The 144,179-nt window shown below is 38.3% G+C and overlaps 3 protein-coding genes across 4 annotated transcripts in view; 1 reads left to right on the top strand and 2 right to left on the bottom strand.

The window, feature by feature from the left end:
- Window positions 1–32,590: 32,590 nt before the first annotated feature.
- Window positions 32,591–103,203, bottom strand: nck2b (NCK adaptor protein 2b). Of its 2 annotated transcripts, XM_067459320.1 has the most exons (5): window positions 102,993–103,203; window positions 84,995–85,068; window positions 56,614–56,855; window positions 36,152–36,873; window positions 32,591–32,918 (listed from the first exon to the last, which is right to left on the bottom strand). In XM_067459320.1, exons 3-5 carry the CDS (start codon window positions 56,837–56,839, stop codon window positions 32,724–32,726), a joined length of 1,143 nt encoding a protein of 380 aa, XP_067315421.1. In that variant the 5' UTR covers window positions 56,840–56,855; window positions 84,995–85,068; window positions 102,993–103,203; the 3' UTR covers window positions 32,591–32,723. The 2 variants fall into 2 exon arrangements, with proteins under 2 accessions (XP_067315421.1, XP_067315420.1); XM_067459319.1 differs by lacking the exon at window positions 84,995–85,068.
- A 5,006-nt stretch (window positions 103,204–108,209) lies between these two features.
- On the bottom strand, window positions 108,210–111,481 carry dph3 (diphthamide biosynthesis 3). The gene is made up of 3 exons (XM_067458343.1): window positions 111,264–111,481; window positions 110,899–110,973; window positions 108,210–108,552 (listed from the first exon to the last, which is right to left on the bottom strand). The coding sequence occupies exons 1-3, from the start codon at window positions 111,369–111,371 to the stop codon at window positions 108,478–108,480; spliced, it is 258 nt and encodes an 85-aa protein (XP_067314444.1). The 5' UTR covers window positions 111,372–111,481; the 3' UTR covers window positions 108,210–108,477.
- A 23,935-nt stretch (window positions 111,482–135,416) lies between these two features.
- Window positions 135,417–144,179, top strand: part of fhl2b (four and a half LIM domains 2b) — a 13,691-nt gene continuing 4,928 nt past the window's right edge. Inside the window, exons 1-3 of the mRNA XM_067458342.1 lie at window positions 135,417–135,504; window positions 139,021–139,194; window positions 142,838–143,012. Coding sequence (XP_067314443.1) covers window positions 139,039–139,194; window positions 142,838–143,012 — 331 coding nt within the window. The 5' untranslated portion in view covers window positions 135,417–135,504; window positions 139,021–139,038. The remainder of the gene's footprint in view (window positions 135,505–139,020; window positions 139,195–142,837; window positions 143,013–144,179) is intronic.

The following is a 144,179-nucleotide window of genomic DNA, read 5'->3' as shown; positions in this document are numbered from 1 at the left end:
CGAGGCCACCCTCGACGGGACAATGGCAGGCCCAGACCTGAACCCGCGTCTGGCAAAGAAAGTGCAGCTGCTTCTGAGGTCACAGAGCTCTTAAAAACCCTGAAAGAGTTCCTCCGACAGAAACCTCACAAGGAAGACAAGAAGGACGGACCAGGCACAGCATGACTAGACATGATACCTGAAATCAACCTGCCTGACCCTCCTGCAACTGAATCATCCACCCTGAACACTGTTCCCCAACCACAGACTAATGAACTAACTTTTGCACCCCCACACGTCAGCAGCACACCCACACAACAGCTGACAGCAACAGCCTCTGATCAAGACAGCATCATGGGGCAGCCCAGCGTACCAGAAAGCGCTGTTTTGATTATTTGCACGCATAATGAGACACTTGACACATATCCAGACGGCTTATTAAGCAACACACAGGTCCCCACACCAAGACTCCTGGGAAACCTAATCGAGAAGGGGATGGCTCGAAAACTCTATCTGACTATCACTATGGAAAGGGAATTTAAGCTCGAAGCCCTAGTTGACACTGGCTCCGACCTCACGCTTATATCCGCCCAACTGTTTGAAAGACTCAGATTTGAAGCACAGAGGCAAAATCGCACCCTTAACCTTCACACTTGTAAGCTAAATGTGCAGTCGTATAGCCAAAACGACATCCAGCTCAAGCACGTAGCTTCCATCCACCTGACAATTGGACCAATGAGCCTGATACATCCCGTCTATGTCTCCCCTATGAACGCTTATCCTTTCCTCATCGGAAAAGACCTGCTGGACCGCTTCGAACCCGTACTGGACTTCAAACAGCTGAAAGTCTGGGCTCAAGTGCGCGACCCTCTGCCCCTTCAGACACACACATCGTCTGAGCAAGACTGTCAAGTCACAGAGGTCACGGGAACTCCCGCAGAGCCAGACTGCCAGGTCACAAAGGTCACGGGACCCCCTGCAGCACACTGTGACAACCCAGCCTCAGCCCCAAAGCCAAGTGCAAGTTCGCTACTCTGCACATTTCAGCTAACCAAAGACTCTGATGCCTTCTGCCCCCGGGTCATGAATGACCTACAGCTGAATGACATCACCACCACAAACATTATTCTCGCACTATGGGCCGATAACTCAGCCATTAGTCTCTCACTGTTCAAGTCACTCAGTGAAAAGGCACCACACACTCTTTACGCCAGCAAGCGCACCCGCTTTCCTTTGAACTCATACCCCTCCTCTATGGAGTCCGCCAAAGGAGTCTGTGCGTTACACCTGAAATGGAACCACAGGTGCCTTACCCATTATTTTCTGGTCCTGCCGGACCCGCCCCACGATGTTTACATCGGAGCAGACATTCTGATTCGCCTCCAGGCTCATGTGGACGTATGTAACGAAATGGTATGGGCTCCATTAACGTCACAGCCACCCTTTCCCATCAGCCTTGACAATCTCATGTCGGGACAGACCATCCCTGAAGTCTGCACGCTTGTCAGTGAACAAGGAACTGCAATACCAGCATACACCAAAGGGGTCGCTGTGCGGCTCAACATGCGATGTGGTCAAACCTTAAACCACACACTGAGTTTCTTCCAACCCTCACCCGAGTGTGTGGAACTCGGACTCACACTTGAAGCCACACCCCTCACTGAAGTGTCATCTCGTATTGTTTACATCCTGTTCAACAACTGCACAGCAATGGACATCAACATCCCAAAAGCCTTTCGACTGGGATGGCTAATCAGCAATGACTTTCATGACTTTGAACTTGTGTTACCCATCATTGGGCCCATTCCGCCCGCACTGATACCAGCAGAATGTACAGACAACACCCTGTTCACTGTACCCTTCAAGTTCATCGCCATAACATCTGTCATGCCGGCGGCCAAAGACCAGGTCTGCCGAACGGAGCTGACAGAGGACAGTCACCTTGTAATATACACAGTCTCCCAACAGCCTGTCATGGAAACGGATGAACTAGCTGCACCCCTCCATACTAAACTGACTGATGACACCCAGGGGGAGGAACCGTACCCCGGTTTTGAGTCTCAAGTGCAACAAATTCTACGAGACGCTAACGCGCTCCAAAATGAGACAGAACGTCAGGGACTCAGACGAGTCCTCTATAAGTTTAAAGAATCCTTTGCCAAAGACTCATTAGACTGCGGGCTCACAAACCTCCACACGGTGCGCATCCCAACACAACCCGGTGCGCCTCCCACGTTTGTCAAGCAGTACAAGATTCCAATCGCTTCATACGAACCAGTGCAGAAGATTATCGAGTCCATGCTCGAAAAAGGTGTCATCCGTCCATGTAACAGCACCTACTCCGCCCCAATTTGGCCCGTGCTCAAACCCAATGGCACTTGGCGCCCAACAATAGACTATCGGAGATTGAATCAACAGGTGCCGCTGTCAAGGTGGCCAATGACTCAGTTGGAACAAGAAATACCCCGAATAAGGGGGGCCACAATCTTCTCTACACTTGATGTGGCCTCTGGATTCTGGACCATCCCAGTGCATCCAGAAGATCAACACAAGCTGGCCTTCACATTTGGCAACCGACAATTCACCTTCAACAGGTGCCCGTTCGGATATGCTAACTCACCAGCTGAGTTCAACATCTTCCTTAACAAAGCCTGCCCGGATGCCAGAGTAAGAGGCAACTTAATCTACGTAGACGACGTTCTCATGAAGAGCGCCACGGTGGACGACCACCTGAAAGAAATAGACTATGTTTTGAACCAATTATCCGCAGCCGGTGCCAAGATTGCCCTCCACAAGGGACAATGGTGCCGAACCAAGGTCAACTACGTTGGCCTGCTCATCGGATCCCAAGGCATTGAACCTCAATCTAACCGAATTCATGCCATTCAAAACATCAAGCCCCCTACTAATGTCTCTAAGCTACGCAGTTTTCTTGGGATATGCAATTACTCCCGACAATTCATCGAGAACTATTCAGACATTGCCAGACCGCTCACAGCCCTGCTAAAGAAAGACTCACCGTTTGTCTGGACCGAAGCTCAGGAACATGCCATGGCAGCACTAAAAAGACATTTATGCACAGCCCCATGCCTTGCTTACCCAGATCCACAGAAGGAATTCTACCTGGAAGCCGGGTTTTCCGACCACTGTCTTAGTGCTGGCCTTTATCAACGACATGACCAAGACAAAAAGGTGGTCGCATATGCCAGCAAAACGCTTCTCCCACCGGAGTGCAAGTTCTCGGACTGTGAAAAAGCTCTGTTCTGCACGGTGTGGGCCATACAGCGGTTCTCCAACTACATTGGGGCGCAGAAGGTTATCATAGAGACTTGCCACCAGCCCGTAATGTTCCTCAATAGCCAACGCATCCGAGATGGCGTAGTCACTAATTCACGTATCGCCACATGGCTGATGGCCCTCCAAGGCCGCAACGTTGAGGCACGATATGCACAGAACCACAAGTCTGCGCTGGGTAATGGCCTGGCTGCATGCCAGAACTGCTCTGATGACACGCCTACAGCTGCCGCTGATGAACTAGAACCCCAACAACAACAACTCACCTGTCACAGGTACTTTGAACTGAACGCGTGCCAAGACATGCCCACGGCCTACGTCGATGGGTGCTCCTACAACCACGACGGCACCCTCAAAGCAGGTGCAGGTGTGCTATGGGTGAACGATCAGCCATGCCCACCACGACACTTCATGCTGGGCCCCCAGTCATCGCAATATGCAGAAATAGCAGCCATTCTCATAGCCTGTCAGATCGCGTCAGCCCATAACTTCAAAGAACTGCTCATCTGCTCAGACTCTAACTACGCCAGGCTCAGTTTCATTTGCCACCTTCCAACCTGGAAACAAAATGGTTTCAAGACCGCTAACAACAAGCCAGTCAAGCACCAACACCTGTTCCAGGAATGTGACAACATCACAAGTACACATGAACTGACGGTGTACTGGAAAAAGGTCAAAGGCCATTCGAAACTACCCAGCCCCGACAAAGACTTAAATGACCAGACCGATGCCCTCGCAAAGATGGGCGCACTACACGGCGAGATGTGGGAACCTCCAAACCCCACACCCAGCCCCGCCGTGGCAGTGCTAACCCGCAGCAAGCGACCAGCACCCGCCACGATGGCCGCCGCACAGTCACTGGCGCTCACGCCGCAGATTTCACACAACGACATTGCGGAAATGCAAGCCTCTGACACGGCAATTAAGACTATTTTCGACCACCTCTCTGACCCCTCCGACCACCCTATCTCTGACTCTGACCTCTCTGAGGACTCAAGCCTCAAGCAACTATACAACTCCAAACACATGATGCGTATACAGGACGACATTCTGTGGTTTGCACCCGATGGCAGCACAACGCCACGGCTTGTGGTGCCACGATCGCAAAGGGGGGTGATGCTAATGTACGCCCACGACACACCATGTGCGGGACACCACGGCACCAGAGCCACGTATGACACACTGAAACAGGTGGCATATTGGCCCGGCATGCAGCAAGATGTTGCGGAGTACGTCAGAGAGTGTCTGGTTTGCTGTCAGTTCCAACCGGCAAACCCGAACCACAGAGCCCCACTGCAACGCAGAGGAATCACGTTTCCATGGTCAGACCTACAAATCGACTGGGTAGGACCCCTGCCCAGGTCCACAAGAGGCAACAAGTACTTTCTTACAGTGGTGTGCCAGTTTACCAAGTGGGTGGAGTGTCTACCAGCACCCAACGACACCGCCCAGACCACAGCATACCTCCTGTTAAACCACGTTTTCTCACGGTTCGGATTGCCACTGAAAGTCAACTCAGACAGAGGCACCCATTTCACTGCCGAGATCATGCAACAAATCTGGAAATGCCTGGGGATACAGGCTAGACTGCACGTCAGTTACCATCCAATCGCATCAGGGCAAGTTGAACGATCGAATCGCACAGTAGTCGCCATGCTGAGAAAGTACGTGTCTGCTAACCAAAAAGACTGGGATATGAAACTCCCCCTCGTGCTGATGGCCCTCAGAGCCACCCCGCAGGAATCAACACGGGTATCCCCTTTTGAACTCATGACTGGGCGGCAGATGACTCTGCCACTACACCTGCTGTACCAACCCGGCGACTCCAACCTGGTCACCGCGTACACCACATTCCAGTACCTCGATGAGCTCCATAGACATTTAAAAACAACTTTTGCCTTTGCTCAGCAACACTTGCAAAAGAGCGCTGAAGGTCAGAAAGCCTACTACGACCGCAAAGCCTCACACCAAGAACTGGAGGTGGGCAACAAGGTCTGGTATTACAACTTCAACCCGCCACCTTTGACAGGCTCCCGACGATTGTCAAAGAAATTTCTGCCCCACTGGACGGGACCCCATGAGATTATGAACAAACTCTCTCCCGTCGCATACCAGATTCAGCTAAACCAGGGACAAAGAGAACCAGTTCTCAAATGGGTTCACAGGAACCAGATCAAGAGACATGTGGCCACTAACAGAGAAAGACAGTTAGGGGCCAATGCAAGCTGAACACAACCGCCGTCCCCGAAACGAGAAGACTGTCCCACCCACCTGGGACAAATCTCACTGACACACACTCTCTCTTTCTCCCTCTCTCTCTCTCTCTCTCTCTCTCTCTCTCTTGCCTGTAACAGGATGCCACTGTGGATCCTGCTCCTGTGCCTCCAGACAATCAGAGGCCAGCCACCACCAGACATCATCACACCGGGTCCAGCCTCGGGCATCGTACTGAGAGAGCAACCTGGACTTCTGATCACCAACTGCCGAACCCACACTCAGAAGGTGTATGTCCGACTTGACCCCCGCAACGTCTACAACGCACACTACCCCCGTGCAGTAGCCCAGTACAGCTGGGCCGGTGCTCGCTGGACAGAGGACTCTCTCCGCCACGCCGATGCTGATGTCACGCACATGCTAAAACAACTAGAGAAGATGACCGTCACCCAGGCAGAATTAGGTGGACACAACCGCCGCCCCAAACGGTTCCTGGGAGCGCTGCTCGGAGCCGCTGCCGCCGTCGGAACTCTGTTTAACATTGGTATGTCCAGTGTCAACGCAGTGAACATCGCCACAGTAAGACGACATGTGGCTGAAATCCAAACTGAACTTCCACAGCTCAAAGAGCAACTCACCACACAGAGTGCCGCTCTACAGACTATCGGCAAGACGTTGAGAGGAACTGTGGTAATTCTAAACACCCACAGTGTCCTGTTGAACCAGACCGTGAACTCCATGAAACAGTTATTCACCGTCTTCCAAAATGACTTTGCCCAAACACAGCTAGTTACCGCCTTAATGACGGACATGTTACGGGAAATAAGCTCGTCCATCGACAGCTTAGCCATGGGTAGAATCCCACCGTACCTGATACCCTTAAGCCTGGTGCAAAACGTGTTGGCAGCTGCGATCAACGCACCCACTGACCCGCTGCAGATACACCTGGCCTACTCCTTGGGAAGCGCCATTCCCCTGTATGTGGATCCCGAGCAGAAAGAAATGGGTTTCCTCCTTAATTTACCCATCATCGAGTCGAGCCGAATCTACCGACTCAAAGACATTATTAATGTAGGCTTTTGGAAAGGTAACACCCACCTCAAGGTGCGCACTCCTCAGGTAGTCGCGTACCATGACAGCGACACACAGCTGTACCTAGCTCCAAACCTACACATGTGTACCCTGACCAAAGACATTCATTATCTCTGCCCAAGCAAACCTTTCCTCCGAGACAACACGGAGGGAATCTGCGGGTTGCAACCTATGCTCAGCAATACCCGCTGCCCCACCGACGCAACGCCTCGTACCCTAGTCACCGAGACGCAAGCAGAGATCGTAGGTGACAGGTGGCTCGTCAACACTCCCGTGCGCACCGCCACACTGATCTACGACCAACACGACACTGCGACTCGTATCAACCTGCTGGATCAGAGCATGTGGGTCCAGGTACCACGAGGAGCCATCCTCCACCTGGACGACTTGGCCTTGTACCACCTCCCGAGCGAAGAATACCAGTCGGAACTGGAAATCCCCGCCTTCTTCAAGGACCACAACTTCACCCTCGCTCCCGAGTTAGAATTGTGGATTGAGAAAGGGGGGCCCCAGCTCATTGACATTGCTCCCCTTGATACAGCCCTCCAAGCATTGTCCCGAATACCCATCCTGAATAACTCTCCTGTGGTCCAAACCTGGACCGCAGCTGACACTGCGCTATGTGTCTCTATGATCTTCGGCAATACCCTAACCCTGGGCATCGCTTTCCTCCTGTACAGAAAATTCAACCAGATGAGAACCTCCACAGCCAAGCTCACAACGGCCGTGTCCGGGGGTCTCCGATGGAAACCCCGGAGGGAAATTACAACGCCCGGAGCAGAGACGGACCTCATCGAGCTGGCGCCCCAGCCGTAACAAACACCTGCTCCCGACTGCCCGACTCACCTACCATCCATCCATCGTGATGGGAGGCTGTCCGAGAATAACCTCAGGAACCGAAGGCTGAAGAAAAACAACAATTAAGAAACCACTAGCCACTTGACCCTCATGATCCACCTGTCATCCGACCAAAACGATAACTGTCATCCGACGATGTCATACGGACTTCGTCAGATGAAAAGGGGGAACTGTAGCGTCTGTGGTCTCTTACAATGAGGATCAAAGAGGAACCCAATGTTGATTGTAAAAAAGGGGGGATAGCTTTTAGCCGCATGTAAATTAAGAGCCACGCCACAGAGTCTGGGGGAAGTGACAACTTCGGCAGTTTTACGACCCCGTCCAATAACACAGGCCCTGATCGGGTCACACGACTCGAACCCTGTTTCCCCCCCTTTTTCATTCCCCAGACCGAAAGGCGCCAAGGCTCCTGTCAATACACAAGGACTCACGAGCACACACACACATTCCTTATGAAGCTTTAATTAAGACTATTCTAGACTGTATACGAGGTAGCTTGGTGTGTATATGCATGCTCCTTGACTCAGGCCTACTCAGTCATGGCATAGAAACAATGTAAGCTCATTTTAAATGCTTGTATTCCTGTGTAAAATTGTATCTCTGTTTTAATATCTCCCAGCCATAAGGTGTTTGATATCTAAATATTCCTATTTCTTTGACTTACTCAATGATGCACAAAATGGGATTGTGAAATGTATCATTAATATGTTTAGCCGACTTGGGAGTAAAACCATACAAAATCAACACCCCTTTACGACACCTCAGGAACATGCAAAATAGGCCATAAAATGAGACAAAGAGAACTTTTCCCGCTACCGAATTCACCCTCTGGATTGGGTGAATTAGCCAGAAGGGGGCGTGGATTAATTCTCTTAAAAGACCAGTGGAGACCACAATCTTCCCTCTTGACTCCTCTTGACTCCCCTCTTCGCTTCTGAAACTTCTTCCCGGCTTGACTTCTGAAATTCTCCTCTGAACTCTTCTCTTCTGGAAACTCCTCTTCAAGAAACTCCGTTTCTACAATCCGGTCTTCAACAATCCTTTGTTCCTCGTTCCATCAACTTACTAGCCACGGGCTACTTCAGGAGGTAGACCCGAAACGCCGCTAAAGGAAAACTACGTCACCTCCCGACCTCGGAGAGAACTACCTGAGACGCAGATATATATACACACACACACAAGCGAGAAGCCAAAACGAAACCAAAAGAAATGCAAGTATTCTTCTTCTTATAAAATTTAAACTGCTGTAAAGAAGGTGTGTATTGTCCCGTTGGGACAAGCTCCGTGAAGGTCGTAGTTGTTGAACTGAAGGAAAGTTGTGTTTTTACCTCTAAATGCTTTGTCTCATCTCTCTCTCTCATCTCTCTCTCTCCCCCATCTCTCTCTTTTATCTCTCTCTAATTTCATTCTATTCATTATTCTCTTTTATGTATTCTTTCGTTAATACCTACATGTCTACTTTCTTGATGCATATTTAGTGTGTACTCCCTGTGTGAATCGTAGTGTTATTTTTAGTCTGTGTTTATTAAACCTCCGAAAAAACATTTAATGAGTTGGGTCTGTTGTTCTCCCACATACACAAAGTCAATGAAACTTGCGATCTAAGTTACCTAACTGCTTATGCTACTATGTTAGTAAAGTAAACTGTATGACCATTTGAAATATTGAACTTGTCCTGATCAGTAAAGTTAATGTTTCTTATGCGCTCGTAAAGCAGTGATCCCTTATGGAGAATTGAGTTGAAAAGTCTATAACTAATTTGGTGGACGAACTTAGTAGGATAATTTCAAGCAATTTCATAAAGGGTTACTTGTATTTAATTAAACAATTTTCCCTATCGGGAAATTTTTAATACGTAATGAATGACGGGCAAATTATATTCATAAATTCATGAATATTGAATATTGAACCCCTTTTGAGTTAATTATTCCCCGAGACATTAAACTCATAAACTCGTTGTTGTTACAGTGGTCAAAAAGAGTTTGAATCAATAGAGCCCGTAGTTTAGTTTTACTTGGACTCTTCAGATCAGAATCTCTTCTGTCTATGGCCATTCTCAGCATTGTTGGAATCACTAAAGAGGTATCTTGACTGGACAGTGCTTGACTAGAGTGATCACTGCTTCTTGGAGGGTGCTCTCTGCAAAGATAAAATAGAAGGAAGAAAAGGGAAACTCAAAAGGAGACTTGACCATCAAAAAGTAGAATAAAAATGCAATTAGCAGTTAGCAAAACACAGATAAACAACAATGTAGCAGAGTGTGTTATGATATAATGGGATACCGTTCTGATTACCTGCTCGTTGGTGTGCTTTTAAGTTTCTCTAACTGGGCCAGAAACAGACCCTGCTTGCGAATGACTGGTATGAGCCTCTCAGACATCCTTTCTGAGATAATAGCAAGAGTGGCTCCATCTATCTCATGTTCTGGGAATGAGAAAACAGGAAGGAGAGCAGAAAGTTTAATACAAATCTATAAACAAGTTAGATCATAAATAGCAAGCAATATTAAATTAATTTGAAGTTGCAAATAACTTAGTATATCTCACAGGCCGATGAAGCAGTGTGATATAAAGGTTGTCTTCTTGATCTGTGTATGCATCAAGGGCATGGAAGTCAGTTTCCTCTCCAGGTGTAATGGCCACCCACTGAGTTGTTGATTGGACACCGTAGGCATGCAGATGCTCAGAGAAGCACCAGGTTTTGTAGATTCTTCCACACAATTTCCATTGACTATGGTACTTAACAATATGTATAATTTTCAAAAAAACTGGGATTTCCTCAGCATGCACAAGATCAAGTATCAAGTAGTCTCCAGTGGTGTATTTGACACTGTCATATACCACTTGTTTGGTTTTCCAGACAGTATCACTCAATTCAGCTGTGTCCTCTGCAAGAATCTCGCTAAGCTGAGAGGGTAGAGCATGCAAAGGTATCTCTATTAAAGAGTACAGAACATCTTCAGAGCCATGGTTTACAGGTGATTGTGCTTCCCAACACTGGCGCATTTGATAGCGTTTTGCAAGAGTCTTTGCAATATTCTGGTAATTGTTTACAATCGATGAAAGGCGTTTAAAGTACAGGTGTTTGGCTTCATACCTGAGACACCAATGTGCTCTTAGTGGACCGTGCTGTTTGATTAATCTGGGATAGTGAACCAGAAAGTGAATCTTTGGAGTGAAATTATCAGGGAAAAGCTTCTGAAAACTCTTCAGAAATTCTGTGATGAGAGCAGACAGTGGACTCAGCCAACTGCTTTTGATCACAGGTGCCAGTACTATTTCGCATATAGATCTTAACAGCAAATAGAGAGCCCAGTAAGTGTTTTCATGAGGGATGAAGCTTCCAATCAAAAATGGTAAGAGTCGGAAAAGAGTTAGTTTTTCAACGGCTTTTCCTGGGATGCATCCTTGCTGCAGAGCAGATGGCTTTAACAAAACAGGCCTGTGAGTGATGTCGTTTTGTCCAAAGGAGAATTGTTGTAGCTGGTCATTAAACTGTTGCAGTGTTACCAGTCTTTCCCGGGTAAGCTTTAGCAAGACTAATTTCAGAACCTGTGGGATGACACCTTCAAGAATATCATGCATCAAGTCTGGCGGAAAGGATTCAGTAACCTCAAAATGAGGCAGTTCATCAAAAGGGCAGCGTCCAGTAACACCATACAAGGATTTACCATCTGACACTTGTAAATGGCTACGGTGTGTGTCAGGAGTCCGGAGAATACACTCACTTTCCTCAGTTTTGTTACCAATGTCACTGTGGTGGCACAGACAGAAACGACAGATCCGTCCTTGACTAAAGCAAGTACTGAAGCCGGCCAAGGAATGGGCTGATAAATTGTCCGCACAAATGGAAATCACAGAGCCTTTGAAAATGCAGGACTGGTCTTCAATATCAACTGATATACCGCGGCACTGAAGTTCACAAAGGTCACGAAGAAGAGGATGCAAAATGTGCTCATAACCATACTTCTGAAGCAATCGATTTCTGACAAGTACAGCCACGTGTATATTTTGAAGACTGGAACGATACTTCAGTGGAATATTTCCAAGAACAAAGTAGACGCTTGAAATTTTGTGGATCTGCCTTTTGGATCCTAAACAATTAACAATTTCAAATTCATCAGTATATAACTGGAGCCTCAGCTGTGTCTCAGAATCATCAAAAAAGGCATGCTGCTGAAAAATTAATCCATCTGTGAAGTCTTTAAGTGTTTCTCCATCAAAAACTGTGTCTTCCACAATATGATGAAAAATATCCTCTCTTTTCAGAATATTTTTTAAAACTTCCAAAATGGGAATGTACTGGAAAGTCTCTTTTCTTCCAGTTGAGTCATATCCAAGTAAATACTCAACAGGTTCAATTAACCCAAACTCTCTAATACAGTACCTCTCAAACTGATAGTCTGACACAATGACATCAAAACACTTCCCAAAGAGGTTATCTTCAACCAAGTACTTCAAGTTTGAATGACTGTTAATCTTGATATTTGCTTCTTCAAGACAAAACTTTAGAAGGTCCCTAGACTGCTCATTGAAAAGTTCAATCAGTACTTTAACTTCACTAGTAATAGTATGTCGAACAGTTTTGGGGAGGATGTGCTTTTCTTGAAATTTTAAACAAAACAATGCAAAATGTCTCTCAATTAGTGATCTGAACCCACATATCTTTTCAGAAAAAGGGATATTTGGTTCTTCAGAATCAAAAGTCTCATCCAAATCATTAAAAGTAGTCAAGGTGCCTGGAGCCTCTGGATGGTTCTCAGAGTCTTCTGCGTTTCTCAAGACTTTATGATTCCGAAAAACATGGACACGTAAAGAACTCACTCTTTTGTACCTTTTTTGGCAGCCATTATGTCCACATACAACAAAGAAATGTGGTTCATTCTCATGGAAATACTGGAGGTGTTTGAGGTATTTGTTGTAAGAGACTGTTCTTACATGGCAATTAGGACACTGGTGCATCAATCACAGAATACTTGAAGCTCACCCACAAACGTATCACAGAATTCCTCCAAGTCAATATCTCTCAACCATTGGCAAACTTGGACAGAAGTCCAACATGTGAAGTCTGTCATAACCTGCAGAAAGAGATAAAAATAGGTAATTGAAAATTATCTTCAGTCCGATTTATTAACAGTAACATACAAATATACACGACAAGAAATAGGCCAACATTAATAATTAAGCAAATGATATATAGCCTAAATAAATAGAGCTAACTTTTAACCTAATGTTAGCATTTGTTGTTTGCTTCCGTGTCAGTTACATTTGCATAGAAGTAACGTATTTGTCATAACCTTACACTAGATAATGTAACATGCCTCTTGCATGTTAGATTAAATACAATATTTGAGCTTTAAACGGTTAACACAAGTATTCTTACATTTAATGTTATCTTAATAGTTTTAAGATGCATGTTAATTTTATGTTGTTTTATATTTCATTACTAGACACAGTATCCATGGAAACGGTGCAGCTTTAAAAGCCCGCCACTAGGGGACTTGGCGGCCTGTCATCACTATCAGCGATTTAAAAAAAGATTAAATAGTTAGTCACGCAACGAACGACCCCCGTTAGACTTAATTGTTACTTACACTTACGTATTTGTTAAGCAACAAATATCACTAAGCCTATTTTCTTAACGTTAACTTATACCCCTCTGTCTCTCGAGTTTTGTCAGTTAACTTTAGACCAAAGGCGTTTCAGTGTCTTTGGTTGAAAGAACTTCCAAGTTACTATAACGTTACTGCTGCAACTGGCTCCAGTTTAACAATTAATTATTCATTTTTTCCCTATTAAGCGTCAATATTACATTATTCGCTTTCTTTATTGCGCAAAAATTGAACAGCAAGTTAGCGTTAACTAAATTAACGTTAACGTTAGTCAACAGTAACACCGTTGGTTGGTCAGGCACCACAGTCGGCTAAAATTACTCAAAACACGGTACAACGTTTTAAAATACCAACAAAAATGTCCCCCTAACAAGTAACTCAACTTTATTAGCATATTTATGTGACAGTTGGAGGTATGACACTCACCTTGGCAAATATATTTGCTTCTTTCTCTCTCCTCAGTATCTCTTCAAGATGACAGCGGGGTCTAACTCCAACGACGTAATGACGCAGCTTTCTCGAGAGGTCCGCTCGCGCACTGACAGGATGCATCTGATTGGCGCGTAGTTTTATATATATAAAACTATAATATATATATATATATATATATATATATATATATATATAGTATAATATTATATACATCGTAATAAATTAAAAACATAAAAGTAAAATAAAATTGTACTTTGATCAAGTGTAGTTCCGGGTCATAAAAAATATATTAATGCAAAGTATTTTTTGGGGAATTGTTTAGTCTCTGTAAACATTACAAATATTGTGATATAACTTCATATTTTGGCGGTTGAACTGAATAGGCCTACAGCGGTGTGATAAAGTGAAATAGCTTCCAGCTGATAATTTTTTTTTCAGAGTTTTTTTTTTAATTATTATTATTTATAATGTATAGGCTATTAATGTGTGGTAATAGGCTATGTGTGGATGATGATTTGAAATGGTTTAAGTGTAGATTTGATTTGTAGGCCTATACTCTTATAATTTGTTTGTATTGTATGCCTCTTGTGTTTTAATTTGAAAGTTGGTCAGGCCATTAGCCTTAATTTTACTACCAGTGGCAAAAAGTGTTTTGAATCACTTTTCTGGGCTCAAAAAGTTGTGTGTTTGAGGGTTTAGGAATATTTCCTTTGGGGGCCTTGGGGTAAAAAAGGCTGAGAACCACGTTATCTTAATGGGGATACACTATTTTATTTAATGTTGTTTTTTAATCCGTTCCCCAACTAAATTGAGAGAGAGAGAGAGAGAGAGAGAGAGAGAGAGAGAGAGAGAGAGAGAGAGAGAGAGAGAGACTTTTAACATCTCTTTAATTACAAATCTAAATACATAAAAGCCTTAACACATTACTTCAGAAATTTACATTCCTAAAATAATAAATAAATAAAATAAATACAATCATTTAAAAAAAAGCACTTTTACATCAATACATCACAACCTCCCTCGTCATTGGGTTGACATAAAACATTTCCAACACCCCATAAAAAGAAGAAAGATTCAGTATCGTTCACCAATTCATAATACTTATACTCCATAACCAGCCTACTCTTTACCAAAGCTCTGAACATGCTCAAAGGATCAGTATCATTATTAGACAGCAATTTTCTTTTTCTGGTGAGCCAAATTGCCATTTTTGCCTTTCCAAATAAAACATTTATCAGAACAATTTTGCTTTTGTTCAAGGTGTTATATTTTGGTCCGAAAATAAAGAGACTATTTGTAAAAATAAAACCAAAATTATGGCTCAAATCTCTTAATACATCAAAAATTCCTAACAGCCTTGAACACCCAATAAAAATATGGAAAACTGTTTCTGGAAGACCACAAAACAAACATTCTTCTCCTTGCAAAGGATTTAGATGAGCTTTGTACCGATTTGTTGCTAAAATACAATGAGAAATCCTCCATTGTAAATCCCCAGTTCTTTTTTCGATTGGCATCTTGTACAATGACCTCCAACATCCTTTTGGAGATACACCTGATTCAACAAAATTAGTCCATTTGGTCTCTGGAAGATCTTTCAATGCTCTTAAGTTCAGATATTTGACACAAACAAGATAAAGAGCCTTCTTAGATATAGTGTCAAAAAGACCCAGTTCAGGTGTTGTAAAAGAGAGTAATCTTCCATCTGTCTCCTGCCAATCTCCTACATTTACCACCACCTTAATGCTGGGGAAATCATTCTTTACCATGTCTACTTGTGATGGGATTAAAGGAAATGACTCTTGTATCTCATGTAGCAATTTTTCAACAGTCCGAACAGAATGAATACCAATCTTCATGGCCAGTTTTTCTGCAGAAATCCATCGGTCAATCGACCGAAGATGACAGATTTTACTTATTCCTGCTTTGACCAGGTTTGTGCATACAGTTTTAGATTTTAAACTCATGCCAGTAAGAAGAGGATTAAAAATTAATGGTTCTTCAAGAACCCACTCATGGGGAACCTCAGACAATTCTCTTTTAACAACAAATATTTGCCATGCATTTAAAACTGATACATAAAAGGAAGAGAGTCCATTCAAATCCACTTCCTTCAAATTAATTAAGAATAAATGTTTATCCAAGTTCATCCGCCCCACTCTTCTTAGTAGAGCACAAGCAATTTCTGACCAGTTCTGAGACTGATGGTACAGTAGTCTTTGCGCAGTCTGCAGTCTAAAACCAGCCACCTTGGATTTAATGTCCATAAGGCCCTGGCCTCCTTCACTTAGCTGTAGATACAATACTGATTCTCTCAACCAATGTTGTCCATCCCAGAAAAACTGTACCAACACTTTTTGAATTTCCCGAATGAAGTCCTCTGGTGGGTTCAACACAATCAGTTTATGCCATAAAATGGATGCGGCAAGATTATTCACGACCAGCACTCTCCCTCTATAAGAAAGTTGAGGTAAAATCCATTTCCATTTTGATAATCTATTACAGATTTTATCTTTCACGCCTTCCCAGTTCTTTCTTTGATGTTCCTCAGAACCTAAAAAGACACCTAAAAACTTAAATCCTTCTTTTCCCCACTTTACATTTCCCGGGATAACAGGTTTTGCATCGACATTGGAGCATTGTTCTTTACTATTGCACCAAAAAGCTTCTGTTTTGCTCCAGTTCAGTTTTGCAGACGACGCTCTCTCATATAGAGAGATACTGTAATTAAACATATCAATATCTCTTTGATCTTTCACTATCACAGTAATGTCATCTGCATATGCTGTTAACTTTAAAGCATTAGAGTTCCCATCAATCTTAAGACCAGACAGTTCTTTCCTCAAAAGACACAGGAGTGGCTCCACTGCTAATGCATATAACTGACCGGAGAGAGGGCAACCTTGTCTGATACCTTTAAGCATTCTTATTGGTTTACTTAACCCACCTCCTATTTTTAAAATACAAGATGCATTCATATATAATAGTTTGAGCCAAGAAATAAAACCATCTCCAAATCCAAATGCACTCATTGTTTCGTACAGAAAACCATGATCCACTCTATCGAACGCTTTTTCCTGATCCAGGAATAAAAAACCCACATTCATTTCATTTTGTTTAGAAAAATCTAAGATATCTCTCATCATAAAAATATTATCATATATGGTTCTTTCTGGAACACAGTAAGATTGATCTTGACATATTAAATCTCCTAATACAGTTTTCAGCCTATTTGCCAAAACTTTAGCAATTAGCTTGTAATCAGTTGTTAGGATTGACACAGGCCTCCAATTTTTAAGAACACTCAAGTCACCCTTCTTTGGTAGCAGTGTTAACACTGCCCTTTGACAACTTGTGGGAAGGCGTTTTTCTTTAAAACACTCTTGGACCACCTCATTAAAGTCTTTACCGATGTAATTCCACACAGCTTTATAAAAGTCCAGTGAAAGTCCATCAATTCCAGGTGCTCTGCCAGGCTTCATCTGTTTAACAGCATCCGATAACTCCTCAAATGAAACAGTTCTGTCCAAGTGCTCACTTTGTGGTTTAGAAAGAGAAGGCAACTGCTGCAGTAGCTCTGATACACATTCAGTGTCAGTGTCCTCTTTTCTATATAAGTTCGAATAAAAGTCCACTGCAATCTTTCTCATTTCAGTTGCATCAAAAGTCTTACGTCCATCAGGTGTTGTCAAACAATGCATTTGATTTTGTTGTTTTGACACTTTCTCTAAATTAAAAAAATAAGCAGTGGGGGCATCCATCTCATGAACGGACATAAAACGAGATCTTATCAAGGCTCCTTTTGCCCTCACTTGCAACAAATGTTCTAGATCTTGTTTCTTTTCACTCACAATGCCAGCTGAAGATGAATTAGAGTTCTGAATCATACCAGCTGTAATGTTTAAAATCTCATGTTCTATTTCTGAAATTTTTTGTTTTATTTTTCTTGTTGAAAAACATGTATACTGCTGACAAAATATTTTGATTTGCGTCTTCCCTATATCCCACCACTGAATCAAATTCTCAAACTCATTTTTCTTTGAACCCCATTCGTTCCAAAACAATTCAAATTTCTCATAAAAATCTATCTCTTTCAACAGTGCAACATTAAACTTCCAATATGGACTTTTAAATTTAGATTGTGTCAAAATAATATTGACTGTAATAAAATGATGATCTGATAGACAACATGGAAAAATATTACACCCCATGATTCTATTATTCTCCGCACGCTTGACATAAAACCTATCAAGTCTTGCTGCACTTATCCTTCCTTGTGAGACTTTGGTCCATGTATATTGTTTCATCTCTTTATTCCGCTCTCTCCAAACATCTACTAAATCATTTTGAACCATTAAACTTTTTAAAACAGAAACTGATACAGGATGTGGCTCCTCATTATTCCTATCTAAAAGAAAATTAAGAGAACAATTCCAATCCCCACCAATGATTAGCATACCATCTACAGCGTAACTTTTTAAAAACTCTCCCAATTTTCTCAACATAATCATTCTATCTAACCCTTTATTTGGAGCATATATATTTATAAAAACAAATAACTGATTTTCAACTTTAGCTTTCACCATCAAAATACGCCCTTTCTCTAATTCCATTTCTGATAAAATATTGACATTGAGGTGAGGTGAAAATAAAATGGCTACGCCTGCACTAACATTTGTGCCATGACTTAAACAAAGCTTTCCTTTCCACCACATGTTTAGCTCAGATTCATTTTTCATATCGCTATGAGTTTCTTGTAAAAATATAACTTCTGAATCTTTAAGTCTAAGGAACTCAGAAAGCAATCCTCTTTTTCCCCCATCTCTTAGCCCATTCACATTTAAAGATCCCAATCTAAGAATCTGCATTGCAGGGTAAAGAGAAGAAAAAAACAAATGACAGAAAAACACAACAAAAATGAAGATAGATCCCATACCCATGTGACTTATTTTTTCCATTTGGCCAGTTTTACGTTATCTTTTTGAGACTTACGTACAGTTGTTAAAAACTTTTTCAGCCGAAATCTTTTTTGTTTTGAAATGATATCATAGCCTGCCGTCTTCTGAGCTATCGCCACTGATTTTATAAACTTATTAACATCGGGGAAAAACTTCGCAACATCAACTTTTTTCCCTTTAGTTAAGTCTAGAAAATCATTTAATTCTTCGACAGAATAAATGTCCTCCAAAGACTGACTGCAATCAATATCCGAAAACTCTGAGCAATTGTCACAATCCTCCATCAATTCATCATCACTGTTTTCACTCTCCACAAGTGCATTCGCCTGTATCCCGCTACTACTCTGAACATCATCACCATAAACACATTCCTTATCCATAACAACACCAACATTCGGTCCAACAGTATTATCACCAGCTCGTATTAAAGATAAAAACTCACTCACCTCTGACTTTGCGCTTGGATCTATAGCACTCTTCTCGGGTGTAGTCTGAGGAATAACGCTGGGTTCACCTGTTGAAACCGAGGACTCTGAATCCTTATTCCCATTTATCCTCTGTTTCTTTTCTGGAATCGTTACCTCCGTTACAGCTATAGGCCGTTTCTCTTTATCTGGACTTTCATTTTTTTCGCTCTGATCAGTTTGCGCGTCATTGTTTCCGTCATTCTTTGCATTTTCTAATTGTTTCCTATGTGGACACGTAAACTTCTTATGTCCCAAATCGCCGCATTCAAAACAACGAAGGCTTTCTGTCGTTGCAAAAATCATAAAAGAACTGTCTCCATGTTGAATGCGAAACGAGATATCCAGAGACTCAGATTGGGCATTTAAAAACATGAACACTTGTCTTCGAAAAGACATCACATGTTTTAAAGCTGCGTTTTTACACCCGAGCGGAACCATTTTAATGGATCCAGCAAACTTTCCATAACGACTCAATTCTTTTATGATTTGCTCATTTGAAATGAAAGGCGGCGCGTTAGAAATGGTGACTCTAGTAGCCGGTGCGCGTAAAGGCGTCACTTGCACCAGCGTTTCAGACACAACAATTCCATTTTCAACAAGGATGTTTACGAGTTTCTCATCTTTAAGAAAAACTACTACAGCCCTATTCATTCTGGAGGCCGATGCTATGTTTTCGTTTCCTACAATCTCGCCCATTGCTAGAAGCACGTCCTCTACGGTAAATGCTTGGTCCGAAAACACTTTACATCCGTTTTTGATTGATAGCCCAGGCGTTCCCTCACCAGAGAGAGACGCCATGGCCCTTATCACTGAATTAATCCCACAAGTACTTAAAGTAAACCGCAAAGTGATAAAGAACAAACAAACAAACAAACAAAAAGAAAGAAAATACTTAGACTGAAAAATAACACCTTGAAACTAAAAATCAAGCGTGCCGCTCTCACATCCCCACACCACACTTCCGCTCCCAGCATGCAATCCACACAGAGAGAGAGAGAGAGAGAGAGAGAGAGAGAGAGAGAGAGAGAGAGAGAGAGAGAGAGAGAGAGAGAGAGAGAGAGAGAGAGAGAGAGAGAGAGAGAGAGAGAGAGAGAGAGAGAGAGAGAGACAGAGAGAGAGAGAGAGAGAGAGAGACTTTTTTTTTTGACTTTTTCAAAATTACATTTATTACAATAAATACCAAACCTTAAAACATCTTTCACAGTAAATTCATTAACAATTCATTAATGGTTATTATAAGCTTGCTGCAAAACACAACTCTTCATTCACAACTGAGCATAGGCTTCTCTATGACACCATATAGATTCAAACTTCATCAAGTTATTCATGACTTTATAAAATCGAAAATCAACAACAATTCTGGATTTCATCATTACTTTAAAAACCCTCTCCACATCACTATCATTCCTTTGTTCTATATGATTTCTCCTAGTAATGTAGATTGCCATTTTCGCTTTTCCGAGTACAAAATTCAACAACTGACATTCACCACGTCTACTTTTCACATATTTAAAACCAAAAATTAAAGTCTGCACAGAAAAAACCTCATTGAAACAATCAAAAATTCCTTTCATCAATTCAAACAATGGTTTTAACCTGCCACAGTATATAAAACAGTGAAAAACAGTCTCTTTTTCAGTACAAAAAGGGCAATCTTGACTCGTGTCAGGATTTAAAAGAGAAACAAAAGCATTGACTGCGATTATTCCATGTAAAACCCTCCAATGAATGTCAGCTGTTTTCTTAGTTAATGGTGGCTTATATATCGCTCTCCAGTGAGGCCTGACATTTTCATTTAGTCCCAAAGCATCCCGCCAAGGTGTGTCAACTTTCTGATGTAACCCTTTTTTGTTAAAAAACTTTACACACACCTTATACAACTGTTTTCCATTAACATCATTAAAATCCAAATACATACTCTTTAATTCCAGAAGAATACCAGAGTGATCCTCTAGATTGGGGGATAAGAACAATTTTGGGAAGGGGTCCATGTCATCAGAAAGAGTAAGTCCTTCACCGTAATCTTTGAGCATCCTAGTTTCCTCTGATGTAAGAGCCGATCGCATCCTCTGTAATATTAGAGTCATTGTTCGAACAGATTTGATCTTCACACAAGCAGTCATTTCCTCCACATTTTCCAATCCAGCCCCCGCTGAACATACAAGCTTTCTTAAGTTTGTGATACCAGCTCGAATAAACAGTTCAGTGAGTGTGCTGCTGGTGCTTATTACATCCAGTCTTGCTCCATTTATCAGTGGCTCTTCCAACAACCAAAATAAGGAGTTAGTGGTTTCAGACTTTTTCACCTTAAAACAACTCCAAATTTTAAACAGATTTCTATAGAAAGCAGGTAAACCTGTAATGTCAATCTTATTTGGGTCCATCAAAAATAAGGATTTGTCCAAGTTCATCTCTTGAACAGATTTCAGTATAACACTGGTCACTGTTCTCCAGCTCACATTTCCTGAACCCTTTAGAAATTTCTGCAAAAAATGCATTCGAAAAACAGCAGTTCTGCTTTGCAGATGAACCAATCCTTGTCCACCTTCCTCTTTGGGTAAATACAAAATATTATGTATGACCCAATGAAGTTTGTCCCAAAAAAATCGATCAAGATTGATTGTATCTTAGCCAACAAATAGGTTGGTGGATCTACACAGGCCAACCGATGCCACAAAAAGGAAGCAACCAAGTTGTTTATTATGATTGTCCTTCCTCTATAAGACATGGATGATTTGAGCCACTTCCAGCTGTCTAATCTGCCTTTTATCCTTTCGATTACTCCTTCCCAATTCTTCTGCATGGTATCCTCATCCCCCAAGTACACTCCCAGATATTTAAAACCATGATTTTTCCATATTAATCCACCTGGTAAGTCTGGTGTTTTCTCTTTCCACTTTCCAAGCAAAACTGCATCACTTTTTATCCAATTGATTTTTGCAGAAGAAATCAACTCAAAATCATTGGATACTCTTATTACACTTTGTATATCGTTTTGCCCTTCAATCATTACAACAATGTCATCCGCATAAGCAGATAACTTAATTGCAGTATCACATTGTGGAATTTTCAAACCCACTAATTCTTTCCTCAATTTATGTAAAAAAGGTTCTATTGCCAATGCGTACAGCAACCCGGACAAAGAACAACCTTGTCGGATCCCTCTATTAACCTTAAAAGGAGCGCATAAGCCACCATTAAACTTCAACACACCCTCAATGTCATTATACAAAGTTTTAATTTTATCACCAAATACTGAACTAAAACCAAAAGCTTTAAAAACTTTCCATAGGTAATCATGTTCAACACGATCAAAAGCTTTCTCCTGATCGATGGAAATCAAGCCTGCATTCAAACCAAAAATTTTAACTACTTCAAAAATGTCTCTGATTAGAGAAATATTTCAAATATGGATCTGCCAGGTATGCAATATGACTGATCTGGGTTTATAACCTCTTCTAAACCTTTCCTAGTCTTGTGGCTAATACTTTAGAAAGTATTTTATAGTCACAACATAACAAAGACACAGGTCTCCAACTTTTTATACTAGTTAAATCACCTTTTTTTGGTAAAAGAGTAAGAACTCCTCTTCGACAACTTAAAGGCAGACATCCTTCAGTTAAACTGCTATTCAGAACTTCCAATAAATCCTCTCCTATTATATTCCAATAAGACATATAAAATTCAACTGGAAGTCCATCTATTCCGGGGACTCTACCGCTTTCCATGTTTTGAAGATTTCTATACAACTCTTCTAATGTTATGGGCTTATCAAGCTCGTCATTTGATTTTTCAGAAACCTGAGGTAAATCTTCAAAAAACATTGCTCAACAAATTCATCTTCTTTAGACTCCTTTGTGTACAATTTTTCATAAAATTCTACCGCTCTCTTACGTATGTCAAATGGATCTGAAAGTAAAACCCCTCTTTCAGATTGTAGCACATTAATGACACGTCGCTGCCCATTTTTTTTTTCTAACCCAAAAAAAAATTTGGATGGAGCATCCATCTCATTGGAATTTTGAAAACGTGATCTTATTAATGCTCCTTGCGCTTTTAAACCCAACAGATCAGATAAAGCAGATTTTTTCATTTTAAAATCAGCAATAAGGTCTTGATTTCCAGTTTGTGTTAAAAATTGAAGTCTCATGATTTCATCTTCTAAAATCTGAACAGATTTAGCCAATTCTTTAGTGACATTAAGGGTATATTGTTGACACAATTGTTTTATTTGAATTTTTCCAAAGTCCCACCAATTCTTTAAGGACTTAAAATCCTTCTTTTCCTTTTTAAATTTACTCCAAAAACAGGCCAAAATCTCTTTGAACTGGGTATCATCTAACAAGGTAGAATTAAAATGCCAATAGGCGCTATTTGGTTTAACAGAATTAATGGACAATATGTATCCTATTAAACTATGGTCTGAAAAACCAACCGGAGAGATAGAACATCTTTTAAAAATACTCATATGGTGTTTAAAAACATAAAGCTTGTCTAATCTTGCTAGTGATAGCAAGTTATCCCGTGCATGTACCCATGTATATTGCCTAATATCTTTGTTGAAATGTCTCCACACATCACACAAATCATGCATTTCAATCATTTGAATAAGCCTTCTGCGTGATGGCATATGCGGCTCAATATGATTCCTGTCTAGACTACTTTCCGCACAATTAAAATCACCTCCTAAAAACAAGTATTCTTCCTCTTTATACTCCTCCAACGTATTACAAAGAGTGTCTAAAAAAACCATTCTTTGTATTGGTTGAGTTGGGGCATAAATACAAATAAAAATCAATGCATATTTTTCAAAGTTCGCAATCACTTTTAAGATCCTTCCTTTTATAATTTCTTCCATTTTAAAAGAAACGGGAACAAACTTTTTATCAAACAAAATACCAACTCCACCACTAAGGGAAGTGTTATGGCTTAAAAAGGACAAACCATTCCATTCTTTAAGCCATTCTACAGCATTCTTTTCGTCACTGTGGGTCTCTTGTATAAATAAAACATCAATTTTTTTCTGTCTCATTAACTCATATATTTCCAATCTTTTCCTCACCTCTCTGGCCCCATTCACATTTAAAGAGGCAATGTGGATATCACCCATTGTGATGGATAAGATTAACCATAAAAGGCTGAGTAAGAGACAGGCCCCTTCAGTTGCTGAATTAAACTTCATTATCACTGTTGCTTAATTGACTTTGAACTTTGGTTACAATTTTCTTAAGACGATACACTTCTTTATCCAAGAAAACACCTCCGTACATTGAACTCTTAGTAATTTCAACAAATCTTTTAAGATTTGGAAAATAATCAGCAATTTGTACACCTCTTAAACTTTTTGTTACTTTCAGAAAAGCCTTAATTTTTTCGGTGGTACAGTTATGACATGGCCACTCGCTCTGCGAACAACCTGAAACACTTGAATCAGAGGAATCACTCTCACTTTCAGCCTCATTTTCACTAGCCTGTTCTCTTGTTTTCCTAGCTTGTTTATTTACAGTGCATTCTTCTTTTTTCTTTCTCTTCAGAGGTGTTTTAAATATCTCTTGATCTACTTCCATCAACAACTCACTACCTTCTTTATTTATATTTTCAGAAGCAAGATCAACAGCAGGAATCTGATTTACTGAGCCTAACTCGGACTTTTCACCTTTTTCATTCACATTAGACTCAGATATCTCGGAGCTTAATCGCTTAATTCCGTGCTCTTCACCAACAATTTCTCCATCTCTAGTCTCAACAGACTCTTCTTGATGAACACCTAACGTTACATCAGTTGGATTTAGATCGACGGCATTCACCGAATCAACAGCTTCAGGCTGTGCACCCGACGGCCCGGGTTTACTAACATTCGCGCTGTTGTTGGGACAAGCACGAATCTGATGACCGGTCTTTCCACAACCAAAACACCTCATGTCTGTCGACACAAAAACTGTATAATCAAAGTCATCTATTCTGAATTTAAAATTCAGATCAAGTTCGTTCCCATTTTTTAAAATCATGTAGGTAAATCTCCTAAAAGAAACGACATGTTTCAACAGTTCCGATTTACTACCGATTGCGATCTTTTTGACTGGTGAGACAACTTTGCCAAAGCGTGAAAGCTCTTTTACTAGCACCTCATCTTTAATAAAAGGTGGAACATTTGACAATGTGACCTTCTGGTGTAGAAAGGGGAAGTACCGGCACAAACGTACCCTTTAATTCAATGCCCCTTTCCACTACTTCATTTGCCTTTTCGACCGAACTTATAAAAAGTACCACTGCATTGTTCATTTTTGAGGCAGCTAAAATTGATTTATGTCCAATCACATTGCCAACCGCTAAACTACATTCCTCTACACTGCCTACAGACACTATTTTAATTCCATGCCGACGCGTGAGGGAATCTAGAACACCTGCATGCGCCGCCATGGTGTTTAACAAACACCGGCGGCGTACAACGCTCGCAACAGCCTTTACCAAGCTTTGAAACACCCAGTCGCAACGCACAAAAGTTAAGACAAGAAATCAATAAACATACAACTAGAAAAAAAGTTTGAAAAGGAAACCACAGCGGGCACGAATCACTCAGACTCACCATTCGCTCCCTACTCACTTCCACTTCCACTCACTCGCACATGCGCAAACAGAGAGAGAGAGGGGGAGAGAGAGAGAGAGAGAGAGAGAGAGAGAGAGAGAGAGAGAGAGAGAGAGAGAGAGAGAGAGAGAGAGAGAGAGAGAGAGAGAGAGAGAGAGAGAGAGAGAGAGAGAGAGAGCCTAGAGGGGTTTATTTATTTGTTTTTTATGGCAGTGGTGCTATAGCACCTTAACCACCCCAAATAACCACTGAAGAACCACACGGGGGCTTTACAGGTTCTTTATATGGTATTGGTGCTATATAGCACCTTATCCACCCCAAAGAACCCCTGAAGAACCGCTGAAGAACCACACAGGGGCTTTACAGGTTCTTTATCTGGTATTGGTGCTATATAGCACCTTATCCACCCCAAAGAACCCCTGAAGAACCGCTGAAGAACCCTTTTTTTTTAGAGTGTACCCTTCATGTTTTAAAATAAATGAATAATTAATTGTATTAAGCAAGGATGTTTTAAATACTTTTACATTGTTATTCTATTTCAAATTATTATTATTATTATTATTATTATTATTATTAATATGATTCTTTTCTGAAGGATCATGTGCCATTGAAGACTGGAGAATTGATGCTAAAAATTCAACTTTGACATCAGGAATAAATTACATTTTAACTGTTTTTACTGTCTTTTTGGTCAAATAAATCCAGCCTTGGTGAGCAAAAGAGATTTAAAATAAACAATACATAAATAAATAAATACATAAATTCACAATGACCCCAAACTTTTGAATGGTAGTGTACAGCAAAGTGTCAGGTTTTCTTACCTGTGAGACAGAGCAGTCCAAGACAAACCACACACAGGAAGAGTGAGAAATACAGACGAAACATGGTCACCTGCTGAAAGCATCACAGCAACAGACTCAATATAAGGTTCTACAGTCATTTTCAAACTTCAAACAGATTCAAACATTAAACAAAAAAATATTGTATTAAAGGAACCACAAATGTAATGAATCTTACATCAGTTTGTCAGCCTAAGGTTACCTGGCTGCAGCAGCTACTTCTGGATCTGACGGCGATGTGTCATGAAGCCTAGAACTTTAAGTAGAACACCAAGTCAGGGCTGAAACTGTCTTGTTTACCTTTCACATGGACCTTTCATATGATCATACCCTTCATTTCTTTGCTCGTTCACTCTATAGCTCTTTGTTTGCAAGGGATTCTCACACTTTTCTCCACAACTGAAAGAATCCCTTGTTCAAGCGTCTTTACGGTCCAAAAATTCTCAGACTAAACCAAGAAGCCTTACTTAGGGCACCTCTCTTTTTTAGAACAGCATACCCTACATGTCACAGTTCCAAAGAAACATTTCATTTTGAAATATCTCTACAAATGTACATGTCTCTACATGTTTAGCCTGAATGAAGCTGTTATCTGTTTTTCTCATTTTATTATTTTCTATGAGCTTAGGCCTAGTCAAACTTAGCCTATAAAAAGCTGCCATCACGGAATAAAGAGAGGATATTGCGACTTTTTTTCTCTCTCATTACTAGGACTAGCTAGTTATAAAAAACAATAATATGAAAAATAAGCCTGTCATGAATCGTCCGAGATTTTAATTCGCAATTGACCTTTCCTTCCACAAATGCAAATGTATCTCTCACAACTGACATTATTCCTCGAAATTGCAAGTTTGTAGGGTAGACCGAGTACACTTGGTATACTTTTTGCTTTTTCAGTTACCACACCAAAACTGAGGTCTGAAAATAAGTTTTTTTTTTCATTTGATATTTCCTTTACTTGTCTACTAAAATATTAATATTCCTTTACTTGTCTACTAAAATATTCTTAACATGCATAAGTAGGTCATATTTGCCACAATTAGCTCATTAACACAATAAGCTTTTTCGTTCCATCTGTACCCATTTTGGGTACAGTTGGAACAGTACCCGAGTACAGTTGAGACGCCCATCCGTAATGCTGTAAAACTGCCCAACCCATTCATTGAATTTGTAAAATACCTTTAAAATGAGAACTCAACATTTTTGTATTTCCATTCAGTATTTTTATTTGATTATTTATCAATAATAAATTGCCATTTGCCATTGGAAGATTATTTTGCTTATTTTAAGCAAAAACTAGGGGAAAAAATGTCCCAAAACAAGACTGATTTTTACTAGTCTAGTAAATACTTCGTACTTTATTTATTTTTTTATTTTATTTCAAATTTTCCTCGATTGAAGAGAACGCTAATATGTGCGAAGCAAATGTCACAGAATCAGACTTGTTGTGCACGCAAGTTATTTGAGGTGTCTCAAATGTACCCCTGTACCTGTACTCGGTCTACCCTACTAATTTAATTCTAACTTTTCCCCCCACTAAATTGTGGAATATAAACTCGCAAGTGGCAACTGCCAGAAATCGGCAGAATTGTGAGACAAAACGTCAATCACCTTATGTTTTATTCGGTGGTGGAAAAGCTTCACTAACCTCTGTCCTCTGAAGCAGGGAACATAGACTGAAAATAAAGCCTATAGTGTGAACTAACTATAAAACTTTCATTACAATACAGTTTCTAAAATTTTCAAGATGTGGTTTGCTGACAAAACGATGAATCCAAAACATTCCAAAAAGTTCCAATCGTTGATAAACCTGTTAAAATAAAGTTTCAGCGCCCTCCAGTGACCAGTAGACCAGTTTTGCTATATGTGCAAACCTCATTTGAACATGTTATTAGTAGCCTAATAATTATAGTAGGCTAGCATATTACTGTGCACAATATGCAAAAAATACAGGTACGCAGAGCGACCTGCAAACTCCCTGTGTGAGACTTGAAGCTGGCTTCTGCTCATGAAACACTTCAAACTATTCTTCAGTAAATTTATCTTTAATGAATTGCACTCCTGACTGGTTTCCTCATATTTGGTCTTGGATCCTAAACTGTTGTCCCCAAGCTGTGACTTAAATTGTCTGTGTTACTTAATGTTGGATGTATAACCTTGAAGAAGAAAATGTATAAGCAACTTTCACAATAATTGTATATGCAGCTACTGCGTCAATACTGCCTTATTACAACCGAGCAAGACGGATGAGAAAAACTCACTAGAAAGTATACCTACAAAGCAAACAGGCCTGGAATAAGCAAGAAAGGAGCAAAACATTTAATGTTCGGTAGACTTTATACATTGTTTCTTTGTCTTATTATTCTCTGAAAGTTTCTGGGGACCCCTTGGAACCTTCCCTGGACCAGTTTGAAAACCCCTAGAACCTCACTTTATTGATTCCATGGGGACACGTCGCTTGTCACGTGACATCAATAATGCTGTATGACTGATGATGATCTGCTTTTATTTAATTTCTCCTTTTTTATTAAAAAGGTTCACAAATTTGTTAACGTGACAATTGGTATTCCTTTTGTCAAGCATGGGCTGTTACAGATTGACCCGTAGGGGGCAATCTAATGCCTTTCGACTTGCCTTCGGAGCAGCAAAGAAGAATTTCGTCCTATGTGTTTTTTTTATTTATTATTCGTCCTCTTCGTTATTCGTGAATCGAGTCCACCTGGCTGTGAAACTATCAAGTGTGTACTGCTTGCTTGCTTGTATAAAACAACCACCTTGAACAGATCCGTCTCTCTCAAGTTATTAGTGGATGTGTTTTGTTGTTTAAACACTTTTATAATTGTCGCGTTGTCACCGTGAGGGCCGCCGCAATTTTAAGTTGTGTCGCAGTTCAGAGAACCTGATCTATTGGATTTACAACGTGAAATCACCCATGGACGTCTTCCGAAATACATGAACGTAGGTGGTCTTTAAATTGGGAGAAGAAGGAACGCTAAGTTACAATGTATCTGATAAGTTTAACGAAAATTATATAGACCATTTTACTGTTTGTATACAATGACGACGTGGCAACGTATAACGTTACGCGCGCATTTTGGCAACAAACTGTGGCGAGAATCAGCAGCATGCCAAGCTATGTGAGCGGATTAAGCAACACAAACCGAGAAAGTTATTTTAAAAAGTTGACTTTATCAAATGGTATTCGGCTACCAGATCCGTGTATAGTGAAGTGGATAGAAGACGTTAGCAGAGCTAGGCCTATTGCCGTTTTAGGACACCAGTGTGCATTGTAAAACATCTCGAAAATTGTCTTGCTGGTACAATGTGTATTTAATAAATGTCGGAAACCTAAAAATAAACTTTACAGTTGAAAACACTGAATAACTTGTGTATGATGGGCGAAGTGTATGTCTGTGTCGGCGCCAAGCCAGTGAGCCGATTGATCACGTGATGCAGTGAAGTGAGCCGATTAATCACGTGATGCATTGACCGGTGTTATCGTACGCTCCAGGCACCAGCGACTGATCACACAGGTTTGATCATGTGCGTTTAAGGCCTAGTCCACACGTACACGGGTATTTTTATTACCGGAGTTTTTCCTCCTCCGTTTTAAAAAACAATCGCGTCCTCACAAGCACGGTTTTAAAAAAAATTCCGTCCACATGAGAACGCAAAACTACGCTATGATTGGCTGCCTGATTTCCATATGGGTCCCATTCACTGCACCGATGCACATTGCACTGACTGAGGGATGCCATGGGCTCAAGTGAAACACTTCCTACAAGTTCCTTTGCTTTGGACTCAGTGACAGGTAACTGTATACACAGGTGCAGGGCCGAAGTGGACTGTAATAGCTTCACACACTTGCTTTACTATTTTGTATTATTGCATTCTGGCGCCTTTGTTCTGCAATACAATGAAATAACTGAACATGTATCTGTAGGATATACGTGTGATAAGCGCTGTTAGTGGAGTCCACCGCATAGAATCGACTCACGTAAATCAAAAGGAGATGTGGAAAATCTGATATCAAACAAAGGAAAGAACGGCGCGCACTTCAATTAAAAAAGCCGAAATCTCCGGTTTCACCATCTACACGACAACGCTGTAACCGGCGTTTCTAAAAATCTTCACCCTGGCCGGAGTTTTCAAAAAAGTCCGGTTTTAGTAACCGGATACAGCGTTTGCGTGTGGACGAACAGCCAAACCGCGTAGAAAAAGCTGCGGTTTTGAAAATACCCGTGTTCGTGTGGACAGGGCCTAAGACTTAAACTAACTAAACAATAAATAAATAATAGTTGTCCACTTTCTGCTTAGAATTATTCGTTATAATTATGTGCGCCGATAACATCGCTGTGTGTTTGCGTATGCAGCAAAGCATTGTGGGTAATATGACCGTTTTCGATTCAAAAACCGTATAATAAAGGACAAATCGTGGAGTTTGCTTTTGTATTGTTTTTCATACATCTATATTTGATCGTGCAAGTACAAAAAGTGTGTAAAAGACGTAGGCTGAATTTTATGTTACCGTCAAAGAGAAACAAAGGTCTTGTCAGCGTTATTTATTCTCCGCAAAATCACAATGTAATTAAGTGAGGGAGGTCAGGTAGTGACATCCGGCACACCACGATCTCCATGTGTGATTCGGATGATCTGGCTGGCTAGTCGGTGCGCTCCACTCCCTCATCAGAATTTTATTTTATTTTAAATAAACGAAATCTGAAACCAAGCCATAAAAAGTAATAAATAACCGAAATAAAAGAAATACTGCATTTCAGCTAGTTGCCAAAGCAAAAAAAAAAATCTCATTTTAATGCAGTTTAACTTGAACTTCTAAAATGTAATTAATTTATATATAATAAAGCTCTAGATATTTAAAAACAACTATTATTTTCAGTTATTTTGCCATTTTTATTACATTTTACAGCCTATATGTATTAAACTTTAATAATATTTTCCAATTGTTAAATTTTTACTGTATTTTATACTGAAATGTCTGTAAAATTATAATATGTCCGGGTAATAATCTGCCAGTACGTTTTGTTTTTTTACGGATTATTTTTTTTTACAGTTATGTATTAAATTGTAATAATATTTTTGTATCTTATCACATACCTGCAGCCTTCGAGACTTCTTTCAAAGAGGCTTCGATATTTAGATATAGAAATGTTTAGCCTATAAATGAAGCCTATAGTCGGTTTTCAAATTTTATTATTTTCTGTGAGCTTAAAATTAATCTATAAAAAGATACCGTTACGGAATAAGGAGGATATATAATTAAAACACAAACTAATCCAATGTGTGTCAAAATACAGGTAAAAACACCTGTTTAAAAAAAATATATATATATATTTTTATCACATAAATGCAGCGTTGGTGAGCATAAGAGACTTCTTTCAAAAGGGTAAAAAGAGACCCCAAACTCTTTATTGGTAGTGTATGCTATCAAAAAAAAAAAAAACAACAACATAAAATTCACACCACTATGTCATTTCTCTTGCAAAATGTTTAATTAAACTAAAGTATTTAAACTTTTTGCACAGCTATCATGGAAGTGGAGCTGATTACATTGTCCTTCTCTGCAGCTTTTTTTCTCTCCTTAAATAAACATGGTTTAAATAACAATGCTCAGTAACATTCAGACGTACCATACTTTTATAAAAGTTTGGAAAGTAAATGAAGAACAAACTCATTTGTAAATAGTTAAACCCATTCTTTTTGAATGGTGGTCTTTTGAAATGGAAACTTAGACCAAAGGTCTATGCCAACACTAAGATTGATACAGATGTGTGAATCTGAATGAGGGGGATACAGTTCTCATATATATTAAATCAGCGGTGCTTGAATGTGAAGGTGGCACATTTGGTTAAGCATCTACAAAACATTCATTTTAGAAAGACCCTCCTGTTGGCATTTCTCAGTTCATCCAGCAGGGGGCGACTAGTACCTGTAACCAACTCTCTCTTTGGCAACTCCTATGTACATACAGTTTTACTGTAAATCCCATATCTGTATCCTTGCACTTGTCCCGTGAAAACCTTGTGCTGCCAAAATAGTCCGAGGCTGTATCAGATGAAGGCCGCATCTGTTGGTTTTCATGTATCTCGACGGCGGTGAAGTGTGAACAGGAATTGAGCTGTCGGTCGAAAAGGCAATGGGCAAGTGCTCATTTTATCACTTGGAAAAGGCGATGTTTATTTTCGTGGCCCACTCCAGGGTAAAAAAAGATCATCAAAGTAATATGGAGATAGAGACAGACAGATTTTCCTGTGGGTTGGTGTTCGGCAAGTCCCCTGTTTGCTGGTGAGAAATGAGCGTTAGGAGTTGCAGATCACTTGGCTCAGTGTGAGGTCAGATCTGGTCTGGTTGTAAGGCTCATTCGTGTGTGGAAGGTCACTGGAGGGGTTTGATCAGGTAAAGCTTGTCTCCATGCTCGCTAGTGAAAATGGGAGCTTTCTTGTAGTGCTCTAACAGTTCATCCATAGAGTTGAAGCGTCGTTGACCGATACAGTAAACTCCATTCGACAACTGCACTTTGAAGTGTTTGTTCTTCCCCACTGCTTTCAGAGACACAGAGAAATCACTTGGCTAGAGAGAAAGAAACAGAACATTCATTAGTGAACTTCAGCCTGCAGATGGCGCCATAAGCCCTAGATTTCTTTCGTCTCACCTTCACGGCACATTTTTGATGTCTCCTTTATTTAACTCGGCTGAATTAACTCATAAGCTGATTGGTACAGTACTCCATGACCTGAGATGGGTGTGTGCAATAAGAGAAACGTCCCAAATATGCAGTAACTGTTTAAAAACAACTGCTCTAGACCGACAAGCGTGTCCATGAAATGTTGGGGAGAGCGGGGACTTCTTTTTGACCTAACTTCAGCTCAGTTTGTGTAAATCCACTTGGGGTTCACAGTATTTATTTTTTCCTACATTAATTCCACATGTCTAGTACAATTATGTGGTTCTGTTTTATTAATACAGTGTTTTCTTGATTTACCCCGAAAGAATGGAAGTGAAATGTGACAACATGCCCCATAGGTGGGGTAGATTGTAACATGACCTTATGACAGCTTAAAATGTTATCTGATCTAATCAAAAAAATATCCAAGGCAAGCTAAAATAGTGTGTCAGTAAAATACAGTTATTAACTTTTTTTAATTAAATGTTATTTTTTTAACAGTAAAAATATAATGTTTGAGTGTGACAACAAACACAGCTAAATACAGCTATACAGCATAGTTCAAAACACAATAATAAGGAATCATTTCTAAACATCAACCTTCTCATGGTTTCTCAAAATAATTCATAAAAGTATAGAATATAATAGCGTAGTTCTAGTATGGGGCTCATTGTAATGCAGTGTTAAAACACACCCATCTGCTCAACTGAGATTTAAACCGCGGCTCGCGACTTCTGCTGTTAGGTCAGCATTACAGAATGATCTCAACTGTAAAATAACAAACCAAATTTAAATAACACCAGATTTGTCTAATTTTAAACAAAAAACTGAGATGAAAAATAAACTTTTGCCATGATTAAATAAATGTTGTGATACCTTCCAAAGATTTTTTTTTTTAATACAATGGCACAATTATTTCTCAGAATAACTAGTAAATACACTAAGTTTCATCATCCTGGCATGTGTGGAAAGTTTTTAACCATGTGTGTTACAATTAACCCCGCGTTAGGTTGTCCCCTGCGGTCCCCAACTATAAATGTCAAGCTTTTAAAAATGTACTCTTTATAATCATGCTGGAACATCTTTACCATTTTCAAGAAATGTACGCTTAACAGCTCTAAATGTCACGTACAAGTAACATTTGCAAAGGTAAAATGTTATTTTTACAAACATCAATTTTAGTTTTTTAGAGAGTCATGTAGTAGGCCACATGACATTTTACAACCTGAACTAACGTCGACTTGTCCCAAGTCATTATCTCATATTTTCAGACTTTTTGACCTTGAAACTCATTAATGACTCACAAATATAAGTATTTTTTTTAAAGAGGACCTATAATGCCCTTTTATAAAGTCTTGGTTTTGTTTTTGGTGTTTACTAGAATAGGTTTTCTTGCTTTAAAGGGTTAGTTCACCCAAAAATGTAATTAGTCATTAAAGGGTTACTTCACCGCTTTTTCATTTTAAACTGTTATTCCCTTAACTTAAACGAGTTGATACATACCTCTCTCGTCTCAGTGCGTGCACTTATTCTCTCTGACGCGCGGTGATGATCTGATAGCATTTAGCTTAGCTCCCTAAGCCCAGTTCATTCACTATGGAACCAAACAGAGATCAAGTTAGAAGTACCAAACACCTCCACGTTTGCCCTATTTAAATACAGTTACACGAATAGTTGAACGATCAAGTATGGTGACAAAATAAAACGATGAACTTCTCTAATCGGATTAAAAAGGAGAACTATAATGTATGGCGGATTAGCACGTCTGAGATTACTTCGGCTCGGTGCAGTAAAAAGTCCCGGCCGAAACATCTTTCCTCACACCTCCCCCTCACTCTCTCATTTCTGTCAATAGGGAGATGTGAGGGAAGATGTTTCGGCCGGGACTTTTTACTGCGCCGAGCCGAAGTACTCTCAGAAGTGCTATTCCGCCATACATTATAGTTCTCCTTTTTAATCCGATTAGAGAAGTACATCGTTTTATTTTGTCATCATACTTGATCGTTTAACTACTCGTGTAACTGTCTTTAAATAGGGCAAACGTGGAGGTGTTTGGTACTTCTAACTTGATCTCTGTTTGGTTCCATAGTGAATGAACTGGGCTTAGGGAGCTAAACTAAATGCTATCAGATCATCACCGCGCGTCAGAGAGAATAAGTGCACGCACTGAGACGAGAGAGGTATGTATCAACTCGTTTTAGTTAAGGGAATAACATAGTTTAATATGAAAAAGCAGTGAAGTATCCCTTTAATGACTCACCCTAATGTCGTTCTACACCCGTAAGACCTCCATTCATTTTCGGAACACAGATTAAGAGTTAAATTTAGTCTAAGTGCATATCCAAGTGTATGCACAATACTGTCCATGTCCAGAAAGGGAATAAAAACATCAGAGTAGTCCATATGTGACATCAATTAGTTAATTAGAATCTCTTTATTCAGCATTGTCTTCTCTTCCGCATTTCTTTTCAATCCTCAAATAAAGATTCAAACGGTTATGAATCAGCGGATTGATTCATGATTCAGATCACCTGTCAAACTGCTGAAATCACGTGACATTAGCGATCCGAATCATTAACCAATACGCTGATTCATAACCGTTTGAATCTTTATTTGAGGACTGAAAACAAACGAGGAAGAGAAGACAATGCTGAATAAAGTAGTTTTTTGTAATTTTTGGACCAAAATGTATTTTTGATGCTTCAAGAGATTCTACTTAACTAACTGATGTCACATATGGACTACTTTGATGATGATTTTATTCTCTTTCTGTACATGGATAGTATAGTGTGCCTACACTTGGATATGCTATCAGACTAAATATAAAATATCTTAAACTGTGTTCCGAAGGTCTTAGAAGTGTGGAACGACAAATTGAATTTTTGGGTGAACTAACCCTTTAAAGCAAGAAAACCTTTTCTAGTAAACACCAAAAACAAAACCAAGACTTTATAAAAGGGCATTATAGGTCCACTTTAAACAAATACTTATATATTTGAGTAAATGTTTTAATATTAGATAATAATAACCCTGCAAATGACACCATTGACATTAATAATTGCACAGCACTGGCTATTCACAGATATTTAACGCTGCTATCTGGTCACTGCATTTTGATTAGATCCAAATAAAGACTCACAGAGGATTCGCTGTCTCGCACAAGGAAGTCTCCCTCCACCCCCCTCTCGTTCAGCGCATACTCGGCCTGGTGCCGTGTCACGTTGCCATAGTACCAGTCCCTTCCGGCGAATTTCCCCGTGTGGGAGGGCCCAGTGTGGCTGTTCTGCCTGGAATGGGAGCCTGATGCTGTCGTTAATGGACCGTCGTTGAGCACAACCACATAGTTCTTTGGTACCAGACCCACCTGCCCACGGCAGTTCTTACACCTCCACCATTCTGGGTCATTCTCTGGCTTCTCCAGTACCTCCATCGTCTCGCCCTTTTCAAAGTTCAGCTCCTCCTCCGTGACGGAACTGAAGGGGTAGAGCGTCTGAACGGTGTGAAGGACTCTGGGGCCCTGACCGTTACTGAGACCCAGCTGTGAGGAGAAGACAGCGGGAAAGTCGACCGACATGTCCTCCGTCTCCTCCTCCTGGACGTAGTTGGAAGGGAACCAGCCCATCTGACCGTTATAGCTGCCCCTCCACCAGCCGTCACTGCATTTCTCCATCACCATCAGCCGCACCCCCTTCACCAGGCTCAGCTCATCCTCCCGTTCCGCGTTGTAGGCAAACTTCACCACGGCTGGAGTGTTCAGGTCATATATTCGCTCAGCCCCGCCCCCGTTAGACGAGTACTCATCCGTGCTGGGAGTTGGAGAGGCTTCCCGTGTGCTCGTTTTGCGTTTCGTTTTTCCCAGGCCTGAGAAAGAGGAAAGACAGGTATTAGACATCAGACGCAGTAATTATGTAAAACTCGAGCCTCTGAGCTCTGCTAATTAGAAGTAAAAGAGAAAGGGCAAGGATATCGATTAACGCTCTAAACTCATCAATACTAATCATTTCCTGCTGAAAGAATACGTTATATAATTACTGCTGCCCACTGTCTTCCTTTCTCACATTCTTAAACCTCATCCATGACATTTTCTGTTGCTACCAGCCAGGCAAAGGCTATACGTTTTCAAAAACGAAACAACGCAGAGCAATACCTCTTTTGTGGGCATTGTGAATACTGCGAATGGCCAGCGAAATAAATATGCATTGTGATACAGATCAGAGTATAAACAGAACAATCAAACCAAACAAGAGAGATGTTGACCCATCACTTAAAATAGACTCAGTTGTGTATAGTAAAGAAATACACATGTATGTGTGCAAACAGTTACACAAAACCACAATCATCAGTACCCAGCAGTTTCCTTCCTGTAGCAGATGATCCATGCACCTGGTTTCACACTCATCTCACCATTGCTTTCCTTGCTCAGTAAACAACACACAATCACAGTCTACCCCCCCCCCCCCCCCATCCCAATACACACCTGCAGAGCATACAAAATGACAATAACTTCCTCTACACTACGAAAGAATAAATAGAAAGAGTGCAGGTCTTCACATGTGCGCTCAACTGAGGAAAGAGTGGAGGTGGCCTACTTTTAAGAGCAAAAAGCAGCATGATATGCGTGTGTGTTTGAGACAGGGATACAAATGATAATAGTTTACATTTACACATGCTGCGATTCCATTCAAATAAGGAGGAATGTGTCTGGTGCTGAATGGAGCTAAATCTAATCAACTGTGTGTGCTTCTGATATTTAACTGATATTAAATATAATTTAAACATTTGTAGGTAAGGACATTTAATAATTAAGGAAATGATATATTCCATCATGAGACATCATGATGGAAATCAAATTAAGGTATATTAATTTATTCAAAAATACATTAACTGTATTGATTGTTTTCAAATTTTTGGTCAAATGACAGGGTGAGACAAAATTATGAAATTCTTGAAAAGAAAACCTTAAAGGTAGCCTAGAAATCTAGACGCACCCTAGCGGCAGCAAATTTAATCTGCCCGCAAGTGTCGTCTAGGAACTCTCAATACCCGTCTGAGCTGTATTCCTCTCAATCTGGACGGGCCAATCACATCATGTATAGAGTCGGCGGGCGGGGCCATAATGACGACGGCCGAGTTGCGTTTGCGTGCTTCTAGTAAACACAGAAACTGGCGAATGGCGGCGGTCTTTCGAATCAGCTTTGACTACGATTCTGGAAGACTTGGAGTTAAGCTTTTCTCTGAGAAAAGAACGGCACTGAAGTCACTCTTAAAAAGGGAAGATGTGTTCGGAGTTTAGCCGACCAGATACGGTGAATGTTTAATCTATCAACAAGCTCTGCTTCACCTTCGTTGCTCTGGTTGGTGGTAGCGCTATCCTATCGCATGCAGAGGGAGTTTGAAAGACAACCGTTTATCCCGCCCCTCGGATTGAGGCCTGTCTATGGTGAGTTTCCAGACCAAACATCTTGATGTGGTTCTGGCTTGTCAGGCTACCTTAAAAGGCACAATATATACGATTTTTGGATAAAAAATAAAAAAATAGAACACTATTATATTTTGTTGACTTTGTAGACAGGTGAGCAAATACTTGAGATTCATTGAGAGAAAACAAATCTGTTACATAGCTCAACAAGGTTAGTCTTATTGTTTAAAGCCCATCTATAGTACATCTTATCCCTTAACTCATCTTTGAACATGAAAATGACATATTTAAACTTTGAGGTAAACACTAAATAAAGGCACTCTTCGACGCATAACGGTAATTAATATGATTATCCTTTTGCTTGACTACGTTATTAAAGCTACACTGTGTAACTTTTTTAGCTTATTCTTAGCTACAGACACTTAGTTCTTTCAAAAATATATGTGCTCATTAATGTATATTTACTTCTTTCAAGTTATAAAGTATTCTCGTAAGTTTATAATATGCCATTGAAAATACATACGGGTGAGGGGTTCGAATGCCGGTCGCCATGTTGCTCCTCCATCTTGAAAGTACATTAGCCAAAGAGGGACATACCCGTAAATTCAAGCTTCGCCTTTCGCGTTTTAACACTCGATGGCACTGTGTCGAATGCGAAAAGGGGGATTGCCATGTTAATCTTGGACTAAATAGGCCACCGTAGGAGTTAGAACGAAATCAGAATTGGAAGGAACAGAAACTATTATTCACTGGATTGTCATATACCTTTACACCGCTAGAAGGGGGAAAATATCACACAATGTAGCTTTAATGGGGGTCTAATGGTATTTAATTTTTTTTCTGACTTATTTATACCGTTAAAGAGTTGGATTCTCATGCTAAACATGGCCAACATTTAAAAAAATGGCGCTGGGTGTATGACGGTGTATATCTGTGCCAAATACAGTCCTTCAGGATATGAACAAGTTTCGAAAAAAAAAAAGAAAAATTGAGAATAGAATTCCCCCGTATTTGCGCTTGCACATCAGCCACAGAGCAAGAGTGTCGTGAGGGAAAGATAACCTTGTTCAGCTTCCCTAATAGCCAGTGTTAAGGAAACAATCCAGTTTGTTTTTCCGGAGCAGCAACAAAGTTCTATAAGTGTGTTTGTTTGTTCATATTCTTGAGTCAAACTGCAGGAGGTGAGTGTAACTACATCCAATGTCTGTTTTGTTGGCAATTGATGCACGTAAGTGCATATAATGTAAACATGAATATATATATAGTGAATGGAAAGTTATAAGTGTGTGACTCTTTAGCTCTGCCCACTGCACACAATATTTTCAGAAAAAAAATCTTTTAAATATGATAAAACTAAAGACTCGTCGGAGATATGAAGGATGCAAAACTACTCTATAGGTATTCAAGATTAACATGAGATTAGCAGAAACTCCGTTTTATGTCCCCTTTAAAGTGGTGATGAATTGAGAAATCAACTTTCCATTGAGCTTTGATATAAAAAAGGTCATGGTAGTAATATAAGAATATCCTGTAAGTTTCAGAGATGAAAACTTCCTTGTTAGTCAAAGAAAAGTTTTTATAGACACCAGGCTCAGCAAACGGCCCTGTGCATCAGATTTACGTCATTGGGCGACGAAACACATCTCTACAGAATCTACAGCGCGTCTAATCCAGTAGCCTCGCCCACTCATGGAGCTGATCGGCTCGTGCTAGCTGGTTAACAACAATAAACATGCCGAGGAAGATTAAGATATTGCACTATTCCTGGTTGTGGAAGAACACAGTCGCTGCATAAGCTTCCTTCTGATCCTAATATTAGGAATGTGTGGTTGAACTTTATTTTTAATGAAGTTCCAGCTGACGTGGGGAATACAGTGGTGTTCACTTCAGTTCACTGCGTGATCGTTTGTAAACAAATAAAAATAATAGTCCAACCAATCGCGGGTCGATAAGAAATAAGTCATTGTGTTTGTTTGATAAAGACGTTTATGAGCCCAGTGGCCGAGAGAATCATTCTGTATCAACCGACTTCTTTCTGGTGACGCAAAGACTAAATGATTGGAGAAGTCTGACATGCGTCATCAGAAAGAAGTCTGTTGACATAAAAAATAAAAGACTCAAAATAAAAAGGGGACATTTACACAACAACGATGTAAATAATAAGTATCTTAAATATTAGATAATTTTCCCTTTTTATTACCAATAACAAACAGGAAGAGAAGAAAGACAAAACCAGAGAATATATGATGATCCCAATGGTTCATTAAGGCAGTGATGTTATTTATTAGCATTCTGTGACATGAGAAAGTTCTGGCGTAAAAAAAGAGAAGAGAGGGAATCCTCTAAAGACAGACACTCGGAGGCTTTAAGGTCAAAGTTTTCCATGGAACCATTTCTCAGGACCACAGGATGCAACTCTAACAACTGGATTTTGAAGCAGGGCTGCAGACCAACATTTAAGGGCAGTAGCACCAGTGCCACTAAGTTCTAAAGATGGGGACACCAGCACCTGATTTGGTTGTACCAACCCTCAAAAGATTGTACAAACCCTGAAATGAATAATGTAAAAACATTTGGTTATTTCTGCCACAATAAGTGCAGGTAGCATTACTACATGAAATCCATGTTGAATGTTGGTGAGTGTGGACTGAAAAGCCTTAAAATTAAAATGATCAAAATTTTATATATATATATAGTCTTGTTCAAAATAATAGCAGTACAATGTGACTAACCAGAATAATCAAGGTTTTTAGTATATTTTTTATTGCTACGTGGCAAACAAGTTACCAGTAGGTTCAGTAGATTGTCAGAAAACAAACAAGACCCAGCATTCATGATATGCACGCTCTTAAGGCTGTGCAATTGGGCAATTAGTTGAATTAGTTGAAAGGGGTGTGTTCAAAAAAACAGCAGTGTCTACCTTTGACTGTACAAACTCAAAACTATTTTGTACAAACTTTTTTTTCTGGGATTTAGCAATCCTGTGAATCACTAAACTAATATTTAGTTGTATGACCACAGTTTTTTAAAACTGCTTGACATCTGTGTGGCATGGAGTCAACCAACTTGTGGCACCTCTCAGCTGTTATTCCACTCCATGATTCTTTAACAACATTCCACAATTCATTCACATTTCTTGGTTTTGCTTCAGAAACAGCATTTTTGATATCACCCCACAAGTTCTCAATTGGATTAAGGTCTGGAGATTGGGCTGGCCACTCCATAACATTAATTTTGTTGGTTTGGAACCAAGACTTTGCCCGTTTACTAGTGTGTTTTGGGTCATTGTCTTGTTGAAACAACCGTTTCAAGGGCATGTCCTCTTCAGCATAGGGCAGCATGACCTCTTCAAGTATTTTAACATATGCAAACTGATCCATGATCCCTGGTCTGCGATAAATAGGCCCAACACCATAGTAGGAGAAACATGCCCATATCATGATGCTTGCACCTCCATGCTTCACTGTCTTCACTGTGTACTGTGGCTTGAATTCAGAGTTTGGGGGTCGTCTCACAAACTGCCTGTGGCCCTTGGACCCAAAAAGAACAATTTTACTCTCATCAGTCCACAAAATGTTCCTCCATTTCTCTTTAGGCCAGTTGATGTGTTCTTTGGCAAATTGTAACCTCTTCTGCACATGCCTCTTTTTTAACAGAGGGACTTTGCGGGGGATTCTTGAAAATAGATTAGCTTCACACAGACGTCTTCTAACTGTCACAGTACTTACAGGTTACTCCAGACTGTCTTTGATCATCCTGGAGGTTATCATTGGCTGAGCCTTTGCCATTCTGGTTATTCTTCTATCCATTTTGATGGCTGTCTTCCGTTTTCTTCCACGTCTCTCTGCTTTTGCTCTCCATTTTAAGGCATTGGAGATCATTTTAGCTGAACAGCCTATCATTTTTTGCACCTCTTTATAGGTTTTTCCCTCTCTAATCAACTTTTTAATCAAAGTACGCTGTTCTTCTGAACAATGTCTTGAACGACTCATTTTCCTCAGCTTTCAAATGCATGTTCAACAAGTGTTGGCTTCATCCTTAAATAGGGGCCACCTGATTCACACCTGTTTCTTCACAAAATTGATGACCTCAGTGATTGAATGCCACACTGCTATTTTTTTGAACACACCCCTTTCAACTAATTCAACTAATTGCCCAATTGCACAGCCTTAAGAGCGTGCATATCATGAATGCTGGGTCTTGTTTGTTTTCTGACAATCTACTGAACCTACTGGTAACTTGTTTGCCACGTAGCAATAAAAAATATACTAAAAACCTTGATTATTCTGGTTAGTCACATTGTACTGCTATTATTTTGAACAAGACTGTATATAATATAATATATATATATATATATATATATATATATATATATATATATATATATATATATATATATATATATATATATATATATATATATATAAAAAATATATTTCTGGTACAGTTACAAATTACTTCACAAAAAAGCATTTAGTAATGTAATACAAGCACCAAAATATTAAAGTAATGTAATCTAATTACTTTTGGATTCCTTCATGGTCACGTGTAAATAAAGTCAAGTAAAAAGCCCTGCTAAAGCTAGTGTAAAATCTATCGTCTCACTGATTTATGTGAAACAAAACTCAATACATACTTAGTTGAGAGGCTGAAATAGGAAAATAGGCAAGATGCTCCAGTTACACCAAGTTTCAAGTGCTCTTAACACTCATTGTAACAAACATTAGTCTGTCTGTTTCGGGTTGGTTGGGGAGATTGAGTCATTCTGCTGCTGTTTACAAGCAAAACGATGATCAAGCCTTTCATTCATAGGCCCTTCTGTGATCTCATTGGCCACTATAAATTCAAAAGAACAGGATGTCTTGTTTTCACACCTCGCATCATCCGGCAGACTTTTCAAAACAAGTGAATTTACTCATAATGCTGCCACAACAGAAACATCACACATGATGCAATGGTTTTGATTGGGATGGCTGATAAATTATTCAATATTTTTCTACAAATCTGGCTCCAAGTGTTAAGGTAGTGTGTCTTGCACCGGAGGTGTGTTGGGTCAACACTGTGGTGGAAGAGAGGCAAGCCACTCACACGTTCAAACGGAGGTGCAGACAAGCACAAACATATCTTGCAACAGAGGAGAACATGGGTCGGGAAATGAACCTTCAACGCAGGCCAAATACTTTTAACTGTGATGTTATTTATGACAACATGCACTATACAGTATTTCATAAAGAATGTGCATGAAACATTAGAGCTTATCCACACACACTAAAATTAATATATTTGCCATGTGTTCAGCTACTATGCACGACACATTAAAACCAAGGAATAAAACCTGAATGGGTTTCATAGAATTTTGTTTGTTTATTTGCCCTCATTTTGTTTGTATAATTATAAACACAAAAGAGTTTAGCAGAATGTTAAGCATCTTTTGCATTAAAGGCCCACTGAAATCAAAATTGAAGTTGTTTTGCTTTTAGTATGACTGGGTTAGCCTTAAAGTTATGAATAAGCTGGTATGTTTCAAAACAATGACACCATTTGCATTTAGGAGATATAAGCATTCAAAACGTGCAGTCTCTCACTTCCGTTAAAACAAATTACAGACTTCACCTTCTCATCAATCTTCTGTCCAATCAAAATGCTCTCTAGAATCTAAAGTCCGCCCCCTACACTACTGAAGCTGCGGCTGAACTCGGTCCGTTTTGAACACATTTACTAATTTCTACATGGTGAAAGGCACATAGCGCACTATACATGCGATAGGAAACTTTTCAGTGTAAATATGATTTCATTTGAGGCGAATGAAGTCTGTTTTCACGTTAGTTTCACGCACCGCAGCGGCGCACACACACCAACGGATCTGGTCTAATTTTAGACTACAGACACGAGAGTGAAGCACGGATCATATGCGCGAGTCGGCGCAGACAACCAAACACATCAGATCCATTTGAATTCCGCACAGAATGTTGCATTTCAAAAAGATATGTATGGAGGAGATGATGACGATAAACAGTTAGAGGAAACTGGCTAGTCTGGCTTTACCAAACAGAAATGCTCTAGTCAAACTGTATTTTAATGAAACGCTATTGGCTGTTTAAAAAAGGGGGAGGGGCTGCTATCAGCTGGAGGAATATTAACAAAGGAAATTACATCAACATAAATAATAATTGGGCTCGTTTCAAGGCACTTCAGTGGGCCTTTAAATCTAAGACATTGGTCCTCAAACCTTTTGACCCACACTGGTTCATCCACTGTAATGACAACATTTATTTATTTTTTTGTGTGTGCAATTTTTCAAATACTAGGATTGATCATATATAAGTAAATCAATTTAAAAAATTTAAAATAAATTGCAAAACTTTTAGAGTTCCCACTTTAGTCAGTGAATCCATGTGAATTTCCCAATTGTTTGTGATTTATTGAATAATATTAAACAAGAAATATTTCAAAAATATTTCTCACAATTGCCAAAAATATTGACAGTGGCTATTTTTTACGAAGTGTAAAAAGATTATATTAACACAAAGTGTAAATAGAAAGTATTTTCTTTGCACTAAGTGCAAATATCAGTATTTTCTTTTAACTATGTGTACATTGTTGTTAGATGCTATGTATACTTAGATGCAGATACTATTTGCACTTGTATATTGTTTTATATATAAAAAAAAACAGTAGTCTATGCATATGCAATAACAAATTCAGTGTATATGATTATATTTATTACAGTCATAAATGGATGCTGCCTTATTGGAACATTACTTATTGGAACCCATCACTAAAGCCCTACACCTACTCTATCCATTAAATATTTTATTTCCACTGTTATATGCCCATTAGGCAATTTATTTCCACTTTTCAAATATTTTCTTTTTAAATCAAAACCTCTCCAAGCAGCTATGCAATTGGAAAATGGGTTTGGTTACTCTCTACGCAACAGCTCTGTTATATCCTGATTTCTTTTGTAGTTTTTTTCTGGCTCAATCAGACAATAGTGAGCAGAGTTAGTGTAAATAGCCTCTGCAAACAAAGCATGCTATTTGTACTTGATGTAAATAGATACTCTGAAAAATATAGAGCTTGGCATAACTGTAGAAAATGTATATTCATTACATGGCATTTTAATATTAATTTGACTTCCTCATATCCTGGCTTCAAAGAAATAATACAGTTATGAAGGAGTAAATAAGAAAAAATAAGAAAATTATTTGAACTTATTTTAATTTTAATTTGATGTTAATGATGTCAAGTCATTGGTTATTGTGTCTTGTGACCAAACATTGATTTCAAACCTGCCACAGCATTCTTGACATTCTATATTAATGTACACAAATACGATATACGAATATTTTTTTTTATATCTGTTCCTGACATACAGCTTCAGATATGTTGCATTAGTCAAATTAACTACTTTTATTATAGTGTAGTGATGTTTTGTTACTTTTGTCCATCCCCATGCCACGGTCGTTGTATTGGTAAGAGCTGCACAAACATTCTTCAAAATTTCTCCTTTTGTGGACTACATGTTTGGAACCACGTAGAGATGAGTAATGATGACAGAATTTTTACCATCCATTTGTCCAAGTCTCAGCACCTATAATTCCCTCATTTAGAAAAAATCCTTATACACAGATGTGAAAAAAAAACACCTGGAAAAGACTGAGAGAAAGACTGAAAAGACTATGGAAAATAATAATAGGGAGAAAAGGACAGATGAAGGCTGCCAGAGAAAGGGTAACCTTGTCACAATGGATGAGTAGAGAGGGGAAGTAACCTTGATAACTGCAAATCGTGTTCAGGGATGAAAGCAGGAGGTGTATGCATGAGCAGCATTGACTGAATGACCTCAGACACAGATGAGATTATGAGGCCAGCAGGAGAAAAACACCAATACACCAGCACATATTTGTATGGCGCATGCACGCACACACACACACACACACACACACACACACACGGACACACACACCTCATTTATGTAGCCCATAAATACACCTGAGTCTCACCTCAAAGAGAGCGGATGAGCACATTTATCAAAGCACACTGAAGGAACAAAGAGCTTGTGAGAGAGCTGTCCTCACTCTGTCCACAGAGGATCGATAGGCCAATAGACTGGGAAAGAGGATGTGCTTTTAAAACATGACACCCAAGGCCAAGCATTGAGGCTGTCTGTATGGTCATGACATAGCTTTTGACTCACTTTCAGTGGCAAGTAAAATATCCATTAGAGGTTGCAGTGTACAGTGTATTTTTGTTAAAGGAAAAATGGTAGAATAAATGAAAAATCTGTCATTATTTATTGACCTTCCTCTCAATTCAAACCCTTGTGGTTATTATACAATTTTTATTTTTATTTTTTTGGTCTGGTTCAAAAACCCATCTGTAAACAGTTTATTCACGAATCTGACTGATTTCCCAAAAATCTAATTTCATCTCGGTGTCACACCTTTTACCTCAAAATTTTTATTTCTAGTGCCAGACCTGGTATCAACCCAGTTTGAGAAGTGGCGTATACCAGGAATCATGTCATTAGAAACGGGAGTTCAGTGATCCAGTCATAGTGGTTCTGCCGTTGACAATTCTTTGATGGCTAAGATTATAAATGAATAATGTCTACTAAATTTCACTCTGTTTCTCAGACAAAGATGTGATGTTTTCTGAGCCTAAAGCAATAGTTCACCCTGAATAAAAAATCATACAAACCCGATTCCAAAAAAGTTGGGAACTTATACAGGCTTCTAGTTGCTCAACTTTCTTTGTCGCATCTTACTCTTTATGATGCGCCAAATGTTTTCTATGGGTGAAAGATCTGGACTGCAGGCTGGCCTTTTTTAGTACCCGGAGCCTTCTTCTACACAGCCATGATGTTGTAATTGATCCAGTATTTTGTCTGGCATTGTCATGTTGGAAAATGAAAGGTCTTCCCTGAAAGAGACGACATCTGGATGGGAGCATATGTTGTTCTAGAACTTGGATATACCTTTCAGCATTGATGGTGCCTTTCCAGATGTGTAAGCTGGTCATGCCACATGCACTCATGCAACCCCATACCATCAGAGATGCAGGCTTCTGAACTGAGCGCTGATAACAACTTTGTATCTTAAGACATCAATGTTTCGCCACAAGCCACAGAGTTTAATATGGATTTGTATGTGCATGTTGTTTTACTCTTATGTGTTACCATTCACATGCTGACAGACTGCAATGGTTGGAGTTAAAAATCTTCATTTGTGTTCTACTGAAGAAACAAAGTCACCTATATCTTGTAGGGCTGGGCGATATGGCCAAAATTTCATATCCCGATATAGCTCATTTGATATCCTGATAACGATATACATAACGATATAGCAATTTTTCTGTTAATTCAGTTTATGAATAGGCTAGTCTATACACAATTGCAATGTGGAAATGCAGTTTGAAATGATATACAAAACAAATAAAGGTAGTATGGACTAGATTTTTATTTTATTTAGAACCTTTTTTTCCAGCAAGACTGTTGGTAAAGTTAACACCTGCCTAGGGATGTTAACCGATGACCGTTTGACCGATGGTTGACCGTATCAACAATAGCCGATCAAAGTTATCGGTTAAAAAAAAAAAAGTGATCTCTAAATTAGGCTATTACAGTGGACTAAACGCTACAACAATTAGCCATCTCATTCCAAAATCTTTTTGTGTGAAGTGAACATATCCCTCACACTAAATTTTTCATAACTCGCCTGTTTGTACTTAAAGGGGGGGTGAAACACTCAGTTTCAGTCAATCTCATGTCAATCTTGAGTACCTATAGAGTAGTATTGCATCCTTCATATCTCCGAAAAGTCTTTAGTTTTATCATATTTATAAAAGAAATATAGGCTGTACCGAGTCTTTCCGGAAAAAACCGAGCGCCTGGAGGCGTATCGTGTGGGCGGAGCTAAAGAATGACAAGCGCGCAAAGCGGTGACGTCCTCAAGCGTGGAGAAACCGGAGAAACCCATCTATCTCAGCTAATACAGATAATGATCCACAATCAAATCTGAGGGAGAAATAAATTGAACAGGAGAAACGGCAACAGCAGGACGTCCGTCTCTGTGGTATGTAAGTTACTGTATTTAATGGCCTCTCCACATTTCTGTGTGTTTACTCGCAGTGTATGAGGACATGATTCGGTTTATGGACTATTGTATGCGACTAGACCTTAGAAGTAGCAAGCATACTGTAACGTTATACACAGAACAACAATGGAGTAACCGTTAGCGCATTTGAATGACGAAGCACGCGATCGTGTCGTTTACTGATGTTTACTCATGCGACGGTAGCCAATAGCAGAGACATTTGAAGCAGTTTAAGTTAACTCACCGTCGAAGCTTTATCGCTGGGACCGCTCCGTCAGAAACACACTTCTTTGGTATGATTTGGTAAAGTCCTGTGACAGCAGTGGCGTGTAAATCCATTTTGAGACGCAACTGAAACGATGTTGTCAAGCTTCCCGTCATTTCTGCGTTCAAATCGGTTCAAATGCAGCGCTGCCTTCCCGGAATGCTGTGCTGAAGAGTTGAAGTCGCTCGACGTCACCCATAGGAATAAAGTGGAGCGCGGCGCCGTTCACGGACGACTGGATCTGCAGCTGAGAGACTGTTTACAGCGTGCTCTAGTCACGCGCGCGCGCACCCTACCGGGAGAAGAGCCCGTACGGCCCATACAAGGACCTTCCGCTCTTATTAACGTCAAATAGACCCATACTCGAAAAAAACTCGCCGAAACTTGTGAGAAACCGGAAGGAGTATTTTTGACACAGAAATACTCCATCAAACGTCCAACATTAGTTTTTGAAACTTTGTCTATGTTTAGGATGGGAATCCAAGTCTTTAACAGTGTAAAAAGCTCAGTATGCATCAAACAGCATTTCACCCCCCCTTTAATAAACCAATAAAAACATTTGGCACAAGGACACAGCGTTTGGGTTTGCACGCTCACAAGGTTTGCAAAAAGTGGTAACACATAAGGTGGTGATCGTCTTTCTTTATTATTGTTAGCACTACCTCGAACTAAAGCGGCGTCAATCTTCGGAGCTATCATTTTCTTAAATGAGCTGCGGCAATGTTTCAAATGAGCTTCTTACGCTAGACAAATGCTTTTATTTTCAACGCGATCACCTCGTACCCAAACCATTTCGAAACTAAGGAGCCATTGTCCTCAGATTACAAACAAGCTCCTCAGCGGTGCGTTTGCGGGACTCGTGTTTCGCGCTGTGGGGGATTTAAAAAAAGTGACGTGAGTGGAAGGGAGGCGGCAGCGCTAGGACAGTGTGTGTGTGTGTGTGTGTGAGAGAGAGAGAGAGAGAGAGAGAGAGAGAGAGAGGCTCGTAGCTGTTATTTCAAATAGCGCGTCTGTGTCTGAAGTTTGTTTTGAGCGCTTATGCCACCACTCTGGCATAATTACTCTGAGAATTACCCTGGTCTGAACCGCTTCTACTACCGTCTTCCTCCATGTTTGTTTATGTATTGCAGCGTGCATGGGCATGCCGTGGTGTGAGGTGCATCTTGACGTAAAATTCTGCCGTAAACGCCTTATCGTGGCGTAAGCGATAGAGCCTTATATAAAACGATAGACATTTTCTATCGTCCAGACGATATATTTCGTCATATCGCCCAGCCCTAATATCTTGGATGCCCTGGGGGGTAAGCAGATAAACATCACATTTTCATTTTTGGGTGAACTATCCCTTTAACGTTTGTGGTGCGAACAGGCCTTCTGAGATTAAGGCATTTTGCTCACTGGCACAATGGTGATGATCTCAATATTCATTTTGTGTGGGGTTTGAATCCAACAAACCCAGATTTTGCATAACTATACTACACAACCTCCACCATGCTGCAGCTTGATGAACATTTCTAAAAACATGTGCATTTTGTTTTTAGGTTTAAGCTACAAACAATGAAATCCTGGGTGGCATTTTATTAAGTTGCAAGCTCTACTTTTAAAGTTCATGTTCTCGTCCATCTGCCAATGACCAAATAAACCACAGCCAACCAAGAGCCATTAAAACAGCAATTTAATAATGATCTTAAATGTACATGAAACAGTTACAGCCTGCAGAGTCTCACTGGTTACAGCCTCCAGAGGTTCTTGCCCTCAATCCTCCCATTTCCTGTCTTGGACTCCATGCAGAGATTCATGTGTCAGTAGTTAAGAGTAGCATGTAATATGCTTCATAAGGAAAGTGAGGGAGGGGGGAAAAGGATGTTCTAGAGAGGTTAAGGTCAAAAGGGTAGAGAGCTGGGGCCCATTTACCCTGACAAGAAAGTGGTGGTGTAGTTTGGGTGTGTGTGGACATCTTACAAATAGATGTCAGCAGGAAAGCAAAATGGAGTAGAGGATGTCCTTAATTGCACTGTCACTGGAAGGTAACAAACATCTCTTAATATGTGTAGATATCTTAATGGCTGACAAATCTACCTGCCAATCTGAACTCTACTCATGTACAAGTCTCAATGCACAATAAGGCTGCATTTGTTGTAATACAGTAAATATTGATAAATATTAATACAATTTAAATTAAATAATTTCTATTTGAATACATTTTAAAATGTATCCCTGTGATATCTTCAGTGTCACATGATCCTACAGCAATCATTCTAATATATACTCACCTAAAGGATTATTAGGAACACTTGTTCAATTTCTCATTAATGCAATTATCTAATCAACCAATAACATGGTAGTTGCTTCAATGCATTTAGGGGTGTGGTCCTGGTCAAGACAATATCCTGAACTCCAAACTGAAGAGATTTAAGCAATTTTGAGCATGGCATGGTTGTTAGTGCCAGACGGGCTTTGTCTGAGTATTTCACAATCTGCTCAGTTACTGGGATTTTCACGCACAACCATTTCTAGGGTTTACAAAGAATGGCGTGAAAAGGGAAAAACATCCAGTATGCGGCAGTCCTGTGGGCAAAAATGCCTTGTTGATGCTAGAGGTCAGAGGAGAATGGGCCGACTGATTCAAGCTGATAGAAGAGCAACTTTGATTGAAATAACCACTCATTACAACCGAGGTATGCAGCAAAGCATTTGTGAAGCCACAACACGCACAACCTTGAGGCGGATGGGCTACAACAGCAGAAGACCCCACCGGGTACCACTCATCTCCACTACAAATAGGAAAAAGAGGCTACAATTTGCACGAGCTCACCAAAATTGGACAGTTGAAGACTGGAAAAATGTTGCCTGGTCTGATGAGTCTCGATTTCTGTTGAGACATTCAGATGGTAGAGTCAGAATTTGGCGTAAACAGAATGAGAACATGGATCCAACATGCATGTTACCACTGTGCAGGCTGGTGGTGGTGGTGTAATGGTGTGGGGGATGTTTTCTTGGCACACTTTAAGCCCCTTAGTGCCAATTGGGCATTGTTTAAATGCCACAGCCTACCTGAGCATTGTTTCTGACCATGTCCATCCCTTTATGACCCCCATGTACCCATCCTCTGATGGCTACTTCCAGCAGGATAATGCACCATGTCACAAAGCTCAAAACATTTCAAATCGGTTTCTTGAACATGACAATGAGTTCACTGTACTAAAATGGCCCCCACAGTCACCAGATCTCAACCCAATAGAGCATCTTTGGAATGTGGTTGAACGGGAGCTTCGTGCCCTGGATGTGCATCCCACAAATCTCCATCAACTGCAAGATGAGATCCTATCAATATGGGCCAACATTTCTAAAGAATGCTTTCAGCACCTTGTTGAATCAATGCCACGTAGAATTAAGGCAGTTCTGAAGGTCAAACACAGTATTAGTATGGTGTTCCCTAATAATCTTTAGGTGAGTGTATGCTGATTTGGTACTCAAAAGTATGATTCCAAACTTTGGACCATAAGTGTACATGAGATTCGAAACCCAAATGGAAATAAAAAACTCTCCCTTTTAATTTAATTTACCCATGAAATGGGCTTGCTTAAACCACCATGTAGTTGATATGAAGATTAAACAAGATGTTGAGGAAAAGATGCAACGCAACTTCTATTAACACAGCTCATTTCCTACCATCTGCATATCAACTTCCTTCAGCTTGTTCATCCCAGGTGGCTAAACCAATTGTGTGACCGGTGTTGGAGTAATACATTACACATTATGCAATCAAAAACTGCTTATTGTAGTTTGGGGGCATATTACAGAAATGTTCTATCTTAGTTCTTAACTTAAGATATGATAAGTTAATTTACGATTTTTCTAAATTTCGTATTACAGAAGCACATCTTTACTTGATTTAGGAATCTTATACTATCTTACAAAATCTCATCTGTAGTTATGAAAACTTAAACCGCTCCATCGAGTTCAGTAATCAACTGTCAGGTCTGTTACCAAGCAACCAACAACGTGCAAACTGCTTCTGAGGTAAACCTAAAATCAAAATGGAGAGAAATTAAAGCCTGATTTGTAAATTGCCTTTTGCAGAAAACAAAAATATTATAAGGCGTTAGAAAAAAGACCGGTTAGGCTCAGTGACAGCTCGTTGGCCTCTGTAAAGTTGGTCGTCAACTAATTGAATTAAGATTTTAGTCTGTAATTATTTAAGAGTATTTTATCATCAAAGCACAGCACATTCCCTGGGTCCTCAGAGTCTCTCCACCATCAAATGTCGCTCCTCTTTGATAATCAATAAATGTAACGCCAATCTCGAAAAAGGCTTTTTGTACTGTGATTTTTACCATTGGATTTCAAAAAGGTTTGAAGTTAGGACATCACTGGGGTTGTCCTAAAGTAAAGACAGCTTTTATGATTTTTTTTTTCGAGTAAGGATGCTTCTGTAATGACCGTTTCCTATCCATAGTTAAGAAAATATTATGCAATTAAGAAATGTCCTTCTTCTATGTCCTAAATGAGGTCCTAAATGAAATTGCCATGGTTACCAAACAGATAAGATAGGATTATAAAGTTAAGGTGTTTCTCTAATACACCCCCTGGATTACATTACTCTTCTCACTTGCACAAAAAAAGGTTCAGAGGTGTCGGAATCCACTTTTACTAGTTTAACAATGGAAAAAACGGTCGGCGCACCAGGCACATGGTCCAAAAGGGATGTACCTAGTCTCTTAATAAGCAATGGGTGTGTTTTGGGTTTAACGTGCAAAAAATCAATCAGTGACTCATCTCCCATTCCCTTTAAAAGCCTGTTGCTTTTGCTTATTTGCTATTTACATCTGCGAGTGAAAAGACTTGTGAAAGACAATGTTTGTGTGCTGTTGCCTGTCCCTGTCCCTGTGTGTGTGTGTAATAAGCAAAGTGTATGTGCTTTGTGTACCCGCTCATAGGAGCATATTACCAAGATGCTCTTTAAATAACACAAAGCGATACGGCGCTATTGACTTTACACCAGGTTTTTGGTTGGTCAATGGCGAAGTCATTTTCAGTTGCCTCAAAATAGCAACGCGCCAACAATGCGCCTGAACACACCTCGTCTTCAGACCAGCAAGCCCATGGGCGAACAGTTGGGTGCAAGTGTTTGCTGTTCAAACAATTAATGGACATAATGCGCTGGATGTGAAAATAACCGAGTCGGGCTGAAACCAGCAAAAAGCACTTGCGTTGTGCAAGTGGGTGTATGATACGGCCCCTTGGTGAGAAAGGGCCTTTACATTTGCCAAATATTTATTTTTTTATTTTGTATTAAACAAACTAAAAAGCAAGCACAGCCCAGGGGAGTAAAAAGAATGAAAAAAAAAATGTAACGGATTAGTTACTTTAAGGAAATAATGCAATATTCTAATGCATTCCATTTAAAGTAACTTCCCCCAACACTGCGCAACAATTAGACTCTCCAATACAATCACAACAACTATGTTACAATAAAAAACAAAAGCACTGTGTGAAACGAAGTGAAGGTGAAGTTTCTGCAGGGGCTATATGACAGTACGTGACACCTCCCCGATATCAACACATGATTCTGCAAATAACAGCTCTGACGCCAACAACAGACCCATTAAACCCAAAGGTCGAAAATAAGTCAACACTATGATCGGCACTGGACATTCTGGGACACATTAGTCTCCCCTTCACAGCCAGGAGAATTGAGCCTGACTATTCTAAACTCACACATACATTAAGTCCCAAGACACAGCTGATCGATCAGTTCACCTCTCTCCCTTGTGTGATTAACAGATGGGAAACTAATTAGGTTTTACAACAAAAGCCTTTACATTAGTGCTTCCTGCTTTCATGCCCTTGATGTTGAAGGTTTTATTTCTGCATCTCTGAAGGTTTTGAAATACTCACATGAAAATAGGCAATAATCCAGAACTATCAAAGAGATGGAAGCGTTATAATAAAGAATATAAGTCTCATTAAAAGAAGGAAATCATTGAAATGAAAACATTAATTAGTTATGCATATTCTGGCATAATCTTTATTTATAAATAGAAAAAACACTGCTTATTAATATTTGAAAACATCATGTGGTGCAGCCAACAAGCAGAAACAAAAACACAGGAAATTATATAGAGGGGACCCTTGGAGACCCTCATGAATATGTCAAGGTCAATAAATCTCTAAAAGTATCACATAATTTAAGGGGGTGGGGTGAAATGCTGTTTCATACATACTGAGCTTTTTACACTGTTTTACAAAGACTTGGATTCCCATCCTAAACAGACAAAGTTTCAAAAACTAATGTTGGATGGATTCTCACAAGTTTCGGAGAGTTTTTTTCGAGTATGGCTCGGCTTGACGTCGATAGAGCGGAATGTCCTTGTATGGGCCGTACGGCTCTTCTCCCGGAAGGGTGCACGCGCGTGACTAGAGCGAGAGAGTAAATGCACGCCCATAAACACTCTCTCAGCTGCAGATCCAGTCGTCCGTGAACACTTATGTCGGTTATAGTCCGTGCTGCGCTCCACTTTATTCCTATGGGTGACATCAAGCGACTTCAACGCTTCAGCACAGCATTCCGGGAAGGCAGCGCTGCATTTGAACCGATTTGAACGCAGAAATGACGGGAAGCTTCACAACATCGCTTCAGTCGTGTCGCAAAGTGGATCTCCACCGTTCACTGCTGTCACAGGACTTCACCAAATCATACCAAAGAAGTGTGTTTTTGACAGAGCGGTCCTAGCAATAAAGGTTCGGTCCTGCTTTGGAAGCAGCCGGTGAGTAAAACTGCTTCAAATGTCTATGCTGTTGGCTATCATCGCGTGAGTAAACATCAGTAAACGACACGATCGTGTATAGTTAATTTATCAATGGAGCATGCGATCTATGGTGTGGGTTTAAATACATTTATTTAGCTGACCAATATAGGTGTCAGTTTGTTTATTGTAAAACCACCCAAACATAAACCTAGCGTTCTCACAAAGCGTGCTTTGTCATTCAAATGCGCTAACGGTTACTCCATTGTTGTTCTATGTATAACGTTACACTAGTCTGATGTGCAAAACCGTTTTGCTTGCTACTGCTAAGGTTTAGTCGCATACAATAGTCCATTAACCAAATTATGTCCTCATAAACCGCGAGTAAAAACACACAAATGTTGACAGGCCACTAAATACAGTACATACCACAGAGACGGACGTCCTGATGTTGATGCTTCTCCTGTTCAATTTATTTCAGCCTCCGGATCTGATTCTGGATCATACACATTTTAGTTGAATCTGATTGATAGCCATGGTTTATTTAGGGTAGCGTTTTCTTCTCCACGCTTGAGGATGTCATCGCTTTGTGTGCGCTCGTCATTCTTTAGCTCCGCCCACACGATACGCCTCCAGGCGCTCGTTTTTTTCCGGAAAGACTCGTTACAGCCTATCTTTCTTTTATAAATATAATAAAACTAAAGACTTTTCGGAGATATGAAGGTTGCAATACTACTCTATAGGTACTCAAGATTGACTGAAACTGAGTGCCCCCCCCCCTAAACTTTTTATGTAAAGGCAAGTTCAGATTACATTTATGATAAGGATATTAATAACTCATGATACTTATTAAAAAAAAAGTTTAAATTAAAAAATACCATTCAAAGGTAATATTGTGAAAAAATATTTTAATTATTCCACACCTCTAATCAAATACGCAATATTTTTAAGCATGACTTATAAATCAGACTTATAAACGTTTAAATTGTGTACATTCTTATTTGTCATTGTGTCAGGATATTACAAATAAATGAATAATTTATAAATAGATTAAGTAATTAAACCTCTTACCAAGTGTGTCTTTGAGATTTTTCACCAGAGAACCTTTCTTCAGGCTGTTCTTTCGTTCAACATAATTGGAAGGAACATAGCCCGTTCTGTTGGATGCATTTCGCACTCGCCACCATGTCTTTGAGTCATCGAGAAGCCACAAGCGCTCATTCTTCCTAATGTCAAGTTCCTGGTCTTGCTGTGCCGTATAGTCCCACTTGGCAATAACTGTCGCCTCCTCTGACATCTTTCATGGAGTCCCTCTGAAATGTAAATTAAAAAAGAAATTGGAATTCTCATGTAGCCAAATTACTTTTAGTAGTCATTAGAAGTTGGATTCGTCAACAGCCATGCAGATTGTGGAAAAGTGTGCAGCTCTGAGTCTGCTCTATACAGGCTATCCCTAGACACTGAGCAGCAACCGCAGGAGCGACAGGACGGATCAAGAGCCCTGCATGACAGGAGGTAAAGCTTGTTTTTGAATGAACGGCTCTAAATGTGCGAGTCTCTCTCTCTCGCTCCCTCTCACACACACACATAACATGGACTACATTTACACACTCCCCACGAATAGCAGCCTTGGCCCTCAAACAGCTTTTAAAGCCTCCCCTTTTCACCTTAACATCTTAAACAAAGTAAATTATTCAGCAGATGCAATGAAGGAGACAGAGAGAGAGGGGGGGGGGGGAACTAATCATGTTTCTGAAAACTATAAGGAATTAATTAAACAAACTGATCAACCCACATTATGAGCAGGCTGAATAAAGGAAAAAAAAACAGTTGATAACAGCTACCAACATATAACTATAAAAAGAGAAAAAAGACAAGAACATATATCTTTAAAGGTGCCGTAGAATAGAAAAATGTATTTACCTTGGCATACATGAATAATAAGAGTTATGTACATGGAAATAACATACCATGAGCCTCAAACGCCACTGTTTCTAGCTTCATATGTAAGTGCTTGAAAAAGACCAATGAAAAACGTATCCCAACATAACACCGACTGTGGCGTAATAGTTGGATTCATTAATATTTACACCTCCCCAAATTTGCATATAGCCTATCAGCCCATGTTCAAGGCCAGGCAGTGTTAACATGGACCTGCAGGGCCGAATCATCAGAAGTTCTCCAGGTATTGTGAAGATGAGTGAAAACGGCAGATCATGGATATAAATGTTATGTTCGACACTGTGCAGGGGATGTGAGAACTTTTCATAGCCTTCCCACAGAACAGAACTGTCAAAAGGCATGCTTAATATTTGTCTATAACAGGATAGCGCAATCATTTCATTCAAAGTTGTTAGTTTGCTCATCAAGTGACAGTTTCGTTACCGAAAATATGACGAAAAATTTTCATTGACAACCTTTTTTCCATGACTTAGACAAGACGAGATGACACAAACGTCCCTAAACAATTATTGTGACTATAAACAAGCAAAATCATTGATGAAAAACAATGAGACAGTAAACCACTCTAGAACACACAGAAAACAAACTACCAATGTTTTAAGAGAAAATAAATTAGATACTGAAAACAAATCCTAAACATTGTATTTAGAAGTGTCACTTAAGTAAAACATTTTATAAGGATAAAACGACTTTTAAAACTAGTGTCCACTGTTCCCTGCTGACTGGATCTGGTAAAGGAACTACATCATTCCAATATTTAGTTCCCATTAGAGATGCATTGATGTAAGGCCACAATATTTAGCAGCCACATTTTGATCAATTTAAAACCATCAGCATATCAGCTATAGTTTATTATTTACTGCATAAAGGCGCTGAGTTCTGTTGCACAATTCAATGTTTTTCTCTGGGTAAAGTGTTGTTAATGTTGTCTTATTTGGGTTTTGATAATGATATCTCTGTACCTCTCTTATAATGTTGGTCTGTAAAATGGACCCAATACACATTAAATGAAAATTATTTGATGATGCAGCAATAAACTAGCTAGTATACCTTTCATGCATGTGCTCTTGAAATTCACTTAAAGACATGCTTTATATACCGTAATCAAAAGTTAAAACTTTTTTCCAGGTTAATTAAGTGTAAGGTATAAAATATTTAATTGTATATCTTGCTCTACACATTTTTGACCAATCAAAATGCTGACTTGAATAAATATGCACCTCTCTTTAACATCACCTGCCACCGTATTATTAATGAGCAAATCATGATTCAGCTATCGAGCCTATCAGCTACTTCCCCTTTCAATAAAAAATACACCCATCCACACACACACCCACCCACCCACACAAACCTGTGCTTTCTTGCAAACTCATAAGTAACATTCTCTCAGACTTCTTTGTATGTGTGTGTTTGAGAGAGCGTGTCAGTGAAAGAGGCTTTATAGGACCAGGATGGCACTGTGACAGCGCTGCTTTCCGCTCGAGGGAGAGCCAGGATGTCATTGTCCGATCACTCTGACAGCTGCCACACACAGCTTCAGTTAGCAGTGAAAAGCGGACACTTCACCATACTGTACACAAACACTAGCCACTTCATCATTAAAGAGCCCCCTGCCCGCTTTATCAGTGACAGCAGGCTACCTCATCCATAATGCCAGCACAAAATGGCGAAATGCGAGTGTTAAAGTGGTGGGCCGACCGTAATGCCACAAATCACACGTCTTGTTAACTACTCTCAGATATAAAATGAGAGCTTACAAAAGACAGCAAACCTCAGGTATGACTATAAACTGCTACTTTAGAACTTTAAGTGCTAACAAACACAGCAGTCACCTTCCAAAACCACTGCCAGGTTTCCTGTTCCTCTCTCTCCCGTTCCCTGCGGAGTAGGGAAACCTGTCAACTCACAGATAAAGCTGTCAACACCTGGGCGATACAATTACAATGAACGCCTGACAGCCAGCATTTTAAACAGCAAGGGATAAAATCTCCTCTTCAGTAAACAAGCATGTCAATTCCTAGATCTTTCCATTCCTTGTGTGGTGCTGAAAGAGAAACCTGCCGTGAGTGTAGAATGGAATTTTCTTTTTTCCTTGTTTTTTTGTTTGTTGTTCGCTCTGACACCTGTCAAACTGGGGTCTGGGTAAACAGAGGACACTTCTTGCTTACAATGCAGTGTTATATCCCTGTTACTTAACCATGGTGCTAAGCTCATACAGTCACATTGTCTAAAATCATAATCCGGTTATGCAACATGATTATGGATCCAAAATCCACTTTTTAAATGCATTCACATAGAAATGGAATGGTTTAAAAAAAAAAAAAATCAATCTCCATTACCACTAAATGACAGCGCTAATGCTGACTAGGAAGGGCAGTGCTACAAAACGAATAAGCACATGACCTCAAATGATGTTACTACATAACTACTATTTGTATCATTCCATCAGTTATAGTCATAACTGATAGTCATAACCATCAGTTAACACAGTGAACTGTGAAATAAACTACTAAATAATAATCCCTATACATTTCCATAGGACATGCATTTGTAGATGAATATATCTGTAAAATTTACACATAAGGTTTAAACAACCAGATACATTTACACTTGTCCAGTTTTGTCTGAAATGCTTTCAGACCACCTTCTGAATTGGTTTGTTTGAGTAGGCTAATCGGAATTAAATACGTCGAAAGAATCTCGGGAGGCATTTAGGCCTACTCCTGGTCATTTCGCAATCAGATTGAAACCTGGTCAGAGAAAACGAATGAAGGAACCAGTTGTAAGGCCATAACCCTAGCAGCTGAAGAAGCGCTCACAGGGACTCTATAACCCTGGGCGAGCCATGTCTTGACAGTCGCGGACATAAGCCATCTCATGTTGTTTCCACCAGCGCAGCACATCTCATTGTTTCTTTTAATAAATAAAATAAATATAAAATGAAGGACAAGCCTAAAAAAGGTCCAAAGCCCGGCCCAAGTTCAGTTATAACGTGAAAATTGTCCAGAAGCCCAGCCCTCGGGGAGTAAAAAAGTCAGGTCCCGTCGGGCTCGTGCATAAATGCAGGGCTCTAGTGTGAATCTAGGTTCTGTTGTTGAGCTGTTCTGTATGTTCTGCTAATAAACACGTAAAAAAAAAAAAGTTTTTTTTAACGAGTCACAGACACTCGTCAAATGTATTTTTATGTAATGCTAATTCAATAATATTATCTTATCAGTTAACGGTTAATAATCAATTAATGAGCATCGGTTTTCGGTCGGGAAAATTAACCGAAATGAACACCTTTTGCATTCCTGGGTCAATTTTGAAAACGTAATTTTTTTAAGTAATTCTTTTTAATATTGTACCTGATAAATAACTTCAAAACAAACATTCTAAAGTTTGGATGTTTTATTACCATGTTTTTAAAGGTAGGGTAGGTAAGAATGAACACTTTTGTCCAAATTTGTTTAAACTTTCTTTATATGTTAGTATATAAATAAAATGTAAGTACTCTGAAAAAGAGAGTATAAAAATCGAGTGACTCTAGACTTTTTAACAAAATCCATGTGTAAAAGCTAGTGCACTGCATCCAGGAACTTTTTTTTAGAAGTTAGCTTTAGCTACTACTAATCAACAATGCTTTCATCATGGAAACTCTTACATGCAAAACACAGTATATTTTATGAATCTTACACAAAATTAATCTTCATCACAGTATAACTGATGTTATTGGGAAAAGAAAAAAAAACGTTTTTAGCTTTGCCCTTTAAATATAACTAGCTTGTTACCGAATCAAAAAAATATATATTTTAAACTTTACCAGTATCGGTATTCTAGCTTGATAATGAGTACTAAAATATATCTTATTTGTTTATATTCATACTGAAAAAAATTGATTTTTTATTACATGTGATTCTGACATGATGTCACAACATGCACTCCGCTCGTCTCACTAAATAAACAGAAACAATTCTTTGTGTGTGCAGCAGTATGTTTTAAATGCTTAAAGTAAGTCATTCAGTTTTGTTCCTGTAGAAGCACCTCAAGAACATCCTTATTTAGTTTAAGTCATTTTGAAATTTCTACCAGTGTCAACAGCAAACCTTTAGCCTGATAAGCCAGACCCACATCAAGATGTTTGGTCTGGAAACTCACCAATGACAGGGCTCAGTCTGAAGGGCGGGATAAACGGTTGTCTTTCAAAATCCCTCTGCGAACAATGGGATAGCGCTACAACCAACCAAAGCAACGAAGGTGAAGCCAGAGCTAGTTGACAGATTAAACTTTCGCCGTATCCGGTCAGCAAAACTCCGAACACATCTTCCCTTCTTGACTGAATGACTTCAGTGCTGTTCTTCGTTCTTTTCTCAGAAATAAGCTTAACTCAAAGTCTTTCAGAGTCGCGGTCAAAGCTGATTCGAAAGACCGCTGTTTGCCAGTTTCTGTGTTCACTAGAAGCGCTCAAGCGCAACTCGGCCGTCATTATGTTAAGCCCCACCCACCGACTCTATACACGATGTGATTGGCCGGACCAGAGTTTGGCTTCTAAACTCAGAAGTGTATTGAGAGTGGCTAGACGACACTCGCAACAGATTTGCTGCCGCAAGGGTGCGTCTAGATTTCTAGGCTAGCAAATCTTGGTATTTATGCAGGAGAGTTCATAGGAACTATGTCTTGATACCATTTCTCTCATAAAAGAGTTGCAAAGCCTAAAAATAAAATAAGAAAGCTTTTAGCTATAGCAGGGATGTTGTTAGGCCTATTTTAGGGGGGCTGAAGCTCCCCAAAAATTTTCCTAAGCCCCCTAAATGATAATAAGAACAACAATAACAATTCGATTTATCAATAACCGTATCCTCATTCATATTTAGACGCAACAAATTATATATATCCTATCCAGCTACCAAAAGTAGCCGAAAAGTCGGAAGTTGGACAAAAGTGCCGTCTCGTTACATTGGTGTGAACTGTGGCGGCTTTCAGACCGGAGCGCTGCTACAAGTGATGCCTGTTTCACACATACTCCGTTTGCAGTGCACAAGCATTGCGCTTTTTTTTTGTACCCCTTTTAACGGATTACACCTTTCACACTACATGCGGACTCGGTCCGGCGAACCATTCCAGGAGCGGTGAATAGAGAGCAGTGCAGCGATCGTTTCCGAGGCTATTTTTTGCTGTGCTGGATGAGCTGAATTACAAGGACAGCGCAATGTTCGCATTAAAATAAAGATGTATTGACACGAAAATCTTACCAGAGACGCATATCATTTATAATTCTACTCTGTTTTAAAGTCATCATGAGACTTTTTGCCTCAGGTAAAGCAAGGAAAACAACATCATACCTGGTATTTAGCTAAATAAGGACACATAATGGATAGTACTCGCCTTCCTCCTTTCTTGGAGGTGGAAAAACAAGTTCTTTATCAAGTTCAAACAAAACCAAAAAATATTTATTGTTTTTGTCTATTGTAGCCTAATGTTTGTGATTTTTAACACTGACTATAACATATGTTTAAATGTTTTGCCACTTATATCTAAATGCTACATAAATAAAAATAATAATTTGAATAAAGGAATTGAATGAAACGTTTATATTAATGATTTTATTCATGTATACAAGAGAATTGCAATGTTGACAATTAAGCCATGTTCACTAGCCTAACAACTTTTAAATTTGAAATAAAATAATGAATAAATGCTGTGTTTGGGGTATACAGCCACGGATCATTTGCTCGCTGCAAACGCAGCAAATGTGAAAGCACAACAGCTCGTGCGGCTCCTGCATCGGTAACTTGGTTTGGTCTGAACTCACTATTGGTGAAAGGAAGATTGGTAAGTGTCACGAATCGTGATACAGAGTCAAATTGTAAGTTGTTTTTAATAACCTGCTTACCTTTAGCTATGTTCTCTTGAGGTAAAGGAAAGGGGATAGCATATTTTGCTTTGCTATGGAAAACTGTAGTCTCGAGTGAAAAAATACAAGATTGTGCAAAAACAAATTACAGATACCCTGGGGCTAAGTACTCCCTGAGCTACAGTGTTCCAACCAAGCGGCAACCTCCCCCAGTTTCTGTTGAAGCCAATACGGAAGTGAATTAAACTGCAATTCCTCGACAGGCTCCAGAAGGGAGCCGAATCTCAATGAGCCCCATGTTAAAATTCCCAACTTTACAGCAGAAAAAAAATGTTTACAGCCTGGTGCAAATTGTGGTCTTGGTCTAAACATTTTGCCCTTCATGACAACTGTGAGGGGGGTGATTTTTATTTTATTTTTTATAACTCATTCGTTTACATTATAAAAAGCCTTAAAGTTCTGCATAATTAAGGGCGTGGGCGTGGGCACACAGTGACAGGTGGATAGCCACTTATCCACTGTCTGTTAGTTATCGCGTCACCTCAGCTCCGCCCACTTCCTGCCTTTTTGCCCATTTTCTGTTATCCACGAGTGAAACGTGATGATGCGCTGCCAAGATGGTCCAAAATACATTTTATTGAAACTTTTTTTTCGCTTAAACATTTAGCAGAAAACCAAAATTAAACTGTAATAACTTGTTTTCGTGGCAGATTTATTCAAATATACATTAAATAATCATTTACTAACAGGTTAACTAAAAATATAATAAATCTGTATTGATAGTGAATACATTTAAGAAAATGTTTTTATTTTATTTTATTTCTAGTAAACTAATGAGGTGTGGACACTAAGTATCTTATCATACACCCGACGCGACCCGATACGGCAGGCACGACTTTTTGCTAGTTTTGGCAACTGTATAATCACTGTTATAATTTTCACATCCAGCATCACATTGTTTAAATAGCAAATGCATTTCCGCCTAACCTATCTATTCGCTCATGGCTGTGCTGGTCTGAAAACAAGGTGTGTTCAGGTGCATTGTTACCATGGTGCTTTAGGTATGGTATGAGGCAAATGAAATCAACTGCGCCATTGAACAACAACCAAAAATAATAATAATAGCGCAATATTTTTTGTTTTATTTTAAGGGTGTGTTATTAATATGTGCCTCTGCTTATTACACACACAGGGATCCGCAGCACCAACATTTTCAAATATTGAAAATAAAAGGATTCCTCTCTGGAGAAGCATTCAGTCCTTCCGCTTGCAAATTCCACCATGTAAATAGCGAATGTAATGGTGCAAGCGCAATTGGCTTTTAAAGGTAATGGGAGATGAGACTCAAAACACACCCATGACTCAAAGAGAACAACCCTTTTGGCCCACACGCCTGACTGTTTTTTAAAACTTTTTTTAAACATTGTTAAACTAGCAAAAGTGGATTTGGGCATGCCCTAAGTGCACCTGCACCATACACTTCAGACCAAGCGCTCTGATTGTTCAAATAGAGCCCTGAATATTATTTTTGACATAAATATAACATTACGTAACATTGTTTACATGCTGTTTTACTGATTTTTCACAGTTGAACATTAAAGGGTTAGTTCAAGCACAGTTTAAGATATTTTATATTTAGTCCGAGAGCATATGGAAGTGTATGCACACTATACTGTCCATGTCCAGAAAGGTAATAAAAAATCATCATCAAAGTAGTCCATATGTGACATCAGTTAGTTAATTAGAATCTCTTGAAGCATCAAAAATATTTTTTTGGTCCAAAAATCACAAAAAATATGACTTGATATTCAGCATTGTCTTCTCTTCCGGTTTGGTTTTCAGTCCTCAAATAAAGATTCAAAAGGTTGTGAATCAGCGGATTGGGATCGCCAGTGTCTCATGATTTCAGCAGTCTGACACGCAATCCGAATCATGAATCAATACGCTGATTCCCATCACAACCGTTTGAATCTTTATTTTTTAATTGAATCTAAATATTTGTGGTTGCCTCACTGTACCATGATGCTAGTACTTTCCCTAATGTATCCAGAAGCAGATCAAAAGATGCTATAGGAGCTTTGGTTTTTCTCTTCTTTTCAGCAGGTGTCTCTCGAAGTGACAGCTGGAAGATGCAATCAGCAGAACTCAACAGCACTTGAAATTTCCGCTAACAAAAGCATGTGCCAGTCTCACAGTTTCAGGAATCGAAGAAGCTCTCTAACAAAGGACAACTCATTCACCTCTAAATAACTACTTTCATGTGAATGTCTTTATAGAGTACCTAACTGTTGAACACACAAAGCACTTTACATTAAACTGTTAAATAATGTAAAAACACATTAAAAGACGGATCCAGCTACAAGATTAAGCTACAAGAGATGGAGATGGTCTTCATTCATTTGGTTAGTAAAATACCATGTGTGTAGCGTGTATTGAATAGCAGAGAAATTGTAATTTAGAAGAGAGATTGATACAGGCACAGAAAGATTATCAGATGACAATACTCTCTGATCCATGTACATCTGTAATACTCTCACACTCTCTCAGACACTCTCTCTCAGACACTCTCTCTCTCACACACACACTCTCTCTCACAAACACACACACACACTCTCTCTCACACACACACACACTCTCTCTCACACACACACACACACTCTCTCTCACACACACTCTCTCTCTCACACACACACACACTCTCACACACACACACACTCTCTCACACACACACACACACTCTCTCACACACACACACTCTCTCACACACACACTCTCTCACACACACACTCTCTCACACACACACTCTCTCACACACACACTCTCTCACACACACACTCTCTCACACACACACTCTCTCACACACACACTCTCTCACACACACACTCTCTCACACACACACTCTCTCACACACACACTCTCTCACACACACACTCTCTCACACACACACTCTCTCTCACACACACTCTCTCTCACACACACTCTCTCTCACACACACACACTCTCTCTCACACACACACACACTCTCTCACACACACACACACACACACACACTCTCTCTCACACACACACACACTCTCTCTCACACACACTCTCTCTCACACACACTCTCTCTCACACACACACTCTCTCTCACACACACACTCTCTCTCACACACACACTCTCTCTCACACACACTCTCTCTCTCTCACACACTCTCTCTCTCACACACTCTCTCTCTCACACACTCTCTCTCTCACACACTCTCTCTCTCACACACTCTCTCTCTCACACACTCTCTCTCTCACACACTCTCTCTCACACACACTCTCTCTCACACACACACTCACAAAATACTAATAACACACTAATCCAGTTCTTAGAGTCAGTCTTCTTCATTGCAATAATGAGATTGACAGCATTAAATCGGCTCATGTTTAGGATAAACGCAAGTCGATTTAATGCTCTCAGCCCCTTTATCCCTTTATGACAAAGTAGAGAAAGACTGAACAGAATAATTTTAAGGGGTTGATAACCAGTAAAATGTCATACTTTTGACAACTATTCGGACATGAGAGCAAACTAAACACACTATAAAATGATGAATGTCAAAACTTACGCTCAACAGTCTGGAGTTGATTATTTTTGAAAGAAGTCTCCTGTGCTCACTAAGAATGTAAAAACAGTAATATTGTAAAATATATATGAATGTTTCTAATATATTTAAAAGTAATTTATTCCTGTGATCAAAGTTGAATTTTCAGCAGCCATTATTCCAGTCTTTGGTGTCACACAATCCTTCAGAAATCATGTTAATATACTGATTTGGTGCTCAAGATTTTTTATTTATTTTTATTATCAGTTGAAAATGGTTGTATTGCATAATATTTTTGAGAAAACCATGACCAACCTGATTTTTATGATGGAAAAACGTATCGTGATTCTATAGAATTATATAATTCTGATTTGATAGAACGTTAAAAAAAGAATTTATTTGAAATATATTTTTTTGTCTTTACAGTCCCTTTTGATCAATTTAATCCATTCTTGCTGGAAAAAAAATTATATACTATATACTTTAAACTATATAATAGTATATTATTATTACTCATATACACTCACCTAAAGGATTGTTAGGAACACCATACTAATACTGTGTTTGATCCCCTTTCACCTTCAGAACTACCTTAATTCTAAGTGGCATTGATTCAACAAGCTGCTGAAAGCATTCTTTAGAAATGTTGGCCCATATTGATAGGACAGCATCTTGCAGTTGATGGAGATTTGTGGGATGCACATCCAGGGCACGAAGCTCCCGTTCCACCACATCCCAAAGATGCTTTATTGGGTTGAGATCTGGTGACTGTGGGGGCCATTTTAGTACAGTGAACTCATTGTCATGTTCAAGAAACCATTTTGAAATGATTCAAGCTTTGTGACATGGTGCATTATCCTGTTGGAATTAGCCATCAGAGGATGGGTACATAATGGTCATAAAGGGATGGACATGGTCAGAAACAATGCTCAGGTAGGTCGTGGCATTTAAATAACGCCCAGTTGGCACTAAGGGGCCTAAAGTTTGCCAAGAAAATCCCCACACCATTACACCACCACCACCATCCTGCACAGTGTTAACAAGGCATGATGGATCCATGTTCTCATTCTGTTTATGCCAAATTCTGACTCTACCATCTGAATGTCTCAACAGAAATCGAGACTCATCAGACCAGGCAACATTTATCCAGTCTTCAACTGTCCAATTTTGGTGAGCTTGTGCAAATTGTAGCCTCTTTTTCCTATTTGTAGTGGAGATGAGTGGTACCCGGTGGGGTCCTCTGCTGTTGTAGCCCATCCGCCTCAAGGTTGTGCGTGTTGTGGCTTCACAAATGCTTTGCTGCATACCTCGGTTGTAATGAGTGGTTATTTCAGTCAAAGTTGCTCTTCTATCAGGTTGAATCAGTCGGCCCATTCTCCTCTGACCTCTAGCATCAACAAGGCATTTTCACCCACAGGACTGCCGCATACTGGATGTTTTTCCCTTTCCACATAATTCTTTGTAAACCCTAGAAATGGTTGTGCATGAAAATCCCAGTAACTGAGCAGATTGTGAAATACTAGGACAAAGCCCGTCTGGCACCAACAACCATGCCACGCCCAAAATTACTTAAATCACCTTTCTTTCCCATTCTTACATTCAGTTTGGAGTTCAGGAGATTGTCTTGACCAGGACCACACCCATAAATGCATTGAAGCAACTGCCATATGATTGGTTAATTAGATAATTGCATTAATGAGAAATTGAACAGGTGTTCCTAATAACCCTTTAGGTGAGTGTATAATATGCTAGAAACTTAATAAATCATCAATAGTCACTTAAGCAATTGCCCAATTTAAATCCAAACAGCATTTTTGGCCAGGCAGTGCAGTTTAGATATAAGCACAGATGTCTATGGCAGTGATCAAAATAGAGCAGGTCCTCTTTTGAGGGTAACTTGGCGCTTCAAAAATTATTGTATCGATTACACCGTTATACCAAAGTGGGGACAAGTGACTTGAAAGTGGATATCATTAAATCATTTATTCAAAACAATATATTAAAATGATTAAGCATTTTAAATAGACTGCAACAAATAACATTTTGTCAGAACCTCAAGTAAATGTTATTTTGTTTAGTTGTCTCGTGTCTGTGCAGAATGGTGCAATAATTGTGAACTCTATTTGAAACAAACTAAATGTGATTCTCAATTTATCCAGAATCATGCAGGTCTAATAATTTGCATAAATGCTGCTTGTGGGTTGGGACGGAGATGGTGACTAGGCCAGTGGTAAAGAAAGAAAAAGAAAGGGGGGCGGATGGGCTGTTGTACATTTTTGGCAGTAGTACAATTTTTACTGCAGTCAGTTTATTCTATGTGTGTGTTTATGTATGTTTTACCTCTTTATTGTGTGTATTGGTGTGCAATAATGACCGTAACTAGTGTCTCTGGATTATTGTTATTTTTTTATTTGAACCATGCGACTGTGCACTCTTGTAACCCAGTTGCTGGGAAAGCCTTGACCCTGAGGTGAAGAAGGGATAAGGAGAGAGGAAAACAGAGAGGAGGGGGATAGTGAGGCCACATGGGCCAGCTGTGACACACAGGAAGTCAGAAATGTGACCTTAAAGTTATAGTTTACAGGCAAGAACGAAAATTATATTATTTACTCATCTGTACATTTCGGCGAATGACACATTGTATGACTTCCTGTTTTTCCATTTAACGTGAAAGGGGCTGAAAAATGCTCATGCTGCGCTAAATGATATGAACTTGCTGCTGTCGAAACAGAAAAAAAGCTATATAAAATACATAAAAGTAGTCTTTGAAACATCATAATGCCTTACAAAGCCTTAGGAGAAAAAGCTGTGAAACAGTAAAATTGTGAAACATTTTAACCATTTAAAAATAATGCCTTTTTATTTTAAGATATATATTAAAGCTACACTGTGTAACTTTTTTTGTTTATTCTTCTTTAAAAAAGATATGTGCTCATTAATGTATATTTACTTCTTTCAAGTAATAAAGTATTCTCATAAGTTTATAATATGCCATTGAAAATACATACGGGTGAGGGGTTCGAATGCCTTTTGCCATGTTGCCCCTCCATCTTGAAAGTACATTAGCCAAAGAGGGACATACTCATAAATTCAAGCTTCACCTTTCGCGTTTTAACACTCGACCGTGTGGAATGTGAAGAGGGGGATTGCCATGTTAATCTTGGACTAAATCGGCCACCGTAGGAGTTAAAACGAAATTGGAATTGAGAGGAACTGAAACTAATATTCACAGGATAGTCATATACCTTTACACCGCTATATGGGGGAAAATATCACACAGTGTAGCTTTAAAATGTGATTTATTTCTTTGAGAGCAAAGCTGGATTTTAGGCCGTCATTACTCCAGTCTTCAGTTTCACATGAAATAAATCATTCTAATGTGTTTTATGGGTGTCAAGAAAAATGTCATATTATCAAGATGTGCTGCTTAAAGGGTTAGTTCACCCAAAAATGAAAATTCAGTCATTAATTACTCACCCTCATTACGTTCAACATCCATAAGACCTCCGTTCATCTTCGGAGCACAAATGAAGACATTTTTTTTATTTTATCCGATGGCTCAGAAAGTCCTCCATTGGTATCAATGTAATTTCCTCTCTCAAGACCCATAAAAGGTACTTAACTTGGAGCTTAACGAATCAGTCTATCGATTCATGATTCGGAACACCAAAGTCAAGTGATTTCAGCAGTTTGACACACGATCCGAATCATGAATCGTTACACTGATTCATTAAGCTCCGATCCTTCAAACTTTGTTTTGAAATCGGCCCATCACTATTGTAAGCCGTTATTTTTTTTTAAATTGCTGCACAAAAACTATTCTCGTCGCTTCATAAAATTAATGTAGAGTCACTGCAGTGAGATGGGCGTTGTAACAACGTCTTTAGTGCCTTTTATGGGTCTTGAGAGAGGAAATTTAATTTTTGCCAGTAGAGGTATTTCTGAGCCATCAGATTCCAACAAACATATCTTCATTTGTGTTCCGAAGATAAACAATTGTCTTACGGGTGTAAACTACACTTTTTGGGTGAACTAACCATTTAATATTTTTAGTGGAAACCGATTGTTTTCCTTGTAATTTTTTATTAATTGAAAGTTAAAAAGAACACAATTTACCTGAAATATAAGTGTTTTGTAATATTCTAAATGTCACTGTGGCAAGCAGGGAGGCCAAGGGACTGTGAAAATGCAGCGAGGCTGGTGGTGTGAGTGATAATGAGCGCCAGCTGCGCGCCACACCGGTCTTGTGTCATGGAGGAGCTCAGACGCATAAAGGATGAGAGGACCAGGCCTGGACTTTATATTGTGTTTTGTAATGTTTTATTATGTGCGAGGGGTTGCCTGCATTTTACTTTGTTTATTTTGGATTCAAGTGTTGAACTTTCACCGGTTCTTGCCTCCTTCCTTCCCATATCAACATACATCATTACAGTCACTTTTAATCAATTTAATGTATCTTACTGAATACATTTATTAAATTATTTATTAATCATACTGACCTTAAACTTTTCAAAAGTAGTGTATGGTAATTTGTTGTCCTTTTTTGAGCTTGATAGCCTCTGGTTGCTGTGTAGCTTGTGCTTTATATAAAATAATGTGAATATACCGTCAAATTCTTCTATACTTTTTTGTCCCACGCAATGAAGAGCTTCATATAGAATTTATTCTTGGGCAAACTATCCTATGAAAGTAGGGTAGAGAATATGAGAGATCAGCCAGCCAGTATATTTGGCTCAGCGCTGCAGTTTTCCTTGTTAGCAGAAAGGAAAAATTTAAGTCCAATTCATGTAGAATGGAAAAGGGTTCATGCTCTCCAATTTTCACTCAAAAACACTATCATTTCAGCTATAGAGTGCAGCCTATTTGTCCAAACACAACAGATAAGACAGAAGAAATTACTGCTGGCTAGATCCATGTCTTTGACAAACACAAGCTGGAGTGATCTGACATTATTGCAGCTGAAAGGAAAGAGAGATGAGGCTTATTATTGACCTTTAAGAAAACAAAAGCATATCTTTTAAGAGTCAAATGAGCAGTAAACTTCCTATTCCTAATCCAAGCCTATTACAACACCCTCACCACGTCTGAGGTTTCTGAGAGTGAGCTAGTGTTCAAACCAAGTTTAATTTCTAAGTATTTCTTCACTGTAAAAAAATATTTAGAAAAAAAGTTACCTGGTTGCCTTAAAATTTTAAGTTCATTTAAATTAAAATTGAGTTAATACAATTAATTTTTTTTTTGAGATTCGACAACCTTTATTAAAATATTATTAAAAGATTTAAGCATATTGGGTAATTGTGCACTGTAAAAAAAAATGTGGTGGTTTATGTTGGTTTAACTTAAAAAAGTAAGTAACCTGGTCGCCTTAAAATTTTGAGTTTATTGAAATTAAAAATTTGAGTTGATACAATGAAAGAAATTAGTTTAATAAATAGAAACTCAAAATATTTTTGTATCTGAACCACATAAAAAATGTGATACATCATGAAAATAGCACTATTTGGCATGTTTCACTGCGTCATCAGAAATAACACACACATAATTACCCAATATGCTTACAAAATCTTTTAATAATCTTTTAATAAAGGTTGTCGAATCTCAAAAAATGTTCATTGTATTAACTCAAAATTTTAATTTCAATGAACTCGAAATTAAGGCAACCAGGTAACTTTTTTTCTAAATATTTTTTTACAGTGTGTGTGTTTTATTTCTGATTACGCAGTGAAACATGCCAAATATTGTTATTTTCATGATTTATCAAAAATTTTATGTGGTTCAAATACAATTTTTTTTGGAGTTTCTATTTATTAAACTAATTTCCTTCATTGTATCAACTCAAATTTTTAATTTCAATAAACTCAAAATTAAGGCAACCAGGTTACTTACTTTTTTTGTAAGTTAAACCAACAAAAAACAAAAAAAATTTTTACAGTGTTGCTTTGGTTTGGTTCTCAGACATCAAGCCCATACTGGACCTTAAGGGTCCAGTAACACAGTTTATGTTACTTTGTGTCCAGTTTGGTCCACTGTTATTCGCTAAACATCTGATCTGTATGGCACGCTAAACTAATTTTTTAAGTGTTTTTTTTTGAAGAAAGTCTAAATTTGATTGGCTGACATCTACATGATTTCCGTGTACCTAGTGGCTAGCGATAGCGATAGGTTGTCCATAACAAGATCCACAACTTCAGCAATAAGTAATTTAGGGAAGCAACTAAACTCTAGATTTGAAGACATCTACAAGTTTTGTCTAAGGCTAGTGGCATTGCTAGGTTCACTGGGCCCCCTGCACTGGGTGCAAAACGCATTCTGGGGTTTTGTCCCCCTCAGTAGAAATCCCGTTCATGTCCCCTATTAGGTCCCTCTGTACATAGTCCCTCTTTTCCTGGCACTAGCGACTCCCTAGTCTGAGACACTTAGCTCAATTTAAAATAGAATTTCACAGGTCCCTTCTCTCTGAGAAGTGAATATCTGCGGCAGTATACGGATGATCCATATCTTCTCGCTTGCGATATATCGGTAAAAATTCTCCCCACGATAAGAATTATTCTTCCCGCAATAATAATGATAATAATGAATAATGAGCGAAAACAACTATGGCAGAAGCTGCATTTTTCTGTGAAATAACACCGTTCATTTGGAATTATTCAGCACTTATTAACAAGAAACTAATGCGCAAACGGCAATCTTATTGACTGGCGCTCGCCTATGACCGTCCGTTTTGATTTGATTTGGTTTGAGCAAACACTGACAACGTGATTAATAGGAACCCAGAAGTTTATCAATCCTTAGTGTGGTTTATATTGCTATTAGTTATAGAATTCATAGTATTTTTATTTTTTCAGTATTTTATTTTTTTACAGAAACACTGAATGACCAACAATGTCTTAAACACCACAAGTACAGTCCAGTCTAAATGGAAAACATACATTCATACGTTTTCATTTGCATGATAATCAGTGGTCTTTTGCGGTCTCTCGTCTCTGGTCTCACCCTGCCTTTGCTTTCTCATCTCTTTTTCACTGCATCGTCTCTTTCTGCCACAGCTCCCTTTGCAAATTCCCACGGTTTTAATGCACGAGGGATGCAAAATCTGCTTCCCCAGCTTAATACTTGACTGCATCCCAATCTGGTAGTTCAAACCGCAGATCCCTTAAGGTCCAGCTGCAGTGTCTTGGCACCAGTGTCGTTCCCATCCTGATCTATCACGCAGGTGCAGACAACAGTCTTGCAGCACTGTTGCCCTAACAGGAAACTAAAAAGTTGTCAAATTTGATTAAACATAACATTACCATCCAGAACGCTTAGAGAAGTGAGCGCTTTAAATCTGTCACAATCTCAGCAACTGCACCAGAGGGAAAATAAATGATGTGGAACACGGAGCACAGTGTGCTTGGCATTCAGATTACAAACAGCTGTCAAGAATCAAATTTCTGTTTGTCTGTTACCTCTAATGGTTCATTAAATTTATAGTTGCATGGATATTTCCAATTGATATGAAGGCACTGCTTGAAGCTCAAAAGCAAAATGGCTAATGCTGTTCCCTTTGCAGTTGTTTGGCTATCAAACAAGACGTGTCCTGTACCCTTATTTATAAAGACATGAGTAGAATGAACCTAATGTGAACATCGACTGTTTCCAAAATATTAATACGAATGGTTTTAAAAACACCCATATACATCAAGCTTTCCTATATACATCCCACTTTATGAATGGTATTTTCTCAAAAAAATTATATACAGTCAAACCAAAATGAATTCAGGACACCTTTAACATTTTCTCACGTTTTTTAACGTTTTTTATAGTTTAGAAAATCACAATAAAATATGACAAGAACCTAAACTGTTTTCAAACATATTCACCTTGATAAAGTCAGATAACTTTAATAGAAAGGTATGTAATGGATTACAATCAACCAATCAGCTGTAAGCTGTTAAATTTAAGTACGTAATTAGATGATACCAATTAGGGATGTCCATGGTTAACCGATTGACCGATTAACCGTTAAAAATTGCGTAACCGAGTGAAACATTTTGCTCGGTTAAGTGGCGTCAATGACGTGCTTTGAATTTAGTTGTGATATATTTTTGCACCACTAGAGACCGCAAGAGCGCTCCCAGACATTTGTAATATCCACAAGAAGAAGTCATGACCAGCTTTGAGCTTTCTTAAGGAGAAAGAGCAAAGAAAGCGTGGGAGCACTTTAAAAATGAGAGTGACGGGGCAAAATGCAAGTATTGCAATGCAGTGCTTACCGCATTTTTCAGGCTATAAGTCGCATCAGTCAAAAAATGCGTCATGAAGAGAAAAATAACATCAGTCGCACTGGACTATAAGTCGCATTAGGGCAGAAGCAGAGCGGGAGCCGCGCGCGCTGTACATAACGGATCAGAAGAAAGAAAGTTTGAAGTGAGAAACTTGTGAATGACTAGAGAAAAGCAGACTTTACTTTAACTGTAATGAAGAGAACAAAAAAGCTAATCGCGGACTGAAAGCAAGATGGCCAGAGCTGAAGGGACGAGTCCACAGATACTTGAACTCTCTGCCGGGAGAGGCTCAGCCGCGTGAGTCAAACGCTGTGTGAATCATTCTCGGCTGCATATTTTACCACATGCCCTAATCATGACGGCGCCCTCGCAGCCACTTGCATTGCTCGTGAACTGGAGCGCATCTCATCCTAATTTAACGAAACTCAGCGTAGGCCTCACAGACATGAAATAGATCTTAAGATAGCTTGAAATGTCTTTTAACAATTTAAAACGAAAAGAAATAGGCTACTCTCTGATTATGTAATCCATGATGTGCATTTCTCTCTATAGGCGCGTTCACTACGGAGATGTCGGTCGTCAAATTAATAAACTAATAATAATAACCCTGACGCACACTATGGTTAACCGAGTATTAACCGCTAAGGGCCTCGGTTAACGGTTAATGAAAAACTTGAAAACGTGCAGCCCTAATACCAATTTAGGTCAAACAATGACCAAGCAATGCTCCATTTTTTTCAGTCGGTGGCAAAGGTCATATTAGCAATTAAATAAAAAAACACTTGAGCAAAACATGGTCAGGTCAAAGTGTCTTTTTAATTTTGGTCCCAAATTTTTATCAATTTTACTGGTAGTCCACTGTATGAAGAATGTGTGTGTATAATGTGTGACAGTTTACTTTATTTTGCTATCTTCACTTACATAAATGAACTACAGTGTAAGGTGTCTGAATAATGTTTGGTTTGACTGTATAATGAATGCATTTAAATTATGCATTTTTACAAAATCGGGATTTTTAGATCCAGATTTTCTCCTCATGTTTGCAATAGGATCAAATCCAGGATCAAATCCGCTCATACGGTCATAATAAATGAGGCCCCTGCATATCTCAGTGAAATCAGAGTTTTGGATTTCTGCATAGTTTGCTTTTGTTAAAGTGTGTTTGTGTTCTTTTCCACTTTTCCAATTAGGAATAGAGAATTCTGATTTTCCATGTTGAATAGAAAGCAGCATATCTCCGCTTCTGTTATGGTGTATAAATAAATCTTTCCACAGTGAATTCTTGATGTAAATGCTAAGAAAACTATAACCAAAACATTTATAGACATATAACATCCTCCCAGACATGGAAACTTACTATTACATTTACAATAATACATGCAACTTCAGTAAAGAAAGAGATCCTTTTTATAGGGACAACAAAAGAAAACCATTATTTTTGGGGACTAAAAAATAAAATATGCAAAAAAAGATTTATAAGATTTACGAAAACGTGCCTCAGCCCACTTCTCAAACAATCCTGTCCTCTTGATGAGTTGAAAAACAGGTTTTTCAATCACTATAACATTTTTTGTAAAAAAAACACTGCACTGTAACATTTATAAAGCCTTCACTCATTTTACAGATGGCACATTTATATTCATAATATACGCTGTAGTTCACCGTATTTTCACGGGCAAAATCCAGTAATTTCAATAGGAATCTGCACGATTGGGAATTTTGTGTGAGGGCGAAGGAAAGATGGTGTGAGGGAAAACAGGAGATAAGAACATGCAAAAAAATAAATAAATAACAGGACAAAAGTAAAATAATGGCGGAGACATTGACAGCTCTTGGCATTAGTGCCTGGTGTACCTCTCTTTCTATTCAAGTCACTCGTTTCCAGTTTCCACAGCTTGAAGTTCCTCAGGAGTGCCTTGATAAAATAGACACTAGACACTGCCAAGCTCCTTCCCTTCTCTCTTTCTCTCTCTCTCTGACTAACTTCCAGATCATTACAGTGGAAAAGTCCCAATAGAATTTGTAACACTTTATTTGCCACTGAATGCTTTTAAATCAAAATTACTAAATACAAGGACATTCCAATTAGTCACCATGAAAATTCTTGTCTTTATGGAACATTGCAGTATTTATTAGAAATTATTTTTAAATGCACTACATAAAAAAATAACTTCCCTCCCACAATAACACCGCCCTACAATTATTCTTGTTCAAGAAGCTATTTCAATTGGATATGCATCACAATAGGGAAGAAAAGACCATCGCAACTTAGTTTGTATGCCAACTGTCACCACCCTTTTTAGGGAATAGACGTGAAAATGTACTATCCAAACTTAAACGGTTCTAACTAGGGCTGTGAAAATTAACGTGTTAATAATGTGTCATCGCAAATAAATTTTAACGGCACTAATTTTGTTACCGCGATTAACGCAGTGCGCATTTTCTGTTTGATCCATGGCCCGTAGTTGGAGAAATTGAGATCAGCCATAGACGTAAAGGATGCAGCAGCAAACATTAATAGGTAAAGAAAAGGGTTAACAATAATATTACTCTGAAACAAGTGCAGTTATAGCCTACATGAGCTACCATGTTCCGCTTACTTCATGTATTACTAAATGTAAAGTACTAATTTATTTTATATAATATATATTTTACAAAATGTTTACTAGAAAATCCCTATAAAATCAAAGCCATATATTTAACCAAGTTGTGTTCCAAATTTGAAGTTGATATCACAAAAAATGTAAGTTTCCATTTTGTTTAGGCACTGTACTAAAAATAGCCACTGTGAGTCACACATTTTACTGTGAACAAATGAATGAATTTCTTTCCAAACATTCAATATGTTCATCTCATGAAGCGATCAAGTCTCTTCAGAAAATTTGGACTAAACCACTCACTAAAAAAACAATTTGAGTTGAAATTGAATTATGTTTTTCCAACAAAATCTAACTGGTTTGAAATTATTTTTTGTAACATTAAACTATAAAGTAGGATAAAGATGGGTAGACTGTGGGATCTGCGTCAAATTAATTTATTTTCTTTATTTCTATAAAAACTAATAGTTCAACACCACTTGACCACTTGCTAAGTATAACATTTGTAGCATGCAAGTAATGATCAAGTAAAATATTTATCATTACTGGCTTCAGCACGGTACAGCTAATTGAGAACAGCACAGCATATCCACAAGGTATACACCTCTAACTTTATAATGTCAAATATAACATCAAATTTTAATTTTCTTTAATTTTTTTTTTTAATTTTCTGTATTTTCCTTTAATAAAAATTACATTAAAACAGCACTTCATTTCAACAATTACTCTCCTGAACCATCCCTATGCAAGGCATGCTGGGAACTAGAAATACACTGCCCAGTTCAGTCAGCGCAACATAAATGATTCATGTAGTCCCAACACAAATGGTTTAGGTTAATGTAATACAATTGAGTAAAATGGCAGTTAAGTTTAAAAAAAAAGTGAAAGATTTGTGTTGTATCAGCTTATTTAATTTAAACAGCTATAATCATTTTTTTGAGTGTGGATTAGTTTTATGCTAGCTCTCTTTATAAACTTTTTGATATGTCAATAGATGTCAGTGGAGGGACAGAAAGCTCTCCACTGATTTAATCAAAAAGATCTTTAGTTGGGTTCACAAGATGAACAGAAGTCTGTGACCCACGGCATGACCCTTTAAATAACGTTGGGTGATGCTGGAGAGCAATTTCCATTGGAAATGTGTGCATGAATCATTGTCATTCTTAACATCTTTGCACGGGGTAAAATTCTTCTCTCCAAAAAGTATCCCATAGCACAAGTCATTTTTGAACAAATATTATAAATTGTGACATCTCAGTTGTAGGATCTGCTGAATGACTGAATGTTCAATCACTTCGGCATGCAAGTCATTGTCCTTCATAAAAGGGAGAGAAAGGGTGAGGAAGAATTATAAATGTGAAAAAATAACTAAAGTACTCAAAATGACAAGAATGTAATTAAAACTTTTTTTATAGCTGGATTAAAGTCATACTCGGCAGGTCGCAAAATGGAAAAACGAAAAATGATGATATTTCTGCTTTAATTTTTATTCAAATGGAACACTTTTTAGTCTCTTAGCAGACTTGTTGCCAAATCTATATAAATTATTTATATAAATATATTAATTTATATAATTAATCAGTCTATAAATATTAAACTGCAAAATACTATTCAAATATTAAGCATACATGTTTTGCTTCTCTGTGTAAATTAATGGTGCAGACGCGCAGCTTCATTTGCCACACACACACACACACACACACCTTTTTTTGTGAACTGTGGGTACTTTCCATCGTAACTGATTTTACACTGTACAAACTGAAAAATAAAAGGTGGTTTTGTTTAATTTCAAGAAATAGACATAAATATATTAGGCTACTGTTGTACATTAGCTTTAGCTATGTCTCAATGCAATAATAATACTAATACTAGCACTACTAATAATTATTATTATTTTTATTAGGTGTGCCTACACTGTTAAAAAAAAATTCAGGTCTCTATGAATTTTCTAGTGACTCTAATCACGTCTAAATTTTTCAGTTGGCCAAATTTAATTTCTGCGAATTGAAAAGATCCATTCCAGCGACAGAATGAACATGCTTAAACCTTTTGCTCAACTGCTACCCCACCGCTTTCCTGGCATGACTTACTCTTCTCAATTATTCTATTAATAGCCTTCATATAATGAAACCTGTGAATTGTGAATTGATGCAATTTAATTCACAGAAATTTAATTTGGTCAACTGGAAAATGTACATGTGATCAGTCACCAGGAAATTGACAATTGGAGACCTGATTTTATTTTTTATTTTTTTTACAGTGTAGAGGATCTTTTTTATAAACAATGTTTACTTTTAAACAGTATGTAGCCTTTAAATGTGTATGTGTATTATTTACTTCTATTGTTTATCATCATAAAATAATAAACTAATTTAATTTAATTTAAAAAAAAATCAAATAGTTAAAATAAAAATAAAATAACATTTCATTGTAGTACCGAAATTGGTACAGAGAGCCATAAAATATATAGGCTATTGGTACCTGCAACTACTTTTGCTATCGTGACATACCTATATTGAAATTATTTAAATCATGGGGATGGATGCAAAGACTGACCTGCTAAAGTCAGGGTACAAACTCTGATCTGCTGCAAAACAATTTAGGTTTTTAGTTTTTTTAATCATTTGGCAGAGTAATGAAGAATGAAAAATTAGAATGGTTTCAGATTGTTCTTTGTTTATGTCAGCTTTGTCAACAGAATGTGTTTGAAATGAATTGGAACTGGTTGTCTTGTGTCTATGGCTTCCTCTAGACAGCAGTTAGGGTAGGAGTAAATTTGCTCATTTGAACAAACACAACCCATCCTTAGGAGAGAATTAATGTGCAATCTCCTTGACATTTGCATAAAAGACAAGCTAAAGTGAACATTGCGTCAACAGTGTGAAAGAGCAATCATGTCAAATGTTTTTTTTTCATGTTTGACATTTTGAAGGCACAAAATTGTCTGCTACCATTTGCTTTGAAGAACATCCATTCCCACATCAAATATGAAATACATTTGGTGATAAAGGTATCATAATGATAGAACAGATCAGCATTTCAGTTAATTTTAGCATCATTTGCTTGTTTCTAATGCCTGGAGCCAACAGAAGCAAAACAGATAGACATTGCTGACAGTGTCCTCTCATCTGTCTCCTCTCAAAAAGCGTCATTATTAAATGACTAAAGATCATACATGACATATGAATGCAGTTCAATCCGCATGGCTCTTTGCTCCCAGAGACAAAAGCAGATCAATAACTTAGAGGCAGAGCATATTCCCTTCTAACTGCTGCTCACCACCAACCTTCAAACATTGTAGAAAGCAATAGCTTTCTGAACACAGAGTGAGTGTGACTGTGCGTAAAAACATTTGCATGAGTAAAGACACAAAGTGTGTGGGTCAGAGATGTCATGACTGTCGTCACAGCTCTCACAGAGGGATGACTAAGAAGAACACTCATTTTTAGGCCCTGTCAGAGGGCCACACGTTTGTCCATTTTAGGCGATGCCACCTTTTGTCAACAAGTTTTTCCTATAAACACTGGCAGACAGCCAGATTCATATTGTGAGCTGACATTTTGAGCAGTAATAATTAATTCATCGGTCATCACCCAACCAGCCCATATAGGCCAACATGGAGATGATGTTTGAAGCAGTTAATGACTAAAATGTAATCAGGCGGCCCTACCTGAATTGATACTGTATGTCCAATAATTGATTTGCACTTTTCTAGAACTGTTACATTATGAGAGCAGAAACTAGCAGTTGTGCTAATGTACTACATTTGCATCCAAAAAGCGAGTTCAAGCCCTGGAGCTTTTAGATAATCCAAACCAATGCTGAAAGGGGTGGGGTGGGCAACAACCAACACAAAATCTAATCCTTTTTATTATCGTTTAACACATCTTTTTAAATCGGTCTAATGTACCAAGTTTACAGACCCAAAGACAAGCTAAATTTAATCTAAAGACAAAGGCACATGAATGGTATGGTATATGGTGTCTGGTGGCTTATTTATTTATTTATTTATTTTAAAGGGGGGATGAAATGCTGTTTCATGCATACTGAGCTTTTTACACTGTTAAAGACTTGGATTCCCATCCTAAACATAGACAAAGTTTCAAAAACTAATGTTGGACGTTTGATAGAGTATTTCTGCGTAAAAAATACTCCTTCCGGTTTCTCACAAGTTTCGGAGAGTTTTTTTTTCGAGTATGGGTCGGCTTGACGTCGATAGAGCGGAAGGTCCTTGTATGGGCTGTACGGGCTCTTCTCCCGGTAGGGTGCGCGCGCTCTTGACTAGAGCGAGAGAGGAAATGCACGCCCATAAACACTCTCTCAGCTGCAGATCCAGTCGTCCGTGAACACTTATGTCACGCGCCGTGCTCCACTTTATTCCTATGGGTGACGTCAAGCGACTTCAACGCTTCAGCACAGCATTCCGGGAAGGCAGCGCTGCATTTGAACCGATTTGAACGCAGAAATGACGGGAAGCTTCCAACATCGCTCCAGTCGCGTCGCAAAGTGGATCTCCACCGTTCACTGCTGTCACAGGACTTTACAAAATCATACCAAAGAAGTGTGTTTTTGACGGAGCGGTCCCAGCGATAAAGTTTCGGTACTGCTTTGGAAGCAGCCGGTGAGTAAAACTGCTTCAAATGTCTACACTGTTGGCTATCGTCGCGTGAGTAAACATCAGTAAACGACACGATCGCGTGCTTCGTCATTCAAATGCGCTAACGGACTCCATTGTTGTTCTATGTATAACGTTACACTAGTCTGACGTACAAAACCGTTTTGCTTGCTACTGCTAAGGTTTAGCAATAGTTATACAATAGTCCATAAACCGAATCATGTCCTCATAAACTGCGAGTAAACACACACAAATGTTGACAGGCCACTAAACACAGTACATACCACAGAGACGGACGTCCTGCTGTTGCTGTTTCTCCTGTTCAATTTATTTCAGCCTGATTCTGGATCATATCTGTATTAGCTGAATCTGATCGATAGCCATGGGTTTCTCCACGCTTGAGGACATCACCGCTTTGTGCGCACTCGTCATTCTTTAGCTCCGCCCACACTATACGCCTCCAGGCGCTCGTTTTTTTCCGGAAAGACTCGGTACAGCCCATATTTCTTTTATAAATATAATAAAACTAAAGACTTTTCGGAGATATGAAGGATGCAATACTACTCTATAGGTACTCAAGATTCACATGAGATTGACTGAAACTGAGTGTTTCACCCCCCCTTTAAGTATTAGAGTGTGTTCACATTTGTAGATCGGTTCCCATGGTTCTTTTGGTCCGGACCAAAACAAATCTTGGTGTTTGCATTGGCATTTTAACACAAAACTAATGGCATAGGTATATGTTCACAACCTTATTAGTTGGCTTTTATTGCGTATATTTCACAACAAAACATCCAAAACAACGCTGTGTGCTGGGCTAAACACGCTCGTTGTGCGTGCATAGCCTACATATCATGGTTTTTGAACAGCTGAGGACTCGTAAAGAGCTTATAAAATGTGTAAAAGAGTGAAAACAGCAGCAGGAACCCTTATGTAACACACACACACACACACACACACGCTTCGAGGAGACAGGGTTCTAATACCTGTACCGCACTGTGAAGAAAGAAAAAAACCCGGTACGCTTGAGCGTTCTGTCCTTTTCATGGTCGAATCTTGTGGCATTATGTCTTGTTTTCGGTAAGTTTAAGTGTCTCTGGTCCAATGTCGTGCTCATATTTCATTCGAACAGCACCACAGCTTGTTTGGTAGTGGATCGAGACCCATCTTTTCAGCGGTCCCAGTCCCAGGGTTCGGGTGGCAGCGTTCATACTTATTCAAATGAACTGCACTAACAGATCGATCCCACCAGGGCTGGTATCACACCCTTAGCAAAAAAAAATCTTATTTTTAAACTTTTAACATATAACTTTGTATGAAATCAATACCTTGCTAAATCAATATTCAATAGCAGATAAACATACTTTTATCTAATGACCAAAAACATATTTCCCCATCTTTTGAGTGCAACCCTGTTACTGCATGAGTCTCTGCCCATTACCAAAAATGTAGCATTCCTTAAAATATAGAAACAAAAATTATCCTTTACACAAACTGTAACAATGAGCCTGTAATATGACTGAAATATTAATATTTTTCTTTAATATGTATAATATATTTATAGAGCGTATCAGTAACTTGGTGTTCAATGTCCATTTGATTAGGCTAAATTTAGTTTTATTTAGGATAAATGAGCATCCAGTCTTTTTTTTTTTTTAAGAATGTTGTCTATTTAATTATGCTTAATCATAGACAATTACAAAATCATATTAATCAGGTTTTGAACCTGTATTTTGAACCAAATGTCCCACAAGTTTGTAATATGGTTAAAAAAGTATCATAATATCAAGTTTCACAATACATATTTTATTATCAGAATGAAAAATCCTATAAAACGTCTATTCTATTCATGAAAAGTGCCATCCAATAACATTAAAAATGCATTAGACTCCATATTGATTGTCTGCTCAGTGTCCTTACGGATTCCACACATGCATAATTTTAGTTTAGTGCTCATGTGCTCAAGTGTTTGTGTCACACACAATGTGATGACAAAAAATGGTTTGCAGGCTTCCTCCCACTCCTCTGTTTCCTGTGTGATCAGAGAAGATGTGGTTTCAAAAAGGCTAATAACAGAATAATTGAGAAGAGCAAGTCATGCCTGGAAAGCAGTGGAGTAGCAGTTGAGCAACAGGTTTAAGCATGTTCGTTCTGTAGCTGGAATAAGTTATTGCATCGTGTTTCAAACAGTGATGAGATACTGGCCAAGAAAGCCATTGGAAAATAAACCAATTTAGAACAGGGAAAAGATTCAAATGGCCTGAGATCACACAGCAAAGACATAAAATTTAGCATACATGTGTAAACATTTAGGAAATCGCACAGCATGAGACACGCAAGTATGAGTATGACCCATGAAGAGAGCGGCACAAATGGATCTAAAGATGTATTGTGCAAAAAGATTGCTAATTTCTCATCTAGTGAATTCTTAATGTGAACTAATGAAGACATCAGCTGGCTAAACTAAGCAGGAAAGAGGAACAGCAATGGTTCAAGGGTGGGTAATGATTCTTCTTATTCTAAGACTTTACAAGCAGGTAAAAATAGAGTGACGGTGCCTGAGGGGGGAAATCAACCAGTAGGGCCGGCTAAAAGCTACCACTAACCTGCTGGAAGTGGAACTCTTGCAGTGATCACAGTGTTCGGAACATCATTTATCCATCATTTCCTCATTTTCTTTCTAGGGATAAAAATATATATATAATTATCTAAAAGTATCAAAGCTACAAGACTTTGTACTAAATGTCTCAGATTAGGGATGCACCGAAATTTCAACCGCCGAACATTTTTGGCTGGAAACGGCATTTTTGTTTTCTGGCTGAAAGAGAAACAGCCAAAAATATGAGCCAAAAATATATGCCACCCCTCAGTGTTCAGCAATCAGGTTTCACTCTCGCTCTTTCTGTTAAGTCCATTCAATATTCCCCTCTATGCACGTGTGCACCCATCAGTTGCTCACGGCCATGCGAACGCTACACTTATGTATCGCTCATGCACATTGGAAAAGCAAATCCTGCTCAAATAATGCGCTGATATAGGCCTGTCACGATAACACATTTTGCTGGACGATTAATTGGCTAAGAAATGATTGCGATAAACGACAATGTTGTTCTGAGACCATTTTCATCTAAAATAATGATAATGGTACACCTTTTCAAAGATCAATAAACTTTTGTTTCTAAAGACTATTTAACACTGAAAACAGAAAACATTTATATTCACAATAAATGAACAAAAGCAATGGACTCTCAGTCTGTTTAAAAAAATGCATTGAATAAATACCAAAAAACAACAAATAAAATGGATGAAAACTGCAACCGATGATAGTGTTTTAGGAGCATATTAGGGGCGGCACAGTTCACAAAACCCACGGTTCGGTTCTTATCACTTTTTAGGGTCACGATTTTCGGTTCTGTACGGTTCTTCTTGTTGCGTTTTCTTTTAATCCTTAACAATCCAGAATTTACTTCAGCATATGATATATAGCTTAACAATCCACAATTTAGGATACAGTACAGTATTAATCACAATTTAGGATTACAGTATCAATTATAAAATTGTTATATCATGTAATCATGCACAAACTGAACTTGACTTGACCGTCTCTGAGGAAAGCTAGGTGAGATTTTGATACAGTGAAAGAAAACATTGATGACATGATTTTCATTTATTTTGCAAAAAAAGAAGAATGTGTATTGCTATATCTACAGAAACGTATGCATTTATCCAACAGCAAACTTCAGTGTAGCTAGACGCTCAATTCACTTCAAATTTGCGTAAACTAGACACGCGAATGGTGGAATCGCGTCATGCAAAATGCGTCTAGCATGCAAATGGAAATTATCGTGGGCAGAAAAGTTAGAGATAATTTTTTTATTGTGCAATTAATTGATTTATTGACTATCATGACAGGCCTACACGCCAACATGAAATTTCTATGTCTACCTGTTTCTGTTTGCAAAAGTCCTACTGTGCAGTAACATTGTGTTCCATGCTGGGCTATGCTGGTCTGACTGGTCTAAAAATAAGTTAAATCTATTGAATAAAGAATAATGTATGGATATTTAATATGAATATATTTTCTGTCCAATTTTAGTGTTACTTATTTTATTGGCTTGTATTTTTTAAATTCATGACACTAAAATTGTAGTAATTTCATTAAATAGTTTAATATTAATTGAATTATACAAAAAAAGGGCTCTTTTAAAATAATAAATAAATTATTGTTAAAAAGCATTTTCGATTTCGGTCAAGTGCATCCAGAATGTATGGTTTTGTTTTCAGGCCAGATATTTAATTTCTTTTCATCTCTACTTCAGCTGCACTAATCAGATTTTTTTTTTTTTTAATTACCATAAAATCGAGAACTGTGGCAAAATAGCATAGCAGTAAAATTCCACAATGAATCACACTGAATATGCTAATCAAATAAAAAAAGAGATTGTAACTTAATTTATAGCCATTTATATTTAGCATAAAATACAATAAGGCAATTCCACAACTGTCAAAATGTTTGTATGGAGACATTTGATTACGTCATTGGCAATGCTTCCAAGGGACTGGGAGTTTTCTATGGGTTCTTTTGGCATGGTTCTTATTTCTATGATAATAGCTTCTTCTCTTATTGGTTAAAACAAGGCACAAAGCTGGATACAGGACAAGTACCTTGGGCACTGTAGTTCTTCACTCTGTTATAATTAAAGGTGTCATGAACTGGCTTTTTTTCTTTTTTTATACTGTTGTCTGAGGTCAACTAATAACGTTTGTGTCTTTTTTACACACACACACAAAAAAAAAAACTAATAAGTAATAGGCTTATTTTCTACACTGGTTTTGACGTTCTCTCCAAAAGCTGGGTTTTGATGGACGTGACACACTGGAGACTTAGAAGTAAACGCCCACGGCTAGGATTGGTTAAAATTTGCATATTTAATGAGCTTCAGCTCCGCTGTCATATCTAGCCCCTGTCAGTTCAGTTCACATGAGAGAGAGATTTCACACGAGATTTTAAAAACGGCAACTGCAACTTGTCTTTATAAAAAAAAAAACACAATGATTTATTTCTGATCCACCCGTGATTGTGTTACATGGCCTGCACCCACACAATCGGTCGATATAAGCGCTTATCGCGTGCTCACACACACACAAACACACGGCCAGATCAAGAAAGATTTTGTGCCGATGGGCGTACATTTTGGTCTGGTACAGCCCCGGGACTAGTACTATTACATATAAAAAAGAGGTTTAACTCACACAAGTTTGTTGCACCATTCCTGTCGGATCCAATATAGAAGGCACAACATTGTATCTACAAGTCCAGCACTTGAGGCTTGTTTACAAACGATTCCGCTGTGAAATGAAGCGAACACACGTTCACGTTCTTCCCCACGTGAGCTGGAACTTATCACACATTCCTAATATTATGATCCTAAGGAAGCTTATGCAGCGACTGTGTTCTTCCACAATATCTTGCTATCTTCTTCCACAGTTTTATTGCTGCTGGCTAGTGATCCGAACAGCTCCATGAGTCTTTGGGCGGGGCTACTAAATTACACGTTCTGTATAGGCGGTGTTTCATCGCACGATGATGTAAAGATGAAGCTTTTCAGCTCTGAAACTTACAGGATAATCTTATATTATCATGACCTTTTATGTATCAAAAGCTCAGGGGAAAGTTGATTTCTCAATTCATCACCCCTTTAAAACTGAAATTGAGTGCAATTTCAGTTTTAAAAAACGGAAAAACTGCAATTACTTAAAGGGATAGTTATATGTAATACATCGCGTCAGAGGTTACTCTTGGTGTAGGCCATCTGCTGGAAGCTAGTTACTTTAGTTTATAAAGTTTAAAATTTATATATTTCTATTAAAAAAAGGAGGAAAGTCAGAAATCAAGAGATTTAACATAACAGCATAATTTTCACAGATCTACATTATCAAACTTCTCCAAGAGAGGATGAGAAATTAGGTCTGTGCTTGTCTCACTGAAAGCAGTTAAGGTTATTTTACCTATAATTTAAAGAGTCAGCAGCCTGCCAACACTTAACACCCAAGTGGGAGTGGGAAAGGAGCGAGAAAGAGCCAGTCAAGGAAACAAGCAGTCATTTTGTTTGACAAGCCATTTTATGGTAAGACAGGACTTCTTTTTCGAACCTCTCCTCACATATGAAAGAAGCTCTTGCTCTCTCCAAACAAAGGTCATATTCTGGAGCAATGGTCACACAAACACACATTTTTAGATTGGCAACATCCAGCTAGGTGCAATAAAAGGTAACTACAGGTTGACCAAACTGTGATGTCGTCTCTAAAATGCGATAGAAGCCTTAATAAGATTAAAAATGTATTCTTAGAGTACAAAAGATGTGCTTGCAAGTCACGGGAGCGTTATAAAGCAGGCTGTATATAAGGGATACTAGGGATAGATGCCTACTTTCATAGATTCAAATATGTATGTGTTTCTTACAGAAAACCAATGTATTAGAAGGCATTTGTTAACCCACTGGAGACTTTTAGGATGGATGGATGGATGGATGGATGGATGGATGGATGGATGGATGGATGGATGGATGGATGGATGGATGGATGGATGGATGGATGGATGGATGGATGGATGGATGGATGGATGGATGGATGGATGGATGGATGGATGGATGGATGGATGGATGGATGGATGGATGGATCTTAAAAAAATTAGGGCATTAAAAAACAATGCAATTGCAAAGCTGGGAATAGCCAGGATATTATTTAATATAACTCTAATTGTGTTCAGCTGAAAGAAGAAAGTATATAGAAGGCACAAATATACCTAGGAATGGCTTGAGGATCAATTGAATAATTTTTGGGATAATTTTCATTTTTGGGTGAACGATTCTTTTAAACTTTGAAACCCGTTTTCAAATGTTTCCGTTTTCAGGCCCCCAAAACTGTGTTGTTGTGTTAATGAATGGCCAAAACGCATTAAAAGTTTTTGGTTGAAACCGGTGTAGTGTAAATGGCCCCTTAAGCTGCGTTTCCAACGCAGGAATGTTCCCCAGGAACTAGGGGCTTTGAGTTGGCTTTCGTGCATTTCGACCACAGAAACCAGGGTCTAAATGAAGTTCCGGGTAACAAATCCCCCCTCAAAATGGCCATGCTTGTGTGAGGTAGTAATTTTTAAAGGAACTTTAAGGGGTGGGACTTGGGACATGCTGACTGGTTGAATTCATGCAGTATATATTAAACCTAAAAGTCTGTTGTGGTGCATGCAGTAAGAGTTCAATGAGAATCAACAATGAATTTAAAAAAATATGACTGATGGACCGTCGACGAGGTTCAGGCTTTATTAAGTGTATTTGCGGAAGACGGAATCCAGTGGGCTCTGGAAAGTTGCGTCACCAGACTAATCTTTATGGTACTTATGGAAGTGCAGACGGCAAAAGGGTATGGGGGAAAAAAGTTCAAAAGTAATTTCAGTGGAAACGGGGCTTTAGTCAACCATTTTATTGGTAGGTTGGTCGCAGAAAGAAAAAAGAAAAGAGGAAAGGAAAAAAAAAGAACCTTCACAGGAAGTGCCAAAGTCCCGCCGTTTGTGAAGGACAAATCATCTGGTCCATGCGGTAATTTTGTCGGGCAGGAAATCAATTTGAAATGTAGTAGCACAATGTTAGCCACTTTACATAGTCGCTCACTCTAACGTTAACCTAGAAAATTGTATTAGATGCATAAACAAGTGTTCCTGCTGAATGTGGAAGCTAAATTAGTACCCCGCTTACTAAATGACATTTAACTGAACATGCATTTCTCTCTCTATAGGCATATCCACAATACTGCAGAAATGCTCTGTCAGCATCATCAACATTACCCAAGCAACCGACAAGGACTCGGAAAACAAATGGTTTAGTATGTCTAATATAGAACAATGTCAGCAGTGTTACATATAATATTCTCTCTCATTCTTTCTCTGGTTTCTATATATATTTAAGTAATTAATTTAATATTATAAACAGGGTTAAACAACTTTTCAGCACAGATAATACATGCAGTTAAATCCTCCAAAAATAGGTCCCAATTAAGTGCCTTGCCATAGCCTCTATTAAAAATAAATAAATAAATCCAGGAAATTCCTTTCAAGCTCGACATTAGATAATGTTGCTACAGGGCAGAATTAATCACATGGGCAATTGGGCACAATTGGGGCAACATGCAGGGTTGTATAAATATTTTCAAATAGTGGGAGATGTGGTGCAATGGACAAAGATCAGAACGATCGGTTTCATAACATTATTTGCACTGTCAGATGTTGGGACAAAAAAGTATACATTGAGTACACTGTCATGACGCTTATAATGCATATCACAAAGTCAGAACACGCAGACATTGTGTAATCTGTCACAGTCAAATCTGAGATTCTAAATCAGACCAAGGTACATCATGAACAATCTTTCCCTTAAAGCTATCTTTCTGTTCCAATTATTTTGAGTGGCACAAACAGTTCCCAAAGTTAGGTACCTTTCTCAAGGTCTTTTCTGAGATCACTGCCCAGCAGGGGCTCATTCTGGAGATCCAGAGTTTTAATAATGCCCTGTCAGAAACAAGTCATCGCAACTCATGTAATTTGTCCTCTTCATGGTAACTTTTAACAGAGCCTATTTTTGGAGGTCTTCATACTTTTTTCTGGCACAGATGACAAGCTGTGCACTGATGAAATATTGAGATGCTACATTTTCCCAGACTGGTAATAAAATATGCATCATCCACGCTGAGCTGCAAATTGCACTGTTCCTGCTCTGCATGGGAGAGAGCATAAGACTGTAAAGAATTAAGAATTTTCTTAATGACGCTAGAACTTAAAGTTTACAACAATTATATACACACAGAAATTGAGAATTTCTTGTAAGCAGGGTTGGGGAAAGTTACTTTTAAAATTAACTAATTTACTTTTTATGAAAAGTTGTTCGTCTATTAAGTTTTTAATGTCATGTTATCATCAGGGCTATTAACATGGCAAACACAAGGTCAATATCACAATCCATACAATTTAAAGATAACATTTTTTTAAAAAAACATTCGATGAAATATTCTTATATATTTCCATGTTTATGAATAAAAGCTCTTTTTGCAGTATCATACTAATTACAGACAATTATGTTTAAAGGTACAGTGTGTAATATTTATTGATAGAAATGCAATATAATATACATAAAGTTTTTGTCCTGTGTCGGCCACCGTAGCTTCTATATGTGTTTAAACGTGCAGTATGCAACTTTTGGCCACTAGGGGTCACTCATTCAAAATAATAACAACAGACGTACTTTGATGACGTCGGGAAAGTGCGTGGGCTCATGGGAGTTGTTGTCATTGTCACTGTCAACCAGCGAATCTGGCATCTCCAGCAGAAAACATGTTCACTGACAAGGTAATTGTTATATTACATCTCTATTATTGTTAAGTTTAGTTACGGCTTTTCACTTTGTATAATGTCAATCTAATGAAATAGCAGCGAGCTACCGTTACTTAACAAACTTATCAGTAACGTTAGCTAATGTGCGAGACAGAATGTTGTGTGGGCGGTCGCTATGTCAACATACCTATAAGTTGGTAGGCTATGTTGACATATTAACCGCGCATCATAATTTAAGTTACTCAAATTATAGATATGTTGACATGGCATCCGCGATTGTCGAACATTCTGTATATCAACTGTTCAATAAGGAAATAAATTTCAATTTAGTTTATCATTACCAACATAAAACATAGTAAATGAGAGAACCAGCACCAGCAATAAGTTGTTCATTGGAACACGCGCTGTGTCGCTCCCCACATTCATCAATCATTCTAATAAACATTTATTTTTGGAACTCATAGATATATGAATAAGTAGATCATTATTAAATCGATATTATATGTAGCTAGTATTAACATATAATAAAAGTGACGTCACCTTGTGGCATATTACCTTATGAAGCTAACGTTACTTTCTCCAGCTACATATAAAACCAATAATAGCTAGTCCATCTGCGTTTTACACATGACATCATCGTGTCACCAAATATACGGATAGAAATATACTATCAGTTTTAAAAAGTCTCAGTTTCAGTCTCCAAAAACACAGAATCCGCCTGTTTGAAAAGCCGATGATGCAATACAAAATGTATACGTATTCAGCTAAACGCGTCTCAATGTGGTCAAGATCGCTATGCAATTTGCAAACATACAGCATGTTATGATTATATGATTATTATGTTAGCTGAATGGTTACTTAAATTACCTGTTTATTAAAACGAAAGCGAGATCAGCATATCTCTCTGCAGTCCGAGCTTGTCACGAAGATTTCGCCATCTTTCAAAGGCTTCTCCAAGGTTTACACGTCTCTTGCTTCTTCTACAGTCCCAAAATCTTCTCGGGTCATTTTTTTTTTCACCCGTACGTTTGCGCTTTGTTGAGCTGGCAAAACGTACAGGCAAAGAGTAGTCATGATCCATTATCATACAGACTTTTTTTATACGGGTGTTCCCCTTATACTGTCAGTGTTCCTCTTTGAGTTTGGCGGTTCCGCCGAGTTCCGCAGGAAGCAAGACGCAAACGTGGATATGACGTGAAAGACGGGCGACATAACGGAAATAAAGACACGGTCCGTGTCTTCGAATTAAAATATTAATTTCTCTGGATTTAGAAGTTAATTGGAACTGTCGGGATAATGTAAACACACAACTTTAAAAAATATATAACATAGATATAGTGATCTTTTATATTTTTAATGCTGAAACATTACATATTGCGCCTTTAAGTCTTTAATTACCCCGTCGGCACCTATAGTGAAGATGACTTTGAAGTTATGGAACACACTTCTTTTTATAATGGTGTTAATTTCATAGAGTTTATTATTTTTTACATTCGTTTTTCTTTCCAATTCCTTCTTCCATTTGTTAGTGATGTTAATTAAAGGTCTGAAACCAGAAAGTGGTATTTAACCATCAGATATATACAGGTCAAGCGCATCTCTGGCAGCCGTGTCCGCTCTCTCATTACCAGTCAGTCTAGGCGATATGGAGCAAAAAATATATAATATAAAAATATAAAATATATATCTCGATATCTTTACAGGAAAAATAACCCCCTACAAACAACAGCAAAAACAAATATGCCAAATATCATAAAGACTTTTTTTTTTATTAAAGTGCAAAGAGGTAGTCAGTTCATGTAGGAACAAAGTGCTTTTGACATAAAAATAAAAAAAACTCCCTGATTATATAATAATAATTTAACTGTAAAATAAAAGAAATAATTCATATAGCCGTCTTTTCATTCATTTTGCTTTCAAAAGAAGAATCAAATACTCCTTTTTTACAGTTAAAGTAAACAGTAAGCATTTTGCAGAAAGATGGGGGCATGACTGAGATATAAATAAACAGATTTTGTCATAACACCACTTCCTGTTAAATTTGTATCAAAATTCAAACAGTAGGCCTAGATGTCGCGCTCTTTACTAAAGCGTGACTGAGCGCCTCATCATGCGGATCATGTAGGCTACACGTGAAGCGAGCTTCCCTTCTTTTCCAGTTACAGAATGAAATATGAACATCAGAAGGTAGGCAATATGATACAGTACAACTTACAGAAGAGCACTGTGTCTCAACACCCGGGATGTTGCGTTTTTCCCTCATGGTTAAAACATGAATAGACCTATTCAGCATAATCCCGTGATAAAGCTGACAAAAATAATAATAATGATATTGCAATCATTTTTAAATGTTTTTCAAATAATATGCGATCATTTTGACATTTTAACCGAAAACCATGCGATCAGTTAGACACAAATCAAAAATTGACATGATTGCGACTGCGAGTGCGTCTCAATCACCTGACTGTGGGTGAAACTTGCAATTTGAACGTTATGAATGAACATTAATATTTCTTTATGAATTTTAGCAAGCAGTTGTGTTAGAAGGAAAATCGTGGTAAGTCTTAAACAACGCACACGCTTGTCAACATGATAAATAATCCTAACCTGGTTGAAGACGGCGGCGTGTTCAATGAGACAACACTCGAGGGGCGGGGGAACAAAAGCAACGAGGTGGGAGGCGCGTGAGCACAGCACAGAGAAGGCAAACAAGCAAAGTGGAATCAGAATTAAAAAAGCAGAATCAGAATTAAATATAAACAATATATCGATATATACGATATGTCAAAATCCATATTGAGTTTAAAAAATATGTCGATATATTTTAAATATCGAGATATCGCCCACCCCTAAGTCAGTTTAATGTGACTTGGAACCCAGCAAAGGTAACATTAGTAGTCGAATTTCCTTCTTTGAAAGATCGAATTTAGTTAACATTTCGACAATTATAGGGTCAACAAATTCAAGTGCTTAAAGACAAGACCTTGGTCTGGAATTCCAATGCCATATTGTTGATCTCCCATCAATGCTGCTGCTTATGGAAAGTAAGTAGTGTGTTGCATTACTTTTGCCGTGCTATTTCTCAGAAAAGTAAAAGGCCCTTTCACACCAAAATTCAAATCAATAAGCCTCGGGCTGAAGGAAATGCAAATTCTCATATGTACAGTAGAGAGCGCAGCTCAAACAAACCTTCAGCTATGTTGCCATTCTGGATTTCAGGAGAAGAAAGTTCAACACTTACTTGCGTTAAAAAAATGAAACAAATGTATAACTAAAATCATTTAGATAGTAATTTTAGTCATTAGTATATCAGTCGATAAATGGGAAAACAAAGTGACTTGCAATACTTTTTTTTAAAACTATTTTGCATACAGATGATATTTTGCTGTAAAAATAGTGCATTACCTTACTTGATACTGGAAAACAAGTAATCTGATTGCATAACTCACAACACTGCTAGTAAGACAAATAAGAGTGTCCATTTTAAAGAAAATTACAAATCTTAAAAAAATGAAGCTTAAAATGAAGTGATCTACTTCATGTCTACTTTAGTAGATGTCTACTAAATGTCTACTTTAGTTGACATCTAAATGAAGTCAACTAAACTGCTATTGCTACTAGTCAACAAATGTAATACTAGTTGTTTACTTTAAAGGGTTTGTTCACCCAAAAATGAAAATTTGTCCATGATTTACTTACCCTCAAGTCATCCAATGTATACATGACATTCTTCTTTCAGATGAATAAAATCAGTTATATTAAAAATCTCCTGTGTCTTCAAAACTTTATAAATGGCAGTGAATGGTTGTCATGTTTGAAGTCCATAAAAGTGCATCTATATTCATCATAACTGCTCCACATGGCTCCAGGGGGTTAATAAAGGCCTTCTGAAATAACCACTCGTTACAACCGAGGTATTCAGCAAAGCATTTGTGAAGCCACAACACACACAACCTTGAGGCGGATGGGCTACAACAGCAGAAGACCCCACTGGGTACCTCATCTCCACTACAAATAGGAAAAAGAGGCTACAATTTGCACGAGCTCACCAAAAATGTGCCTGGTCCGATGAGTTTCGATTTCTGTTGAAACATTCATATGGTAGAGTCAGAATTTGGCATAAACAGAATGAGAACATGGATCCATCATGCCTTGTAATCACTGTGCAGGTTGGTGGAGGTGGTGTAATGGTGTGGGGGATGTTTTCATGGCACACTTCAGGCCCCTTAGTGCCAAATGGGCATTGTTTAAATGTCACAGCCTTTATGACCATCATGTACCCATCCTCTGATGGCTACTTCCAGCAGGATAATGCATCATGTCACAAAGCTCAAATCATTTTAAATTGGTTTCTTGAACATGACAATGAGTTCACTGTACTAAAATGGCCCCCACAGTCACCAATCCAATAAAGCATCTTTGGGATGTGGTGGAATGGGAGCTTCGTGCCCTGGATGTGCATCCCACAAATCTCCATCAACTGCAGATGCTTTATCCTATAACAGACTTTAAGAATAACTCCTTAGTCATAGGCTGTTTGCATATTAATAGGTAACCCAGCATTGTTTTTGTTTTTTTTGGAAAATAAGTTCTGTAAAATATTACAAAAAAAATAATAATAATTAGTATAAGTGTTACATTGTTATATTTATTCTGACGTACTCTTTTTTTATTTTGTAATTATGAAAATGTTATTGTAATGGTAATATTTCTTATTTTTAAAAATATTTTTTGCAGTAATAATAATCATAATTATTAATAGTCACATTAATATAAAAACAAAAAATGTTATATATTACACACACTTTTCATTTGTAAAAAATTATAATAACAATAATCACATTTTAAATAGCAATCGCAATTTTACCCAGAATAATCGCAATTATATATTTTCCCCAAATCATGCAGCCCTACTGTGCAGAACTTCTCTTCATTTTGGCGCTAACATTTGCTCTCCCATTCAAACACCACTCGCATTGTTTTGGTGAAAGTGCGACTCATTTGTTGGGCGTTGGAAGTGTCAAACATCAATTATGAACTAGAAATATTAACAGAGTAATAATCATGAATATTTTGAATGGGACTCAAGTGGACTCGGAAATAAGTCAGAGTCCTAACATGTTCGAGTACGAGTCAATTCCGAGTCCAAAGGCACACGAGTCCATGACGAGACCATTAAAATATGGTCTCGAGACCATTAAAATATGGTCTCGAGACCGAGTCCGAGTCTCGAGTACAAATCACTGCTAGGCAACCTTACAGGTCAGAAATTATATTAGATAGGAATATTTAAATTTCTGGGTATCACGCAAGAGACAGGTTTATTTAGGATGGCGCGTCCCACTGTATAATAAAAGTCCCACTGCTCACGAGCCGTGTGTTTGCGTAACAATCACTCCAGCGCCCTTGCTCAGCTGCTTCAACACTCGGTCCTGCTCTGCTTCATACTACAGTAACATTAATAATCGCAGCCATAAACTTGATTTCTGCCCGAGTCCTATCCCGATTCTTTTCTACCAGCTGTGAGGTGAACACCACATGTCCTAAGTTTCTGAGGTCAAAATTGACATCATCAAACTACGCCTTTGTTTTGAATAGGCGCCCTCTAGCAGATGGAAAAGTTACATAGTGCAGTTTTTATTAAAAGTGCTTTGCATACACTCTAAATAATGCTGGGTTATTTTTTAACCCAAAATGCTGGGTTAAGACTGTTGGGTAATTTTTGTTGGTTTATTTGATCACATTTTAAACACCATTGGGTAGTTTCAAATTTCCAGTCATTGGGTTAAACCTGCTAGGTCGCAATGCTTGGTTGATTCTACCCAGCGCTTGGTTGTTTCACGTGCTTCCCGCCTTGATTCGTTTAAATTCACTCCCAAACTGTCATTTTGAAAGGACAATGCAAAAGGCAAAGCCACTTGTTGCAGATGTTTTAAGATAAGTTAATATATTTTCAATAATAATCATTTTAATTAGCATAATTATCGTTTTTTTTTCTTCTTCGCGGCAACATTTCTTAAGCTTACATGACGACAAAAGTTTTACCTCAGAATCCGATGCAATGTAACTTACTGACTCGTGTTAGTTTAGGTAGGCATGTGAGACGATAGATTAATATTTTGTGATTAACAGTTACACAGAACCATGATCCTCTTACGAAAATTAAACATGGTTGTATCTAGGGATGTCACAAGTACCGGTACTTCGGTACCAAATGTGACGATAGTATCTGTATAGCCAGGGTGCGAACTACGGGGGAGCTAGGGGGAGCTCGGCTCCCCTAAATAAGACATGGGCTCCCCTGAAAACGTGATTTGAAAAATTTTGGGGGGTCTCAAAAATATTGACACTGTGTTATTTTGAGGTGCAATTTCAGTTTTCTGTAATGTGATCATCGTGGATTATTATATGTAAAATTTCTAAAAATATATAATTAATTCATGCATGACGGCAATTTAAATCTAATTGACTTCAATAAAGATAACTATACATGCTGTTCTTGTCATGACCATCAAGGTGTGGTGGCACTGCGGTGCTAATTCCACTCATGTTTAGTGCATGTCAACGCAAAGATTCGTAGAAAAAACAAAAACGAATATCCACTTCTTGATCTTGGATTTCTGGAAGAACAGCAAAGGAAGCTGACCCCAAGCCTCTGTGGTCGATTCTGTGTTAAGGCATGTTATCCCCAATTATGTGTTGCGGCTGGGTTGATATAGGTCTGCGCGACTATCAATGTCCTAATAAGACTAACGTTAGTTAAATGGAGGAATTATGGTTTTCTTCTGTAGCCTGACGAGTAACTTCAACCGTTCATGTGAACTCAAAGACAGCCGGATGCTTTGTTTATAGACTATTTGTGGGCTTTTTGACCTATCAATTCTTGTTTTTTTTCTTCCTTCATTAAAATCAAAGATGTTCTTCAATGATTGTAAATTGTATATTAAGAGTCTCCGCAATGCATTAAGCAATAGATTGACCCGTTTGTCTGTGTGTGAAGGAATATACACGTCCTCTCTTCCACGCGCGCACCCCCCCCCCCCCCCCCCCCCCCCCCACACACACACCCCGAAAAGTGGGCTCCCCCAAAGGCCACGGTATAGTTCGAACACTGTGTATAGCATCGACTCACAAGTGGGCCTAGACTATATTCGGTCCCGCAGCTGCATTCAGTCGCGTCACGCAGGGCTCCAGACTGTAGCCGAATATATACATGAGTGTCTGTGTATATTAAATACTATTTAAATATCAACGTTACCATGTTTTGCGTCTCTGTGTGAATGACGGGGGCGTGTGTCATATCATGAACACAGACTCAAAAGTCACGGCAACCCGTCAAAATAAAAGTTCGATTTAAACGTGAATAAATTGATAGAATATATTAGGATTGTAGTAGTCATTGTTGCCAATTTTATAACATTTGTGTATTGTACCATTTGTCAAGCAATAAAAATGATTGTTTTAACACTCTAAACATGCATTCTTCATTCGTTCTTTCATGATTGTCTAGTTTTACAGTAGGCTAATGCAAAGGAGATTTTTTAAGAACAACCCAGCAAGAATAACCCAGAATAGCAAATCCATTAATGGTAAAAAGTTGACTACATTTTGGGTTTTGTCAACAGCCCAGCCTGCTGGGTTAAAATGCCTCTGGGTTAATTTAACCCAGCATGTGTTCTGTCCAATATTTACCCAGTGCTGGGTTGCTAATTGGGTTGTTTTTAACCCAGCCATTTTTAGAGTTGGGAGCCATTTTTAGAGTAGGAGTTAAAATAATATAAATAATTTACAACAGATAAAATAAAAACAATATTAAATATTTAAAAACTAAAACAAATAAAATGCTTAATTAAAAAAATCAGTCGAATGAAGTGCTCATTCAGTAAATGCACAGCTAAACAGTGTTTTGAGTCTGGATTTGAACGTGATATACATAAGAATAATAAAAATAATCATATTTAAAAGGAACGGCAGTCTTTATGTAGTCCATATAAAAGGAGTGATGAATTGAGAAATCAACTTTCCCTTGATCTTTTGATATATAAAAGGTCATGGTATAAGAATATCCTGTAAGTTTCAGGGCTGAAAACGTCCTTTTTAGTCAAAGAAAAGCTTTTATAGACACCATGCCCAGAAAATGATCCTGTTCACACCTTGACGTCATCGCCTGACGAAACCCGCTTCTACAGAATAATAAGCATGTGTAATTCAGTACCCCCACCCACCAACTCATCGGATCACGCTAGCCAGCAGCAATAAACATGCCGAAGAATATAGCAAGATATTGAACTATTCCTGGTTGTGGAAGAACACAGTCGCTGCATAAGCTTCCTTCTGATCCTAATATTAGGAATGTTTGGTTGAACTTTATTTTTAATTATTTCTTCTATATTGGATCCGACAGGAGGAATGGTGCAACACACTTATGTGTTTTTTATATGTAATAGTATTGCATTGTTATAGATCATTTTGCTTATGTGTACATGTCTAGCAGAACATACCTTTAGCACACTGGACTCAGACATGTATGGGCCAGGGCTCGCAAAACCCAATGTCCCGGGCAGGCAGATGAATCTCATTATATTCCTTTCAGTTGTTCACTCTCTCTGGACTTGACATTTGAAGGGTGCACGCGGTTTGCGCTTATATCAAACGATCATGCGGGCTATGTAATACAAAAATAATAGTCCAATCAAACGCGGGTGGATGAGAAATAAATCACTGTTTGTTTGATAAAGACGTACTTGAATCATTCCGGTTGCCGCGTTCAAAACAACTCCTCCCTCATGTGAACTGAACTGACAGGGGCATAGATATGACAGGAGCTGAAGCTCATTAAATATGCAAATCTTATCCAATCCTGGGCGTTTACTTCCAAGTCTCCAGTGTGTCACGCCCATCATTTTGGAGAGAGCCTCAAAACCAGTGTAGAAAAAGCCTATTACTTATTCGTTATAATATTTTTTAATGTAAAAACCACACAGTAAAAAGTCATTAGTTGACCTCAGACAACAATAAATCTTTTTTTTTTAAAAGCCAGTTCTTGACACCTTTAAAAGTTAGCTAGCCGATTCACAGTACGACTACTATTTGTGGAAGTGGCTAACCGTAAATCTAACACATTCATGGGTGTCGGAACCCACCCACTTTTATACGACCAACGATATTGAACCCACTCACTTTTACTGTCTCTAATTCAGCACGTCTGTTTACTTACCCCTAACTAATAAACATTTATTATTGAACACATTTGATGCTGTATTTCCACTTTTCTAATACTGTCTTCATTTTTTATATAAAATAAATGCCTTTCCAATCTAATATGTTACGGGAAAAGGGAGTAGAGCCAGTTTGGTTAAAGGCGGATTCCAGGATGGTTGTGTACAGTCACTACCAACACACATTGCTGTATAATCAACTTGTAAATGCATGTACCATTATATGACCCCTTTAAACTTATCTGTAAAGAGGAGTTCTTTGAGATGGCTGAACAGCATCCGACCCTAATGTAAGCTGACCAATTTAGCACACTCGTCCTATGATATTGACATACTTAATGCATGTATGACCAACCGGATTTCCACTATCGACTACAGCCCGCAAATGAAAATACCAAGGGAAATGGTGGCAGCTCATTATGCTTGCCCTGCTCGTAGCAAATGAGAGAACTACAGGATTTAGAGAAAGTCCAATTCCGTTATCTTCGGCATGCACACTGTCTAGAATACTGCAGAGAGAGCCAGGGATGCTCTCTTCCACAGAAATATCACAGGAGGATAGAGGCTGAGTAACAGACGCTTAAGTGAGTGACAAACAGAGCATAGTGACCAATATTGTAATTGGATATTCAAACTTCCAAGTCTACCAATCAATTCCATTTGGTAGACCCCTAAATACACCTTCAAGCAACAGCATTAACACAGTTGGATGTTCAAAAGAAAGCAAGGGTAATCATTTAAAAGTTATATTAATATTGTATTGTGCAGTTTGCATAAATTATTTAGGCATAACTGCCATACAAGCCAAAAAAAAAAAAAAATCTGTTATCATTTACTCACCATTGTGTCAAGACTTGTATTGCGTTTTTACTGTTGTTGAACAGAACAAGTCAATAGGGTCCAAATTTGTTTTGGTGTCTATGTTCCCTGAAATGTCATGTTTCATCTTCCGCAAAGTAAAGAACTGCATAGAGGTTTGAAATGAGGGAGAGTATGATGACATTTTAATTTTTTGCTGAACTATCTCCTTTAAGCATGACTTTAAGCAATTATTTTTAGATGAGCATAAGACTTACCATTAAATTATGTATAGTTTGTTGAGACTAATTACATAATTTAACTGCAATAGTATGCACTGAGCCAAAAAATGTAAACTACAGTTTCAGGAATGTATGCAATCTTTGCAACCGAACAGTTTAACTCAAAATATTATGAAATATTTATAATAATGCATGTTTTTGAGTGTGTTTTTTTTTTTTTTTTTACCACATTAACAAAGCCTGGTTATCATTCTGTCAAAAAATGTGGTTATGTATAATATTAGCCACATACAATTGCTGTCAGTATCTGTTCAAGTTATAAAAAAAAAAAAAAAAACATTAAAATGCCAAAAAAAAAACAAATACACTTCCTAAGAAATATACACTTAATAACAATTGTGACACACAAGCATTGCCTCCCAGTAGTGATCCAAAAACATCACACCTGTACGATGTGTTTCTTTGCAAGATTCTCTCATCTTACCACGACAAAAACAAAGTCTATTACACTGACAAGTAAAGCATATGCTCTGCGATGCAAGTCGCCTAAACACAGACAAACAAACAAACAAACAAACAATATTGCACAAAGTCAACTGGTTGACCATAACAGCAACGCTCTGATTCAAAAGGAAAGATTCGAAGACTCGATTCTTATTAACCTCGCTGCTATTGTAGCCTACTGGCGCGAGCACACAAAAGATTCATTCAGTATTTAACCAGCGGCAAATTCAGAAGACAGAATCACTGTGTCTAAAATATTTTTATGTCGGGTTATAAGTGAATTAAATAAGGCTTTCGCTTCTCGGCAAGACTTTTTCCGCTCGAAACCTCTGCAGTGAACCACGAAACACCGAAAACATATATACATACATACACACACACACACACACACACACACACACACCTCCCGTGAAGCTGCCAAACACGCTCACGGCACCAACTTTACGCGCTCGTCGTTCTTTACCTTTACAGGTTGCCGATCTGGACAGATCTGGGTGAAACGAAGGGGTGCGGGTGGAAACGGCCTCTCGGAGTGGGTGCATGCAGAAGAGGGCGATGGAAATCCCGTTCCGAGAGCTTTTCGTTGTCCTCCTAGTCCTTCGCTCGCAGGCCCTATAGAAACTCCGCCGCAGCGTTCTCGCGCTTTCTCTCTCTCTCTCTGCTGGCTGCTCAACCCAGCGCTCGATGACGTCAACGCTGCCAGGGATGGACTGCCCAGGGCGAGCACTTCGTGATTCAAAAGCGAAAGTCAATATACAAGATTCACATGTATTGTCGACTTCATTGTTTACAATATGTTTCTGTGTACTAGAAACCTTGTGAGATCTCACACAGACTCTCAAGCAACACGGGGACCTGAGTTACGAAACTATACATTTATGCACTTTATAGGTGGCTAATAATAACTAGACCATAATAACTAGTTAGAAAACCTTACCTTCATAGATCAATGTGGAAAACATATGAGCTTTAAAAATTTGAAGTTAGACATATCCATCATTAAGAGATTCTTAATACTGATTTAACATGAATTAACATGTTTACGTTGTTTTTGTTTTGTGTGTTTTATGGCTTAGCCTACTTTTTATCCTATATTTGGCTGAATATTTTGGACTTTTAAACAGTTTTGCCATTTAATTAATTTTACACATTCAGGATTTTTATTAAGATTTTGATGATGTGAAGTGTATATTTGTGTAAAAAAAAGAAAAAGAAAAAAAAGAAATCAGTGGCAGAATGCAAATGAAGCTTCATATTCCTATAGACAAAATCTAAACAGCATTGTTTCGGGATTTGTTTTTTATTTTTGTTAATTTTTCAAGATTGTTATTCTTTTTACCTTCATAGGCTACTTTCTGCATGTACATTACAAAAGCATTATGTCACAACATTCAAAATACTTAAAAATGATTCACTGCAGTAGAAGGTAATGATCTATTGGTTTTAATCTCAGAGTGTTGTAATGGTTAATTGATGTACATTTGATAGCAATGTCTAAAAAAGATTAAACAGTTTTACAAAAAAAAAAGTTTAATTTTGTCAATAAATTTGAAGTTTTCGTTGTTATGTATATAGCATACATGAGAAAACTGTAAATTACATTTAGCAGACACTTTTATCCAAAGCAACTTACAAATGAGGAGAACAATGAATCAAACTAACAATGAGGAGGCAGGGTCAAGAGCCATTTCTTGAAAATGGCTAAAGACTTGGCTGTTCATGGTTGAGTTAGGCAGGTCATTTCACCAGCAGGGAACAGTCAAGGTAAAGGTCCATGAAAGTGATTCTGTGACTCTGGGTTGGCACGACAAGGCGCAATTCACTTGCAAGTTTCTGGAGGGCACAAAAAGATCACCGAAAAGGCTTGAGGGAAAGAGGCTACAGGATTAATGGAAATGTTTGCTTTTCCGTGACCATATTATGCTTTATGTCATGTATTTGCGTTTGTGTGAAAACTGATCATCCTTGAATTTGACTCTTTTTATGCATGGATTATCTTGTGTGTGTGTGTGTGTGTGTGTGTGCGTGCGTGTTTGTGGCTGGCAGCCCATAATCCAATCTCTGATCAGCTCAGTGAGAGAGGGAGTTGAAATGCTATTGACTGAGTGCAGTGTTCCTGCTGCTAGCTCATGAGGGGTGCCACAGTAATCAGAGAGATGGGCCTTTCAATGTCATCTCAAGGACAGAAAACTACTCTCTCTCTCTCTCTCTCTCTCTCTCTCTCTCTCTCTCTCTCTCTCTCTCTCTCTCTCTCTCTCTCTCTCTCTCTCTCTCTCTCTCTCTCTCTCTCTCAAATAACTAAATTTAGATGACAGGAAATCAATGAAATCCAAATTATGATTTGTGAATACACCCAACCCCGCATGGAAACACTAAAAAGATTAATTTATGGCATCGTTCCAGGGTTGGCTCAGTCATGCAAGACACACATCTTATCTTGGATTTTCAGTTATTTTTGAGTGTTTAGTTTTTAAAACTTTACAAAAGAGTAGACACTTTCAGTTCCAAATTCGTGTCTCAATACTTTTTCAAAGAAATAAATCGTTCAATACATTCCATGTTATTTGTATATACACGTCCTACTCAGAAATTAGCATATTGTGATAAAGCTCATTATTTTCCATAATGTAATGATAAAAAATAAACTTTAGATTCATTGCACACCAACTCAACAGCTCATGAAAACCCAAAATTCCTGTCTCAAAAAATTAGCATATCATGAAAAGTTTCTCTAAATGAGCTATTAACCTAATCATCTGAATCAACTAATTAACTCTAAACACCTGCAAAAGATTCCTGAGGCTTTTAAAAACTCCCAGCCTGGTTCATTACTCAAAACCGCAATCATGGGTAAGACTGTCGACATGACCCTGTCCAGAAGGCCATCATTGACACCCTCAAGCGAGAGGGTAAGACACAGAAAGACATTTCTGAATAAATAGGCTGTTCCCAGAGTGCTGTATAAAGGCACCTCAGTGGGAAGTCTGTGGGAATGAAAAAGTGTGGCAAAAAACGCTGCACAACGAGGAGAGTTGACCGGACCCTGAGGAAGATTGTGGAGAAGGACCGATTCCAGACCTTGGGGACCTGCACAAGCAGTGGACTGAGTCTGGAGTAGAATCATCCAGAGCCACCGTGCACAGGCGTGTGCAAGAAATGGGCTACAGGTGCCGCATTCCCCAGGTCAAGACACTTTTGGGGTACAGAGAAGCAGCACTGGACTTTTGCTCAGTGGTCCAAAGTACTTTTTTTCAGATGAAAGCAAATTTAGCATGTCATTCGGAAATCAAGGTGCCAGAGTCTGGACTCTGGAGGAAGACTGGGGAGAAAGAAATGCCTGAAGTCCAGTGTCTGTTTAACTCTCCTGAGCTGAACCCCATAGAGAATCTGTGGGATATTGTGAAGAGAAAGTTGAGAGACGCAAGACCCAACACTCTGGATGAGCTTAAGGCCGCTATCGAAGCATCCTGGGCCTCCATAACACCTCAGCAGTGCCACAGGCTGATTGCCTCCATGTCACGCCGCATTGAAGCGGTCATTTCTGCAAAAGGATTCCCGACCAAGTATTGAGTGCATAACTGAACATAATTATTTGAAGGTTGACTTTTTTTGTATTAAAAACACTTTTGTTTTATTTATCGGATGAAATATGCTAACGTTTTGAGAAAGAAATTTTGGGTTTTCATGAGCTGTATGCCAAAATCATCAGTATTAAAACAATAAAAGACCTGACATATTTTAGTTGGTGTGCAATGAATCTAAAATTTATGAAAGTGTAATTTTTATCATTACATTATGGAAAATAATGAACTTTATCACAAAATGCTATTTTTTTGAGAAGGACCTGTATAGACAAATAGTGTGGCATTCACAAATCCCGACCATTCAAACATGTTACACGATCACAGTAACACATGCTGAATACATGTACCATTTATTTTAATTGCTTATAAAATCCCCATGCATTTAGATTAGTTTTAACATAAAATAAGATAATAAAAAAAATCAAATAGTTAAAAATCTATTATGGCATGCTTTTTTTGAGTGCATAATTTTTATTTATGTATGCAATACAAATGGATGGATTTTTTTTAATGAGCAAATCAAGAACATAACTCTTAAATGCAAGCATTTTGTTTTTGTCACTGCAAACCATTTTCACTACCAAGCTCTTATAGGTTAAATGATCATCCCTGTTTCTGGTTTAAAATGTTAAAAAAAAAAAAAAAAAAAAAAAAAAAAAACAACATGCACAAATCAGGCTTTCAAACTGTATTCATATACATCTCAATGTTTTACTTACTTTCAAAGCAGATGAGATTCAATCTCAATCTAACAATATTTCAGAAAGGACTCGGTTTTTGAGGAATTTCATGTATTTAGGTTTTGCTTACTGTTGGCTGATATTAATCCATTCCTTCAGGCTGGTTCGCTCCACAATTGTTAAATAGAACTACAGATTTTAATTTGAACTGACATCAGGGCCATGTCTTATGTTCTTTAGTTACTTGACTTATGTTCTTAAGCCAATTCAATGTTATTAACAAACAAATTCATAAAAAAATCTGATGTCTTTCCTATACTATAAAGTTAAATATGCAATTTCTTATGTACATTTTATCTCTGTGAACAAATAGTACCCTCTGGTGTTTAAAGATAAGAATAACACATTGTAGAATTTGTTTCAGAATTCATGCAGCTCAGCTCAGCATGACATGTTGTAGATTTATATTTTAACATTGCGTACTCTTAAAAAAAAAAAAAAAAAAAAAAAAAAAAAAAACGTTTCAGTGGGCGAGGGTTCTTGACAAAATTTTAAAGAACCCATTTTGAAAAAAGGTTATATAAGGAGAAACGTCTTATATGATTGCATATTACTTTCCCAAAAAAAAAAAAAAAAAATTCTCCCAGTGATAAAAGTGTTTAGAAGCTGTTTAAACCAAATTAAAATTAGATTAAATTAAATAAATTTAATGATACCATGAAGGCAACCCATGAAAAGGATCTACATATAGGTGATTCAATAATTGCAGGTACATTCTGTGTCCAGTCTTTTTTTCTTCTTTTTTTCAAATGGCTATATTTTTAAACAATTTTAATAATTTGTTACTCATTGTCATGGATGTTACAGGCCATAATAAAATGTTACAGGCCATAACAATATATTTTCTGTATAAAGTACTGTATAGCTGAAAATCATGATTTCTTTTTTATCATGTATCGTGTTCACAATATTAACTAAATAGCAATTTTCCTAATTTTACAACATTAGATTGTTTAAAAATAACTTATAAAAATGTCCATAAAGCCATACTTTGCTTTTAAATTGATGGAATTATCACCCACAAGTTACAGGAAATTATGTAACTTTACCTCACTGATAAAATATTATTAAAATGCAAAAACTCATATGAATCACCTGACAGACCCCTTTAAGTTTATATATAGAACCTTCTCTTCTGGTGTATGGGCAAGACTTATTAATTATTAGTTATTTACCTCCATTGAATTGACTCTTGCTGGTAATTGAATGCATGCAGTAAGACATGCACATTTTGTAAAAGTCTAAAAAGACAGACCTGGCAAAACATGTATAAAATTATGAAATAGTAGAGTTGAAAAAGAGCAGCAGGTTGTATTTCAGGAAGAGCAACAAATAATATACGAAGAGATCAATTCATTCAGTATCGCAATATGTTCTTAATTCCTGAGAATTTTATTTTCAAACAAGAACAGAGCATATTTTAAAAAGGTTTTTAAAAAAATAAATAGCTTTAACAGAATAGTACTTCATGTGCAAAATTTTGGCGCAAATCGTAGCAGTCAATGAGATCCAGTCGGTTCCCTCACAAAAGATCTGCATGTAGTGAGTGACTGTGAAATGACAGATGTGCGTAATAAGTCCATTCTCAGAGCAAAGAATCAGATGGAGGAGTCATGTCGAGATCTCAGCTCTGGGCCAGCTCCAGTTTGTTTTCTGACGTCTTTGATGTTTCAATTATTTCCCCACACATGAACTGCTCCTACAACAAAAATATACGCTTTTAAACAAACTAACATTTACAAGAATAACATTTCTCAGAATATTTTAAGTCCCAATGAAAACAAAATTGACAATTCGTATTTTTTATGGAACATTCCAGCACTTATTATAAATGATTTATACATGCAAATGATGGGCTCGACATCAAAAACCGCCAACCTGCCAAATGGGGTGGCTTTCAGCAGTGGAGTGTAACCACCTTTGTCTGGTTAAATTTGTATTCTGTGTAATTATATAATATATACACTGCTGTTCAAAAGATTTTGATCCGTAAGATTTTTTAATGTTTTTAGAGGAAGTCTCTTATGCTCACCATAGCTGCATTTATTTTATTAAAGAAAGGGAAAAAAAATCTGTAATATTGTGAAATATTATTATAATGTAAAATAACTGTTTTCTATATGAATATATTTTAATATGCAATTTATTTCTGTGATGCAAAGCTGAATTTTCAGCATCATTACCCCAGTCTTTAGTGTCACATGATCCTCCAGAAATTATTCTAGTATGATTTGATGCTCAAGAAACCAAAACTTTTGAACAATGTTGCAAAAAGCTTTCTATTTTATACTGTTGTTTTTTTACTTTCCATTCATCAAATAATAAAAAGGTTCAACATTGATAATAATATTAGAATGATTTATGAAGGATTATGTGACAGACTGAGTAGTGATATATTATCACTATACTCAGTCAGTAGATATTCATTGTAGATATTCAGCTTTACATCACAGAAATAAAATTACATTTTCATAAATATGAAAACAGAAAACAGTTATTTTACATGAGCTATATGAGCTATATTTTACATTACTATATTACTGTTTTGTTGTATTTTTAATAAAATAAATGCAGCCTTGGAAAACATAAACTTCTTCTAAAAACTTTTAAAAAATCTTACCGATCAAAAACTTTTGAACAGCAGTGTTCATTTTTCAGTTGTAGTCTTTTAAAAATGCATCTGAAATAATCAGTGCAATGTAGCGTTGAAAAAATATAGATTTTTCAATATATATCGATACTGAAATATCTGAAACGCTTCCAATAATAATTTCTCACAGAACAGATACACGATACCAGATTAATACGGTTGCTGTTACAGGGCTTGAATTTCGACATTATTTTGACGGATTGTGCGTATTGTGCATATTTTTACTACATTTCTTTTTCTTAGATAGACACAAAATAATGTCAAAATGCCAGTCTTGATGAGTATTGTAAACACAGTCAGTTATGTTTTAAGTAAACAGTTGAGAAAGAAAATGCTTATGTAGCAGTATAAAATGTGTAATATCATTGCGCTGCTGCACCAATCGTTCGTCAGCAAAGTTCCTTGATTATTATGCAGGAATGAGAGTGTCATATCGGTCTTAGAACACAATGTAACTATACTATCACAACATGTAAATAGGAAAATGTTGGCGTTATTTTGTAACTTTTTGAGCTGTAGGCACGAGCAGTTTACCTCCAGTCTTTGTGCTAAGCTAGCGGTGTGTGCATCAGACAGTGTTATGGCACGCACAGATATGAGAATGGCATGTATGGCATCTAGCTCTAGAGGATACGTTGAATAAGGTAAAATCCCCAAAAGTCGGCGTGTTCCTTTAAGTGGTCAAAATAGTTGAACAGATATTATATAAAGAAAGACCATATTTTGGAATAGAAAGTCGTTGTGAAATGGTAGTTGTGATCATTAACTCACACATCAGTTGTGGTAAACAGAAGCTCAAGCATTGATGTGCGAGAACAATGCGGTTTTGTGTGTTACGCAGCACATTTGAGCTTGCAGTGAGGTTTGTTCTAGCGCGTCAAGCAGGTTCGGTTGAGCTTCTGCTGGTGTTTGCTGATCAATGTTTAAATTCAAATAAACACAAATCTTTTAATCATCTAAAGCGATTAAGTCTCTTTTAGAAAATTTGACTAAACTACTCAATTCCTATTAGTTTTACAATATTCTTGTGCACTTTTTAAACAAAATGTTTATGAGTTTGGAACAACATGAGGGTGAATTAATGACAGAATGTTCATTTTTGGGTAAATTAACCCTTTAAACAAAGCTTCAGAGATGTTGTTGCAAGAGGGAACATATTTTGATTACACAATACACAGGTACATTAGCTAAAAAAACAACAACAATGATGTGCACAGAAGAATATTTTGAAATATACAGCAATAGTCCACCCCCATCTCCCTTTAAATTTTCATATTTATAGCCAATAAGCTCAAACAAGGACTCCTTGTTTATTAAATGCTTCTTGTTTTATTTATGTATCCAGTGAAGAACAACAGATAAATGACTGAAAGTTGGACACAGATCAGAACTTACCTTATCATAGATTACTTTTACTATTAGTGAGCAGCTCGGACAGGTGGCCACTTCTTCACCATTCTCAAGATCCTCCTGAAAAACGTATGTTAACTCATGTTTCATGTTAACAAAACAGTAAGTATTTTTCAGTTCACCTATTTTAACTAGTTAAAATCTCACACTCTTGAGCTTTGGTTAATGATATTTTGGTTAAGTCTTAGTTTTATCCATGAACCAATAGTATTCACTAACATAACAACCACTGATTCAAATACAATTCTTCATATAATTAATATATAAATGAGCACACATATTTATATAAAGGCGAGAAAAGATGAATCTAGAAATTATTAATCCAGTATATTCTGATAAAAAAAACTTGCCTTCGTTATCGCGAATCTGTCACCACATGGACAAGGAAAATAATATGTTTCCGTTTCTTCATCATACTCAAAATCTTCTATTTCAACCTCGTCGTGAAATACCGTCATTTTTTAATCAGTTATTGGTTAAAAACCCTGGCTGGTGCTGATTAAACATGCGGCCCCTGTGACATAACGTGGCGCACAAATTTGACGTGGCTGCCTGGTCAAAGCGAATTACAACAAACAGCTGTTCACAATTTAGCCACCAGGAGGAGACAAATTTCTATCCTACCGATGGCACACAAGTCTCTTCTGGCTTGAGTACAGTAAAACGTTTCTGTAGTTGACCTCGACTGGTTTTAGTTTTAGGTATAGGCCTAAACTGGAATGTACGTTCACCATGCAATCGAAGGTAGCCTATCATATGTGATGCAGACCTACTTTCCCAGCGCAAGGTTACTTCCTTTTAAGTCACTGATTATGTTGAAATAGCATGCACACCTATGTATTTGTAGTCAAGAAGACCAACTCCGATACCAACAGACAATGACAGATGTGTTTTGAGACCAAGACAATTAAGACCAAGACCTGACCAGCACTCCTTAAATTCACAAAGATCCACATTACTGAGAGAAAAAAACTTTTTTGTAATCAATAAATATAATTAGACTAAGACACCAATCCAAGGAAATCGTTAACTACAAAATTCACCTTTGCACAGCAGAGGTGGTACAGAATATGCATCTGAATTGGTAAATTACAAATGCAGTCATGCTGTTTCTTGAATTACTTTTGTAATTCTTCTTTGCACACTAAAAAAAAAAAAAAAAAAAAAAAAAAAAAAAAAATAGACTTGTTGAATTTACTTACAAAGGCAGCTTCAAGTGCTTCCACACACCTATATTGAGTCCTTTTTACAAAATATATTCAAGTAACGCTGAATTTATTTGAGTAAATACAAATCATTTGAATTTGTCACTGTTACATAATATTTATATGTTTACTTCATAATGTTATGTTACATTTATAAAAGTTTATTATGTTAGATGAACACATTTATCGGTTTAATTTACCTTATTAAATTAACTATTTGCTCTACAAGTGTAAGTAAACAACTATTAAATAAAAGGCATATTTTTAAAAACAAAATGCAAAAATGAATTCCATCCAATAGATGTGTATATGAGTGCCCACAGCCAAAACATAATGGTAACCACAAAATTACAGAAACTCCTATTTTAAGGAAATAGGAAAGTCCAACTGATTAAACACTAACGTAAACTAACAGCATCTTTCCATTTACTAAAAAACACAAAAAAATAGCACTTTAATCCCTAAATTTACTCCTAATGCAGTCCCTTGCAAAGCATGCTGGGAACTGCAGAGCCACTGTCCAGTGGTTTTTTTCACTCAGCAATGTTAAGTTGACCTAACAAACACTTATTAAAGGTGCCCTTGAATTAAAAATTTAATTAACCATGGCATAGTTGAATAACAAGAGTTCAACATGGACATCACATAGAGTCTCAAACACCATTATTTCCTCCTTCATATGTAAATCTTGCTTGTGAAAAACACCATGGAAAAACAGAAGATTTTCAGGTGAACACTAACTGTGATGAAATCGCTGGGATCATTAATATATACGCCCCTAACATTTGTATACGGCAGCGCATGCCTCATGCAAGGATAGCGAAAATGGCAGATCATGGAAATAGATGTTATGTTCCAGGCTGTGCAGGGGACGTGGGGACTTTTCATACCCTTCCCACTGAACAAATCTGTAAACAGGCATATTTATCTACATAAAATTTAATTAAAAGTTGTTCATTTGCTCTGCCCATTTCATCACGGACAGTTTTTCTAACCTGGACAATAGCAGGCTTCATTCAGCGTCTGATACTGGAGAAGCGGCAATTCAAACTATATCCCCGCGAGCAGTAAGTAGTGATTTTATCCACTTATTTACTGTCTAAACAATTTCTGATTAAACTGGAAGTTTCTTAGTGAGACAACATTAACGATAATATCCCCTGTTGTCAACGCAAGATGCTAGGAAACTCCAAGCAGTATACATCAGTATGACCAATGTCAAAGTTAATATTATTTCCTGCTAGTGTTGTCATACAAATCTACAAAATACAACTGTAGATGGCAATCCCTTTTGTCGGATAGAATTATAATTTAGCCTATAGGCTAAATAACTGCTCTTTTAGAATCACTATAATTTAGCCTATATGCCTATAGGCTAAATTATAGGAGTTTAGTGGCTTACAGATCGCTCACTCGATGCTTTTAGCTAACGTTATCTCCACCACTTAAGGGGTGGGGTGTAACCATTGGTAGGGGTGAAAACGAATCGTTACACCCTTGAAACTGTAGTAATTTGACAAGGCATCGTCAATTTGTAAAAAAAAAAAAAAAAAAAAAAACCTGTAGGCTACTGTACTGTACAAACAGCATATCTGTGCGCTAATGGTACCCAGTTTGCTGTTTAGAGTTTGTAATTCAAAGTGAAGAAGCTATTTTTGTCAAATCAAACGGTGACGCATTACAGTGATTAAAATGTTTTTAAAATGCTAAAAACAAAGTTGTGGCTGCTGATGATATGAGTTAACGTGTAAAGTTAATGTTATATGCTAGCTCACATGTAGGCTGAAGTTATAGTACTGATGTTGCAGGTCTTACTGAAAATAAAGACTAAACTATAACTTACTCAAAAGCGTCCATCTCAAAACAATTGGTTGTTCCTCAAAATCTTTATCTTCGTCAGAAACAGGATCAAACATAAGGATGCATAATCGCTCCATGATTGACAGTAGATGTGTTTCTGTCATTGAAATGAGCCACAGTGAAACAGCCAATCAGAGTTGAACTGTCCTCTGCCATTAGTAGAAGCCACTCAGTAAATTTAGTAGTTTACATGAGTTTTTAAGTAATGTGAGCAAGGATGATTTGAGTGCAACTAACAACAGTGAAAGTAAAATTTTTTGAGTTGATAAATCTAAACTGCTCTTTTAGAATCACTTATCTCCATGGCTATAGGCCCATCCAAAACATTAATTTGTGTATCTTTTAAGCCATTCAGATGTGGAATTGATTCTGTGTTTTGAATCAATGTCCTGACTCAAATACAGCTCCTGTACAGATGATAAAAGTACTGTACATTATCTTTAAGAACTGTCTGGTATGTTATCAGAATTCATGCTTTCTTTAATCACAACATGTTCAAAAAAGTATAGCAAACATCCCCACAATCACACTACCACAAGTGCTTCATTGTACTATTTGTTGTAAATAAAGATTTTACATCTGACATGCTCTTTCAGAATCATAGCACCTTATCTCAAGGCCTATAGGCCACTCCAAAACATTTTCTTTTTTCTTTTTTTTCTTTTCTTTTAAACCATGTCAGATACAAAACGGTATACTTGTATTATTTTGGTGACATTTTTGACACTATCCCTGAGTAATTTCTGTACCCGGTTTACCCCAGATTATTGTGTACCCGCAAAAATAAATCAAATTAGAAATAAGTTATTGACTGCATCTGAAACAGTACATTTTACATCCAATCACATCAATTATGTTAATAAATAAATCAGACAATGCACTGGCAATTTAGTAGTTGCTGGGGGGGGGGGGGGGGACTGCAGGAGTATTAATCTTGGCATGAAATACCGGCTTTTATTTACAAACATGGAACACGGGGTGAATTCTCCCGTACGCGTACAGACTGCCGTACAGACTGCCACCGGACTAAGGATTTTGGTTACAGGGAACGGGCCAATGAATTTAGGAGCAAGTTTATTGGAAACGGAATGCAAAGGAATATTCTTAGATGAAAGCCACACTTTTTGACCTACGACGTAGACGGGAGGCTTAGAACGGTGGCGATTGGCTTGGGCCTTGGTGCGCGCTCCCACCTGGAGCAGAGTCTCACGGGCTCTGGTCCATGTGCGATGACACCTCTGGACAAAGGCATGAGCGGAGGGGACCGCAACCTCGGATTCCAGACTAGGAAAATTTGGTGGCTGGTAACCTATACTAACTTCAAACGGAGTGAGGGCCGTAGACGACACTGGCAACGAGTTATGAGCGTACTCAACCCATGAGATCTGTTGGCTCCAGGAGGAAGGATTCTTGGACACCACACATCATAACTTTCTCTCAAGGTCCTGGTTGGCTCGTTCGGTTTGCCCATTGCTCTGGGGATGGAAACCCGAGGACAAACTGACCGTCGCCCCCAGTAATTTACAAAACTCTCGCCAAAATTTGGACACAAATTGGGGCCCCCTGTCGGACACCACGTCTATCGGAAGGCCATGTAAACAAAAGACGTGGTCTACGACAGTCACCGCTGTCTCCTTAGCAGAGGGTAATTTGGGTAAGGGAATAAAATGAGCCGGCTTCGAGAACTGGTCTACTACTGTCAAAATGACAGTATTGCCCGTGGAGGGCGGGAGGGCGGTAACAAAATCTAGTGCGATGTGAGACCAGGGTCTTGAAGGGACAGACAGCAGTTGGCGTAACCCATCTGGGGGATGATTGGAAGCTTTACCAGTGGCACAAACTGAATAAGCCAAAACAAAATCTCGAACGTCCCGAGCCATACCTGACCACCTGAATCGTTGTTTGACTATAAAATTGGTTCGACTGACCCCTGGATGGCATGCTACATTGGAACAATGGCCCCATCTGATGACGTCGGACCGTAACCCCTCTGGCACAAATTATCGACTCAGTGGCCTGCCGGGCGGAGGCGTTAACCCTTCTAAGGCTGTTCTGACCTTCGATTCGACCTCCCATGTGAGTGTGGAGATAATGACTTTCTCCGGAAAAATGCACTCAGGAGTAGACGGGCATTTGGATCAGTCAAAAATACGAGATAAAGCATCGGGTTTGATGTTCTTAGAACCTGGGCGGTACGAGAGTGAAAAGTTGTCCGAAAAAAAAAGGCCCACCGAGCCTGCCTAGAGTTAAGTCTTTTAGCGGATCTGATATACTCCAAATTCTTGTGATCCATCCAGACAAGAAAAGGAACCCCCGCTCCCTCTAACCAATGGCGCCATTCTTCCAATGCTAGTTTGACTGCCAATAGTTCTCTGTTGCCAATGTCGTAATTACGCTCGGCTGACGACAAACGATGGGAGTAAAACGTGCAAGGGTGCATCTTGTCATCCAAGGAAGAGAGCTGGGACAGAACCGCTCCTACCCCCACCTCTGATGCATCGACCTCCACCACGAACTGATGTGATGGATCAGGGGCAACGAGAATAGGAGCCGAAACGAAGCGGCTCTTCAGTTTGGTAAATGCAGCTTCGGCTACACTATACTAGCCTGGTTTTACCAGACTCTCATACATTGCATTTGTACATAGAGTCTGGCCACTCTCCATTGACGAAGGCGGGCACCCTGTTGAGGTATAAAACTATTGGATCTGCCCTGAGCCACTCTGGATCTGCCATAACCAATCGCTAACGTTTGGTCGTGACGTATGTCATGCGCCCTTCGCCTGTTTCACTCATGGAAATCCGACAAAATAAAAGTGCACATGTGCATGCCACCTCAGTAATAAAACTATAGGATAAAACCTAAAACTTGTGCATTCGGATTGTGATTTATTCACGCCATGTTGGACAGGAGAGCTTTGTGATGGGGAAGGCGGCGCTCACGCGGTCCGTAACATCATTGTATGCTGTAAATAAAATGTCACATGCTTGGTATGATAATAAATGCTGCTATAAATAACAGACCAATTCAAATGTTTAAATGCTTTTATTTTAATTTGTTTGAGCGGTGATGAAATATATTGCTCTTCTAAATACTTGCCAGCATTTTAAGGAAATACAAGTCTATAAATGCATCCTAATAACAGCAAAGCAACCATATGGTGTTCTGCAGTGGTCAAAAATGATTACAAACAGTGAATTTTGAAGTGATATATTGTTGAAAACTCAGAGATGTGGATTCGGACAGCTGTTACATCAACACGACCTTGCGTTTGTCAAAAGCATGCAGTAGGTAACTCGCCGGGGATTTTTACATGGGTGGTAAGAGACGGACGGCAATAAAATAACTGACCAGTCTCTGTAACTTAAATGATGGCAATACCTTCCGACCTCACGAGAAACAGTTACCGTCCGAATAGCTTCAGCCAACTCCTTCATCAATAACGAAGCGATCTGGAAAATCAAACTTTTCCCGAATTTACCCTGTTGGAGGGCCACAACATCATGGCCACCAACAAACCCCAGCAAAGACTGGATATTCGGCAGCGGTGCCACAATGCAATGAATAGTTTAGTTTGCATCTTTCTCCGCCGCCATTACTGAACTAGGCTACATCTCAAACTAGCGCTCGACATCAACGTCATCGTTCTCAGCCACTCCCTCTGTTCGCTGATTGGACCGGTAAAAATTTGTGACCGGTAAAAGACTACAAAGCAGTCCTAGACATAGTACTGAAGGAAAATGAAAATTGAGCTGAAGTACGTAGGAGGGCAGAGCCAGGCTAACACTATACCACCTGAACACAGTTCTGGGGGAGGTCAAGGCTGTCAGAGGCGCGGCTAGTTGGCTGAAGTTACGAATGAATCGATAAAAATTGGCGAATCCCAGAAACCTCTGCAGTAGGGATGTCCCGATCCGATCACGTGATCGGAAATCGGTCCCGATCACGTGATTTTAGACTCGATCGGAATCGGACGTTACATCCCGATCAGGACTCGGATATATATGTATATTCTGGGGTGAGGTGAGAAGGGGTGCCGTGTGAAAGGTGCACACTTGCACCGCGGTTCATCTCACATCTGATGACGCATCAATAATATGGATTATAACTTGAAAATAATGCTTTATGTATGTTTCTGTAGATGGATACACGTGCTGGCTCCTCAGTGATACATTACAACAGTGCTAATAAAAGAAAAACGTGGGCAAAACGGTCTATCTGTGTAAACTTTGTTCAATTCATGCGTCATTTTCACAGTCATACCCCGTGTATATTCGCCAGAAGACGCGAATGAGAACGCGTGCGCTGATCTGTCTATGTGCATCATCCGAGAGCGCGCACTCGTCTCACAGCACGCAAATATTGAGTTCTCTTTCAAGTCTTGTGCTAAAACGGACCAACTCACACAAGAAGTGTGTCAACATGTCCATCTTGATGAGTATCCAAGCAGACATAGTCTGAATATGCCTTAAGAGGACTTTATACAGTCGAGAAAGACAACGCAGAGCCTTCCATTAGGTCTTAAAGGGGCAGTAGCCTTTACTGCTGTCTGTTTAATGTCAAACAAAAGATAAGGAATCACTCACTGCTCTTGATTGAATAGCTTTTGTAAGGATTAGTCTTTAATTTAAACAGTTAAATATGCAGCTATTTTACATTTGATTAGCCTACTTTATTCAAATATTCTACCTAAAAACTAATGTTAGAACTATAAAAACCTGAAAAGCATTGTTAATTACACTTCAATCAAATTACACTTCAAATATTTTTCCCCAAAGTTAGTTTATGTCACTGTAGGCCGTTATCATCACGATGATTTCATTTCAAGTGTTCGTTTTTTAAATAAATTTAGTTTTAGTTAGTTATTTGATGCTATAAAAATGGCTGTGTGATGTCATGATTGACAGCTGAGATCGACGTCTTTTCTGAGTGAAGTCACTGAGGCACTAACAGACTTTTTTCAGGATTTTTGGGAGCAAATTATTTAATTTAATTAAATTTCCATAACTGTTTATTTCACACCAACACAATTAATTGTTCTGCATCTGTGAGAGTATGGGTGTGCTTTTGATATAGCCATTGTACTTCCTGCTCTGCGCAACTCCGGTCCCGGACTTTTTTATATTTACTGTTGCACTAAAATCCAAAAGTGAAGAATTTGTGTTATTTATTACTTGATTGTTCAAGCTACCTTACAGAAGTGCTCTGTTTGTTAGAGTTGTTGAATGTTACAATAAGGTAAAAAAAAAAGGAACATCCTGGTTCGTTTTTTCGCTCTTCTTTATTCTTTTTTTATGTATTATAGAAGTATCAGATCGATCGTGAGTCGGTATCGGCAGATACTCAAAATCAAATGACTCGGACTCGGACTCGAGGGCAAAAAAACCTGATCGGGACATCCCTACTCTGCAGGGCCTTGCGGCAATCTGGGCTTAGCCAATCTATCACAGCCTTAACCTTGTCGGGGTCCATGCGCATTCCCTCGGATGAGACGATATACCCAAGAAACGGAACAGACTGTGCATGAAACACGCATTTCTCCGCCTTGACAAAAAGCCCATTCTCTAGCAACCTCTCGAGCACTCGTCTGACGTGCCGGACATGTTCCTGGAGAGACGAAGAAAAAAATCTATATGTCATCCAGGTAAACATATATGAACTGATCTACCATGTCTCCCAGCACGTCATTGACGAGTGCCTGGAAAAATGCAGGCGAGTTGGACAGACCGAAGGGCATGACCAAGTTTTCAAAGTGGCCTCTGGGGGTGTTAAATGCTGTTTTCCATTCATCGCCCTTCCTGATGCGAACCAAATGATATGCGTTACGCAAGTCCAATCTTGTGAAGATGGATGCTTCAGATTTCCTTCTGCACACGGTCAGCCAGCCCATGCAGGAAAATGTCCCACTGCGCCTCCTCGTTCCACTTACACTCTGCCGCCAATGTCCGGAAGTCGATCATATAGTCTGAGACGGATCGGTTGTTCTGACGAAGATCCGCAAGCCTGCGGGCCGCCTAGCGACCCGCGACCGCACGGTCAAAGACCCGTCTCATTTCTTCGCAAAGTGTAAGGAACGAGAAACAGCAAGGATCTTTATTTTCCCACACCGCCGTTTCCCACAGAGCCGCGTGTCCGGAGAGAAGGGTGAGTACCAATGCCACTCTGGATTCCTCAGTGAGGGTTCAAGACTTCCAAAACACCAAGAGACTTTATTCACAATAAACTGACTTTCCACTGAACATCTAACACATACCTTGACATACACAGTAACGGTGGGGATAACGGAGTATAACGGAGACCGGCCCAGGAAGGCCTGAACATGAGGGAACTAAATACACACTGAAGACAGGGCTAACAAGGGGGACAGGTGGCACAGATGACTAGACACAGATGACATTAATTAACAGACGTGGGGACTGAACTAAGGCGGGAAACTGAAACAAAGGAACATGTGACTCACACAAAACCAGGAAACACAGGGGAAAAACCACAACAGACAGACTAAACCTGTGACAACAACAGCACATTCAAGCCTCATTTGAAGTATTACAAATGACCTAGCCACAATCTTTTGACCCCTTTTTGTGTATTAGTTAACATATTTTTAGCCTATATTAAAATGTAAGCATTATAGGCCATTGCACGAGGTTGGCTACTGAAGCTATTTATACAAGCTGAATATATCCTTTCTTACTCGAATCACATGTACCCTACACAAGACTTAAGAACCTAGACAGCATTTTTGGCATCAAACTCTTGCATAATTGGCAACAGGTTTTCACTCTTTCCATGTTTTCCAAAAAATCATCCCAAATTCTTTGAAAATCCAATGTAATTTTGGGAAAAGAATTTAGTGTTGAATTAGGTTTTGCGATTTTAAGCTTTCACTTCGTCTCCATGAGGTAACTGGGGTAAATGTTTAAAGACAAGCATTCATTCTTGCAATGCAAATGGGATTAATTTGGGCTATTTGATGAGATAAGAGAGGAGAACACGGTTTTTCCAAGAAATAGGCTTTCAAGAGGCCACAGGCAAAAATTACTTTGCAATGAAAGGTACCGGTATTTGATATAAAAGAACATTCTCTTCAAGAACGGTCTGGTATGTTATCAGAATTCATGCTTCCCTTAATGACAACATGTTCCAAAAAGTATAGCAAACATCCCCACAATCACACTACCACAAATGCTTCATTGTACTATAGGATATTTGTTGTAAATAAAGATTTTGGAGAACAATTTACAGTAAAAAGCAAAAATTCTAAACAAATTTAATTGAATATATAATTTTTTGTTGACTTTGGTCAACCTTTGGTTGTGTTTAAATGTGCACTTAAACATTGATTGATTTATTCATTTAATCTTTAATTGATTGGTTGATTAATTGATTGGTTGATTTTTCCTTCCCAGTTTGTTTCAGTTTTCTTTAGCATTAACTATTAAAAATAATTACAAAACACACTGGATCACCTTTTCTGTGGCAGCAAGGAGAGTCACAGATCCTCGAAAGACTTTTATTTATACGAGAGCTTAATAAGTCACAGAGCTTCTGTGTGCACTGAACACAGAGTTGTTTAAGGTGAAAGAGTGAGAAGACCTTCTGAAGGAGTAATTGTATAATAGGTGTCAGCAGGGATTTATTTGTGAATTAAGATCTGAGTGATCTTCAAAAGCTTGGTTAAAGATGTATTTAAATGCTATTAACTACAAAAGCAATGACTGAGTATTTTAAAACACCTAAACACTTAAGGGTAATATGCACAAGTAATAAACACAAGATGTCTTTGTACATCAACTTAGCAAAAGACCTAGCAAGTCATGGGCACAAGATATAATAGAGGATAATTTATAGGGTGACCCAATTTGAATTCTGAATTTGTTGGTTAATGCATCTCTGGCTTATTCTCCAGTGACCTTTAACACAACAACAAATTAGTTCAATCAGTTCAAATGAAAGTATTTAACATTGACCTTGCATTCAACATGGGAAACCAATTTTTTTATGTGCCTCATGTTGTTTTGACCTTTTACCTTTTAGTAAAGAAGTCCCTTAAACTGAGTTTCTGCCTTCTGTCATGTGCCCTTTTTAATTATTAAGCCTCAGTCTTAAGTTAACACAGTTGTTTAAGTAATCCATTATGTCTCTGTTAGTATGGAAGTCTGGTCCACCCCCCAAATAATTCAATATGAACAAAAAGAACAGCAAGGAACTAATTAAGGCAATTATGATAATTCAAGTAATTTTCTTAAGCTAACATATTGTGTGCATATCGTGTGCTTTAAAATTACATCATGGGTAAGAAGATCTCAGTGAATACAAAGCACATGCAACTTAGCTGTAAGTTCCATGTAGTCATTGATCATATGTCAAACCAAGAGGTTAAATATAGAGATGTGGTCAGAATTATTGGCCCCCTTGGTTTATGATCGAAAATAAATCTGAATTGTTTATGCTATAAACAATTGCAAAAATCTTACATTTCATTGAAGTAAAATAATTAAAAAGTGGGGTGTAAATCACATTATGAAATACATTTTCTCCAAAAAACATTTGTTCAACAAATGTATTGGCACCCATTGTATGAGTTAAATGTCTCTGAAGTATAGTCTTATGTTTTATTTATATGTATATATATATATATATATATATATATATATATATATATATATATATATATATATATATATATATATATATATATATATATATATATATATATATATATATATATATATATATATATATATATATATATATATACTTTTTTTTAGCACACCAGGGTAACTAGGAGCATAAAATTGTGTAGCTGCTATAATTTCTTGTTTCACAGGAATATAAATATGAGGAAACACAAAGCCCAAATTTCCTTAATCTTTCATCACAATGGGTAAAACAAAGTTTTGGTGTGCAGCAAAGGATTGTTGAGCTCCACAAAATAAAAAGTGGCTGTAAGAACATATAGATAAAGCATTGAAAATTAACATTTCCACCATCAGGGCAATAATTAAGTTCACATAAATTAAAGATGTTAAGAATCTGCCTGGAAGAGGACGTGTTTCTATCGTCCTAATGCACAGTGAGGAGGAGAGTTCAAGTGGACAAAGACTCTACAAGGATCACAGATGGAGAATCGCAGAGATTAGTTGAGTCTTGAGGTCAGAAAGACAGAAAACAAATAATCAAACAGCACCTGCATCACCGCAAGTTGTTCGAGGAAGGTTTAGAGAAAAATACTCCTTGCGCATCCAAACATAAACTCCAGCATGCTCAGTTGTCAGACATGACTGGAATTCCAAAAGAGACATGGTTCTATGGTCAGATAAAAAAACAACAACAAAAACAACAACAAACAGCAGAACCCTACTAGATAAACAGGGATAAAAAAGTACCCCTATTTTTTAGCCGGAGGTCCTGGATTTGTTGTTCAGACACATGGTATCATTGATTCTAGCAAGTATCAACAGATAAAAAACTCAAAACCTGATGATCTCTGCTAGAAATCTAATAATGGCACATGGTTGGATCTTCCATTAGGACAATGTTCCAAAAACATCAAAATCAACACAAAAATGTGTCAACAAGCACAAAAGGAAGTGGCTGTCCCGGTTTCCTGAACTGCATCATGGGGTGAACTAAAGAGTAAAAGCACCAATGGATCTGGGAATCTAAGGGATCTGGAGAGATTCTGTAACAAGGAATGGTCTCTGATATCCTCATCCGGCATTAAAAAAGACTCAGAGCAGTTATCTTGGGAAAAGCACGTTGAAAAACGTAGCATTTAATAAAAGGATGCTAATAAAGTGATGGCTTTATATATATTGGTTGCTAGGCAACGTGGGGGAGAGGACTGGTGTTGTCTGTTTGCCGCTTCTCCACCCACAAATCATGTTAACTGTACTATTAGATTTAGATTTTATTTTGTTTTGTTATGTTTGTGACTAGTCTAACAGTCAGAGTTACAATTGGGACTGTTGCTGATCGCTGGCAGCCACTGAGAGGACGTTGTTAGTCGTTCGCTGTTTTCCACCGCTTCTCTGATGTTTATGTTTGAATAGTTGCGGTTGGTTCTGGTTTGAAGGACATTTTATGTTGCTCGCTGGGGCTGCTCTCTCTTCTGGGTGTCGGCTGCTCACTGGTGGTCTCCCTCGGGCTTGAACTGCATGCTGGCTGAAGTTTGCACCAGGCTAGCGTCATCAGCGTCCGGCATGATGTTGGGATGTTCCACTTTTCGGCTGCTGAATCTCGGCTGCGCCGCTGTTACGCATTGCGGCCGTGGAATGGCTTGGACTTCTGCGCCGACCCCGGTGTGTCCACAGAAGTGCCTGGAAAACTTTGTTTGCCTCCTGCATGGTGCTGCAGCGATCCCCATCATCTGGTCTTCAGCTGTCATGCCTCGACGACGTCATCAGGACACTGCCGAATTGGGAATATGTAATAGAGCCTCTAGCGCTGGGAGAAATGTAATACATGGAGTGGACCACAGTGTACTGGAGCTTACAGAGACTTCTACCATCAGCTCTGTTTTCTGTTCACCATCAGCTCTGTTTCTGTTCAGTTTTCTGTGTTGGTTGATTGTTTGTATAATTCTATATTCTTACTTGTTATCAAATTTTTTTGTTTGTTATTTTTGTCCCTTTGTTGCACTTTAAGATTCTTTGGAATGAAAAGTGCATTATAAATAAAATATATAATTATTATTATTATTATTATTATTATTATTATTATTATTATTATATCATTATAATTATGTCCAACGTTTTTTGGAGAATATATTTCATAAAGAGACTTTTTTCCACATTTTAAATGTCTTTACTTCAATGAAAGGTTAGATTTCTGTGAATTATTTTAAAATAAAACAGGCTTCTTTGTTCAAATTAACTAAGGGGGCCATTAATCCTGACCACAACTGTATAGAATGAGAATATGTACCACCATTTAGGCCTACACTTATGTTGTTCTGATTTATTTAACAAGGGTTCCTCATATGAGAGGGTCTTATTACAAAGATTTTATGCCAAGGACCCACAAACATCATCCTTGAGCGAGGGACACCCTTGGTGGCTAGATATTTTCATATATAAAGACCTATACTATCTGAGAAAAATGAATTAACCATGAGCCAAAACCAAAAAACTTTTAATATTTTATATCTAATTATATTATAAATTATCAGTCTTATTAAATGTTTCAGTATTTGAGTAATGTTTAAAATAATAATCATTTGTTTTTTTCCCATCACCTGAGGCTGTAATATTTTACTATGACAGCACTAAACGTTATAAAATATTTTGTTCTCTTAAATTTCTTGTGACCTTCAAGCATCCTCCTCCCCCTTTTTTAAAACTCTTCATGTCTCTAGGACAATGAAATTACATAAATTAAGTAAAATTCATTAAACACATCATTTTGTAAGAATGCATCTGCCAGGAAAATAAATCCAAATATGAGATCATGGGGATTGAAAAGAGAAAAACTAGGGCTTGCATGGAAAAACAGAGTTCCATTGATCTTTTTAATGAGTAACCAGTGGTTCTTGGGGTGATATTAATTTGGTTGGTTTCAAAATAAATCCTACATCTAATCAAAATCATTATAATGAAGTCACATGGTAAATTGATATATTCGCTATTTTAAGTCAATTGGACATTTACAAACCAATATTGCAAAGAACAACACTGAGCATGGAAAATAGTTTGAGCATCTCATGACACTATAAAGTTTCAGTAAAAAGGGGGAATGTCATGAGTAACTAAACATCCCCTAACTTAATTTGCATTAACTCCAGACCAGTGTTTATGGTACTTTTCAGGACCCAGAGATCAATGGGAGAAATTTGACTTTAATAATGTTATGCTGTGTACGTCAAATGTATCAAGGTCTTCTGTTAAGAAGTTGAAAGCAGGAATTTTATAGAGTCATTGAGAGAATTTGTTGCTGGACACCAGTGGTCTCTTAGACCCAGTCTCTGTGGGGGTTCATTTCATGCGTCAGAGAGCTCTTGCATGTGTTGCCTTTGATGAACAGCAACATATTGTTCCAAAATAAAAGATAATACAGTTGCCCAAGATATAAACCTGAGTTGCCCCAACAACAGATGATTCAGAAGTTGAACACATATTGCATGAGTTTAAAATATCAGCTCTCATAAATGTATCCATTAAAAGAGAATTTGCACAAAAACAGACATCACCAAAATTAGATAAAATGATTTTCACGCCATAAAACTGGAACGCAACTGAAATGGACAACATTTGCACTGTTAGTTCGTAGTGGTGGTTGGACATCTGAGTTGATTGCTTTCAGGTGGTTTTAGATGGCATTTTAGATGTTATTTCATTGTATGTTCCATAGTGACCTTTAAATGCCTTAAAAAGGGACATCCTGTAAGATACATGTGACATTACTTAGCATAGAAGAGTGTAGCATAGAAAACATACAGGTCAAAAAAGGACAAAATTTGGTGTGATCGCACTTTATGTGAATGTCTGTTTACAGTGTAATTACACTATATTATTAACACTTTATATTGCAGTGTTCTTGTTTCACGTCACATATAGTTACTATATTAATAACTATAAAGTATGCATAATTACATTAAATAATACTACTCAGTACATAAATGTAATTACAGTGTAACAAGGACACTTTATAATGTATTTATAAAATGTATTACATTTAAATAATAATAAATAATAATAAATAATATGAATTCACTGTCAACCCCAATCCAATACATTATTTTGTTTATAGGACAAACTTAAAGGAGTACTTCAGCGCTGGGAAGATGAATCTGTATTTAAACTGGGTCATTAATATAGTAGAAATATGAAATTATTTTTTCATTTGGTGCTTTCTAGACTGAGAAAAGACTCATGGGGATAAAATACAACATTTCCCAGAATGCTTCGCTGCTCTACGAAGCCACTGGCAAAGCCAACGCTACTGAATCACTTTTACTTTCCCACCGCGGCCGCGTTCATTTTCAAAAAATCAGTTCAGTTAGAGAACAGACACTACAAAAAAAAACTGAATGTGTCTGTTCAAAGTGATTTAGCCGCTGAGGGAGTCTCACAGCCCAAAACCCTGCAGGAGTCAGATATATTGACAGTCATGGATGAGCTCGTAACGAGAGCTGAGGTAAACGCGTCAGCGGCATAGATTCACAGTGCATGTTCAGTCTGGTGCGTTTTCAGTTCAACTTTCATATGAATTCGTTTGAGAAGTTGAAAGACTTTGCTCTGCTGGCCGCACCGTTTAAGCATGGATGCCTGAGGCTGCAGCTGTGAGCTGAGTGCTGTGAGTGTGATCTCCCATCCCCCACGCGCAAGTTGAAAACATGCAGAAATGGCTCCCTCTGCTGGATGCAGTCTTAAGCCTCTGGCCAACAATTCCTCCGATGGCACAAATTGACGATATTTGCGTCATGGGAGGAATTTTTCTAGAAATAAAATGCATAAATCTCTTGTCTCAGGGGGATATGCGTTGGGGCACAATCATTCGAATATACTCCAGGGTTTCTACTGATACAAGGCCATATGCTAATCGCTGAAGTTCCCCTTAAATTAAACAAATAAGTTCAGTTAAATTAACAGTATTTAGAACTTTATTTTTCTTTTGAGTTTACAGCACTGACATACACTATATTGCCAAAGTTATTGAGACACCCCTACACATAATTAAATTAGGGTGTTCCAATCACTTCCATGGCCATATGGGTATAAAATAATACCTAGGCATGAAGACTACTTCAACAAATGCTTGTGAAAGAATGGGTCGCTCTCAAGACCTCAATTAAATCAAGCATGGTAGAGAGGTTCATGGAATGGGTTTCCATGGCCGAGCAGCTCCATTCAAGCCTTACATCACCATGCTGTCGAATGCACATGGTGTAAAGCACGCCACTACTGGACTGTAGCAGTGGAGACGTGTTCTCTGGAGTGACGAATCACACTTCTCTGTCTGGCAATCCAATGGATGAGTCTGGTTTTGGTTTGCCAGGAGAATAGTACTTGCCTGACTGCATTGTGCCAAGTGTAAACTTTTTTTTTATGGTGTGGGGTTGTTTTTCAGGGGTTGGGCTTGACCCTGTTAGTTCCAGTGAAGTCCAAGGAGCTCTTAATGTTTTAGCATACCAAGACATTTTGGACAATTTCAAGCTCCCAGCTTTGTGGGAACAGTTTGAGGATGGCCTCATCCTGTTCCAACATAAATGTGCACCAGTGCACAAAGCAAGGTCCATAAAGACATGGATGAGCAAATTTGGTGTGGAGGACCTTTACTGGCCTGCACAAAGCCGATGAATTAGAGCAGAGAATGCAAGCCAGGACTTCTCCAACATCAGTGCCGGACCTCACCAATGTGCTTCTAGAAGAATGGTTAAAAAAATCTGATAAACACACTCCTAAACTTAAATTGAAGTTGTTACTGTTGGAAAAAGTGGGCCAACTCCATATGAAACCCTACTGATTAAGAATGGAATGTCATTAAAGTTCATGTGCATGTTAACGCAGGCGTCCCAAAACTTGTGGCAATTTAGTGTATTTGAAGTAAACTGAACTATTTTATTGTTTTGAGTTGTATAGACTAATTTCCTTTAATTTAGACTATAACTTAAGTTTAACTGAAACTGGGATTTTTTTATTTCCCAGCATGCTTTGCCCATGGCACTCGAAAGGTTAAGCGAGATTTAATAGTGATTCATGTTTTGTTTAGAAGAGTTTGGTTAATGCGGGTTTTTGGTGAGTAATTGTGACAAGTGATGCATGCTGCTTGGTTTGAGAGCAGGTAAGTTACATGTTTTCTGTACTCATTTAGTAAGTGCTACACCATGTTATTGTTAACCAGAGGTGGACAGTAACTATGTACTTCGTAGTAGTACTATGTACTATTTACTTGAGTACCGTACTTAAGTACACTTTTTGAGTATCTGTACTTTACTGGAATATCATTTTTTTTCTGGATACTTTTACTTCACTACATTTGAAAGACAAATATCGTACTTTTTACTCCACTATATTTCTATCTAGGTCGAAAGTCGTTTCTGTAGCAGCTCTGAAAGTCGGAGGATGATTTTTTCCATTCTTTAAAAGATTTTTTGGTGTTGTTGTTTCAGACAGTCTGTCAGGAATCACTCTTATAGGGTCATATACATTTTCCCAACTATTTTTGAACACTGATCAGTTCATTGCAAAATGGAAAAAAGACGGTTCTTAGGCACAAGTGTGTGCACCCATAGCCATACTTTAAAAGTTTCAGTTAAAAAAAAAAAATCAAGATTAGTTTAGTTGGCATACACTTGGTGCATGTCTTATAAAATATTAAAAATATAAACATCTGGGAGAAAGAGAAGAGGACAGTTGGGAGAATATCAGATGTGTATCAGTGTATTGGATCCGTGCATTTGGCCTTAAAGTGACAGCAGCTTTGTAAAGAGCTTTGTAACTTTTCTACAAGTATTTAAATGAGTTTAAGTTAGTTGTATGCTAGAATGTCAAATGGAGCATCACTGAATGGCTTAAACCATGATGACAGTGTGCATTTATACAACAATAATAAAATAATGCATTGGCATAAAAAAGGAAATTTATTTTGATACTTAAGTACTTTTGAAAACAAATACTTCTGTACTTTTACTTGAGTAAAAATCTGTTTTTACAACTTTCACTTGTAACAGAGTAATATTTGACCAGTAGTACTTTTACTTTTACTCAAGTAATAGAGTTGTGTACTTTGTCCACCTCTGTTGTTAACATGTTAGCAAATTAACAAACTGGCATTTTCTGAATTAGTTTGTTATAGCAAAATATTATCTTAACTTAAAAATCTCAGTGGAGTAAATAATTAATTTGAAGGGGTACTCAAAATACAAAACATATTGATTGCTATCAAAATGTATGAGTTAGCTAACCCAGTATTTCAAGTTAGGAGCAATTAACATGCATGAATACTAACAACTCAGAACTTGATAGTTAGGCTTACTTAAAATTGATACCTATTTGTGAAAAGCTTCAACAAGCTTTTTTGTTTAAAAAACATTTGCCATTATTTTACTTCCTTAAGTGTACATAATTTACTGTTACCAATACACTTTATGTGTACATGTATATTTAACAAGGACACTGTTTTACCCCTGTGTGCTGTTTGCTGCAAAAATGTTTGTACCATATACGCTTAATGTTCTCAGAAGAGCTCATCTGGTTTTGAGAACTAGAATTAAACAACGAGCAAATACACACAGAGTTACATTGCAAAGAGATGGACCAAACACTGCACTATAAAAGTACATACCATCCTGACATTAACACATCTTTTTTAGCTATGCACACTGTTGTTTGACCGGTCAGATCTGGCCGAGCTGTGTGATTTACAGCCAGTGTGATGGCCCAGGAGGATCACTGCTGACCTTATAGAGCTTGAGCTGTACCTCTCAAACTGTAATCTAGACAGTTGCTGGATTTATCCAAGGCCTTATCACTGGGCAGAGAGGCTGAGGTGTGTGGCACTGCCAGCCCTGCGTACGTGTGCTAATCAGCCTGGCCTGTGCACTTATGGTGGCATCAATGTTCTGTCTTCACATTCTCGTGTTGTATTGATGGTATATGAACTCAACACCATGGCGTTCAAGAAGTTGGGTTTCCCTCTGGTCCGCGGTTGGAACAATCACCTAGAAATGCTCGAACGGTTAGTGTATCACTGAAACTAATATCTCTCTGATTGCTTTATGACATTAAGGCTATATTTGGCCAGTGTATCGTAAAGGCTTTTATTAACATTGTCTTGAGTTCAAGGTTAATAATGTACTTTGGATGACTTTAATTTTCTACTGCAAATCCATTTCTATATACAGATTGTTATGGAAAGGTATCTGCGTTTCTCTTCAAAATAACTTTCAGCTGCTTGTTCTGTCAGTGGTGCTTAGAAATAGTATAACATCATTTTAGATTATTATAATTTTTTTAGATTATTCATGTCAGTTTTGTTGCACAGATAGTGTACATGAGGGAAATGTGCCACATAAATAAATCATTATCATTAGCAATATAGAATGGTAATGGCTTTTGTTCAGCCTAATTATATCCACTAGAAATAATAGCCACTGCCAGAAATAAATAACACCTCCATTTGCAATCTGATCAGGAGAATTTAAGTGTTAATTGATGACTGGCAGGGGATTTTGGCTCGAGTCATAAGGAAATCTTTGGACCCACGGGAGTGACAGTTGAGAGAGGGCAAAGTTTGGAGCAAACAGGTGTTGGGCCTCACCATCTCATTGTGAACCGTCAGCCAGTGTGACGAAAGCTTCCCAGAGTTCCCTTCTTAACAGTTAAGCAAAGCCAGGGTCATGGATTTGATTCCCAGGGTACAGAATGGCCACTTTGGAAGCCTGAAAAATGTGAGTTCCATCAGTCATCGGTTTCGTTACGTGGGTACATCATCAGTCCGGAAGGAGGGGCAATGGACGAGAAGAAGGTTCAGGCAGTACTGGGTTGGCCTCAACCTGCTACTCTGAAGGAGCTTCAAAGGTTACTGGGGTTTGCCAACTTCTACAGGAGATTCATCAGGAATTTTAGTTCAGTCGCCGGAAAAGAGGAAACAACAAATTACGATGGTCAACAGACTCTCTCCAGGCATTCAACACATTAAAGAGTCGTTTCACTACCGCTCCCTTTCTACACCACACAAACCCACACTTGCCATTTGTGGTTAAGTAGATGCCTCCAACACCGGAATCAGTGTCATTCTCTCCCAGCGACAAGGTAACCCACCTAAAAGGTTCCCATGTGCTTAGTTTTCCAGAAAACTCAACCACCGAACAGAATAATGATGTGGGAAACCGTGAGCAACTGGCTATGAAAGCTGCATTTGAGGAGTGGCAACATTGGCTGGAAGGAGCAAGACACCGTTCCTGGTACTAACCGATCACCGGAATCTGGAGTATCTACGTTCAGCTAAACTATTGAATCCCAGGCAAGTCAGATGGGCACTAGAGGGGCACTATTCTTCACTCGTTTCAATTTGACTATTACATACATCCCAGCTTCAAAGAACACCAAGGCTGACGCACTATCCCCACAATTTGATCAATCAATCAACTTTATTTATATAGCACTTTTACAATCAATATTGCAATATTGCATCAAAATTAGATTTGGCTGTACAGTCGTTCTGGAGAAAACAGTGATGTTATCAGCTTATTTTAATTTATCATATAGCGACAATGTTGGCAGATCCGTATTATAGTTTATAGAATTAATTAAAACCTAAATCATAAATTTTATCTCTATAACTAGTTGAATAACTTTGATCATAATTTTAGTGTACCCAACTGAGCAAGCCAAGCCAAAGGCGACAGTGGCAAGGAACCAAATCACACCCCTCAAAACACTGAACAAGAGAGGATTATCTCTCCCACCTTAGTCCTAGGCCCTGTTCAGTAGGACATTATGTCCACCTCCTGCAGAATGCCCCAATGATCGAACATTCGTTCCACCAGAACTCAGGGAAAAGTTCATACGCTGGGTTCACTTGGCCACGAGCTCCGGTCACCCAGGGATTACAACAACACGACTGATAAGAAACCGATTCTGGTGGGAAACACTACAGAATGACGTCACAAATTCATCAACACTTGCCACACATGTGCCACAGCCAAGGACCCGAGACAACTTCCAGCAGGACTACTGCAACCATTACCAATTCCATAATGCCCTTGCTCACACATTGCCATCGACTTCGTCACGGACCTACCACTATCACAAGGTAACACCACCATTTTAACTGTTGTTGACCGTTTTTCTAAAGGATGCCGACTAATTCCTCTCCTATTGCTATCTGTCCCAACTTTTTTGGAATGTGTAGCTCTCATGAAATCCAAAATGAGCCAATATTTGGCACGGCATTTTAAAATGTCCCACTTTTAACATTTGCTATAGCCGTGTTTCCACCACAGGAACTTTACCCAGGAACTAGGAAATTTGGGTGGTACTCGGTGTGTTTTAACCGCAGGAACCAGGGTCTAAACGAAGTTCCAGGTAAATATTTCCCCCTCCAAACGGCCCTGCTCGCGAGGTAGTACTTTTTTAAAGTTCAGAAACTTTTGAGGGCGGGACTTGGGCGCTGAACATGCTGATTGGTTTAGCATTTTATTATCAACCGGCATTTTTAAAAGTCTTTTGCGAGGTTCGGTCTACGTTCAGTAAATATCAGTCTTGCTCTCTGTCTGATGGCGCGCGTTCATCTCAGCCCTCTCACGTGCAATGTCCGTAATAGCTGATAATAATATACATTGTCATTTTAAATCTAGCTTTACAAGCTTTCTAAATATGCTGCATGCTGCTGAATCTGCATATTAGTGCTCTTTTCTGTCGTTGTTAATTACCTCTTTAGTAAACCTATACATAACCAGCAAAAGCAGCACAGCTTGAATCTCTTCCATACTCGTTATTAATTTTTTTACAGTCTTTTTTTCACCATGTAAACGACCTGACCGATTACTTTTAAGTGTGCGTCCTTACATGAAGTGACAGTGTGTGCCGCACTCATGTTGACAAGAGAGGAAAACAAATTTTTCTGAGGAGTAAACTTTTTATTTCGTAAGTTATGAAGATAATGCTGGAATATTGACACAGCGTATATTGCCCCAGGCAGTTTTTACCTGACAGAATAATTTTTTTTTTTCCTGAGATGATTATTACACTTTACAACAAATAAATAGCTTATTATATAATACTGTATTAGTCCTGGTGGCCGTTAAGAGTTGCTAGATAACGTCTCATGTAAACAGTATACTAAATCTTTCATTCGGTACACACAAAAATGATTACTGTCCGTCACTGACTTGGAGGTAGCCTGACAAGCCAGACCCACATCAAGATGTTTGGTCTGGAAACTCACCATAGACAGGGCTCAATGCGAGGGGCGGGATAAAAGGTTGTCTTTCAAACTCCCTCTGCATGCGATGGGATAGCGCTACCACCAACCAGAGCAACGAAGGTGAAACAGAGCTTGTTGATAGATTAAACATTCACCGTATCCGGTCGACTAAACTCCGAACACATCTTCCCTTTTTAAGAATGACTTCAGTGCCGTTCTTTGTTCTTTTCTCAGAGAAAAGCTTAACTCCAAGTCCTCCAGAATCGCAGTCAAAGCTGATTCGAAAGACCGCCGCCGTTCGCCGGTTTCTGTGTTTACTAGAAGCACGCAAATGCAACTCGGCCGTCGTCATTATGACGATCTGTACCTGGTACTGATTGTTCCGGGGTAATTTTAGTGGAAACGGGGCTTATGTGAATAAAAAATAAGTTTATGAGATTTGGAAATTATTGCATTGCTTTTTTTATTCACAATTTGTACAGTGTACCAACTTTTTTGAAATCTGTTTTGTACAAAATTGGTTCAATATTAGGTGGAAAAACATGCATGTTGTATATTCACATTGACCTCTGCAGTGTAAACACTACTGAAAAGACCAGCAGTGCTCATCAGCAGTTGTTGTCTTCTGGACAACAATTGGCATTGCCACAGGCTTTAGAACTTGAGCAAGACTTTCTGGTAACACTTTACAATATGGGCTTGCTAATATGCATTAATTAACAAGTAAAGTCATAACATAATGACTTTTGACCCGTTGTGGTAATTAATGTGTTAATTTATATTATTAGTTAATATAATATGTTATTAAGTACTCGTGATTATCTGTGCATTATTTCAGCATGAATTAATGCACATTAGTGCAACCGTATTGTAAAGTGTTACCGACATTCTTTATCATTCAGTATCGTATTTCGGGTGGAGCAGTTTGACAAAGGAAGATTTGTTGAATATGAATAAGTTAGTTGTTTGAAATACCAATGGAAAACTGTTATAGTCTAGATCAGGGGTGTCCAAACTCAGTCCTGGAGGGCCACCGTCCTGCAGAGTTTAGCTCTAGCTTGCCTCAACACACCTGCTGGAAGTTTCTAGTATGTGTTAGACCTTGATTAGCTGTTTCAGAGTAAAACTTGGCAGGACAGTTGTCCTCCAGGAGCAGGATTCAACACCCCTGGTCTAGATGGTATTTTCAACTTGAAAGACAACTTTTGTGATATGCACATAACTCTTAAAGGGATAGTTCACCCAAAAATGAAATTTCTGCCATTAATAACTCACCCTCATGTCGTCCCATGGGAAACTATCCCTTTAAGTTTATGCATTAGACTCTAATTATTAGATGCACATCAGTATTCAGAAAATATATGCATGGCCTGATCTAAACATTCTTTTACTCACAAAGTCTGGATTAGGGAAATATACGTTTACTGAATCGTTACATACGAGCATGTATCGTCAAGTACTTGGTGCATGCATTTGATTTCATGGCTTAGTGGTGTCTATGTATTTATAGTTCCTGATAAAGTGTCCAACCCATTTCAATCACCCCATTACCCTTCCACAGGGGAGTAATCCAATAAAGAGGAGCACAGGAGTCGCTCCTCCATCTCTCTCTTTCAAGAAGCAAAGACGCACAGCACATCACGGCACAGGACAGGCAAGTTGGGCATCAAGAAAATTATTCTCTTCTCTTCTCTTCTCTTCTCTCTTCTCTTCTCTTCTCTTCTCTTCTCTTCTCTTCTCTTCTCTTCTCTTCTCTTCTCTTCTCTTCTCTTCTCTTCTCTTCTCTTCTTCTCTTCTCTTCTCTTCTCTTCTCTTCTCTTCTCTTCTCTTCTCTTCTCTTCTCTTCTCTTCTCTTCTCTTCTCTTCTCTTCTCTTCTCTTCTTATAAGCATCTAATAAACTGCAATTTTTCAATCCTCACTGAAACTTTAGATTTTTGTCCTCCAGAAAACATTTCATTTTATCGTTATCAATCGATTTACTGTTTTTCATAAATTCTGCAAATGCATAGCTGTTTCGCATTCTCCATTTTCTTTCTATTGTCTATCCTGTCTATGCTGAGCAATTTTGATTGTAATGTAAATACATTTCGGACTATCCTTGTACAGATGGTTTAGTTTCAGGCATGATGCTTCTGAGCCAAATTCTTTTCACTAAACCACATTTTAAAAGCTCAAGGTGGTTTATTTATTAAATTAAAACACAGTACGGATGGAATATGTGCTTCAGACTAAGGATTTACAATGGAAAGTAGACTGCATTTGAAAACTACCATGATTACTGATATGTAAGAGCATTTGTGGACATGCCAAGATGAGTCAGTCTGTATTTTTAAATAGATGTGGTTTCAGTAAATCTTCTGGGTTTGAGATTTATACCTGGAATAGTGCTATAGTACTGGCATTAAATGTTTTGCTCTGTTTTTTGGATTCATTGTTGGTATGGGGATAAGTAAATGTGTCAGGCATCTCCACAGCCACCTGTCAGTCCTTCATCTTATGGCTGAAAGGTTCCAGAAACAGAGGCCCTCTTGTCTTTAATTAGTTGCACGTTTCACTGCATCATTTATGGGTTAATTGTAAATGTGTGGGTTGGTTTAGAGCTTCATTGAGGTAATTCACATGACTCATTACAGTAATTCACATGACTCAAAAGATTCTCCAGCAGAGCTCCTACTTGCCTCAGTCTTATTTAATCCCTGGGTACTGTATGTGTATGTCTGTCTTTTGAGACTGAGGGCACTGAGGGTGATATGTCTCTTTACTGATAGTAGGGGACACACTAGGGACAGCTGGAACCACTGAGACTTCTCTTGATCTGATGCCCAGCGTTGGTGCCAGCGTGCCAGGCTGAGGACAGATCAAAGAATCCATTCAGAAACAACAGTGTGATCTGACAAGTGTTCACAGGGCAGATTTAGCTGACTCCACTACCTCTGGAGACATCCAGAACATAAAGGAATCTATGAAGTTATAATGAAGGTCACAAACACAAAATTATATCATGACCTCAATTTTGTGGCTATAGCTCAGAGTTTATTTTGAGGGTCTCCTTCAGACATTCTGTTAATATAAATAATGTTGCACCTACTTGTCAACTAACACTAATTAGAGTATTAGGACCAGATTTACTAAACAGGGCAAATCAGCATGGGAGCGTAATTCCAAAAAGCGCAGATGGGAGTGGAAAGTTTTGCACGTGATCTATGACGGCACGCAAATTAAATAACAGACACAGCCGTTTCCATAATAACTAACGCAATTACACAATGACCCATTTCCATAATGACTAGGGTAATCTACCAAGAGCTGTGCAAATTAGCATCTGGTTTAAGACATGTTTTTGGGGGGCGTTAAATAATGGCACAAATATCAGGAAATTGACTAGCGCAAATCTTAGTAAATCCCATTGCAAGATTTACTTAAATACTATCCTGACATAAACGTTGAGTCTGATAGGGAAACTCCTACAAATGCATACGCAATAAGGTCATTTGGAAACTACTTATTAAACTACTTATGGAACTTAGTATGGAACTACTTATAGTCAACAGAATGTCTAAAGGGAATTATTACAATAAAAACTAACGATTTCAAGAGGGGCTCCGCACCTTCGGTGCTTGGCCCCTAATAAAAACTGCTGGCTTTGCAACAAATAAGACTAGAGCTACCACCCTTGCTTCATAGCAAGACAATAGGTTGCTTTGGAAATATTTTCCATATAATAGGTGTATTTTGCAACAATAACCCAACAACTGTATACAACTCCATCAACCTCTACTCTAGTAAATGGACTAGTAAACACCTTTACTAGTACATGCTTTGTTAACTAATTAGTAATTACTCACCCTCATGTCATAAAAGTTCAACACCCGTAAGACCATTCATCTTCGGAACACAAATGAAGATATTTTTGTTGAAATTTGATGGCTCACAAAGGTCGCCATTGGCCACAGTGCCATTTCCTCTCTCAAGACCCATAGAAGGAACTAAAGACATCTTTACAAATTCCATCTCACTACAGTGGTTCGAAAAATTTCAAAAGCTTTGTTTTGAAATCAGCCATCAAGTCGTTATTTCGTTTTTTTGCACACAAAAACTATTCTTGTCGCTTCATGAAATTATTGTAGAACCATTTGATGGACTTTTAACAACGTCTTTAGTGCATTTTATGGATCTTGAGAGAGACATTGGTTTCAATGAAGGCCTTGCTGAGCCATCGGATTTCAACAAAAATATCTTCATTTGTGTTCTGAAGATGAATGGAGGTCTTACGGGTGTGGAACGAAATCAGGGTGAGTGTAATTATTAATGACATAATTTTCATTTTTGGGTGAACTAACCCTTAAAGAGCTCGAAGACTGTGCTAAAATGACATGTTTGCTTCAGCAAATGCATTTTATTTTATGCATTTTATTGCGATAAATCTCATGAAAACAAATCTAATGAACAAAATGTATTGAAGGAGGCTGGGGCCACATTTAGAGAATGTCATAACTCGACTGTGAGATCTTTGCACTAAAGCCACCCAGAATACCTTAGCAACCACGCAACAACGCTCAAAATTATGAGCTGGTTCAAGATTTTTTGATTGTGTGGATTCGTTCCAGCTCTCATATCTGAGGACCCATTTGACCTATTCCATTCGTAGGCGATATTTTAATGAAAATGTGAACTTGGTAAACAAATAATTGTTTTAACTTTGGTAAAAAATATAACCTAAATGCAAAGGTGATCATGGTTGATACTGCATAGTTAAGAAGCCTGTAGTGCAGTTTATGAAATGTACTGACTCAGACAAGCTTTACAGATACTTTTGTTTTGTTAGAATGAGACTCTGAGACAATAAGCCACAGGATTGGTGTGGAGCTCAGAGCGGGTAAGCTTTTGAGTGCACAGATGCTAGTCTGGACACAGTTCTGAGGGATAACGCAGGGATATTTGCGGGGCTTTTCTGAGGAAGACACAACAGCTGGGACTAATACATTGGCACGCCTTCCACTCTTGCTTTAGAAAGTTTGCGTCATATAGTTAGCCTTTATCTAGAAGAGGTTAAGCGTTGGTATTATAGGCCTACTAGTTAAGTTTCATGCCTGAAATGTCTCCAAGGAACAGCATTTTCAGTGACCCCCTCAACCTGTCTGCACAATTTAAAACATGTTTATCTTTTAGGAACTGTTTAAACCCAAGATGGCGGAGCGTTATGACTGCCACTACTGCAAGGAGTCTCTGTTTGGGAAGAAGTATGTTCTGCGTGATGACAATCCGTACTGTGTAAAGTGCTATGAGAGCCTGTACTCCAACACCTGTGAGGAGTGCAAGAAACCCATTGGCTGCAACAGCAGAGTATGTTAATCTTCACAGTCTCTACTTTACTAAATGTTTTTACTAAAAGACAAAATCCAAAGAAGTACACTTTAGCATACTTTAATTATTGCGAAAATAATTACGCTTTGAAATATTATATATTAAAGTGCGAAGGAAATTGAATGCTTTCAGACACATAATGGCGTGTTAATAACAATTAAATGAAAATGTATTAGCTATAGTTTACATTGTCTATACTGTATAGTGTGTCTTAGGAAACTGCAAAAAGTGTAAAAGTGTACTCTTTTTAAGTACACTTTTATTTCATTAATATTTTATCATCTGCAAGTACAGTTTATATATATATATATTCAGGAATATATTAGTTCAAGTACATGTGCACATTCAGTATAATTAAGTTCACTTCTTTGTAAGTGTGCTCCAACTTAAATAGCAGGAATTATTCAGAAATATGCAATTTTCTTACCATTAGAATGACAGTTGAAGCGGACTGTGCACCATATCAGAGCTCAGTATCCAGATCAACATGGTCTAAGCATTGACTATTTGAGCATTTGTATTTAGTAACACTGTACACAATGATTTGGAGCTCTGTGAGACCCTCTGAAAGCTGGGGGATCACCAGGAGAGTAGTGAGGAATAATGTGAATGCCAGCTCATGCGCTCTGTCTGGACTGAACCCAGCAGGAAATCAGTGCTGGGCAGTGTGTGCGAAACTGAACAAAGAGACCAGATGAGCTTTTGTGGAATTACCAGCTCTCATTCACCTTGGAGACAGAAACACAGACCTCTATTGCCATTCCAAAGGAATATTAAAACTTTTTATAACCATTACATTTTAGAATATAAATGCTGAAGATAAAGTACATGTCATTTCAATATGTCATTTTTTTGTTTATATAATCATTTAATAATAGTTACTTATAATATTTATTAATTAGAATTATTATAATGTATTAGTACAGCTTTAAACATAATGATATATATTAGTAAAAATTATTATTAATTAAGAATTAAAGGTAAACTATGTAAAGAAAAAAATCTAAAAACCACTAGGCCAGTGTTATATATTTTGTTCAGTTGAGTACTTACAATATGTTTCTAACTATTTGTAAATAGTGAGAAAAATTGCTATTTTAACCAAGGAATAATGTCAATGCATCATATCTGCGTTACTGTGTTATCGCTTTACTCTTACTGCAGTGTACAACAAATGTCTTAGCAGCAGCCGAGCGAACACACAGTGTTACATCATAATATCATTTTCAACACACTCAGATGTATCTAATATGATAAACAGAGCTGCATTACCTCATACTCATGACCGGAAAAGCGAAAATGGCGCTAGCGATTGTGTCCCGCCATAATAAAAGTCCCGCTGCTCGCGAGTCAGCGGCATTGCTGTGCTGCTTCAACATTCGGTCCTGCTTTGCTGAACACTACAGCAACGTTAATAATCGCATCCATGAACATGATTTCCTATCCCGGGTCCTATCCCGATTCTTTTCCACCGGCTGTGAGGTGAAGACCACATGTCCCAAGATTCTGCACTCAAACATTTGTACTTTTCGAAGAGTGAAAATTTGGGTGGCATGGACAACATTTTTTCCTCGGTTTCACAGACAAGCCTTTAACTGAAAGCAACTTGCACTGACGTGTCTTGAAATATGTCAGTGCCATTGTTGTTCTCAAGATACACGTCAGTAATGTTTTTTTTTTTGTAAGGAGCATTTATAAAAGTTACTTAAATGTGAATTGAACTGAGGCCTAATCATCGCGTAATCTAAGCCATGTCTGTGAAACAAGGCCTATAAGCGTGTGGAAGCCTTATGGGTTTGGAACAACATGAGGATGATAAAAATGTCATGTTTGGGTGAACTATCCCTTTAAACTCTATGCTACGGACTTGTGCTATATAGATAAATCGTACACCACATCATGCAGCTTGTTGAGGATAAGTGTGATCTTACATTTTTAAAGCAATTGAACTAAATATGTAGATCACAGATGATAAAACTGGTATAGCACAGTATGGCACTTTACTAAACTCCACAGAACACGATAAATACAGCATAGCAAAGCCCTAAAAACATTTTCTTGTTAGAAAAGAAGAAATAGCAATATATATATATATATATATATATATATATATATATATATATATATATATATATATATATATATATATATATATATATATATATATATATATATATATATATATATATATATATATATATATATATATATATAGTACAGGCCAAAAGTTTGGACACATTACTATTTGTAATGTTTTTCTGTAAGCCTGTATTTATTTGATCAAAAATGCAGAAACCTTTTTATTTAAATATTGTGATATATTATTACAATTTAAAATATTTGGTTTTCAATTTATTATAATTTAAATGATCATTTATTTCTGTGATGCAAAGCTAAATTTTTAAGGTTCGTTACTCCAGTCTTCAGTGTCACGTGATCCTTCAGAAATCATTCTAATATTCGGATTTATTATGTGTGCTGGAAACAGTTCTGCTGCCTAATATATTTGATGAATAAAAAGTTAAAAAGAACTGCATTTATTCAAAATAAAACATTTTCAAATAATATAAATCTCCTTTGCTATTAATTTTTATCCATTTAACACATCCTTGCCAAATAAAATGATTTATTTATTTAAAAAAAGAAAGAAAAATAAATTACTGACCCCGAATTACTGACCAGTAGTGTGGTCAGTTCTTTTTTTTACTTTTTATTCATCAAAGTATTATAAAAAAAATATCACAGGTTATGAAAAATATTAAGCAGCAGAACTGTTTCCAACTTTGAAAATGAATCATCATATTAGAATGATTTCTGAAGGATCATGTGACACCGAAGACTGGAGGAATGATACTGAAAAATTCAGCTTAGCATCACAGAAATAAATCATCATTTAAAGTATAATAAATTGCAGGCTTGATGAGCAGAACTTATTTCAAAAACATTATATATATATTATATATATATACATATATATATATATATATATATATATATATATATATAGAGAGAGAGAGAGAGAGAGAGAGAGAGAGAGAGAGAGAGAGAGAGAGAGAGAGAGAGAGAGAGAGAGAGAGACATGTGGTGCTCCTGTGAGTTTCTGTTAGTGTCACATAACATGGTCATTAGTCCTGATAAGGAGGTTGTCATCTGTTTTGAGGACAGGCCTGGGGTGGGGCCACATCTGTGTGGCATGTCCTTGGCCCATTTAGCCACCGCTCCCCCCTCTAGTAGCAGCCAATCAGCATGACCTCATAGCACCTTGGGCCAGCGATTTAACGAGCACATACTATCTCTCTCCAAATTGGTGGATAATTAAAGCAGTGGTGTCATGCACGCATCCCGGGGCGATGTGTGCTCACAGACCAGGACACTCTCACACCGATTGGCAGATCACACACTGCGTCTGGTCGCAGACACAAGCACCTGCGGCTATCATTGGAGAGTGACCCGCTGTGAAGCTGACATTGAGGATCCCTTTACCCTCCCCCACTCCCTAATTAGCTGTTCAAAGGCTGAAAAAGACCACTGAGGCCAAGCACATTCTCCCTTAACCCCAAGTTTAATGCATGTGAAACAATGGAGGTTCAAATTGTCCTTACCCGAATGCATTTGTCTTCAGGATCTGTCTTATAAGGACCGTCACTGGCATGATGACTGCTTCCACTGCTTCAAATGTCAACGTTCTCTGGTGGACAAGCCGTTCTCCACCAAGGACGAACAATTACTGTGTACTGAGTGTTATTCCAATGAGTATTCCTCTAAATGTTATGAGTGCAAGAAGACAATCATGCCAGGTAAGTGAAACATATGCTTGTCATGCTCTTCACACATGTTCTTAGTCCTTTAGAAACCTGAATGATGCTGACGGTATCTTATGACATTATTAATCATAATTAAATGTGACATATGAATAAGAGATAGCTGACCCAGAAATGAAAATTATGTGATCAGTTACTCACTCTCATGTTTCGAAACACACATACTTTTAATGAAATCTAAAGGATTTCTGTGCCTCCTTTGAAAGTCTATTCCACAAGATTTTTAAAAAGTTCATGAAGACGTAGTAAAAGTAATACACATTTCAGGTCGGTTTACAGTCTTTTGTAAAGACATGGTTGCTTAAGATTGCTTTTATTCGCATATAAACATTGAGCAACACTCGTACATTGAGCACATCAAATATGGTAAATGGAAGCTCAACCGTTGTGCTTGATGCTCAGAAACAATCCTCATTGGTTCTTGCGGAAGGTCAGATGTGTTTTCATGACACACATGAGCAAAACGTATTGGATTTTTTTTACAATGTCTTTATCAACTTTTTTAACCCTTAAATGCATGAATGTTTCGCCGATCATTATTACACATTCGGGTCTTTGGTGACCGGGATCTATATCTAACACGGATGGATAATATAACCTGTCCAGACCTACACTCTCAGAAAAAAAGGTACAGTGCTGTCAATGGGGTGGTACCCTAAGGTACAAAAGTGAAAAGGCACATCTTTGTACCTTACTTCCCCCTAAATGGTACAAATTAGTACCTTAAAAGGTACATATCAGTACTTTAAGAGTGCGTATTAGTACCTTAAAGGTATAGTACCTTTTCAGTTTTGTACCTTAGGGTACCGCCCCAGTGACAGCAATGTACCTTTTTTTCTGAGAGTGTACCTGTCGAGATAAAATAAAACTCTTCTGATGTCAATTGTGTTTGAATGACACACAAGAACGAAACTAATTGGATTTCTTTTGCAATGTCTTTATCAACTTTTTAAGAGTCCATTTTTTGGGAGGACATACATCTCTCTCATCGAAGATGAACAGAAGTCTTATGGGTTTGGAATGACATGAGGGAGATGGTGTTTTCCAGTAAACTCATGAAAATCAACACAAAGTTGTATTTACAAGTGGGAAACTGGATTTTCTTAAAACCCTTGGTATCGGTGTTGGGGGTCTGTCAGTGAG

This window comes from Pseudorasbora parva, chromosome 12 (assembly GCF_024679245.1).
Source record: "Pseudorasbora parva isolate DD20220531a chromosome 12, ASM2467924v1, whole genome shotgun sequence".
Taxonomy (NCBI): Eukaryota; Metazoa; Chordata; class Actinopteri; order Cypriniformes; family Gobionidae; genus Pseudorasbora; species Pseudorasbora parva.
This window is presented reverse-complemented; position numbering and strand designations above follow the sequence as displayed.

Coding starts and splice junctions, on each gene's coding strand:
- nck2b (XM_067459320.1), bottom strand. CDS start 56,839: ATGTCAGAGGAGGCGACAGTTATTGCCAAGTGGGACTATACGGCACAG. Junction 36,874..56,613: donor AAATCTCAAAGACACACTTG/GTAAGAGGTTTA, acceptor CCTCTTTCTCAG/GCCTGGGAAAAACGAAACGC. Junction 32,919..36,151: donor TGCGAGACAGCGAATCCTCT/GTGAGTCTTTAT, acceptor CTTTCTCTCTAG/CCAAGTGATTTCTCTGTGTC.
- dph3 (XM_067458343.1), bottom strand. CDS start 111,371: ATGACGGTATTTCACGACGAGGTTGAAATAGAAGATTTTGAGTATGAT. Junction 110,974..111,263: donor ACAGATTCGCGATAACGAAG/GCAAGTTTTTTT, acceptor TACGTTTTTCAG/GAGGATCTTGAGAATGGTGA. Junction 108,553..110,898: donor TAAAAGTAATCTATGATAAG/GTAAGTTCTGAT, acceptor TTTTTGTTGTAG/GAGCAGTTCATGTGTGGGGA.